Below are 129,991 nucleotides of genomic sequence, written 5' to 3'. Positions count from 1 at the left end.
TTTGTAGAGACGTATAATTGTCTACAAAGTGGAAACAAAGACCAAAAAAGGCCAAAGACTTCTAAATTTAGCATGTTGAAAAAATTGACAAAAATCGCATGCTATAGTATGGCAAAAAAAAAGTCAAATTTTGACATGTCCCAAAAATAGCTAAAATGACATCATATGGCTTGTAGATACTTGTCATTGTATACAAAGTGGAAACAAAGACCAAAAAAGGCCAAAAACATGATAATTTAGCATGTTGAAAAAATGGCCAAAAATCCCATGCTATAGTATGGCAAAAATGTCGAATTTTGACATCCCCCAAAAAAGGCTAAAAACGACTTATTATGGTTTGTAGAGACGTATAATCTTCTACAAAGCGGAAACAAAGACCAAATGAGGCCAAAGATTTCTAAATTTAGCATATTGAAAAAATGGCAAAAAATCGCATACTATAGTATGGCAAAAAAGTCAAATTTTGACATCCCCCAAAAATGGCTAAAAACGACTTATTATGGTTTGTAGAGACGTGTAATCTTCTACAAAGTGGAAACAAAGACCAAAAAAGGCCAAAGATGTCTAAATTTAGCATGTTGAAAAAATTGACAAAAATCGCATGCTATAGTATGGCAAAAAAGTCAAATTTTGACATGTCCCAAAAATAGCTAAAATGACATATTATGGTTTGTAGAGACTTGTCATTATATACAAAGTGGAAACAAAGACCAAAACAGGCCAAAAACGTCATGATTTAGCATGTTGAAAAAATGGCCAAAAATCGCATACTATAGTATGGCAAAAAAGTCAAAATTTGACATCCCCCCAAAATGGCTGAAAACGACTTATTATGGTTTGTAGAGACTTGTCATTGTATACAAAGTGGAAACAAAGACTAAAAAAGGCCAAAAACATCATAATTTAGCATGTTGAAAAAATGGGAAAAAAATGGCATACTATAGTATGGCAAAAAAGTCAAAATTTGACATCCCCCCAAAATGGCTGAAAACGACTTATTATGGTTTGTAGAGACGTATAATCTTCTACAAAGCGGAAACAAAGACCAAATGAGGCCAAAAACGTTTAAATTTAGCATATTGAAAAAATGGCAAAAAATCGCATACTATAGTATGGCAAAGAAGTCAAATTTTGACATCCCCCAAAAATGGCTAAAAACGACTTATTATGGTTTGTAGAGACGTGTAATCTTCTACAAAGCGGAAACAAAGACCAAATGAGGCCAAAAACGTTTAAATTTAGCATATTGAAAAAATGGCAAAAAATCGCATACTATAGTATGGCAAAAAAGTCAAATTTTGACATCCCCCCAAAATGGCTGAAAACGACTTATTATGGTTTGTAGAGAGTTGTCATTGTATACAAAGTGGAAACAAAGACCAAAACAGGCCACAAACGTCATAATTTAGCATGTTGAAAAAATGGCCAAAAATCGCATACTATAGTATGGCAAAAAAGTCAAAATTTGACATCCCCCCAAAATGGCTGAAAACGACTTATTATGGTTTGTAGAGAGTTGTCATTGTATACAAAGTGGAAACAAAGACCAAAACAGGCCAAAAACGTCATAATTTAGCATGTTGAAAAAATGGCCAAAAATGGCATACTATAGTATGGCAAAAAAGTCAAAATTTGACATCCCCCCAAAATGGCTGAAAACGACTTATTATGGTTTGTAGAGAGTTGTCATTGTATACAAAGTGGAAACAAAGACTAAAAAAGGCCAAAAACATCATAATTTAGCATGTTGAAAAAATGGCAAAAAATCGCATACTATAGTATGGCAAAAAAGTCAAAATTTGACATGTCCCAAAAATGGCTAAAATGACATATAATAGCTTGTAGAGACGTGTAATTGTCTACAAAGTGGAAATAAAGACCAAAAAAGGCCACAAACGTAATAATTTAGCATGTTGAAAAAATGGCAAAAAAATCACATACTATAGTATGGCAAAAAAGTCAAAATTTGACATCCCCCCAAAATGGCTGAAAACGACTTATTATGGTTTGTAGAGACTTGTCATTGTATACAAAGTGGAAACAAAGACTAAAAAAGGCCAAAAACATCATAATCTAGCATGTTGAAAAAATGGCAAAAAATCGCATACTATAGTATGGCAAAAATGTCAAATTTTGACATCCCCCAAAAATGGCTAAAAACGACTTATTATGGTTTGTAGAGACGTATAATCTTCTACAAAGCGGAAACAAAGACCAAATGAGGCCAAAAACGTAATAATTTAGCATGTTGAAAAATGGCAAAAAATCACATACTATAGTATGGCAAAAAAGTCAAAATTTGACATGTCCCAAAAATGGCTAAAATGACATATAATAGCTTGTAGAGACGTGTAATTGTCTACAAAGTGGAAATAAAGACCAAAAAAGGCCACAAACGTAATAATTTAGCATGTTGAAAAAATGGCAAAAAAATCGCATACTATAGTATGGCAAAAAAGTCAAAATTTGACATCCCCCCAAAATGGCTGAAAACGACTTATTATGGTTTGTAGAGAGTTGTCATTGTATACAAAGTGGAAACAAAGACTAAAAAAGGCCAAAAACATCATAATTTAGCATGTTGAAAAAATGGCAAAAAATCGCATACTATAGTATGGCAAAAAAGTCAAAATTTGACATGTCCCAAAAATGGCTAAAATGACATATAATAGCTTGTAGAGACGTGTAATTGTCTACAAAGTGGAAATAAAGACCAAAAAAGGCCACAAACGTAATAATTTAGCATGTTGAAAAAATGGCAAAAAAATCGCATACTATAGTATGGCAAAAAAGTCAAAATTTGACATCCCCCCAAAATGGCTGAAAACGACTTATTATGGTTTGTAGAGAGTTGTCATTGTATACAAAGTGGAAACAAAGACTAAAAAGGCCAAAAAACATCATAATTTAGCATGTTGAAAAAATGGCAAAAAATCGCATACTATAGTATGGCAAAAAAGTCAAAATTTGACATGTCCCAAAAATGGCTAAAATGACATATAATAGCTTGTAGAGACGTGTAATTGTCTACAAAGTGGAAATAAAGACCAAAAAAGGCCACAAACGTAATAATTTAGCATGTTGAAAAAATGGCAAAAATCGCATACTATAGTATGGCAAAAAAGTCAAAATTTGACATCCCCCCAAAATGGCTGAAAACGACTTATTATGGTTTGTAGAGACTTGTCATTGTATACAAAGTGGAAACAAAGACTAAAAAAGGCCAAAAACATCATAATCTAGCATGTTGAAAAAATGGCAAAAAATCGCATACTATAGTATGGCAAAAATGTCAAATTTTGACATCCCCCAAAAATGGCTAAAAACGACTTATTATGGTTTGTAGAGACGTATAATCTTCTACAAAGCGGAAACAAAGACCAAATGAGGCCAAAAACGTAATAATTTAGCATGTTGAAAAAATGGCAAAAAAATCACATACTATAGTATGGCAAAAAAGTCAAAATTTGACATGTCCCAAAAATGGCTAAAATGACATATAATAGCTTGTAGAGACGTGTAATTGTCTACAAAGTGGAAATAAAGACCAAAAAAGGCCACAAACGTAATAATTTAGCATGTTGAAAAAATGGCAAAAAAATCGCATACTATAGTATGGCAAAAAAGTCAAAATTTGACATCCCCCCAAAATGGCTGAAAATGACTTATTATGGTTTGTAGAGACGTATAATTGTCTACAAAGTGGAAACAAAGACCAAAAAAGGCCAAAGACTTCTAAATTTAGCATGTTGAAAAAATTGACAAAAATCGCATGCTATAGTATGAAAAAAAAAAAGTCAAATTTTGACATGTCCCAAAAATAGCTAAAATGACATCATATGGCTTGTAGATACTTGTCATTGTATACAAAGTGGAAACAAAGACCAAAACAGGCCACAAACGTCATAATTTAGCATGTTGAAAAAATGGCCAAAAATCGCATACTATAGTATGGCAAAAAAGTCAAAATTTGACATCCCCCCAAAATGGCTGAAAACGACTTATTATGGTTTGTAGAGAGTTGTCATTGTATACAAAGTGGAAACAAAGACCAAAACAGGCCAAAAACGTCATAATTTAGCATGTTGAAAAAATGGCCAAAAATCGCATACTATAGTATGGCAAAAAAGTCAAAATTTGACATCCCCCCAAAATGGCTGAAAACGACTTATTATGGTTTGTAGAGAGTTGTCATTGTATACAAAGTGGAAACAAAGACTAAAAAAGGCCAAAAACATCATAATTTAGCATGTTGAAAAAATGGCAAAAAATCGCATACTATAGTATGGCAAAAAAGTCAAAATTTGACATGTCCCAAAAATGGCTAAAATGACATATAATAGCTTGTAGAGACGTGTAATTGTCTACAAAGTGGAAATAAAGACCAAAAAAGGCCACAAACGTAATAATTTAGCATGTTGAAAAAATGGCAAAAAAATCACATACTATAGTATGGCAAAAAAGTCAAAATTTGACATCCCCCCAAAATGGCTGAAAACGACTTATTATGGTTTGTAGAGACTTGTCATTGTATACAAAGTGGAAACAAAGACTAAAAAAGGCCAAAAACATCATAATTTAGCATGTTGAAAAAATGGCAAAAAATCGCATACTATAGTATGGCAAAAAAGTCAAAATTTGACATCCCCCCAAAATGGCTGAAAACGACTTATTATGGTTTGTAGAGACGTATAATTGTCTACAAAGTGGAAACAAAGACCAAAAAAGGCCAAAGACTTCTAAATTTAGCATGTTGAAAAAATTGACAAAAATCGCATGCTATAGTATGAAAAAAAAAAAGTCAAATTTTGACATGTCCCAAAAATAGCTAAAATGACATCATATGGCTTGTAGATACTTGTCATTGTATACAAAGTGGAAATAAAGACCAAAAAAGGCCACAAACGTAATAATTTAGCATGTTGAAAAAATGGCAAAAAAATCACATACTATAGTATGGCAAAAAAGTCAAAATTTGACATCCCCCCAAAATGGCTGAAAACGACTTATTATGGTTTGTAGAGACTTGTCATTGTATACAAAGTGGAAACAAAGACTAAAAAAGGCCAAAAACATCATAATCTAGCATGTTGAAAAAATGGCAAAAAATCGCATACTATAGTATGGCAAAAAAGTCCAATTTTAACATCCCCCAAAAATGGCTAAAAACGACATATTGTAGCTTGTAAAGACACGTCATTGTATACAAAGTGGAAATAAAGACCAAAAAAGGCCAAAAACAGCATACTTTAGCATGTTGAAAAAATTGGGAAAAATCGCATGCAATAGTATGGCAAAAAAAGTCAAATTTCGACATGTCCCAAAAATGGCTAAAAACAACATGTTGTAGCTTGTAGAGACACGTCATTGTATACAAAGTGGAAACAAAGACCAAAACAGGGCAAAAACGTCATAATTTAGCATGTTGAAAAAATACGAAAAAATCGCATACTATAGTTTGGCAAAAAAGTCAAATTTTAACATCCCCCAAGAATGGATAAAAACAACATGTTGTAGCTTTTAGAGACACGTCATTGTATACAAAGTGGAAATAAAGACCAAAAACGGACAAAAATGTCATAATTTAGCATGTTGAAAAAATGGCCAAAAATCCCATGCCTATAGTATGGCAAAAATGTCGAATTTTGACATCTCCCAAAAATGGCTAAAAACAACATGTTGTAGCTTGTAGAGACACGTCATTGTATACAAAGTGGAAATAAAGACTAAAAAAGGCCAAAAACATCATAATTTAGCATGTTGAAAAAATGGCAAAAAATCGCATACTATAGTATGGCAAAAAAGTCAAAATTTGACATGTCCCAAAAATGGCTAAAATGACATATAATAGCTTGTAGAGACATGTAATTGTCTACAAAGTGGAAATAAAGACCAAAAAAGGCCACAAACGTAATAATTTAGCATGTTGAAAAAATGGCAAAAATCGCATACTATAGTATGGCAAAAAAGTCAAAATTTGACATCCCCCCAAAATGGCTGAAAACGACTTATTATGGTTTGTAGAGAGTTGTCATTGTATACAAAGTGGAAACAAAGACTAAAAAAGGCCAAAAACATCATAATCTAGCATGTTGAAAAAATGGCAAAAAATCGCATACTATAGTATGGCAAAAAAGTCAAATTTTGACATCCCCCAAAAATGGCTAAAAACGACTTATTATGGTTTGTAGAGACGTGTAATCTTCTACAAAGTGGAAACAAAGACCAAAAAAGGCCAAAGATGTCTAAATTTAGCATGTTGAAAAAATTGACAAAAATCGCATGCTATAGTATGGCAAAAAAGTCAAATTTTGACATGTCCCAAAAATAGCTAAAATGACATATTATGGTTTGTAGAGACTTGTCATTATATACAAAGTGGAAACAAAGACCAAAACAGGCCAAAAACGTCATGATTTAGCATGTTGAAAAAATGGCCAAAAATCGCATACTATAGTATGGCAAAAAAGTCAAAATTTGACATCCCCCCAAAATGGCTGAAAACGACTTATTATGGTTTGTAGAGACTTGTCATTGTATACAAAGTGGAAACAAAGACTAAAAAAGGCCAAAAACATCATAATTTAGCATGTTGAAAAAATGGGAAAAAAATGGCATACTATAGTATGGCAAAAAAGTCAAAATTTGACATCCCCCCAAAATGGCTGAAAACGACTTATTATGGTTTGTAGAGACGTATAATCTTCTACAAAGCGGAAACAAAGACCAAATGAGGCCAAAAACGTTTAAATTTAGCATATTGAAAAAATGGCAAAAAATCGCATACTATAGTATGGCAAAAAAGTCAAATTTTGACATCCCCCAAAAATGGCTAAAAACGACTTATTATGGTTTGTAGAGACGTGTAATCTTCTACAAAGCGGAAACAAAGACCAAATGAGGCCAAAAACGTTTAAATTTAGCATATTGAAAAAATGGCAAAAAATCGCATACTATAGTATGGCAAAAAAGTCAAATTTTGACATCCCCCCAAAATGGCTGAAAACGACTTATTATGGTTTGTAGAGAGTTGTCATTGTATACAAAGTGGAAACAAAGACCAAAACAGGCCACAAACGTCATAATTTAGCATGTTGAAAAAATGGCCAAAAATCGCATACTATAGTATGGCAAAAAAGTCAAAATTTGACATCCCCCCAAAATGGCTGAAAACGACTTATTATGGTTTGTAGAGAGTTGTCATTGTATACAAAGTGGAAACAAAGACCAAAACAGGCCAAAAACGTCATAATTTAGCATGTTGAAAAAATGGCCAAAAATCGCATACTATAGTATGGCAAAAAAGTCAAAATTTGACATGTCCCAAAAATGGCTAAAATGACATATAATAGCTTGTAGAGACGTGTAATTGTCTACAAAGTGGAAATAAAGACCAAAAAAGGCCACAAACGTAATAATTTAGCATGTTGAAAAAATGGCAAAAAATCGCATACTATAGTATGGCAAAAATGTCAAATTTTGACATCCCCCAAAAATGGCTAAAAACGACTTATTATGGTTTGTAGAGACGTATAATCTTCTACAAAGCGGAAACAAAGACCAAATGAGGCCAAAAACGTAATAATTTAGCATGTTGAAAAAATGGCAAAAAAAATCACATACTATAGTATGGCAAAAAAGTCAAAATTTGACATGTCCCAAAAATGGCTAAAATGACATATAATAGCTTGTAGAGACGTGTAATTGTCTACAAAGTGGAAATAAAGACCAAAAAAGGCCACAAACGTAATAATTTAGCATGTTGAAAAAATGGCAAAAAAATCGCATACTATAGTATGGCAAAAAAGTCAAAATTTGACATCCCCCCAAAATGGCTGAAAACGACTTATTATGGTTTGTAGAGAGTTGTCATTGTATACAAAGTGGAAACAAAGACTAAAAAAGGCCAAAAACATCATAATTTAGCATGTTGAAAAAATGGCAAAAAATCGCATACTATAGTATGGCAAAAAAGTCAAAATTTGACATGTCCCAAAAATGGCTAAAATGACATATAATAGCTTGTAGAGACGTGTAATTGTCTACAAAGTGGAAATAAAGACCAAAAAAGGCCACAAACGTAATAATTTAGCATGTTGAAAAAATGGCAAAAATCGCATACTATAGTATGGCAAAAAAGTCAAAATTTGACATCCCCCCAAAATGGCTGAAAACGACTTATTATGGTTTGTAGAGACTTGTCATTGTATACAAAGTGGAAACAAAGACTAAAAAAGGCCAAAAACATCATAATCTAGCATGTTGAAAAAATGGCAAAAAATCGCATACTATAGTATGGCAAAAATGTCAAATTTTGACATCCCCCAAAAAAGGCTAAAAACGACTTATTATGGTTTGTAGAGACGTATAATCTTCTACAAAGCGGAAACAAAGACCAAATGAGGCCAAAAACGTAATAATTTAGCATGTTGAAAAAATGGCAAAAAAATCACATACTATAGTATGGCAAAAAAGTCAAAATTTGACATGTCCCAAAAATGGCTAAAATGACATATAATAGCTTGTAGAGACGTGTAATTGTCTACAAAGTGGAAATAAAGACCAAAAAAGGCCACAAACGTAATAATTTAGCATGTTGAAAAAATGGCAAAAAAATCGCATACTATAGTATGGCAAAAAAGTCAAAATTTGACATCCCCCCAAAATGGCTGAAAATGACTTATTATGGTTTGTAGAGACGTATAATTGTCTACAAAGTGGAAACAAAGACCAAAAAAGGCCAAAGACTTCTAAATTTAGCATGTTGAAAAATTGACAAAATCGCATGCTATAGTATGAAAAAAAAGTCAAATTTTGACATGTCCCAAAAATAGCTAAAATGACATCATATGGCTTGTAGATACTTGTCATTGTATACAAAGTGGAAATAAAGACCAAAAAAGGCCACAAACGTAATAATTTAGCATGTTGAAAAAATGGCAAAAAAATCACATACTATAGTATGGCAAAAAAGTCAAAATTTGACATCCCCCCAAAATGGCTGAAAACGACTTATTATGGTTTGTAGAGACTTGTCATTGTATACAAAGTGGAAACAAAGACTAAAAAAGGCCAAAAACATCATAATTTAGCATATTGAAAAATGGTAAAAAATCGCATACTATAGTATGGCAAAGAAGTCAAATTTTGACATCCCCCAAAAATGGCTAAAAACGACTTATTATGGTTTGTAGAGACGTGTAATCTTCTACAAAGCGGAAACAAAGACCAAATGAGGCCAAAAACGTTTAAATTTAGTATATTGAAAAAATGGCAAAAAATCGCATACTATAGTATGGCAAAAAAGTCAAATTTTGACATGTCCCAAAAATAGCTAAAATGACATATTATGGTTTGTAGAGACTTGTCATTATATACAAAGTGGAAACAAAGACCAAAAAAGGCCAAAAACGTCATAATTTAGCATGTTGAAAAAATGGCAAAAAAATCACATACTATAGTATGGCAAAAAAGTCAAAATTTGACATCCCCCCAAAATGGCTGAAAACGACTTATTATGGTTTGTAGAGACTTGTCATTGTATACAAAGTGGAAACAAAGACTAAAAAAGGCCAAAAACATCATAATTTAGCATGTTGAAAAAATGGCAAAAAGTCGCATACTATAGTATGGCAAAAATGTCAAATTTTGACATCCCCCAAAAATGGCTAAAAACGACTTATTATGGTTTGTAGAGACGTGTAATCTTCTACAAAGCGGAAACAAAGACCAAATGAGGCCAAAAACGTTTAAATTTAGCATATTGAAAAAATGGCAAAAAATCGCATACTATAGTATGGGAAAAAAAAGTCAAATTTTAAAATGTCCCAAAAATAGCTAAAATGACATCATATGGCTTGTAGAGACTTGTCATTGTATACAAAGTGGAAACAAAGACCAAAAAAGGCCAAAAACATTAGAATTTAGCATGTTGAATAAAAGGCAAAAAATCACATACTATAGTATGGCAAAAAAGTCAAATTTTAACATCCCCCAAAAATTGCTAAAAACGACATGTTGTAGCTTGTAGAGACACGTCATTGTATACAAAGTGGAAACAAAGACCAAAACAGGCCACAAACGTAATAATTTAGCATGTTGAAAAAATGGCAAAAATCGCATACTATAGTATGGCAAAAAAGTCAAAATTTGACATCCCCCCAAAATGGCTGAAAACGACTTATTATGGTTTGTAGAGACTTGTCATTGTATACAAAGTGGAAACAAAGACTAAAAAAGGCCAAAAACATCATAATCTAGCATGTTGAAAAAATGGCAAAAAATCGCATACTATAGTATGGCAAAAATGTCAAATTTTGACATCCCCCAAAAAAGGCTAAAAACGACTTATTATGGTTTGTAGAGACGTATAATCTTCTACAAAGCGGAAACAAAGACCAAATGAGGCCAAAAACGTAATAATTTAGCATGTTGAAAAAATGGCAAAAAAATCACATACTATAGTATGGCAAAAAAGTCAAAATTTGACATGTCCCAAAAATGGCTAAAATGACATATAATAGCTTGTAGAGACGTGTAATTGTCTACAAAGTGGAAATAAAGACCAAAAAAGGCCACAAACGTAATAATTTAGCATGTTGAAAAAATGGCAAAAAAATCGCATACTATAGTATGGCAAAAAAGTCAAAATTTGACATCCCCCCAAAATGGCTGAAAATGACTTATTATGGTTTGTAGAGACGTATAATTGTCTACAAAGTGGAAACAAAGACCAAAAAAGGCCAAAGACTTCTAAATTTAGCATGTTGAAAAAATTGACAAAAATCGCATGCTATAGTATGAAAAAAAAAAAAGTCAAATTTTGACATGTCCCAAAAATAGCTAAAATGACATCATATGGCTTGTAGATACTTGTCATTGTATACAAAGTGGAAATAAAGACCAAAAAAGGCCACAAACGTAATAATTTAGCATGTTGAAAAAATGGCAAAAAAATCACATACTATAGTATGGCAAAAAAGTCAAAATTTGACATCCCCCCAAAATGGCTGAAAACGACTTATTATGGTTTGTAGAGACTTGTCATTGTATACAAAGTGGAAACAAAGACTAAAAAAGGCCAAAAACATCATAATTTAGCATGTTGAAAAAATGGTAAAAAATCGCATACTATAGTATGGCAAAAAAGTCAAATTTTGACATCCCCCAAAAATGGCTAAAAACGACTTATTATGGTTTGTAGAGACGTGTAATCTTCTACAAAGCGGAAACAAAGACCAAATGAGGCCAAAAACGTTTAAATTTAGTATATTGAAAAAATGGCAAAAAATCGCATACTATAGTATGGCAAAAAAGTCAAATTTTGACATGTCCCAAAAATAGCTAAAATGACATATTATGGTTTGTAGAGACTTGTCATTATATACAAAGTGGAAACAAAGACCAAAAAAGGCCAAAAACGTCATAATTTAGCATGTTGAAAAAATGGCAAAAAAATCACATACTATAGTATGGCAAAAAAGTCAAAATTTGACATCCCCCCAAAATGGCTGAAAACGACTTATTATGGTTTGTAGAGACTTGTCATTGTATACAAAGTGGAAACAAAGACTAAAAAAGGCCAAAAACATCATAATTTAGCATGTTGAAAAAATGGCAAAAAGTCGCATACTATAGTATGGCAAAAATGTCAAATTTTGACATCCCCCAAAAATGGCTAAAAACGACTTATTATGGTTTGTAGAGACGTGTAATCTTCTACAAAGCGGAAACAAAGACCAAATGAGGCCAAAAACGTTTAAATTTAGCATATTGAAAAAATGGCAAAAAATCGCATACTATAGTATGGGAAAAAAAAGTCAAATTTTAAAATGTCCCAAAAATAGCTAAAATGACATCATATGGCTTGTAGAGACTTGTCATTGTATACAAAGTGGAAACAAAGACCAAAAAAGGCCAAAAACATTAGAATTTAGCATGTTGAATAAAAGGCAAAAAATCACATACTATAGTATGGCAAAAAAGTCAAATTTTAACATCCCCCAAAAATTGCTAAAAACGACATGTTGTAGCTTGTAGAGACACGTCATTGTATACAAAGTGGAAACAACGACCAAAACAGGCCAAAAACGTCATAATTTAGCATGTTGAAAAAATGGCCAAAAATCGCATACTATAGTATGGCAAAAAAGTCAAAATTTGACATGTCCCAAAAATGGCTAAAATGACATATAATAGCTTGTAGAGACGTGTAATTGTCTACAAAGTGGAAATAAAGACCAAAAAAGGCCACAAACGTAATAATTTAGCATGTTGAAAAAATGGCAAAAAATCGCATACTATAGTATGGCAAAAAAGTCAAAATTTGACATCCCCCCAAAATGGCTGAAAACGACTTATTATGGTTTGTAGAGAGTTGTCATTGTATACAAAGTGGAAACAAAGACTAAAAAAGGCCAAAAACATCATAATCTAGCATGTTGAAAAAATGGCAAAAAATCGCATACTATAGTATGGCAAAAAAGTCAAAATTTGACATGTCCCAAAAATGGCTAAAATGACATATAATAGCTTGTAGAGACGTGTAATTGTCTACAAAGTGGAAATAAAGACCAAAAAAGGCCACAAACGTAATAATTTAGCATGTTGAAAAAATGGCAAAAAATCGCATACTATAGTATGGCAAAAAAGTCAAAATTTGACATCCCCCCAAAATGGCTGAAAACGACTTATTATGGTTTGTAGAGACTTGTCATTGTATACAAAGTGGAAACAAAGACTAAAAAAGGCCAAAAACATCATAATCTAGCATGTTGAAAAAATGGCAAAAAATCGCATACTATAGTATTGCAAAAAAGTCAAAATTTGACATGTCCCAAAAATGGCTAAAATGACATATAATAGCTTGTAGAGACGTGTAATTGTCTACAAAGTGGAAATAAAGACCAAAAAAGGCCACAAACGTAATAATTTAGCATGTTGAAAAAATGGCAAAAAAATCGCATACTATAGTATGGCAAAAAAGTCAAAATTTGACATCCCCCCAAAATGGCTGAAAACGACTTATTATGGTTTGTAGAGAGTTGTCATTGTATACAAAGTGGAAACAAAGACTAAAAAAGGCCAAAATCATCATAATTTAGCATGTTGAAAAAATGGCAAAAAATCGCATACTATAGTATGGCAAAAAAGTCAAAATTTGACATGTCCCAAAAATGGCTAAAATGACATATAATAGCTTGTAGAGACGTGTAATTGTCTACAAAGTGGAAATAAAGACCAAAAAAGGCCACAAACGTAATAATTTAGCATGTTGAAAAAATGGCAAAAAAATCACATACTATAGTATGGCAAAAAAGTCAAAATTTGACATCCCCCCAAAATGGCTGAAAACGACTTATTATGGTTTGTAGAGACTTGTCATTGTATACAAAGTGGAAACAAAGACTAAAAAAGGCCAAAAACATCATAATCTAGCATGTTGAAAAAATGGCAAAAAATCGCATACTATAGTATGGCAAAAATGTCAAATTTTGACATCCCCCAAAAAAGGCTAAAAACGACTTATTATGGTTTGTAGAGACGTATAATCTTCTACAAAGCGGAAACAAAGACCAAATGAGGCCAAAAACGTAATAATCTAGCATGTTGAAAAAATGGCAAAAAATCGCATACTATAGTATTGCAAAAAAGTCAAAATTTGACATGTCCCAAAAATGGCTAAAATGACATATAATAGCTTGTAGAGACGTGTAATTGTCTACAAAGTGGAAATAAAGACCAAAAAAGGCCACAAACGTAATAATTTAGCATGTTGAAAAATGGCAAAAAAATCGCATACTATAGTATGGCAAAAAAGTCAAAATTTGACATCCCCCCAAAATGGCTGAAAACGACTTATTATGGTTTGTAGAGAGTTGTCATTGTATACAAAGTGGAAACAAAGACTAAAAAAGGCCAAAATCATCATAATTTAGCATGTTGAAAAAATGGCAAAAAATCGCATACTATAGTATGGCAAAAAAGTCAAAATTTGACATGTCCCAAAAATGGCTAAAATGACATATAATAGCTTGTAGAGACGTGTAATTGTCTACAAAGTGGAAATAAAGACCAAAAAAGGCCACAAACGTAATAATTTAGCATGTTGAAAAAATGGCAAAAAAATCACATACTATAGTATGGCAAAAAAGTCAAAATTTGACATCCCCCCAAAATGGCTGAAAACGACTTATTATGGTTTGTAGAGACTTGTCATTGTATACAAAGTGGAAACAAAGACTAAAAAAGGCCAAAAACATCATAATCTAGCATGTTGAAAAAATGGCAAAAAATCGCATACTATAGTATGGCAAAAATGTCAAATTTTGACATCCCCCAAAAAAGGCTAAAAACGACTTATTATGGTTTGTAGAGACGTATAATCTTCTACAAAGCGGAAACAAAGACCAAATGAGGCCAAAAACGTAATAATTTAGCATGTTGAAAAAATGGCAAAAAAATCACATACTATAGTATGGCAAAAAAGTCAAAATTTGACATGTCCCAAAAATGGCTAAAAGGACATATAATAGCTTGTAGAGACGTGTAATTGTCTACAAAGTGGAAATAAAGACCAAAAAAGGCCACAAACGTAATAATTTAGCATGTTGAAAAAATGGCAAAAAAATCGCATACTATAGTATGGCAAAAAAGTCAAAATTTGACATCCCCCCAAAATGGCTGAAAATGACTTATTATGGTTTGTAGAGACGTATAATTGTCTACAAAGTGGAAACAAAGACTAAAAAAGGCCAAAGACTTCTAAATTTAGCATGTTGAAAAAATTGACAAAAATCGCATGCTATAGTATGAAAAAAAAAAAGTCAAATTTTGACATGTCCCAAAAATAGCTAAAATGACATCATATGGCTTGTAGATACTTGTCATTGTATACAAAGTGGAAACAAAGACCAAAAAAGGCCAAAAACATGATAATTTAGCATGTTGAAAAAATGGCCAAAAATCCCATGCTATGCTATGGCAAAAATGTCGAATTTTGACATCCCCCAAAAAAGGCTAAAAACGACTTATTATGGTTTGTAGAGACGTATAATCTTCTACAAAGCGGAAACAAAGACCAAATGAGGCCAAAGATTTCTAAATTTAGCATATTGAAAAAATGGCAAAAAATCGCATACTATAGCATGGCAAAAAAGTCAAAATTTGACATGTCCCAAAAATGGCTAAAATGACATATAATAGCTTGTAGAGACGTGTAATTGTCTACAAAGTGGAAATAAAGACCAAAAAAGGCCACAAACGTAATAATTTAGCATGTTGAAAAAATGGCAAAAAAATCGCATACTATAGTATGGCAAAAAAGTCAAAATTTGACATCCCCCCAAAATGGCTGAAAATGACTTATTATGGTTTGTAGAGACGTATAATTGTCTACAAAGTGGAAACAAAGACCAAAAAAGGCCAAAGACTTCTAAATTTAGCATGTTGAAAAAATTGACAAAAATCGCATGCTATAGTATGAAAAAAAAAAAGTCAAATTTTGACATGTCCCAAAAATAGCTAAAATGACATATTATGGTTTGTAGAGACTTGTCATTATATACAAAGTGGAAACAAAGACCAAAACCGGCCAAAAACGTCATGATTTAGCATGTTGAAAAAATGGCCAAAAATCGCATACTATAGTATGGCAAAAAAGTCAAAATTTGACATCCCCCCAAAATGGCTGAAAACGACTTATTATGGTTTGTAGAGACTTGTCATTGTATACAAAGTGGAAACAAAGACTAAAAAAGGCAAAAAACATCATAATTTAGCATGTTGAAAAAATGGGAAAAAAATGGCATACTATAGTATGGCAAAAAAGTCAAAATTTGACATGTCCCAAAAATGGCTAAAATGACATATAATAGCTTGTAGAGACGTGTAATTGTCTACAAAGTGGAAATAAAGACCAAAAAAGGCCACAAACGTAATAATTTAGCATGTTGAAAAAATGGCAAAAAAATCGCATACTATAGTATGGCAAAAAAGTCAAAATTTGACATCCCCCCAAAATGGCTGAAAATGACTTATTATGGTTTGTAGAGACGTATAATTGTCTACAAAGTGGAAACAAAGACCAAAAAAGGCCAAAGACTTCTAAATTTAGCATGTTGAAAAAATTGACAAAAATCGCATGCTATAGTATGAAAAAAAAAAAGTCAAATTTTGACATGTCCCAAAAATAGCTAAAATGACATATTATGGTTTGTAGAGACTTGTCATTATATACAAAGTGGAAACAAAGACCAAAACCGGCCAAAAACGTCATGATTTAGCATGTTGAAAAAATGGCCAAAAATCGCATACTATAGTATGGCAAAAAAGTCAAAATTTGACATCCCCCCAAAATGGCTGAAAACGACTTATTATGGTTTGTAGAGACTTGTCATTGTATACAAAGTGGAAACAAAGACTAAAAAAGGCAAAAAACATCATAATTTAGCATGTTGAAAAAATGGGAAAAAATCGCATACTATAGTATGGCAAAAAAGTCAAAATTTGACATGTCCCAAAAATGGCTAAAATGACATATAATAGCTTGTAGAGACGTGTAATTGTCTACAAAGTGGAAATAAAGACCAAAAAAGGCCACAAACGTAATAATTTAGCATGTTGAAAAAATGGCAAAAAAATCACATACTATAGTATGGCAAAAAAGTCAAAATTTGACATCCCCCCAAAATGGCTGAAAACGACTTATTATGGTTTGTAGAGACTTGTCATTGTATACAAAGTGGAAACAAAGACTAAAAAAGGCCAAAAACATCATAATTTAGCATGTTGAAAAAATGGCAAAAAATCGCATACTATAGTATGGCAAAAATGTCAAATTTTGACATCCCCCAAAAAAGGCTAAAAACGACTTATTATGGTTTGTAGAGACGTATAATCTTCTACAAAGCGGAAACAACGACCAAATGAGGCCAAAAACGTAATAATTTAGCATGTTGAAGAAATGGCAAAAAATTCACATACTATAGTATGGCAAAAAAGTCAAAATTTGACATGTCCCAAAAATGGCTAAAATGACATATAATAGCTTGTAGAGACGTGTAATTGTCTACAAAGTGGAAATAAAGACCAAAAAAGGCCACAAACGTAATAATTTAGCATGTTGAAAAAATGGCAAAAAAATCGCATACTATAGTATGGCAAAAAAGTCAAAATTTGACATCCCCCCAAAATGGCTGAAAATGACTTATTATGGTTTGTAGAGACGTGTAATTGTCTACAAAGTGGAAACAAAGACCAAAAAAGGCCAAAGACTTCTAAATTTAGCATGTTGAAAAAATGGGAAAAAAATGGCATACTATAGTATGGCAAAAAAGTCAAAATTTGACATGTCCCAAAAATGGCTAAAATGACATATAATAGCTTGTAGAGACGTGTAATTTTCTACAAAGTGGAAATAAAGACCAAAAAAGGCCACAAACGTAATAATTTAGCATGTTGAAAAAATGGCAAAAAAATCGCATACTATAGTATGGCAAAAAAGTCAAATTTTGACATCCCCCAAAAATGGCTAAAAACGACTTATTATGGTTTGTAGAGACGTATAATTGTCTACAAAGTGGAAACAAAGACCAAAAAAGGCCAAAGACTTCTAAATTTAGCATGTTGAAAAAATTGACAAAAATCGCATACTATAGTATGAAAAAAAAAAAGTCAAATTTTGACATGTCCCAAAAATAGCTAAAATGACATCATATGGCTTGTAGGTACTTGTCATTGTATACAAAGTGGAAACAAAGACCAAAAAAGGCCAAAAACATGATAATTTAGCATGTTGAATAAAAGGCAAAAAATCACATACTATAGTATGGCAAAAAAGTCCAATTTTAACATCCCCCAAAAATAGCTAAAAACGACATATTGTAGCTTGTAAAGACACGTCATTGTATACAAAGTGGAAATAAAGACCAAAAAAGGCCAAAAACAGCATACTTTAGCATGTTGAAAAAATTGGGAAAAATCGCATGCTATAGTATGGCAAAAAAGTCAAATTTTGACGTCGCCCAAAAATGGCTTAAAACGACTTATTATGGTTTGTAGAGACATGTAATTGCCTACAAAGTGGTAACAAAGACCAAAAAAGACCAAAACATGTAAATTTAGCATATTGAAAAAATTGAAAAAATCGCATACTATAGTATGGCAAAAAAAGTCAAATTTCGACATGTCCCAAAAATGGCTAAAAACATGTTGTAGCTTGTAGAGACTTGTCATTGTATACAAAGTGGAAACAAAGACCAAAACAGGGCAAAAACGTCATAATTTAGCATGTTGAAAAAATACGAAAAAATCGCATACTATAGTTTGGCAAAAAAGTCAAATTTTAACATCCCCCAAGAATGGCTAAAAACAACATGTTGTAGCTTTTAGAGACACGTCATTGTATACAAAGTGGGAATATAGACCAAAAACGGACAAAAATGTCATAATTTAGCATGTTGAAAAAATGGCCAAAAATCCCATGCCTATAGTATGGCAAAAATGTCGAATTTTGACATCTCCCAAAAATGGCTAAAAACAACATGTTGTAGCTTGTAGAGACACGTCATTGTATACAAAGTGGAAATAAAGACCAAAAAAGGCCAAAAACAACATACTTTAGCATGTTGAAAAAAATGGCAAAAAGTCGCATACTATAGTATGGCAAAAATGTCAAATTTTGACATCCCCCAAAAAAGGCTAAAAACGACTTATTATGGTTTGTAGAGACGTATAATCTTCTACAAAGCGGAAACAAAGACCAAATGAGGCCAAAAACGTTTAAATTTAGCATATTGAAAAAATGGCCAAAAATCGCATACTATAGTATGGCAAAAAAGTCAAAATTTGACATCCCCCCAAAATGGCTGAAAACGACTTATTATGGTTTGTAGAGACTTGTCATTGTATACAAAGTGGAAACAAAGACTAAAAAAGGCCAAAATCATCATAATTTAGCATGTTGAAAAAATGGCAAAAAATCGCATACTATAGTATGGCAAAAAAGTCAAAATTTGACATGTCCCAAAAATGGCTAAAATGACATATAATAGCTTGTAGAGACGTGTAATTGTCTACAAAGTGGAAATAAAGACCAAAAAAGGCCACAAACGTAATAATTTAGCATGTTGAAAAAATGGCAAAAAAATCACATACTATAGTATGGCAAAAAAGTCAAAATTTGACATCCCCCCAAAATGGCTGAAAACGACTTATTATGGTTTGTAGAGACTTGTCATTGTATACAAAGTGGAAACAAAGACTAAAAAAGGCCAAAAACATCATAATCTAGCATGTTGAAAAAATGGCAAAAAATCGCATACTATAGTATGGCAAAAATGTCAAATTTTGACATCCCCCAAAAAAGGCTAAAAACGACTTATTATGGTTTGTAGAGACGTATAATCTTCTACAAAGCGGAAACAAAGACCAAATGAGGCCAAAAACGTAATAATTTAGCATGTTGAAAAAATGGCAAAAAAATCACATACTATAGTATGGCAAAAAAGTCAAAATTTGACATGTCCCAAAAATGGCTAAAATGACATATAATAGCTTGTAGAGACGTGTAATTGTCTACAAAGTGGAAATAAAGACCAAAAAGGCCACAAGCGTAATAATTTAACATGTTGAAAAAATGGCAAAAATCGCATACTATAGTATGGCAAAAAGTCAAAATTTGACATCCCCAAAAATGGCTGAAAATGACTTATTATGGTTTTAGAGGCGATTATAATTGTCTACAAAATTGAAACAAAGACCAAAAAAGGCCAAAGACTTCTAAATTTAGGCATGTTGAAAAAAATTGACAAAATGCATGCTATAGTATGAAAAAAAAAGTCAAATTTTGACATGTCCCAAAATAGCTAAAATGACATCATATGGTTGTAGATACTTGTCATTGTATACAAAGTGGAAACAAAGACCAAAAAAGGCCAAAAACATGATAATTTAGCATGTTGAAAAATGGCCAAAATCCCATGTTATGCTATGGCAAAATGTCGAATTTTGACATCCCCCAAAAAAGGCTAAAAACGACTTATTATGGTTTGTAGAGACGTATAATCTTCTACAAAGCGGAAACAAAGACCAAATGAGGCCAAAGATTTCTAAATTTAGCATATTGAAAAAATGGCAAAAAATCGCATACTATAGTATGGGCAAAAAAAGTCAAATTTGACATCCCCCAAAAATGGCTAAGCGACTTATTATGGTTTGTAGAGGCGTGTAATCTTCTACAAAGTGGAAACAAAAAAAAAAGGCCAAAGACGCTCATAATTTAGCATGTTGAAAAAATTGACAAAATCGCATACTATAGCAGTACGGCAAAAAAGTCAAAATTTGACATATCCCAAAATGGCTAAAATGACATATAATAGCTTGTAGAGCGTGTAATTGTCTACAAAGTGGAAATAAAGACCAAAAAGGCCACAAAGCGTAATAATTTAGCATGTTGAAAAATGGCAAAAAAATAGCATACTATGGTATGGCAAAAGTCAAATTTTGACATCCCCAAAAAATGGCTAAAAACGACTTATTATGGTTTGTAGAGACGAGCAATTGTCTACAAAGTGGAAACAAAGACCAAAAAAGGCCAAAGACTTCTAAATTTAGCATGTTGAAAAAATTGGCAAAATTGCATGCTATAGTATGAAAAAAAAAGTCAAATTGACATGTCCCAAAAATAGCTAAAATGACATCATATGGCTTGTAGGTACTTTGCATATTGTATACAAAGTGGAAACAAAAAGACCAAAAAGGCCAAAACATGATAATTTAGCATGTTGAATAAAAGGCAAAAAATCACATACTATAGTATGGCAAAAAAGTCAAATTTAACATCCCCAAAAATGGCTAAAAAGCGACATATTGTAGCTTGTAAAGACCGTCATTGTATACAAAGTGAAATAAAGACCAAAAAGGCCATAAAACAGCATACTTTAGCATGTTGAAAAATTGGGAAAAATCGCATGCAATAGTATGGCAAAAAAGTCAAATTTTGACGCTCATACAAAATGGCTTAAAACGACTTATTATGGTTTGTAGAGACATGTAAATTGCTTACACAAAGTGGTAACAAAGACCAAAAAAGACCAAAACATGTAAATTTAGCATATTGAAAAAATTGAAAAAATCGCATACTATAGTATGGCAAAAAAAGTCAAATTTCGACATGTCCCAAAATGGCTAAAACAACATGTTGTAGCTTGTAGAACACGTCATTGTATACAAAGTGGAAACAAAGACCAAAACAGGGCAAAAACGCTCATAATTTAGCATGTTGAAAAAAATACGAAAAAATGCATACTATAGTTTGGCAAAAAAGTCAAATTTTAACATCCCCAAGAATGGCTAAAAACAAATATGTTGTAGCTTTAGAGACACGTCATTGTATACAAAGTGGAAATAAAAGACCAAAACGGACAAAATGTCATAATTTAGCATGTTGAAAAAATGGCCAAAAAATCCCATGCCTATAGTATGTGGCAAAAATGTTTAATTTTGACATCTCCCAAAATGGCTAAAAACAACATGTTGTATTGTAGAGACACACGTCATTGTATACAAAGTGGAAATAAAGACCAAAAGGCCAAAAAACAACATACTTTAGCATGTTGAAAAATGGCAAAAAGTCGATACTATAGTATGGCAAAATGTCAAATTTGACATCCCCAAAAATGGCTGAAAACGACTTATTATGGTTTGTAGAGACGTATAATCTTCTACAAAGCGGAAACAAAGACCAAATGAGGCCAAAAACGTTTAAATTTAGCATATTGAAAAAATGGCCAAAAATCGCATACTATAGTATGGCAAAAAAGTCAAATTGACATCCCCACAAAATGGCTGAAAAGCTTGACTTATTATGGTTTGTAGAGAGTTGTCATTGTATACAAAGTGGAAACAAAGACTAAAAAAGGCCAAAAACATCATAATTTAGCATGTTGAAAAAATGGCAAAAAATCGCATACTATAGTATGGCAAAAAAGTCAAATTTTAACATCCCCCAAAAATGGCTAAAAACGACATATTGTAGCTTGTAAAGACACATCATTGTATACAAAGTGGAAATAAAGACCAAAAAAGGCCAAAAACATCATAATTTAGAATGTTGAAAAAATGGCAAAAAACGCGTACTATAGTATGGCAAAAAAGTCACATTTTGACATGTTCCAAAAGTGGCTAAAAACGACATATTATAGCTTGTAGAGACGTGTAATTGTCTACAAAGTGGAAATAAAGACCAAAAAAGGCCACAAACGTAATAATTTAGCATGTTGAAAAAATGGCAAAAAAATCACATACTATAGTATGGCAAAAAAGTCAAAATTTGACATCCCCCCAAAATGGCTGAAAACGACTTATTATGGTTTGTAGAGACGTATAATCTTCTACAAAGCGGAAACAAAGACCAAATGAGGCCAAAAACGTAATAATTTAGCATGTTGAAAAAATGGCAAAAAAATCACATACTATAGTATGGCAAAAAAGTCAAAATTTGACATGTCCCAAAAATGGCTAAAATGACATATAATAGCTTGTAGAGACGTGTAATTGTCTACAAAGTGGAAATAAAGACCAAAAAAGGCCACAAACGTAATAATTTAGCATGTTGAAAAAATGGCAAAAAAAATCACATACTATAGTATGGCAAAAAAGTCAAAATTTGACATCCCCCCAAAATGGCTGAAAACGACTTATTATGGTTTGTAGAGACTTGTCATTGTATACAAAGTGGAAACAAAGACTAAAAAGGCCAAAAACATCATAATTTAGCATGTTGAAAAAATGTCAAAAAATCGCATACTATAGTATGGCAAAAAAGTCAAATTTTAACATCCCCCAAAAATGGCTAAAAACGACATATTGTAGCTTGTAAAGACACATCATTGTATACAAAGTGGAAATAAAGACCAAAAAAGGCCAAAAACATCATAATTTAGCATGTTGAAAAAATTGGGAAAAATCGCATACTATAGTATGGCAAAAAAGTCAAAATTTGACATGTCCCAAAAATGGCTAAAATGACATATAATAGCTTGTAGAGACGTGTAATTGTCTACAAAGTGGAAATAAAGACCAAAAAAGGCCACAAACGTAATAATTTAGCATGTTGAAAAAATGGCAAAAAAATCACATACTATAGTATGGCAAAAAAGTCAAAATTTGACATCCCCCCAAAATGGCTGAAAACGACTTATTATGGTTTGTAGAGACGTATAATCTTCTACAAAGCGGAAACAAAGACCAAATGAGGCCAAAAACGTAATAATTTAGCATGTTGAAAAAATGGCAAAAAAATCACATACTATAGTATGGCAAAAAAGTCAAAATTTGACATGTCCCAAAAATGGCTAAAATGACATATAATAGCTTGTAGAGACGTGTAATTGTCTACAAAGTGGAAATAAAGACCAAAAAGGCCACAAACGTAATAATTTAGCATGTTGAAAAATGGCAAAAAATCACATACTATAGTATGGCAAAAAAGTCAAAATTTGACATCCCCCCAAAATGGCTGAAAACGACTTATTATGGTTTGTAGAGACTTGTCATTGTATACAAAGTGGAAACAAAGACTAAAAAAGGCCAAAAACATCATAATTTAGCATGTTGAAAAAATGGCAAAAAATCGCATACTATAGTATGGCAAAAAAGTCAAATTTTGACATCCCCCAAAAATGGCTAAAAACGACTTATTATGGTTTGTAGAGACGTGTAATCTTCTACAAAGCGGAAACAAAGACCAAATGAGGCCAAAAACGTTTAAATTTAGCATATTGAAAAAATGGCAAAAAATCGCATACTATAGTATGGGAAAAAAAAGTCAAATTTTAAAATGTCCCAAAAATAGCTAAAATGACATCATATGGCTTGTAGAGACTTGTCATTGTATACAAAGTGGAAACAAAGACTAAAAAACGCCAAAAACATCATAATCTAGCATGTTGAAAAAATGGCAAAAAATCGCATGCTATAGTATGGCAAAAAAGTCAAAATTTGACATGTCCCAAAAATGGCTAAAATGACATATAATAGCTTGTAGAGACGTGTAATTGTCTACAAAGTGGAAATAAAGACCAAAAAAGGCCACAAACGTAATAATTTAGCATGTTGAAAAAATGGCAAAAAAATCGCATACTATAGTATGGCAAAAAAGTCAAAATTTGACATCCCCCCAAAATGGCTGAAAATGACTTATTATGGTTTGTAGAGACGTATAATTGTCTACAAAGTGGAAACAAAGACCAAAAAAGGCCAAAGACTTCTAAATTTAGCATGTTGAAAAAATTGACAAAAATCGCATGCTATAGTATGAAAAAAAAAAAGTCAAATTTTGACATGTCCCAAAAATAGCTAAAATGACATCATATGGCTTGTAGATACTTGTCATTGTATACAAAGTGGAAACAAAGACCAAAAAAGGCCAAAAACATGATAATTTAGCATGTTGAAAAAATGGCCAAAAATCCCATGCTATGCTATGGCAAAAATGTCGAATTTTGACATCCCCCAAAAAAGGCTAAAAACGACTTATTATGGTTTGTAGAGACGTATAATCTTCTACAAAGCGGAAACAAAGACCAAATGAGGCCAAAGATTTCTAAATTTAGCATATTGAAAAAATGGCAAAAAATCGCATACTATAGTATGGCAAAAAAGTCAAATTTTGACATCCCCCAAAAATGGCTAAAAACGACTTATTATGGTTTGTAGAGACGTATAATTGTCTACAAAGTGGAAACAAAGACCAAAAAAGGCCAAAGACGTCTAAATTTAGCATGTTGAAAAAATTGACAAAAATCGCATGCTATAGTATGGCAAAAAAGTCAAATTTTGACATGTCCCAAAAATAGCTAAAATGACATATTATGGTTTGTAGAGACGTGTAATTGTCTACAAAGTGGAAATAAAGACCAAAAAAGGCCACAAACGTAATAATTTAGCATGTTGAAAAAATGGCAAAAAAATCACATACTATAGTATGGCAAAAAAGTCAAAATTTGACATCCCCCCAAAATGGCTGAAAACGACTTATTATGGTTTGTAGAGACGTATAATCTTCTACAAAGCGGAAACAAAGACCAAATGAGGCCAAAAACGTTTAAATTTAGCATATTGAAAAAATGGCAAAAAATCGCATACTATAGTATGGCAAAAAAGTCAAATTTTGACATCCCCCAAAAATGGCTAAAAACGACTTATTATGGTTTGTAGAGACGTGTAATCTTCTACAAAGCGGAAACAAAGACCAAATGAGGCCAAAAACGTTTAAATTTAGCATAATGAAAAAATGGCAAAAAATCGCATACTATAGTATGGCAAAAAAGTCAAATTTTGACATGTCCCAAAAATAGCTAAAATGACATATTATGGTTTGTAGAGACTTGTCATTATATACAAAGTGGAAACAAAGACCAAAAAAGGCCAAAAACGTCATAATTTAGCATGTTGAAAAAATGGCCAAAAATCGCATACTATAGTATGGCAAAAAAGTCAAAATTTGACATCCCCCCAAAATGGCTGAAAACGACTTATTATGGTTTGTAGAGACTTGTCATTGTATACAAAGTGGTAACAAAGACTAAAAAAGGCCAAAAACATCATAATTTAGCCTGTTGAAAAAATGGCCAAAAATCGCATACTATAGTATGGCAAAAAAGTCAAAATTTGACATGTCCCAAAAATGGCTAAAATGACATATAATAGCTTGTAGAGACGTGTAATTGTCTACAAAGTGGAAATAAAGACCAAAAAAGGCCACAAACGTAATAATTTAGCATGTTGAAAAAATGGCAAAAAAATCGCATACTATAGTATGGCAAAAAAGTCAAAATTTGACATCCCCCCAAAATGGCTGAAAACGACTTATTATGGTTTGTAGAGACGTATAATCTTCTACAAAGCGGAAACAAAGACCAAATGAGGCCAAAAACGTTTAAATTTAGCATATTGAAAAAATGGCAAAAAATCGCATACTATAGTATGAAAAAAAAAAAGTCAAATTTTGACATGTCCCAAAAATAGCTAAAATGACATCATATGGCTTGTAGATACTTGTCATTGTATACAAAGTGGAAACAAAGACCAAAAAAGGCCAAAAACATGATAATGTAGCATGTTGAATAAAAGGCAAAAAATCACATACTATAGTATGGCAAAAAAGTCAAATTTTAACATCCCCCAAAAATGGCTAAAAACGACATATTGTAGCTTGTAAAGACATGTCATTGTATACAAAGTGGAAATAAAGACCAAAAAAGGCCAAAAACAGCATACTTTAGCATGTTGAAAAAATTGGGAAAAATCGCATGCTATAGTATGGCAAAAAAGTCAAATTTTGACGTCGCCCAAAAATGGCTTAAAACGACTTATTATGGTTTGTAGAGACATGTAATTGCCTACAAAGTGGTAACAAAGACCAAAAAAGACCAAAACATGTAAATTTAGCATATTGAAAAAATTGAAAAAATCGCATACTATAGTATGGCAAAAAAAGTCAAATTTCGACATGTCCCAAAAATGGCTAAAAACAACATGTTGTAGCTTGTAGAGACACGTCATTGTATACAAAGTGGAAACAAAGACCAAAACAGGGCAAAAACGTCATAATTTAGCATGTTGAAAAAATACGAAAAAATCGCATACTATAGTTTGGCAAAAAAGTCAAATTTTAACATCCCCCAAGAATGGCTAAAAACAACATGTTGTAGCTTTTAGAGACACGTCATTGTATACAAAGTGGAAATAAAGACCAAAAATAGACAAAAAATTCATAATTTAGCATGTTGAAAAAATGGCCAAAAATCCCATGCCTATAGTATGGCAAAAATGTCGAATTTTGACATCTCCCAAAAATGGCTAAAAACAACATGTTGTAGCTTGTAGAGACACGTCATTGTATACAAAGTGGAAATAAAGACCAAAAAAGGCCAAAAACAACATACTTTAGCATGTTGAAAAAAATGGCAAAAAGTCGCATACTATAGTATGGCAAAAATGTCAAATTTTGACATCCCCCAAAAATGGCTAAAAACGACTTATTATGGTTTGTAGAGACGTATAATCTTCTACAAAGCAGAAACAAAGACTAAATGAGGCCAAAAACGTTTAAATTTAGCATATTGAAAAAATGGCAAAAAATCGCATACTATAGTATGGCAAAAAAATCAAATTTTGACATCCCCCAAAAATGGCTAAAAACGTCTTATTATGGTTTGTAGAGACGTGTAATCTTCTACAAAGCGGAAACAAAGACCAAATGAGGCCAAAAACGTCATAATTTAGCATGTTGAAAAAATGGCAAAAAATCGCATACTATACTATGGCAAAAAAGTCAAATTTTGACGTCGCCCAAAAATAGCTAAAATGACATATTATGGTTTGTAGAGACATGTAATTGCCTACAAAGTGGAAACAAAGACTAAAAAAGGCCAAGAACGTCATAATTTAGCATGTTGAAAAAATGGCAAAAAATCGCATACTATAGTATGGCAAAAAAGTCAAAATTTGACATGTCCCAAAAATGGCTAAAATGACATATAATAGCTTGTAGAGACGTGTAATTGTCTACAAAGTGGAAATAAAGACCAAAAAAGGCCACAAACGTAATAATTTAGCATGTTGAAAAAATGGCAAAAAAATCGCATACTATAGTATGGCAAAAAAGTCAAAATTTGACATCCCCCCAAAATGGCTAAAAACGACTTATTATGGTTTGTAGAGACGTATAATTGTCTACAAAGTGGAAACAAAGACCAAAAAAGGCCACAGACTTCTAAATTTAGCATGTTGAAAAAATTGAGAAGAATCGCATGCTATAGTATGAAAAAAAAAAAGTCAAATTTTGACATGTCCCAAAAATCGCTAAAATGACATCATATGGCTTGTAGATACTTGTCATTGTATACAAAGTGGAAACAAAGACCAAAAAAGGCCAAAAACATGATAATTTAGCATGTTGAATAAAAGGCAAAAAATCACATACTATAGTATGGCAAAAAAGTCAAATTTTAACATCCCCCAAAAATGGCTAAAAACGACATATTGTAGCTTGTAAAGACACGTCATTGTATACAAAGTGGAAATAAAGACCAAAAAAGGCCAAAAACAGCATACTTTAGCATATTGAAAAAATTGAAAAAATCGCATACTATACTATGGCAAAAAAAGTCAAATTTCGACATGTCCCAAAAATGGCTAAAAACAACATGTTGTAGCTTGTAGAGACACGTCATTGTATACAAAGTGGAAACAAAGACCAAAACAGGGTAAAAGCGTCATAATTTAGCATGTTGAAAAAATACGAAAAAATCGCATACTATAGTTTGGCAAAAAAGTCAAATTTTAACATCCCCCAAGAATGGCTAAAAACAACATGTTGTAGCTTTTAGAGACACGTCATTGTATACAAAGTGGAAATAAAGACCAAAAACGGACAAAAATGTCATAATTTAGCATGTTGAAAAAATGGCCAAAAATCCCATGCCTATAGTATGGCAAAAATGTCGAATTTTGACATCTCCCAAAAATGGCTAAAAACAACATGTTGTAGCTTGTAGAGACACGTCATTGTATACAAAGTGGAAATAAAGACCAAAAAAGGCCAAAAACAACATACTTTAGCATGTTGAAAAAAATGGCAAAAAGTCGCATACTATAGTATGGCAAAAATGTCAAATTTTGACATCCCCCAAAAAAGGCTAAAAACGACTTATTATGGTTTGTAGAGACGTATAATCTTCTACAAAGCGGAAACAAATACCAAATGAGGCCAAAAACGTTTAAATTTAGCATATTGAAAAAATGGCAAAAAATCGCATACTATAGTATGGCAAAAAAGTCAAATTTTGACATCCCCCAAAAATGGCTAAAAACGACTTATTATGGTTTGTAGAGACGTGTAATCTTCTACAAAGCGGAAACAAAGACCAAATGAGGCCAAAAACGTTTAAATTTAGCATACTGAAAAAATGGCAAAAAATCGCATACTATAGTATGGCAAAAAAGTCAAATTTTGACATGTCCCAAAAATGGCTAAAATGACATATTATGGTTTGTAGAGACTTGTCATTATATACAAAGTGGAAACAAAGACCAAAACAGGCCAAAAACGTCATAATTTAGCATGTTGAAAAAATGGCAAAAAATCGCATACTATAGTATGGCAAAAAAGTCAAAATTTGACATCCCCCCAAAATGGCTGAAAACGACTTATTATGGTTTGTAGAGAGTTGTCATTGTATACAAAGTGGAAACAAAGACTAAAAAAGGCCAAAAACATCATAATTTAGCATGTTGAAAAAATGGCAAAAAATCGCATACTATAGTATGGCAAAAAAGTCAAAATTTGACATGTCCCACAAATGGCTAAAATGACATATAATAGCTTGTAGAGACGTGTAATTGTCTACAAAGTGGAAATAAAGACCAAAAAAGGCCACAAACGTCATAATTTAGCATGTTGAAAAAATGGCAAAAAAATCGCATACTATAGTATGGCAAAAAAGTCAAAATTTGGCATGTCCCAAAAATGGCTAAAATGACATATAATAGCTTGTAGAGACGTATAATTGTCTACAAAGTGGAAACAAAGACCAAAAAAGGCCACAAACGTCATAATTTAGCATGTTGAAAAAATGGCAAAAAGTCGCATACTATAGTATGGCAAAAAAGTCAAAATTTGACATGTCCCAAAAATGGCTAAAATTACATATAATAGCTTGTAGAGACGTGTAATTGTCTACAAAGTGGAAATAAAGACCAAAAAAGGCCACAAACGTAATAATTTAGCATGTTGAAAAAATGGCAAAAAAATCGCATACTATAGTATGGCAAAAAAGTCAAAATTTGGCATGTCCCAAAAATGGCTAAAATGACATATAATAGCTTGTAGAGACGTATAATTGTCTACAAAGTGGAAACAAAGACCAAAAAAGGCCAAAGACTTCTAAATTTAGCATGTTGAAAAAATTGACAAAAATCGCATGCTATAGTATGAAAAAAAAAAAGTCAAATTTGACATGTCCCAAAAATAGCTAAAATGACATCATATGGCTTGTAGATACTTGTCATTGTATACAAAGTGGAAACAAAGACCAAAAAAGGCCAAAAACATTATAATTTAGCATGTTGAATAAAAGGCAAAAAATCACATACTATAGTATGGCAAAAAAGTCCAATTTTAACATCCCCCAAAAATGGCTAAAAACGACATATTGTAGCTTGTAAAGACACGTCATTGTATACAAAGTGGAAATAAATACCTAAAAAAGCCAAAAACATCATAATTTAACATGTTGAAAAAATACGAAAAAATCGCATACTATAGTTTGGCAAAAAAGTCAAATTTTAACATCCCCCAAGAATGGCTAAAAACAACATGTTGTAGCTTGTAGAGTCACGTCATTGTATACAAAGTGGAAATAAAGATCAAAAACGGACAAAAATGTCATAATTTAGCATGTTGAAAAAATGGCCAAAAATCCCATGCTATAGTATGGCAAAAATGTCAAATTTTGACATCCCCCAAAAATGGCTAAAAACAACATGTTGTAGCTTGTAGAGAAACGTCATTGTATACAAGGTGGAAATAAAGACCAAAAAAGGCCAAAAACAGCATACTTTAGCATGTTGAAAAAAATGGCAAAAAGTCGCATACTATAGTATGGCAAAAAAGTCAAAATTTGACATGTCCCAAAAATGGCTAAAATGACATATAATAGCTTGTAGAGACGTGTAATTGTATACAAAGTGGAAATAAAGACCAAAAAAGGCCAAAAACAGCATACTTTAGCATGTTGAAAAAATGGGGAAAAATCGCATACTATAGTATGGCAAAAATGTCAAATTTTGACATCCCCCAAAAATGGCTAAAAACGACTTAATATGGTTTGTAGAGACGTTTAATTGTCTACAAAGTGGAAATGAAGACCAAAAAAGGCCAAAAACGTCATGATTTAGCATGTTGAATAAAAGGCAAAAAATCCCATAATATAGTATGGCAAAAAAGTCAAATTTTGACATGTCTCAAAAATGGCTAAAAACAACATGTTGTAGCTTGTAGAGACACATCATTGTATACAAAGTGGAAATAAAGACCAAAAAAGGTCAAAAGCGTCATAATTTAGCATGTTGAAAAAATGGGCAAAAATCGCATACTATAGTACGGCAAAAAAATCAAAATTTGACATGTCGCAAAAATGGCTAAAAACAACATGTTGTAGCTTTTAGAGACACATCATTGTATACATAGTGGAAATAAAGCTCAAAAATGTCAAAAACGTCATAATTTAGCATGTTGAAAAAATGGCCAAAAATCCCATTCTATAGTATTGAAAAAATGTCAAATTTTGACATCCCCCAAAAATGGCTAAAAACAACATGTTGTAGCTTGTAGAGACACGTCATTGTATACAAAGTGGAAATGAAGACCAAAAAAGGCCAAAAACAGCATACTTTAGCATGTTGAAAAAAATGGCAAAAAGTTGCATACTATAGTATGGCAAAAAAGTCAAATTTTGACATCCCCCAAAAAAGGCTAAAAACGACTTATTATGGTTTGTAGAGACGTGTAATCTTCTACAAAGTGGAAACAAAGACCAAAAAAGGCCAGACGTCTAAATTTAGCATGTATAAAAAATGGACAAAAATCGCATACTGTAGTATGGCAAAAAAGTCAAATTTTGACATGTCCCAAAAATAGCTAAAATGGCATATTATGGTTTGTAGAGACTTGCCATTATATACAAAGTGGAAACAAAGACCAAAACAGGCCAAAAATGTCAGAATTTAGCATGTTGAAAAAATGCCAAAAAATCGCATGCTATAGTATGAAAAAAAAAGTCAAATTTTGACATGTCCCAAAAATAGCTAAAATGACATCATATGGCTTGTAGAGACTTGTCATTGTATACAAAGTGGAAACAAAGACCAAAAAAGGCCAAAAACATTGTAATTTAGCATGTTGAATAAAAGGCAAAAAATCACATACTATAGTATGGCAAAAAAGTCAAATTTTGACATCCCCCAAAAATGGCTAAAAACGACTTATTATGATTTGTAGAGATGTGTAATCTTCTACAAAGTGGAAACGAAGACCAAAAAAGGCCAAAGATTTCTAAATTTAGCATGTTGAAAAAATTGACAAAAATCGCATGCTATAGTATGGGAAAAAAAAGTCAAATTTTGAAATGTCCCAAAAATAGCTAAAATGACATCATATGGCTTGTAGAGACTTGTCATTGTATACAAAGTGGAAACAAAGACCAAAAAAGGCCAAAAACATTAGAATTTAGCATGTTGAATAAAAGGCAAAAAATCACATACTATAGTATGGCAAAAAAGTCAAATTTTGACATCCCCCAAAAATGGCTAAAAACGACATGTTGTAGCTTGTAGAGACACGTCATTGTATACAAAGTGGAAATAAAGACCAAAAACGTCATAATTTAGCATGTATAAAAAATGGCCAAAAATCGCATGCTATAGTATGGCAAAAAAGTCAAATTTTAACATCCCCCAAAAATGGCTAAAAACGACATGTTGTAGCTTGTAGAGACACGTCATTGTATACAAAGTGGAAATAAAGACCAAAAACGTCATAATTTAGCATGTTGAAAAAATGGCCAAAAATCGCATGCTATAGTATGGCAAAAAAGTGAAAATTTGACATGTCCCAAAAATGATTCACAACAACATGTTGTAGCTCTTAGAGACACATCATTGTATACAAAGTGGAAATAAAGACCAAAAAAGGTCAAAAGCGTCATAATTTAGCATGTTGAAAAAATGGCCAAAAATCGCATGCTATAGTATGGCAAAAAAGTCAAAATTTGACATGTCCCAAAAATGGCTAAAATGACATATAATAGCTTGTAGAGACGTGTAATTGTCTACAAAGTGGAAATAAAGACCAAAAAAGGCCACAAACGTCAGAATTTAGCATGTTGAAAAATTGACAAAAATCGCATGCTATAGTATGGCAAAAAAGTCAAATTTTGACATGTCCCAAAAATAGCTAAAATGACATATTATGGTTTGTAGAGACTTGTCATTATATACAAAGTGGAAACAAAGACCAAAACAGGCCAAAAACATCATAATTTAGCATGTTGAAAAAATGGCAAAAAATCGCATACTATAGTATGGCAAAAAAGTCAAATTTTGACATGTCCCAAAAATAGCTAAAATGACATATTATGGTTTGTAGAGACTTGTCATTATATACAAAGTGGAAACAAAGACCAAAACAGGCCAAAAACATCATAATTTAGCATGTTGAAAAAATGGCAAAAAATCGCATACTATAGTATGGCACAAAAAGTCAAATTTTGACATCCCCCAAAAATGGCTAAAAACGACTTATTATGATTTGTAGAGACGTGTAATTGTATACAAAGTGGAAACAAAGACCAAAAAAGGCCAAAGACTTCAAAATTTAGCATGTTGAAAAAATTGACAAAAATCGCATGCTATAGTATGGAAAAAAAAAGTCAAATTTTGAAATGTCCCAAAAATAGCTAAAATGACATCATATGGCTTGTAGAGACTTGTCATTGTATACAAAGTGGAAACAAAGACCAAAAAAGGCCAAAAACATTGTAATTTAGCATGTTGAATAAAAGGCAAAAAATCACATACTATAGTATGGCAAAAAAGTCAAATTTTAACATCCCCCCAAAATGGCTAAAAACGACATGTTGTAGCTTGTAGAGACACGTCATTGTATACAAAGTGGAAATAAAGACCAAAAACGTCATAATTTAGCATGTTGAAAAAATGGCCAAAAATCGCATGTTATAGTATGGCAAAAAAGTCAAAATTTGACATGTCCCAAAAACGATTCACAACAACATGTTGTAGCTCTTAGAGACACATCATTGTATACAAAGTGGAAATAAAGACCAAAAAAGGCCAAAAACAGCATACTTTAGCATGTTGAAAAAAATGGCAAAAAGTCGCATACTATAGTATGCAAAAATGTAGCAAAAATGTCAAATTTTGACATCCCCCAAAAAAGGCTAAAAACGACTTATTAGGGTTTGTAGAGACGTATAATCTTCTACAAAGTGGAAACAAAGACCAAATAAGGCCAAAAACGTTTAAATTTAGCATATTGAAAAAATGGCAAAAAAACACATACTATAGTATGGCAAAAAAGTCAAAATTTGACATGTCCCAAAAATGGCTAAAATGACATATAATAGCTTGTAGAGACGTGTAATTGTCTACAAAGTGGAAATAAAGACCAAAAAAGGCCACAAACGTCAGAATTTAGCATGTTGAAAAAATGTCAAAAAATCGCATACTATAGTATGGCACAAAAAGTCAAATTTTGACATCCCCCAAAAATGGCTAAAAACGACTTATTATGATTTGTAGAGACGTGTAATTGTATACAAAGTGGAAACAAAGACCAAAAAAGGCCAAAGACTTCAAAATTTAGCATGTTGAAAAAATTGACAAAAATCGCATGCTATAGTATGGAAAAAAAAAGTCAAATTTTGAAATGTCCCAAAAATAGCTAAAATGAAATCATATGGCTTGTAGGGACTTGTCATTGTATACAAAGTGGAAACAAAGACCAAAAAAGGCCAAAAACATTATAATTTAGCATGTTGAATAAAAGGCAAAAAATCACATGCTATAGTATGGCAAAAAAGTCCAATTTTAACATCCCCCAAAAATGGCTAAAAACGACATGTTGTAGCTTGTAGAGACACGTCATTGTATACAAAGTGGAAATGAAGACCAAAAACGTCATAATTTAGCATGTTGAAAAAATGGCCAAAAATCGCATGTTATAGTATGGCAAAAAAGTCAAAATTTGACATGTCCCAAAAATGATTCACAACAACATGTTGTAGCTCTTAGAGACACATCATTGTATACAAAGTGGAAATAAAGACCAAAAAAGGCCAAAAACAGCATACTTTAGCATGTTGAAAAAAAAAGGCAAAAAGTTGCATACTATAGTATGCAAAAATGTAGCAAATATGTCAAATTTTGACATCCCCCCAAAATGGCTAAAAACGACTTATTATGGTTTGTAGAGACTTGTCATTGTATACAAAGTGGAAACAAAGACTAAAAAAGGCCAAAAACATCATAATTTAGCATGTTGAAAAAATGGCAAAAAATCGCATACTATAGTATGGCAAAAAAGTCAAAATTTGACATGTCCCAAAAATGGCTAAAATGACATATAATAGCTTGTAGAGACGTGTAATTGTCTACAAAGTGGAAATAAAGACCAAAAAAGGCCACAAACGTCAGAATTTAGCATGTTGAAAAAATGTCAAAAAATCGCATACTATAGTATGCCACAAAAAGTCAAATTTTGACATCCCCCAAAAATGGCTAAAAACAACATGTTGTAGCTTGTAGAGACATGTCATTGTATACAAAGTGGAAATAAAGACCAAAAAAGGCCAAAAACAGCATACTTTAGCATGTTGAAAAAAATGGCAAAAAGTCGCATACTATAGTATGGCAAAAATGTCAAATTTTGACATCCCCCAAAAAAGGCTAAAAACGACTTATTATGGTTTGTGGAGACGTATAATCTTCTACAAAGTGGAAACAAAGACCAAATGAGGCCAAAAACGTTTAAATTTAGCATATTGAAAAAATGGCAAAAAATCGCATACTATAGTATGGCAAAAAAGTCAAAATTTGACATGTCCCAAAAATAGCTAAAAATGACATATTATGGTTTGTAGAGACTTGTCATTATATACAAAGTGGAAACAAAGACCAAAAAAGGCCAAAGACGTCTAAATTTAGCATGTTGAAAAAATGGCCAAAAATCGCGTGTTATATTATGGCAAAAAACTCAAATTTTGACACGTCCCAAAAATAGCTAAAATTACATAATATGGCTTGTAGAGACTTGTCATTGTATACAAAGTGGAAACAAAGACCAAAAAAGGCCAAAAACATTATAATTTAGCATGTTGAATAAAAGGCAAAAAATCGCATACTATAGTATGGCAAAAAAGTCAAATTTTGACATGTCCCAAAAATAGCTAAAATGACATATAACAGCTTGTAGAGACTTTTCATTTCATACAAAGCTGAAACAAAGACCAAAAAAGGCCAAAAACGTCATAAGTTAGCATGTTGAAAAAATGGCCAAAAATCACATGCTATAGTATGGCAAAAAAGTCAAATTTTGAGGTCGCCCAAAAATGATTCAAAACAACATGTTGTAGCTCTTAGAGACACATCATTGTATACAAAGTGGAAATAAAGACCAAAAAAGGTCAAAAGCGTCATAATTTAGCATGTTGAAAAAATGGGCAAAAATCGCATACTATAGTATGGCAAAAAAGTCAAAATTTGACATGTCGCAAAAATGGCTAAAAACAACATGTTGTAGCTTTTAGAGACACATCATTGTATACATAGTGGAAATAAAGCTCAAAAATGTCAAAAACGTCATAATTTAGCATGTTGAAAAAATGGCCAAAAATCCCATGCTATAGTATTGAAAAAATGTCAAATTTTGACATCCCCCAAAAATGGCTAAAAACAACATGTTGTAGCTTGTAGAGACACGTCATTGTATACAAAGTGGAAATGAAGACCAAAAAAGGCCAAAAACAGCATACTTTAGCATGTTGAAAAAAATGGCAAAAAGTCGCTTACTATAGTATGGCAAAAATGTCAAATTTTGACATCCCCCAAAAATGATTCACAACAACATGTTGTAGCTCTTGGAGACACGTCATTGTATAAAAAGTGGAACAAAGACCAAAAAAAGGCCAAAAACATTATAATTTAGCATGTTGAATAAAAGGCAAAAAATCGCATACTATAGTTTGGCAAAAAAGTCAAATTTTGACATCCCCCAAAAATGGCTAAAAACGACTTATTATGGTTTGTAGAGACGTGTAATTGTCTACAAAGTGGAAACAAAGACCAAAAAAGGCCAAAAACGTCTAAATTTAGCATGTTGAAAAAATCGCATACTATAGTATGGCAAAAAAGTCAAATTTTGACATCCCCCAAAAATGGCTAAAAACAACATGTTGTAGCTTGTAGAGACACGTCATTGTATACAAAGTGGAAATAAAGACCAAAAAAGGCCAAAAACGTCATAATTTAGCATGTTGATAAAATGGCCAAAAATCGCATGCTATAGTATGGCAAAAATGTCAAATTTTGACATCCCCCAAAAATGGCTAAAAATGACTTATTATGTTTTGTAGAGACTTGTCATTTCATACAAAGTGGAAACAAAGACCAAGAAAGGCCAAAAACGTCATAATTTAGCATGTTGAAAAAATTGACAAAAATCGCATACTAAAGTATGGCAAAAATGTCAAATTTTGACATGTCTCAAAAATGGCTAAAATGACAGATAATAGCTTGTAGATACTTGTCATTGTATACAAAGTGGAAACAAACGCCAAAAAGGCCAAAATGGTCATCATTTAGCATGTTGGGGAAAAAAAGCCAAAAATCGCACACTATAGTATGGCAAAAATGTCAAATTTTGACATGTCCCAAAAATGGCTAAAAATGACATATAATAGCTCGTAGAGATGCACCATAGTATACAACGTGGAAACAAAGACCCTAAAAGGCCAAAAATGTCAAAATTTAGCATGTCGAAAAAATGACCGAAAATCGCATGCTATAATATGGCAAAAATGACAAAATTTGACATGTCCCAAAAAATGCTAAAAACGACAAATTATAGTTTGTAGCGAAGTGTAATTGTCTACAAAGTGGAAACCAAGACCTAAAAAGACCAAATGCATCACTCATGCACAGTCATTTGACATGTCCCAAAAATGGCAAAAATTTCAAATTTTGAAATATCCCAAACATGGATAAAAATGACACAAACATTGTACACAAATGGAAACAAAGACCAAAAAAAGACCAAAAAAGTCATAATTTAGCATGTTTAAAAAATGGCCAAAAAATGCATACTATAATATGGCAAAAAAAATAAAATTTTGAGATCTCCCAAAAAATGGCTTCAACCGACATGCAATAGCCTGTAGAGACACGCAATACTATACAAAGTGTAAAACAAGGGTCAAAGAAGCCAAAAAACGTCATAATTTAGCATGTTGACAAAATTGCAGCAAATTGCGTACGAATGTATGGCAAAAATGTCAAATTTTGACATGTCCCAAAAATGGCTAACGGCTAAAACAATGTGTTTTAGCTTGTAGAAACCCATCGTAGTATAAAAAGTGGAAATAAAGGCCAAAAAAGTCCCCAAACATCAAATATTAGCATGTTGAAAAAACAGCCAAAAACGCCATAGTATAGTAAGTCAAAAATGACATGTCAAATAATAATATTTTTATAATAATAATAATAATAATATTAATAATAATAATAATATTAATTATTATTGTTGTTGTTGTTGTTGTTGTTGTTATTGTTATTGTTATTGTTATTATTATTGTTATTATTATTATTATTATTATTGTTGTTGTTGTTGTTGTTATTGTTATTGTTATTGTTATTATTATATATTGGGGGGGGGGGGGTTCTGCATGGTCCAATCTGCACGAAAGTGTGTCTCCCCACAGGTGAGCGCAAGCTGACCTGAGAAGATCAGCTGATCAGGTGCTTCACAGCCAAAAAGGCGCTTGTGATCATAAAATTGTAATAATTTATCAAATCATAACACCTCAACAGCTCTCAACCAAAACGCCAGAGATGATCGATATTCCTGTAGGAAACCCACACACAAAAATTCAAAAATGTGTGATTTCCCTGTGCAGAGATTTGCAAGACACACACATCTTTCTATACAAATTACTGTAAATTTCGCACAAACAGACCGGCATCAAACTTCCAGCATGTGTTCCTCTCCTTTATAACAGTTCCCAATAAATATAGACAGATCTCTGCTCACTATCCTTAAGAGTTATGAATTATGATTCTGAAATTCATACATTTACGCCCTGTCTTCTCACTGACAAGCGTGAGTTACCAAAACAAAAAGAATACCGTGTTTAAAAAATCAGCTCTCAAAGAGCTTTCCAGCCCGAGTTATCACGTATCATATGGTTATAAAAATTAAAAAATAATTCATTCATAATACCCCTGTGCGTCTATCTATCTATCTTTCTATCTATCTATCTGTTTTAGTTCTCTGGGCTTTTATTTCGACATTGTTACTTTTACTTTCACGTCCTGATTCATTTCTTGACTATTTTCCATTAAATCAAAATTCAACCATTATTTTGAAATTTGCTTTCTTGTATTTGGTTTCTGACCAAACATGGGATAATGGAAAAATGGCTCTGAATTTCCGTTTTCTTGTGTAATGGTTTAAAACCAATGAACAAATACACAAGCCGTTTTCACGTTTTTCATGCAGTTCAATCCCATCTGAAAACAAATTATACTTTCATACCCTGACCTTAGAGACGCATCATAGTATACAAAGTTATACAAATTATAAAATTATAGCTTGTATAGCGTACTATACCATAGTGTACTAAGTCGAAAAAAGCGAAAATGTTGGCTTTTTGGTTGTTTTTTGATATAATATGATGTGTCTTCACATGCTATTCTATGTTGTTTTTATGTTGTTTTCGAAAAGCTATACTATGTCATTTTCGGTCATGTTATAATATGACTTTTTTGGTAATTTTTGGTTGTTTTTTTTAACATGCTATACTATGAAGTGTCTTGACATGCTTATTCTGTGTTGTTTTCAGCCCTGTTTATGACATGTAAAAATGTGATGTTTTCTACATAATTTACATTTTTTCAACATGCAAATTATGACATTTTTGGCCAGTTTTGGCCTTTTCCCCCCACATTGCATAGTATGACACATCTCCACAAGCTATAATATGTTGTTTTCAGTCATTTTTATGATAAGTCACAGTTTGGAGTTATTGCATAGTATACTATGGCATTTTCAGTAATTTTTCGACACGCTAAATTATGATGTTTTTGGCCCTTCGTTGCCTTCGTTTCCACTTTGTATACTATGACGCATCTCGACCAGCTATAATACATTGTTTTTAGCCTTTTTTTGACTAATCAAATTTGATGATTTTCGACATACTATACAATGGCGCTTTGGGTCATTTCTTTGTCATGCTAAATTATGACGTTTTTGGGCTTTGTTTCCACTTTTTATACTATGACGCATCTCTACAAGCTATAATATGTAATTTTCAGCCATTCTTATGATATGACAAAAATTGCCATTTTTCGACATACTATACTGTGGTGTTTTTGTTTATTTCTTCGACATGCGAAATTTTGATGTCTTTGGCCTTTTTTGGCCTTTGTTTCCACTTTGTATGCTATGATGGGTCTCTACAAGCTATAGTATGTCACTTTCAGGCATTTTCATGACATGTCAAATATGTATTGTTTGACAGTTTAAAAAAAACATCTATTGTTTCATATTATGCTATATCGTTTGTTTACATCATCTGATAACACTTTGCGTCAGTGCGTGTGGCCCGGGGGCATCTACACACTACACAGAGAAGAAGACAAACATGGAGGAGCTGGAAAGCAATATTGTGAATGTAGGGATTCAGCAAAAGACTTGACAGGTTTCCACTCACCCTCAAATTCTTCAAATATGCACCTAATGGAAACATGTCAGTTATCGAAAAAACTCCCATTTGTCGGAAAAAAAGCTTTTATGCACACGTAAGGTGGTATTTCAGGCAATTCGGAAAAGCCATATTTCACAAAACTGCATTGGAAATGTTTTTCGCTTTTATAGATCACATGATGCTATAGCTATTTGCTGGTTGGTCAGAACTGGCTCCCTCGGGCATGATGCAGCAGGCACTAAAAGGGGTGCTACTGCTTCGCATAACTCTTTAAAGTTTTGAATCCACAATTCCTCTGTGAAATTGCAGACTTTCATCTCCCAGAAATCCCTCATATGTGGACGCGTCACCTTCATTTGGAAATAATTTCGTTTGGAAATAATGATGGCTAGTGCGGTACCTCCAAAAGAAATAAACCTGATAATGTTTTGAATATCCATCACCATGCTTTTTGGAATGTTATCCTGATAGGAGAAGTGCATAACGTCACAAGAAAAGTCGCATAACATTACTCAGTGTAAAGGCAGTCGCCTCGTAATTGTGATTTATTGACATTTCCTTACTTACTTTTAACCTTTTATTTATCATAATTGCGTCAATACACCAGAAATACAATTCTACAATTTCATTTAGCAGACGCTTTTATCCAAAGTGACGTAAAACACAAGCAAGAATTTAGACTTAAGGAAAAAAAACCTTAGTAAGTGCAAAAAGTGCTTCAGGTGTGATTGGTCACAGGTATTGCCGTCTAGTGGCAGAAGAAGTGCCGCACAGCGGTAGAAAAACCTGAAGAGGTTTGAATGAGCATGCAGGGAGGCCTGCCAGAAGAGAGTTGCAGTAGTCAATGCGTGAGATCACAAGAGCCTGAACCAGAAGCTGTGTGGCCTGTTGGGTCAGGAAGGATCTGATCTTCCTGATGTTATAGAGGGCATAACGACAAGACCGAGAAACTGAGGCCACATGAACCTTAAAGATCAGCTGGTCATCAATCATGACACCCAGGTTTCTGGCTGAGTTTGTGGGCACAAGTAGGCTCGAGTCTAGTTGGACACTGATCCGAGGCTGAGCATATGGACAAGCTGGAAAGACCATGAGTTCAGTCATGAACACAAATACACATGAACATGAACAGAAAGGCCTTTGAGTAAATCATTTATTTTTTACACAAGAAAGAAAACAGGTATAGAATACAACACAGATAATAGACACAAAATGTTAAACATCAACACACGCTGTAGATACTGTATCCAGTATATGTATAAATTAACAGGAAAACCCCAAAACACTGATATAGATAGCATACACTTTACAATGCCTGTGCCAGTGTGATAGCTAAATGGTTAGCCACTATTTGTGTCACACATAATTTAGCTCCAAGCTACACCCACAACCAAAGTGTGGGTGTAGCTTGTCACCTACACCTGTCTTTTACACTGACATGTAAGCAAGCATAGTGCGAGGTAGAGCTTGGGATGAAGACCATCGTGTAGAGAATGATCCAAACTTCAAAGCAGCTAACAAGGATGCAACAATTTACATTGGAAAGAAAACAATCACAATATAGAAATTTACACTATGGTACACTCGTCTGTGTTATCCTGTATTAGCCGTGTAGGCAAAAAGCAATGCCGGCTGTTCAATCACTTTGGCCCACACTGAAATACCAACTAACCACTGGATGGATTGCCAGATACCCATGGTACAAACTGATACCCATGGTACAGAATGATACCCATGGTACTAATACCTATGGTGCAGATGCCTATGGCACACAACGATACCCATGATACAGAAAAATACCCATGGTACAGAATGATACCCATGGTACAGAATAAAACCCATGGTACTGATACACATGGAAGAGAATGATACCCATGGTAGTAATACCCATGGTACAGACACCTATGGTACAAAATGATACCGATGGTACCGATTCCCACCAGACAGAATGAGGATTGTTCTTTTGAGTGAAATGTCTCCACAACTATTTGGTGGATTACCATAAAATATGGTATAGACATTTGTGGTTTCTGGGTGAGGTATATATAACATTGATATATACAATGATACAACAGGCAAAAAGCTAAAGAACAACGATATACACTCAGTCACAGTTTGCAAACATAAAGCAGTCTACAACATCTGTTTTGGTTCTCCTGAGCTACGGTCATGCATCAGACTCAGTTCACTAAAATACTTCACGTTGAGCACTCGTCAATGTCAATAATACATTCAAATGAATTCAAACAGTAATAACAATGTCACAAACTCCCATGCCACAAATGCCCTTTGTTCATGATGCCTGAACTGTTATAATTCAAATTTCAAGTGTCAATGTAAAAACATAAGGCATTGTTTTCCCTTACTCGTGAAATCGGCATGGTTGTAGATGTCACAAGTGTACTGACCTAACAGGGCATACATATAAACTAGTGATTGGAATTACTGTAACAGCCATCCTCAAGGCTCTGCTTAAACACAGTAGCAGTGTTGCACACATTAACCAGACCTGGGAACACATTCAAGTTACAGCTCAGCAATAAAGATGGCACCAAAACAAAAAGAATACCATGTTAACATATTTAACCCTTCTTTTTTAAAAAAAAATCTAATTCTCAGAATGTAGGGGTTTGTTTGTTTGTTTGCGTGTTTGCGTGTTTGCTTTGTTTTTTGGTTTTGGATATTGTATAAGCATGTTTATATGTATCTGTTGTAGTGGTGGTACCTGTCTTGCTGTAGTGGACCACAACTTTTGAATGTTAACACTGCATATTATTTATTTATAAAATAGCTTTGGAGCATTGCATTGTTATCAGTTGTAAATAAGTTGGTGAGGGATTTGGCATTGCCATAAGACACTTCTACAGATCTGTTGAGCAACACAAGGTCTTAAGACAGCAGAAAGTTTAAATGATGTCCTTTTTTTTGTTTTGGATAAGAACAAGTTGTCCTCACAGAAAGCAAGAAAACAGAATATTTGACTGAATATTTGTGCAAATAAATGATATTCATTTGAAGAGTTCTGTCTATTGTGTGAACAACAGCAAACCCGTGTGTTTCTCTACAGTGCTTTTTCAAAGTGAATTATGCATTAGATACTTCGGACTAACGGTAGTAACGGTTATTGGTAGTTACCAGCTGTAGGCAAACTGGCACAGCACTGCAGAGATGAAACCTGAGGCTGCACACTGTAGCCACTGGGAATAAAGATCACAATGCTTCCTGGGGAATTCTTTGTCACAGTGTCCGGCCCATATGTGCACTTGTGATATTCATTCTGCCTCTCTGTCCCCCTCTTCAACAACTTTGTTTATTTCCACTATTCCCAGGACTTGCTAATTTCCATATGCCCATCAGACGCCCCTTAAAGGCAAAAAAATCCAATCACCAGAATAAATGTTGGCACTGTATATTTCTGCAAGTCACAGATATTTTGTATTTTATACATTTCATATGTAGCAGACATATTGAAACTTTATGGTTATTAACATCTCAGTTTTCAGTTTTATGTTGTAACAACACTGTGTTTAACTGGTGGTTAGGTTTAGGGAAAACAATCTTTTGGCTCAGAGTTACCGCTTTGGTACAAACACAGCTGGACATGGCCTTACCTGAACTGTCATTTAACCCTTGTGCATCCTTTGAGTGAAGAGAAGAAAAAAATCCTAGATCACTGTGTCCCAGCTTTTTTGGAATTGGGACTGTATATTATCGAGTTATTATTCCAAAGTCCAAGGGGGAAAAAAAAACCTTGGCAAAATGTATGCCAAAAAAACTCACCCTTGCCAAAATGTATGCCATACACATTAACACAGACAAAATTATCGAACAAATTACAAGCCAAAAAATATCCCCAAGTATGCACAGGGGATTGAAATTACTTGTTATTCTTGCTAGAAACACAGTTTGAGATAAAAAATATCAACTTTGGCTGTAGTCAAACTGTGGTCTGCTGCTGTCTGCTGCTTGGCAGCCGTCTTGCTTAGGTGCCACAGCATCCCCTCCTCCTGATGAGAAACTCACTTTACAAACATGTAACCTGAACTGTCATGTATGTACAAATGTAGCATATCGGTGGTTTGCTCAAACATACAATGCATACATTTTATGCTAGGCTCGCTTTATAAGGAAATTAGTATTAGCCTGGAAAGCAGTCATTTTAAAATCACATCAAACTGTCTCTGAAGCTTGCAGTAAAAACCAAGATTAGCATGCTTCACATTCATTTTTTTCCTAAATAAACTGACAAATAACCACCAAGAGAAGGCACAATAAGTGCACCTGCGTGTTGGTAGCAGAGCACCTGACTGCAGTGCTGTAGCGAGCTGTCATTTGCTTCACTGCCGCAACAAAATGGCTAGGCTTAGCTGTATCGTAGGTCTACTGTTTACATGACAGGCAAATGTGATTTCAACTGTGTATCATGACTGATGTGCTTTGAAGAAAAATCAAGTGCATAGAGGATAATGGTCAGATCAGAGGAGATGGGGGATTACACTAGCAGGCTGGGGACCTGCATCACAATGGGAGAGATATGGGGGGTGGATAACTATGTCTGCCTGCTATTTCCATTTGTGTCCATTTCTTCAAATCAATCAATCAATCAAATCTTTATTTGTATGGCACTTTTCATACAAAGAGTAACACAAAGTGCCTAACAGAGATTAAAAACAATAACAGAAATGAAAAACATCAAAGAAAATCAAGAAAAATACAGACAGCCTGACCCTCCCACCCCCACATATACGTATGCAACAAAACACACACATTCATGTAGATATTCCCACACATATTCGCAAAGGCACCCGAACACCTCCCCTCCCACCCACACACACGCACACATACACCAGCACACACCAGCTGTTACTAAAGAGACATGGCTAGAGAGACATGGCTAGGCACTGAGACCTGTGGCGAGGGAGAAGCTACCTTTGGGTACCTAAGCTACCTTCTTATTTCTAGTGTGTAAGGTTTCTAACCATGTTTATAATAATAATTTACTGTGGCACATTAATTGTGCAGACCTTCTGATACCGATTGGCTCAGTCTAGATACTGGAGCCTATAAGTATGGCTGTTGTAAAAAAGTGACATTGAGCCATACTTTTAACATTTATATTGCATGTTTGTTCAACATATAGAGAAATATCCAGGTCTTTGTCTCTAAGTGGTGCTTGTCTTTCTTTTAACAATATCCAGAAATGAATCTGGATATTATACTATTTGTACTATTTCTATGCTTCTTGTTTTGTTCTACATGGTGTTAGTGTATTTCTTCTCTCTGATTATTAACTTCTTCCACATCAATCCATTTGTCATGGTGTATACCTGCCTGCCTCCTCCTCCACTGCTGCCAGTACTTTTCCACTCACCCTCCCTCTGCTCACTCCACCTGCAAACCACGCCCACCTCCACAGCCTGCTCACCTCACAGCTGCAACTGATCACCAATCAACCCAGCATATAAGCCACTCCAGCACACTCACTCTCTGCCAGATTGTTCTACTGCACTATGCGAGACTTTCCAGCGTTCTTCTGCCAGACCTTCCGACGCCGACTCTGCCTGTCCCCGACCAACTCTCCTCGCCTGACTCCTCGTGTACCTACCTGCCTTCTGTCCCTGACCACGTGCTCTGTTTCGGCGTTTCGGAATCCTGACTGCTCCACTGGTAACGTCTCCTCTGCCTGGCTTCGACAACCCTTCTGCTCTCTCCTCATCGGTGCTGCTGCCTTCGCGGACTGCTTTCCTGGTTACGGAACTCCTGCCTGCCCTCGACTATCCCTGTGCTCAACCGACGACGATCACTCACCATGTGTTGTCGGCTCGACACGCTACGAGGCTTCCTGCTCTCCAGCTGCAGCAACTGCGAGGTTCGTGTCTTCTCCTCGTGGGATTCCCAGAGACTGTGTTTGGGCTCTCAGCCTGAAGAACGAACTTTCCGCACCACTGACTTTGAGCAGACTTGACTATTATTGTGTTGATTTTAATAAAGTTTATTACCAACCGTCATCGAGCATCCGAGTACTGCATTTGGGTCCACTACACACCTGTTTCAGTACAATCTGGCCAGTCATGGACCCAGCAGACTCCACTGCTCTGCAGTCCCGCCTAGCCCGTGTGGAGGGGATGCTTCAGCAACACGAGGCTCAGCTCACCTCCAACGCGGCGGAGGCTCGTCAGTCCGCCTCAGCTCTCGAACGGGCGCTAACCTTGTTAGCCAACCAGGTCCAACAGATGGCTACATCGTTAACCCAGAACGCCGTTCCAGCTCAGAGTCCTGCTCCTACTTCAACGCCTCCCCCCAGCATGGCATCAGAACCGCGTGTGGGGGCACCAGAACGCTATGCCGGGGATTCGGAGGGCTGTAATCCCTTCATCACCAACTGCTCGATTCTGTTTGCCCTGCAGCCCCACACATTCGCCACGGAAGGAGCTCGAGTCGCCTTCGCCATCAACCACCTCACGGGTAGAGCACGCCTGTGGGGAACGGCGGAGTGGGAGAGAGGCACGCCAGCCTGTGCTTCGTTTCAGGCGTTTCCTGAGGAGCTGCACAAGGTTTTTGGTCCCGTCTCCGTGGGTCCCGATGCCACAGGGGGGCTGCTGAATCAACGGCAGGGAGATTGGACAGTTGCAGATTTCGCCATTGGGTTCAGAACCCAAGCTCGGCAGAGCGATTGGAATTCGGCCACTCAGTGCGACGCCTTCCTCAACGGGCTAGCCCCGTATATTAAAGACGAACTGGTGTCGTTCGATCTACCTCATTCTCTGGATGGACTCATTGAGATTACCATGAGGTTGGACAAACGCATTCAGGCGAGGAGAAAAGAGCGACGCCAAGAGGGAGGGGCTCATCATGTTCCGGTTCGCCAGCCGGGTTCTCCGGTGGTTCCCGGTCTGCCTCCCGTTTCCGCTCCAGGGGGTTCTGAGCCCATGCATGTGGGTCATACCCGGTTGTCTCCTGAGGAGCGGGAAAGACGACGACGGGGAAACCTCTGCCTTTACTGTGGTCAGGGCGGCCATTTTGTCTCCAAATGCCCGGTAAAAGGGAGGGCTCAGCAGTAGAGAGGGGCATCCTGCTGAGCCGTTCCCAGAACTCTGCCCCTAACCCTCGTCCTTTGTTCCACGTCCAGCTCCTGCTGAATGAGGGTTCCCACACCCTCGCTACCTTCGTTGACTCTGGGGCCGACGTAAACCTCATCGATAAGGAACTCGCCCGTCAGCTGGGGATTGAGCAGGTCCCTCTTCCTCGTTCCATGCCGGCTCGTGCTCTAGATGGACATCTCCTGGGGACAGTAACTCATCAGACCGTCCCCCTCTCCATGCTCCTGGCAGGTGAACACCACGAGACCATTCAGTTTCACATACTGGATTCTCCCAACGTACCGCTGATCCTTGGATATCCGTGGCTGCGACGCCACAACCCCCACATAGACTGGGCCACGGGATCGGTTCTGGCATGGAGTCCTTCCTGCCAGCAGATATGCCTCCAACAGAAGGTCACGCCCACACCGTCTGCTAGCTCCAGTCCCTCTCCAGACCTCTCCGGGGTGCCCTCTGATTACCACGATTTTTGGGAGGTTTTCAACAAGTCTAGAGCCACCTCTCTACTACCTCATCGACCGTATGATTGTGTCATCGATCTCCTGCCTGGGTCTGTTCCTCCCAAGGGTCGTCTCTACTCGCTGTCTGCACCTGAGAGGGAGGCCATGGATACCTACATCTCCGAGTCCTTGGCTTCCGGTATCATTCGACCCTCCTCGTCGCCTGCTGGGGCTGGATTTTTCTTCGTAGGCAAGAACGACGGTTCACTCAGACCCTGTATCGACTATAGGGGTCTGAATGAAATCACGGTTAAGAACCGTTACCCTCTCCCCCTCATCGCTTCGGCCTTCGAACTGTTGCAGGGGTCCACTATTTTCACCAAGCTGGATCTCCGCAATGCTTATCACCTGGTCCGTATCCGGAAGGGGGATGAGTGGAAGACGGCGTTCAACACTCCCACAGGACACTATGAATATCTGGTGATGCCATTTGGACTCACTAATGCTCCAGCCGTTTTCCAAGCCCTGATAAACGATGTTCTCAGAGACATGCTGAACAAGTTTGTATTCGTCTATCTTGACGATATTCTGATTTTTTCCCGGTCCAAACAAGAGCACGTCCATCATGTTCAGACGGTCCTGCAGCGCCTTCTGGAAAACTCTCTGTTTGTAAAGGCTGAAAAATGTGAGTTCCACGCCACTTCTGTCACCTTCCTGGGTTACATCATCAGCCACAACCACATGGAGATGGACCCCACCAAAGTGTCCGCAGTGTCCTCCTGGCCTGTACCTGACTCCCGCAAGCAGCTGCAGCGGTTCCTGGGGTTCGCCAACTTTTACAGACATTTCATTCGAGGCTACAGCACGGTAGCCGCTCCTCTCACTGCCCTCACCTCCTCCAAGACCCAGTTCCGCTGGACCACGGCTGCAGAGAAGGCCTTTCAACGCCTGAAAGAACGCTTCAGCTCAGCCCCCATCTTACTCATACCTGACCCGGACAGGCAGTTCGTGGTGGAGGTAGACGCCTCTGATGTGGGGGTAGGGGCTGTGCTCTCCCAACGCTCGGCGGAAGATGGCAAGTTGCACCCCTGTGCCTTCTTCTCCCGACGTCTGTCCCCAGCGGAAACGAACTATGATATTGGGAATCGGGAACTGCTAGCAGTTAAACTAGCATTGGAAGAGTGGCGGCACTGGCTGGAGGGCACCAGGGATCCCTTCCTCGTCTGGACTGATCATAAGAACCTCGAGTACATCCGTTCTGCCAAAAGAGTGAACTCTCGCCAGGCCCGGTGGGCCCTCTTCTTCGCCAGATTCCACTTCACGCTCTCCTATCGTCCCGGTTCCCGCAATATCAAGCCCGATGCCTTGTCCAGACAGTTTCTGATGGGGGAGGAGGACTCCCCTCGCTCGGACAATATTCTTCCCGCCTCCCGTCTTCTGGCCGCCTTCACATGGGAGATCGAGGAGCGGATCAAGACCGCACTGGAGGACCAGCCGGGGCCCAGCTCTTGTCCACAGGACCGCCTGTTCGTCCCACAGGAATTCCAGTCGGAGGTGCTGCAGTGGGCTCATAACTCCCGACTCACCTGTCATCCGGGGATAGCTCGGACCAAGGAGGTCCTACAGCGGCGGTTCTGGTGGGCTACCCTGGACGAGGACACCAGAGACTTTGTGAATGCTTGTCCCATCTGCAACCAAAATAAGACCCCTCGACAAGCCCCTGCCGGTCTCCTAAGACCACTCCCTGTGCCTCATCGTCCGTGGTCCCATATATCCCTGGACTTTGTTACTGGTCTGCCACTGTCAGTTGGTAACACTACCATCCTGACGGTGGTAGACCGATTTAGTAAAATGGCACATTTTGTGCCCCTGCCAAAACTCCCCTCCACCAAAGAGACTGCTGGCCTGTTGCTGGACCACGTATTCAGACTCCACGGACTCCCTACCGACGTGGTGTCTGATCGTGGACCCCAGTTCACGTCGGCATTCTGGAGGGAGTTTTGCCGCCTCCTGGGAGCGTCCACCAGTCTGTCCTCTGGTTACCATCCCCAATCCAACGGCCAAGCTGAAAGGATGAACCAGGAGATGGAGACGGCTCTCCGATGCATGGCCTCCACTCATCCTGCCTCCTGGTCCTCGCAACTCATGTGGGTGGAATATGCACACAACCCCTGGTCAGCTCTGCCACAGGACTCTCCCCATTTCAGTGTGCTTACGGCTTCCAGCCCCCTCTGTTTCCCGAACAGGAGAAGGACACTGCGTACCCGTCGGTGGAAGCTTTCATCCGGCGCTGCCGCCAAACCTGGTCACAGGCCAGAACTGCTCTGCTGCGAGCCACTGGTCGATATGCTACTGCTGCCAACCGCCACCGTTCCCAAGCTCCCTCCTACCGGGTGGGACAGAAGGTGTGGCTCTCCACCAGGGATCTCCCCCTTCGAGTGGACTCCCGGAAATTGGCCCCCAAATTTGTGGGCCCCTTCCCCATCGACCGCATCATCAATCCGACGGCAGTTCAGCTCCAGTTGCCCCACTCGATGCGGATCCATCCTACGTTCCACGTTTCTAGGATCAAGCCGGTCAGAGAAAGTCCTCTCCAGCCTGTCTCCCAGCCGCCTCCGCCCCCCCGGATCATCGATGGGGCCCCGGCGTACACCGTACGTCGCCTGCTCCGCTCACGTCGCCGTGGGAGAGGCCTACAGTGCCTGGTGGACTGGGAGGGATATGGCCCGGAGGAACGATCGTGGGTCCCGGCCCGACAGGTCCTGGATGCGCAGATGGTGGAAGAGTTTCATCGTCAGCACCCTGACCAGCCCTCCCGTGCCGCCCTGGAGCGTGGCTCTGCTCCTCGTCCTCCTCCTGATTCCGGGGCTTCTGGGGGCGTCGAGGGGGTTCCTGCGACTCCTCCAGAGGATGATTCTTCTCCCGACGGCAGTGACCTTGATTCGGACGTCTCCGAGGAGTTCTTCTGCCAGACCTTCCGACGCCGACTCTGCCTGTCCCCGACCAACTCTCCTCGCCTGACTCCTCGTGTACCTACCTGCCTTCTGTCCCTGACCACGTGCTCTGTTTCGGCGTTTCTGAATCCTGACTGCTCCACTGGTAACGTCTCCTCTGCCTGGCTTCGACAACCCTTCTGCTCTCTCCTCATCGGTGCTGCTGCCTTCGCGGACTGCTTTCCTGGTTACGGAACTCCTGCCTGCCCTCGACTATCCCTGTGCTCAACCGACGACGATCGCTCACCACGTGTTGTCAGCTCGACACGCTACGGGGCTTCCTGCTCTCCAGCTGCAGCAACTGCGAGGTTCATGTCTTCTCCTCATGGGATTCCCAGAGACTGTGTTTGGGCTCTCAGCCTGAAGAACGAACTTTCCGCACCACTGACTTTGAGCAGACTTGACTATTATTGTGTTGGTTTTAATAAAGTTTATTACCAACCGTCATCGAGCATCCGAGTACTGCATTTGGGTCCACTACACACCCGTTTCACCATTATTTCCAGAGGTATCAACAGCCTCTCCTCTAATGTGATTTATGATATGATTTGTTGATGCGATATGAGATTCCCTAGTGCCTCAGCATTCATAAGCAGTTTTAGTGATGCAGTGTGGCATGTTCAGGTCTGATAGTGTGCGTCGTTTCTTTCACATATGTGCAATATCATGTCTCTCTATGACAAGTTCAAGTGTGTGCTGTCCATTGTGGTCTAACAACACAACTAGATCTTGTTTTTTTAGCATACCCCAGACTTTGGATCATTTTGTGATGCAAGCTCCATCTCAAAATCTCAGCAGCTACTGAAGTTAAGGAGATGTTACAGGTATTGGTCATAAACATAAACCCACAAACCCTGAAGAAAAACATGTCATTGATCCATAACTGTTTTCGTATGAGGTAAAAGGATTTACTGGAATTATTAGTTTGGGACTGTTAAAATGAATTTGTGCTTTTTGCTTATTTTGCATTTTAAACCATTTGTTTTTAAAGGTGTAATGGTTATTTTGATAAGATATGTACAGTTGAGTTCAGTGATGTAAACTGATGTAGAGGAATAGCTTTTGTGTATTTTATAACATGAGCTTACACTGACTTTTGCACATTTTGCAGTGCTGTGGAGGCAGAGCTTTTTTATTGCTTTCTATTGAAGCATGGCAGTTGGAATGAGAAACTGAATGCAATATTAATTGGTCTCATTACTATGGATTTTCTTTATATGCAGATTCTGAATGCACTATTACAATGGACTCAATGTTAAGGAGAGAAAAGCTGAAAAATGGAATGGAAAGAAAAACAATGTTGTGGCTATCTTAGCTGCACTTTTTATGCTGAGTCTAAACTACTAGCAGCACAACAAAAGGCTGCAAGTCCTTTTCAATGGTAGCCACAGAAATGAAAATACAAACGGGTCTGATGCAATACAAATCAAAGTTGAGCTATCTTGAGCTTTTTTAGTGCTCCAATGACGCAGTGAAGCATCAAACATTAATATGTTCTTATTTCTTGCTATTGTACAGTATTATTACCTTTTTAGCTCATGCTGTGATAGCTTTATGTACATTTCAGTGCACAGGATGATGCAACGGTGCAGCGAAATGTGATGTTAAAATGGGGCTCAGGTGCTTTGTGGCAAGTAGATGACACACACAAGCCTGTATGGACTTAAACACATCGAGTACTTGAGCAGCACTTCATCTTTCCAATAATTTAGCACTAATAAATATATATATATATATATATATATATATACACAAAGTCAGTCAACAAATAAATGTACTGATTGAACTATTTAAAACTAATAATAAATAATAACAAACAAATTACTATAGATATCGCACAGTCTGACTGGGTGGTATAGGTTCTATGCATGTTGCCATTCCTTGCTTACTTAACTCAGTGTAACAGCATGGACATACAACAACGTGACAAATAACCTGCTGAAAGAAAAAAAAACCCAATGCTTAGACATTGCCTTCATGGCCTTCTAAAGTACATTCAAACAAGACTGAAACCCAAGTTTGTGTGTCCTGTGGTGGAGGCAGGGTTTTCCACACATTCACTTATTTGTGGTGGTCAGCCGCAACTAAATAATCCGCCACCACAGTTAAATATTTGAAACTGGACTGTTAATTAGGAACGGCATTGAAATATATACATCATTGAGTTATTTATAGACCAGTAGAGGCAGAGACAGGCAGTAGAATGTCAGGCATGTTAAAAGTTAAACTGGACCATTCATTCTGCTGGGTCTAAAACTTTGCTTTCACTTACAAACATCCTCAAACATCTCCTCTCATCAATCAATCTGATAAGATCAGCTGTGAACAAATCAACAGATCAATTATCAGCATCCAATGATTAAACAACAAATTGATATAGACCAACTTCTAATAGTGGTAAAAGTATTTTGTACTTATTTTATATGTATTTTCCAACATTTGTTTAAAGGGTTATTTTTTTTTTTTACACTGTAAGATATTCATGCCACCTGCAGTGGTGTCATCTGTGTTGTCCCTGATTAGCTACCATGGGCAAGTTTATGTGTTAAATATAAGGCCCTACCTAGAACTAAGGTTGTAATAAGTAATCCTCATTCCAAACAATAATCACATTACATGTGCACCATTAGATAACTGATCATTGTCTCTTCTTTGGGACTACGATGCAACATTATTTGGTTCATTTCTAGGTAACATTGTAAACACTCAGTTATCCCACGCCTGATACACTGAAGGTGCCAGTGAACCACCCCTCTCTGACTTCTCACCATCACTGCCTTTCTTGTGTACAGTTTTCATTTCTAACCCTCGATCTGAAAGACCTTGAGCTGAGTGGACCACCACACATCCCAAATTTACCCCACCTTTATTTACCTGTGCTGTTTCAGTCATCTTGTTGGTGTTATGGACTCTATTTCTCAGCCCCAAGACATGAGCATTTTGATTGGTGATGGCATTTCTGACATCAGTACCTCCACAAAATGCTTCAACAGTCCCATCTTTCCTGCCCCAACTGGTCATCCACTTCCACAGCTGGCACTGGATGAGACAACAGAAAGGCCTGTACTTGCACACCGCCTGAAAGCCTCTCTTAAAGTTCTCATTGAAGTAGCCGTAGATGATGGGGTTGACACTGGAGTTGGAGAAAGCCAGCCAGTGGGCAAGGGGGAAGATGTAGCTGGTCAGGAGGTCCAGCTGGTCTCTGTCCAAGCCACCATAATCAGTCATCATCATGAGGGTCCAGAGTGGCAACCACGACAGCATGAAAAGCAAAGCTACCAGGATGAGCATCTTTATCACCTTGATCTTTTTCTGGGAAATCCCTGACTGACCATCTCTTCTAGCCCTAGCCTGGACTGTAGCATTTGCCAGCTGTGGGTCTCTATTTGCAACTACAGAGGAACACAGTTTGCCTCCAATACAACCATACATCAGTGTGATGACTGTGAGCGGTACCAGGTAGATGTGAACAAACAGAAATGTCGTGTACACTTTCCTCATCTCAGGGTTGGCAAAGTTTTCAAAGCAGATGTACAGGGGGAGTGTGTTGTTGAAATCATCATTGTACACCAAGTAGTGGAAAGGTATGTCCTCCACAGTCAGTACCATGGCAGCAGGACACATAATCGCCACAGCTAGCACCCAAATTACCACAATGGCTGCATTGGCGACGAGTAGTGTAGTCCTGGGTTGAAGAGGGAACACTATACAACGAAACCTGTAATAGATAAGTAAGGGAGAGCATAGTCATGAATTAGCTTTACAAGGTACAAGGTAGATTTATTGTCATTTTTCTTAGACATGGTTTAAGAAGAAATTAAATTAAAGTTGACCCTAAATCCTGCTACATCTTTTTGGTGTCGAAGGAGGAGTTGAGGAGTCCCACAGCCTGGGGAGAGAAGCTGCTCTGTAGTCTGGTGGTTCTGCAGCGGATACCTCTGCATCTTTTTCCAGATGGCAGCCGGGTGAACACACTGTGGCTGGGGTGACTACTGTCTTTCAGTGTCCTTTGGGCTCTTTGCAGACACCTCACTTCACTGAGGTCGCTGATGCTCTGTAGATGGGAACCAGTGATGTTCTGGGCAGTTTTAATCACCCACTGTAGAGCCTTTCTGTCCTGGGCCGTGCATGAACCAGGCCAGTTTGTGATGTTTGCAGTCAGTATGCTGTATGTTAACCAGGAGCCTTCCTAAGTTTCCGTCAGAAGTGGAGCCTTTTCTGTGCTTTTTTAACCTGGGTGGTCATGTGTGATGACCAAGATAGGTTCTCAGTGATAGTAATTTCAAGGAATCTATAGCTGTTCAGCTGCTCCACCTCAGCTCTACTGATGTAGACAGGAGTGCGTGTCTTTGCCTTCTTCGTTCTAAAATCAACAATCAGCTCTTTGATTTTATTGATGTTAAGCAGTAGGTTGTTGATTTCCTCCCAGTATGAACTCTCATCACTGTTTGAAATACGGCTGATGATGGTGGTGTCATCCGCTTACTTTACAATAGAGCTTTCCTGATGTCTGGGAGTGCAGTCATGGGTGTACAGTGTGAACAGAAGGGAGCTGAGCACACAGCCCTGTGGGGCTCCGTGTTGAGCACTAATGTAGAGGAGGTGTGACTGCCAATTCAAATTCTCTTGGGTCTGCATTTGAGGAAGCCCAGTATCCAGTTGCAGAGTGTTGTACTGAAGCCCAGTGTTGGGTTTTCCAATCAGCTTCATGGGAGAGATTGGGTTGAATGCTGAGCTGAATTCAACAAACAGCATCCAGATGTAGCTGTTCTTATTCTCCAGGTGTGTGAAGACTGAGTGAAGAGCAGTAGATATGGCGTCCTCTGTGGATCTGTTGGTTCTGAAAGAATACTGATGAGGGTCCAGGCTGGTAGGGTTGATGTCTTTAATATGCTGGAAAAACTGTTTCTCAAAGCACTTCATCAAGATGGGGGTAAGAGCCACAGGGCGGTAGTAATTCAGATAAGACACAGCAGACTTTTTAGGTACAGGCATGATGATGGCTGTCTTGAGGCAGGAGGGAACAGTCTCTTATGAGAGTGTTCAGCTCGTCTGGCAGCATCACCTCACAAATGATGGGGGCGCTCCTGCATTTGTAGCCTGTGACAGTTTGAATCACCTGCCACATACTGTATCTGCAATGCTGTTACTGTTGAGGTCTCTCTCCAGTCTTTGCTGATGTCTCCTCTTATCCTCCTTGATGTCAGCTCTCAGTTGTGCTCTGGTGATGATGTATGCTGCCTGATCCCTGTTCCCTGACTGATAAGCAGCTTTTTTTGCTCTGAGAAGAGCCTTCACCTCACCATTCATCTAGGCTTTCTGGTTGGGGAATGATCTCACCGTCTTTAAATCATTTGCTGATAATGAAGTCACAGAAGATGCATATTCTTCAAGATTGATTTTGTTATCTTGAGTGGCAGCATCTTTGAACATCTGTGCACTCAAAACAGTCCTGTAGAGCTGCTGTGGCTTCATTTGTCCATACATCAACAGTTTTAACTGTTGATTTGACCCTTTTTATCATTTATTATTATAAATATGTCAAAAACTATTTAATGCATTGACCTGAATTTTGTGCACACATTCATGGTACCTGGTGGATAAATCCTGATGACTTGACAATTCTGATTTTGAGTGTCATGTCTCATGAACTATAGAATGGATTGCCGTGAAATTTGGTGCAGATATCCATGTGATCCTAACTATAAATTGTGATCTTTGGTGATGTCACATTTTCAATCTGTTTTGGTTTTTGACTAAATACTTGTCAGATTTAGGGGTATCTATTGGCAGAAATGGTATATAATATTCATAACTATGTTGAAATAAGTTTTAAATCTCCTGAATCTGTTGTGTTTTTGCTATCTACAAATAAGTAATTCACATATCTACATACAAACAGAGCGGGTGCTCTCCAGCAGAGTACGCCATGTTGTTTCTACAGTACCCCAGAGTGGAGCAAACCAAACACTGGCTCTAGATAGGGCCATTCATGTTTTACATTTGCGTGTCAGCCACTGCATTTGTCCTACATGCTTGGCACATGAGAGAAGTTTCAGTTCTGCAACCTCACCACTTAACACCACAATTTATATACACTGTAACTTTAAGAGAAAATCCCTTGGACCCAAAAAGCGTTTTCCCAATTGCTCACGATTAGAAACAGCTGCAGAGCTATTGACAGGACACCAACTGCAAACAATGTAGATTATTGTTCTTCTTTGGTTATGAAATTTCAATCAATGGAGGTTTTATAATTGTAAACCTACCAAAGAGCACAGAAAACCTATTTTCATATATGTGACATCATCCCAATGTATAGTATATTGATTGAGTGGTTATGTAAAAGTGGGGCCAAAGGCAGAAACACTAATGCAGAAGTGCAGTAGGCTGTACAACACAGAGGAAAACCCAGAAGCTGAGAAACATTTTTGTCTTAGTGCTATGTGCAGTTTTCATTTAGGTAAGAGGAGGGCATATAGTATCCACTTCTTAGAATATATCCCATGTTGAACATGTTAACATGCTGATTTTTGCATTCAGTACAAAGCACATCTGTGCCTAAAAACAGCTTTACAGAGCCGCTAGTAGGGCTGCAAACTTTAAGACTTGTTCTTCATATTGCACTAATTGTATCTGATAGTAGATATCAAACCACATGCAGTGGTCACATGACACATCTAAGGAATTTCCATTGCCCCAAGAACTGTTGTCAGAGCAGTTTAATTGAAACTTCCCCCCACTGCTTCAAACAATAAATAATGACCTCCAATGCTGGGTAAACTTACCAATACTGTTATGGACAGATTATCCAATATTAAAATGACAGGATGACCTAAAATGAGCTAAAATAATAAAACAAAAAATCTGTACCATATTCAAAAACCATATTTCTGATAGTCATGTCTTGTGTTTCTGTTAAATTTGTCGCCTTTTTGTACTTTGTCCCATTGTATTAATAAAGGTGTCTCGCCATGATGTGCACTAACCTTTCAGCAGCTATGGCCACCAGGGTGAAGACTGATGCAGAAACAGATATTCCCTGCACAAAGCCACTCATCTTGCACACAGTGTTGGAAAAGGGCCATCCTGGTGACAAAATGACAAACGCTCGTTAGAGTAGTGATCACACCAGTGGTTGGACCTTAGACGTGATACTGTGCAGTGACTTAATAATCACTCTTTGGCAGATTTTCAGAAATCTACAAATACCAGTTTACATTTGAGTCATGCATAACTTTTTATAGAGTGACTATAATGTGGTAGGAAAGGTTTCAGGCAGTCAGCAGATATTCTTAAATGGTTGTGGAAATGTCAAGAAGACACCAAGTCTTTGAGCAGCCAGTGGAGGAACTCTGAACCAACATGTTTTGAGTCCCAGAAATATAGCATGATGTTGTCTAGGGAGACTTGGCTTCATTGGGATATACAAAAACTGTCTGATCCAGCTGGAGGGTTTCTTTCCATTCAGGCAGATAGAACTGGATCATGAGGGAAGAGACAAGGGTGAAGCATCGGTCTGTCACTGACACTGAACTCTTGTGTCTGTCCCTAAGACTTTTTATCTTTTGAGGGAGTTCAGATACATCATTATTTGTGTGGTGTATGTTTCCCTAAATTAAAGTTCACTAGAACCTGCAATGTACACCCAGAAGTCTTATTTCAATATCTGTAAATTTGAGCTGTCCCTCCCTGATTTTAAACAATATGTTAAGTGTGATGTTAAAGACATGGTATTGGACAAATGTTATGGAAACTTCTAAAATGCTTCCACTGCTACACCAAAACATAGCACATTCTAATTGAGAGAGAGTGGGATTTAAAAGGGACTTAACTATTCAAAATGCCTACGAGGTACGGGGGGAATAATGGATAACCAAGCAGCGCCATGGCCAGGAATAAAGCCATTGTTACACTGTTGTCAAGCGCTTTCAAGAGGTGCGCCATCACTGTGTATTGGCAGTGGTGCTGAATGGCAACATCAGTCAATCCACATGGTCATCATAATGTCGATGCATCAATGGAAATAGCATAAATCAATGCATGTACAGCTTAGTATCCTTTCATGCTGAAACATTTAAATATGACTGGCAGCCTGTTTGTCAGACAAGCTTTTCCTGAACAACGAAAAAGCAAAGTGGCTTCATCAGTGTTTTCTTAGAGAAAGACTGTGTTTATGAATAAAATTATCAGATATTTATGTAATGTTTAATTTTGAAATGACAATCAGATGAGTCCCTTGAGAATGCTCCGCCCCCTCTGTGATAAGAGTTAGCTCCACCTCCTAACTCTAGTATCATCTGATACAATGATATAGTTTGTGGTAAAGATTGTAGAATTTGTGATATTTCAAAACCTCAAACAGAAATGCTAATATTAGAAGTATTTAATAATGTAATGAGACTGGCTCAACCCTGTTGAGAAATTATGTGTATTTAATGTTACAACTAAGTGTTTTACAAAGTCTGTGTTCTACATTGTTACATGTACTCTAAATGTTTGTTCTCAATTCAATCGATGTGATCTTCTCAAACTCAGACTCCATTAGGTATGAAAATCAATAAGCCAAAAGAGGCATGGCAATGCCATTAGAGCTGCATCATCATGCACAGACAAATTATTTAAGCAGACTTTAATGTTCACAGTCGATTATCTGCCAGGAGAAAGTTTCAAGGGTCTACTTTTTGATTTTCATAACACAAAGAAATTAATCAAACAAGTAATAAAGGAACATTTTGAATATATTAAGGAGATAAGTCTTAACACATAAGATAAAAAGACACAGCTCTCTGATGGTTTGATGGCATTGTGATTATGTACCAAGGTTGGATGTCTTTCATTTAACATTTGATTTTGATGAAAACATATAAAAGTTTATCAAAAAACAATTTCGGACCAAACCAAGTAAATTTGAAAATTAAACTAAAAACCCCTCACAAATAAATCCTTCAATTAACCTCAGTCACAACAGCAAGTTTTTTACGTTGTCTGCCCAAGTAGGTACTATGTACGTACAGACAACTTGATAACATAATGCTTCCTGTCACAGCTGTCACAGAAGCTTTAAAACAAAGTGTAATGTGAGGTTACTGAGAGATTTAATTTTTTAAGCTTTTTGTTTTGTTTTTATGTCCTGCACCTTTACTGTGCGGGGGTCACTCTCTGACCCCTCATCAGCATTGTTTCCAGCTGCAGCAGGCAGGGGGATAGCGATGATAAACCCTCTGTATACTGCTTGTCCAGCACCAGATAACAGCCGGACAAAATAACCAACTAGCTCGCCCACATAGTAAAAAATTTAACAGCTAAACATGAGTCAGGAAGTTCTATTCTATAATTTACAATAATGACTGCAGATTGAAATGTTTAAATTGTTACATTATCATCATTGTTATGTTACAGTGAAGTGCTAAAAGACTGTAAATTAGATTTTATCTGTTTTTTTCTGTTTTCAGTAATGTGCTACTCTTTTTAATACTTTACTGATCACATATGCTCTTGAATTTCTTTCTGTGAATTACAAATAATCAGAACTACCAGGAAGAAAGACAGTAATCTGCAAAAATTAGCATTGCAGCAGAGGCTCTGACTGTTTTTTTTTATCTGTAAAACATGTAAGAAAGACTCCCTTCTGTCCAAAGTGCACATTACGTATCCATTATTACCATGAGCAATTTAGCCGTAAGGCCTAATGTGCAGGCACCTGCTCAGAAGTGCAAGCAGGAGACTGGAGGTTGGAAAAGGCACAAGGCAAAAGAAGATTCAGCTGCAGGTCAGGGCAGGAGGCCAGTGAAAGGAGAGCAGAGATGGGCAAGTTAAGATTTGGCTGAGCGTCAGTGGTGACAGCCAACTGAAGACCTGATTGGACACTGGAGAGGTGGTCAACAGAAAATTTATCAGGGCATGGGCAGAGCTTTCTGGTTTGTGGCCTGCAGCACTGGGCAGAAGAGGCTCTAGGAGGGATTTATTTTCCCTGAAAACAGCAAGGCGAGACACAATGCAGGATGGCTAAAGGACAACATGACTCCTCAAAGTATCCTTTAAGGGCCTATATGGATCAGGATCAGCCGAGAGGCAGGCCAAGGAAGTTGCTGAGTGTTTACCAGGAGCTGCAGACCAGATTTCACTGGGCACGTTCCGTGCCCCAATTGTGACATCATTTGCGACCGTGACCTCTACTGCTTCCACCCTCCTTGGGGCATACCATAATGTAGGCAGGAGGTTAGTAATGCCTGGGTGCAGAGGAGGCATGCGGAATTAGAATAATTGTTCCTGTACAGTCAAACAATGTGGCTTTCCCATAAAGGCCACTACCACTATGCTGGCCACTAAACTGGCCCTGGCATGTTGGGTTGGACCAGCCCCTCACAATTGGTGGAACACAAACGACCAGTACTCTATGTTTGTGTTCCCCCAATAAATGTATTTCACTGTTATCCCAAACCCAATCCTTACTATTGTAGTGAAGTGTATCAATGTTTAGTCACTTTTTCCTGACTGTGGTGATCAGATCTGGCTGTGGATTGCATAATATACAAACTAAGTACATGGCACTCAAAGTCCCTATTTCATACTAACATTACTACCATTGCTACATGCTTACCGGTTTAACTACACTCTCCTCCTCCTGCCCAATGTGTCCCTCGGTTTCCCTGTCAAACACTTGCCCCTCTGCCTCCTCTTATGCCTCCTCCTCTCACTGGCCGTAGCTGTCACCAGCCTCTTCACCTTCCACCTGTTGCTGGAGCACTGCGGTCACAGAAGATGTTGAGGCAACAGCAGCTCCTCCAGCAAACATGTCTGTGATCTTGGCACATTTAGCAGCATCTGCATTGAGATTGTTACATTTTGCATGCAACTTCTCCCCCTTTATATCTTTTTCTATCTACCTCTCTCTTATATCTAGTGTCGGCTACGAATATTGTCTTACGCTGCCAATTGGTCGTTTATTTTTTTGCGTGAATGCCGCTGTCTCACTAAACATCCCGCTAAGCCCATTCAGACTTTACAACTTTATATGGAAAAATCCTGAATCGTCGAATATTTGTATGTAAGGGCCGAATCTGATTCGACTGATATAATTCTGAGTTGGGTACCCTGCCTTTTGGTGCTTTCTCACATTGTAAGGCCTTTCCATGTCCCAGTTTGTCCTGTCTTTCCTTGTACTACACTTCTCAAACACTACCTGGGAAAACCTTATAATTCCAAATATTTAGAACAAACACAATGATGTTTGTTCTAAGCAGGTATCCGTGACAAACTGCTGCATATAGTACTGTATAAAAATTTCAAATCAAGTGTCTTGTTTGTTTTGAGTCTATGTTTTTGCATGGGAAGTAAAAATCTATCACAATTTTTATTTGTCATTGTTATTTGCTATTGACATCTCACACTGACATTTAGAATAAAACATTGAATATGAAACCAATTTTATCGATAGACAGTCACATACAGCTTGTGGCACTGAACTGTTAATTGACTTGGTGGTTTTTGAGAAATGGGAGTAGAAAATAAGTAATGAAGCTTTGGTGTAGAAAGGTAAAATACAGTCCATCTAAACAAGGCAGCCTAACATGCATGCAGTAGTCATAGTTTGGTGTGACCTGCTGCACCACTGTAGCAGTTATGAGCATAGCAACTGGCTGAATGTTGACACTGTGTGTTTCTGTCTTACTAATAACTCTGAGAACAGACTTCCATGCAACATACTTGTGGCAGTAAGGAGCTATGGCAGAGGTAAGGGTAATGTATTACCTGTGATGAGGTTGTCCACCAGTGTTATTGGGATGCAGAAGATGCCCACCAGTAGGTCACTGATAGCCAGGTTGAGGATGAAGAGGTTGGTTACTGTGCGCATACGATGGTTTTCTAGTACAATCAGACACACCAGGATGTTCCCCACCATACACAGCAGGAAGATGAAGAAGTAGGCCACGATGTAGCTGGTAGCCACATAGAGAGAGTGCTGAAAGTAGGGGGAAAAGGTGATGATGGTGACGTTGGTGATGTTGGTGATGTTGGTGATGTTGGTGACGTTTGTGGCGTCAAGTAGGCTGGTGTTTATGAAAGCTCCTGTGATGGCTGATCCCTCAAACTCCATCGCTTCCCCGCTGATGTTGCCCAGTGTATCCATGCTTCCGATGAACCAACACTGCAGGGAAAATCAAAAAGTGATGATCAGAGATAATCGCGATTGCTATTTGGAACAAATATAGTCATCTTGACATGTGTCAGTGTGACAATGTGACAATGTGTAGTGTCAACTGGCTGGCCATTAAACTCCATACTACAGGCCTATTTTAACAGTACAAATTAGGGTTTTTAGTAAGCCTCGGGACCAAAACTATTACTGTGGGTCAGGCTCGCGTCGGGCTTGGACAGAAACTGTTCAGGTTCATCTAGGGTCAGACTTGATATTTAGGGTCAGATCTATGCTCTACTTCCCAAATAGATAATCCTTTCCAAAAGCAAACTTCTGTCTTTGGTGTTTTAAAGTCTTAGTTTAAATTCAATAAAGTCACACAGTAACAATTGAGGCAGCTGTGGACCAGCTGCCCCTGTGTTCAGCGAGGTAAATTACTGTTTTTGTCATTGGAGTCTGGCTTTGAAGAGTGCGCAAATAAATTTCACTTTTAGTTCAGTTCCCTGTGTGTATTTCAAATGAAATCATTTGAGAAGATTGTGAAAGTTTTGCTTGTGAACAACAGTTCAAACAAATCTGGACAAGCTCCCAACGTGCTTACAGGTCAGGCTTGTTGATGATTCAGTGGGCACCCATTAAACATGTTTCTGGTACATCTAGAGGTTGCAAAAACTTTTGTGCAAGTAAGACTATCTAAAACATTGATCCTGGCCTAATGGACTTTGACTGTGCAGGATGGTCACAAAGTGTAAGGCCCATTTCACACAGCATGCATCAGCAGTGCATGACTGCAGCGTGTTTAATGCTTATGGTGTTTACACATGCAGCATTGCTGCAGCAATGCTGCTTGCTGGTAGGAGTACTATTTCCACATTCATAAGCACAAATTTTTATTTATGAAGTCGTGCAAGCGCCTGCATTGCCGACAACATTTGTCCCGCAAATACTTCGATGCCTTGTGTCAACAACTGATGGGATTTTGTCCACAGAGACGTTGTCAGAGGGCTTTTATTTTGAAATGGAGGCAGGGAAGTTGGAGTAAAACAGACCTCTTATTGTATTGCATTTCCTTATCTCTGTGGCAGGGAGAGACTGGTGGTGGTATTGAGTCAATATAAGCATCAAAACACCATTGTTACTGTCTATTTCTGATGACAAATGGCTCTAGACTGGCTTCCCTGACACAATTGTGAGTGAGATGGTCACATGTATCAATGTAATTATATCAACACAATACTGAACTTATCCTTGGTGTCCTGGTACGTTGGCCTGATAAAACCATCCTGATCACGTAAACTCAACATTCGGTTTCTCTCACTTTTTCAGTCTGGACTCGCTCCCGACCCAAATGATTTTAGTCTACTGCAGTCTTTTCGGGCCAATCGTGGATCTGCTCTGTAGTTGAACAGGTAGGCAGCCAATCAGAGACTGCATTCATAATGTAGCATGTATGCCGCTATTTTCAATACAGTAATGGTGACTTACACTGCAACAAGTGCCAAATTTAGCATAAGCAGAGTAAACACAGCGATAAGTGAGGTTAATTAAGTAATGGAGTCAATAACAAACAAGAACAAGAGGGTGAGTTACTTGAAAGGAAAAGAAATGTTCGCTGTTTGTCTGACTGGATTTGGCTAAAGCTTGATTTACTAACTGGCTCTGTTGGTGATGAAGAAGATGTTCTGCGGTACAAATCCAATGGTTACTGTTGTTTCACCACTCATTGCGCTAATAGAGGAGCAGATACAAGGGGCTGCAAAGCTGGGATCACAGCCATGCAGATCAGTGTTCACAATGCTTCGGATAGACAACAAGGAGGCTGCCAGCTGGTATTCAGCAGACCAGAGGCAGCGGGTTGCTGAATGAGAATGCCAATGATGATGATGTATACTTCACGTACAAAGGGTAAATAGAATTAAATTGTATTTTTTAGACAATAACTGTCCGACTGACATCTGTATTGGCAAAAGGAGCCTGTCTGCCAAAGCGAGCACTCCCACCCACTGAAACCGTTTGGGGTGGAAGCCAATCGGGACCATAGGGCTGGGTGATTAATCGGATTTTAATTTCTATCACGATTTTGGCTTCCCAAACAAACAAGATAACCGAGATTAAACGATTATGTGCAGCGCAATGTTGCTCCCATTTTGTCTCTTATTAAGTTAATCAAGCACACCCTTTCCTCGTGCTCCAAAGTGCTCCAGAGCCACAGTACACTGCCTTTCTGGTTGTTTTGAAACTTCTCATTTTGGATCTAGACAGCGTGTGCAGCGAGAGACAGAGCATGAGCGACAACAAGCACGAGCGGGGAGAGCAAACGTGTATATGCCGGTGATGCAGTGAAGCTGCCGTGAGAGGAGCAGAGAGTATGACCTGAAATGCGGCTGTGTGATGTGTCAACAGTTAACAAAAAGAAAACACCAGTGTCAGTGTCTTATGCAAAATCCCCACGTTCAGTGTCACCGTCTGCTCCTCTGGGTTTGTTTTGGTGCCATGCATCGTGCAGACACCCTCTCGGTCACACGGACGGATGCAAAGCATGACATAAACAGAATAAAAGACTTAGTATGTTTAGAAATGATCAATGTTTTTCTATCTTCAGATGTTTTATTTCGTCATATTGCACAGCTCTACTTTAGAGGCAATGAGTGCCAACAACAAAGTGTGCTGCAGCACAAAAATTGCTGAAAACAATGCAGAAGTGGGAGGGACTCCCTCAAGACAGCCGCAAAGCTGATAACAGAAAAGCCACTGAATACATTTTCTGATTGACCAACCCATTCATTTTGTTAAGATCATGGGGTTTTGGCATTTAATTGAATATTTGTTCATCTCCGAAAAGGCTACCCGAGATAAGTACAAGCAAGTGTGCAAATTCATATCCAAATGCTTGGAAAAAGCTGCCGTGTTTATTTGACAACTGACAACTGGAGCTCAGATGTGTGTCCAGTGGATGGACTGACAAAGTTTTACTTTGTAAAAAACAGGGCTGCATCCCAAGCAGTTGCGCTACGCGCAAAACAGGAGAAATGTGTTCCTGCTTGAGAAAATTAGACAGATGAGGGAACAGGTATCATCAAAAGCCCACTCCATTCGGCTGTGAATAGATGTGGACTCAAAGATTGGGAATTTGAGCCTTTATACTTGGCTCTAATGCTGCTGGAACCCAAAGGTATATGTGCATACTCTATGTAGGGGTCTGTTAACTTTTGTTAATATGATTCTCAGCAGCCTCAGAGCCAGCAAAGAAGAACCCTCAGGTGAAAGCTACAAGCAAGAGCAGACTTGGAAGCTCCTCTAGGAAGTCAACCATCCTCGACAACCCCTTCTTGGTTGTCACTGCAACAACATGTCTCTGCACAACTTCAATCAAGTTGGAGAGTAAGAGTCTCTTCAGCACAGCCTCCTTTATTACTGATGAAAGGAGGAGCAGGCTGATAGCTGAGAAAGCTGAAATGCTTATCTTTCTAAATAAAAGAAGAATCAGCCTTATATGTTAAAGTGAACAAACTTACGTCACAATAAGGACTTCAAAAGGAATAGGCCAGTGATTTTTGTGACAGTTTTTGAAAGTCGGACGGCTATATGTTTGACTTAGAGGATAATAACCTTCAGTTTCAGTTGTGCGAAAATATGTCTATGTTATGTTATGTCTACCATACTGTTTTCTGCTGTACTTTTTTTCTGTATGTAGTATTATTTAGTTATTTAAATTCAGTATTTAGACCAGAATTCTACATACTGTATATTTTTTGTTATCCTTAATATCTGTATTAAAACTGTTGCACAGTGAAAGATCACTCAGAAATGCAGCAAAATTTTCTGTGTGTGAAAAGGTTTGAACAAAAAGATGCAGCCGTTGCATAACTCATATTATGAGTCATGTTGTGGGCTATGTTTTTCTGAACTGGGGAGTTGAATATTTATTATTATTATTTTATTTCAAAGCAATGTTCTTTGGATGGCTAGGTCAAGCAAAGTGCAGCCGTGCACATGTGTTATTAACGACTTATTAATACTCAAGGATGCTGTATCACAATTGGACATAAAAAGTGGAATTGAGTTGTTCTACATGAGGTAACGTACGTATACCTAATATTTATGGATACACTAAATGTTCAGTATGTAATACTGGAGAAAGATAGTTGATTATTGAGTTGTCAAATACAGACCGTTTGGGTGTACTTGGGTGTACTTGGGCCAAACCACCAATCAAAAGTGTCAGTATTTGACAAGCTGGAAATGTGATTCAGCAATCAATCTTTCCCCAGAAATGCATATTAAACTAAACAAATTTTGATTTGTGATGACGGACTTTTGAAATGAAATGGAATTGAACTAAATATGACTATAACGAGTATATGCTGTCTAGAAATAAGCACTGAGTTTGCTCATGCGGGACAAAGAAGTCTTACGTCACAGCTTTGAACAATTGGAAGCTAATTGAATCATGGATTGTAATCAGTCATATACCAATCAAGACCCAGCCTCACATCAAGGCTATATATTTAAATATGACTCACCACTCACTGATCCCTGCACTGCACTCTGCAATCTGCCTGTAATGATAATAATAATAATAATAATAATAATAATAATAATAATGTTATTATTATTGTTAACAGGGCATAGAAATTTAAAAGCTACCTCCAAGCAGGTGCCAAGATTTCATATCTAACCTTACCGGAAGTGACTGCGGCCTGTGCGTTCAGCAGAGAGTGCATCAGAGACCGACATGCTTCAACGTGTTTGAGATCCATGTTTGAGAGTGACAAACAGCTGATCAGCTGTTTCTGACTGCTGTTACATTCACAGACGCTCACTGACAGTCCGACACTGGTGTGTGTGGCTTTAATATATGCGCAGACACAACTTCACCAGCAACGTTTTTTCAACACCATGGCCCCTTCTGCTGAAGCAGGACTTTTCCACGACAGCGTGGCACTTATCAGCACGGAGAAAAGTTGTGTGGGGCTTGGACTGAATGCAGCAGACCTCAAAAAGGGTTCCCACTAACAGCATACGCCAACAAGCCAGTCGGACCAGAGATGAGAAAGGAAACTGAAAGTGCCGGATGAAAAGAGAGAGAAGAGTCAGTATCACGGTGAGGCTGGCATGATTCGGAGAGGGAGCTGTTTCTCTACCAAGCCTTCTTCTGTCTAGTGTCTGATTGTAGGAGAGTGAAGTGGATGAGATGTGAGTTTGGTTCACTCAACAACGCGAGGTCTGGGACTGCTCTGCACACATCTTCACAGAGACATGGTTAACACCTGGAATCCCAGATCGAGCTGTTGCACCGGATGGACTGACCTTGTGGGGGCCATCTGGACACAGGACTGATGCAAAATCAAAAAATGCACTGCAGGAATTGAACAATGCCATCAGCAGTAACATCACCAAGCAACTGGATGGAATCTTCATAGTAGCTGATGATTTTAATCAATTCATCCTTCAACTCAAAGATGTAGCTGGATAAAGAATAATTGCAATTTCATTTTTTAAACTTTGTTAAAAATGAATAAATCTACCTTCTACCTTCTTCTACATTGTAAAGAATCAGTATGAATAGCAGGATGACATTTATATAAATAAAATCACACTAATTCCCATCCCTCCTGGCAACAGATTTCCTGAGCACATGCCAAAAATAGTTTAATCTAGTTGCTCTGATTGGTGATATCTAAAATGTTTTCAGATTCCCATGGCCAGTAAACTTGACTCATTCCTGACAATCTCAAAGACTTTAAAGTTTCAGCTTTTCTGATGTTAAAATAGCTTTGAGAAAACTAAGCAATGTTTAACACTGACATCTGGACTGTACCACAAGGTCGACAAAGAATTTAGTTCAAATCTTTACACTAAATTTTGCTGTATTTCACCTGTAATGCTTACATTATTTCTAGATATGAAATGTTGAACTAAAACAGAAGATAGTAGCTTACTTATTATATTGATTTAATTTTGAAAATGATTTCCTGATTTAAGGAGCTTATCATAAGTCACAAGTGTACAAATTTAAAAGACTATGTGCAATTCCGTCAGGAAAGTACATGTTAAATTTATTATGTGGGTATAAATATCACAGTGTATCACAGAGATATTTACAAATTAGATATTCTAAGAGTATGTACAGTATTGTATGCCTAATGGACCCAGCTCCAGTCTTGTGCAATATGTTTCATTCTTTTGAATCTAGGCTTTCAAGTCATTAGATCTATATTTTTTCAGGGGGCCAAATAATTTGCTCCCTGCTGTGTTCTAGTAGAAAGTAGAAATAAGGGGATGAAAAGTAGTGCATACTTTATCTACAACAGACAGCAAACTGCCATGACTCCATCACAGCTGTGGGGGCTAGAAATAATGGACCATATGAGTGGCTTGAATAGACAATGTTCTGTACAGAAAATGTTATTCAATATCGCCAGAAGTAACTGCAATATCTACAAAGACAACACAAGTGCCAGGACGCACTGCCGAATCAACTAGCCCTGAAAATGGATGGCGCTGGAGCGTAAGGCCCATACCCCGCTGTCACGGGCAACAGGAGCCTCGAGGACGCCACGATGAGTAGTAGGGCCACCGCGGTGAGCACTTTGAAGGCCGAAGTGGAGAAGGGTTCCATGTGAACAGCAGTTGAACATGGGTCAGTCGGTCCTAAGAGACAGGCGAATGCCGTTCGGAAGGGTGGGGCGATGGCCTACGTTGCCCCTGGCCGATTGAAAGGGAGGCAGGTTCAGATCCCTGAATCTGGAGTGGCGGAGATAGGCGTCGCAAAGCGTCCAGTGCGGTAACACAGTCTCCTAATTGTGATTATGCTGAGATGGAAAACAGGAGTTAAGTGGGTGGTTGAATGGTTGTAACAACATACAGTACAAAATTAGAATACTTAGAATAATTTGCCCCCTGGCTAGATCTGACTATCAACCATCAATAAACTATCCATCAAACTATACAACATAGTGATTGATTAAGGCTTTTAGTGCCTAAATTGCTGGGCTACATTTAATCAATCAAGTGCCCTTAGTCAGGCCTTTGTAGGCAGAATACAACTATGAATTAGGAATAAACAGCAATATATTTGAGAGGGAGGAATTTTCAGTCGCTGGGAAGCGGCTGTTTAGACAGCAGACTAATACTTAAATCAGCTTCATGTGGAGGCTTTAGCTGGGCTTTATACAAATGACGCCTGAAAGAAAAACATTTAAACTATTTCCACACAATTTATATTTGATGATCATGTAGGTTTTTGCTTTGAATGACTTGACAATTACAATGAAAACATTAGAAATATAAGAAGATATGGTTTCCATTAGGGGTTGACGGATAATCGGCCTGGCCAATTATTGGGGCCGATATTTGGCATTTTGCCGATTATCTGTATCGGCATTTTATTTATACCTACATATAGGTATATACCTTATACCTATACCTATGAGTGTGAACACTGATGCACTACATAGGAACTGTAAATTCAGAAGAACACAAATGTTACTCCATAACATCAGCCTCTTAACATTTCTTACTTATGAGCATGTTAGCATGCTAATATTAGCATTTAGCTCAAACCATTGTTGCTTTAAAAAAATTACACACCACTAAAACATTAAAAATAAATAAATAAAGAGGAATTAGTAAAAAATAAAATAAATGTTATTTTGCATTGATCCAGCAGTGAAATTGTGAAATTTTTGTTGAATTTTAAAAAAGGTAAAGAGTAGCCCAAGTGTTCCAAAGATTTAATACATCCACTTTACATCAATGTTTAACGCTGTGACCATGAGCCAACCACATAGATACTTTTAATCTTGTGCACAGGATCACTTGCACTTTGAAGTGGTTTTGCAGTTTCCACTCAAAAAAGTAAAAGTCACAAGACTTAATCAAAACACATGCCATATTACTGCATTGCATAGGTGTTTGCCATTGCTATTGCAGCAAATGTCCTGAAAAATCAAAAATCAAAAGGTCAAAAGGCATCAAAATCACCAAACAGTGTTGGACAATGCAAGAAGTTTAGTTATTGCATTTGTTAAAATTCAAAGAGTAGCTCACACAAGTGTCCGCCTAAAGGCATGAATCTGAGACACTAATTACAGCTCTCCCTTGGGAAGTTAAAAATTTCAAACAAAGAGCGAAATTATTTTTATATTAACCAATTCTAATCAGTTAAAGCAAAGGAAAAGTCAGCCTTTTTTAAATTTTTATCATTTAGTTCAGCTGTTAAAGAGTGAGGAATGTTGCCTCTTTTCAGTGTGGTAGTACAAAATCAGTATTGATCTAGAGGCTGGTCTTTTTGGTCTTTTTTTTTGGGGGTGGCCTGTAGTGCACCTGCTAGAGTACGGCACATATGCTGTAGCCTTTGCAGTGGCCCGGATACAGTTCCAGCCTGTGGCCCTTTGCTGCTTGTCATTCCCCCTCTCTCTCTCTCCCACATTTCCTGTCATTCTACAGCTTAGAAGTCAATTTTCTTAGTGGCCAAAATCCTCTCAAAATGATTCGTTTCACAATCAGAATTTGAACAGATTCACCTGAAAAGATTTTAAAAGTCTAGAAGAGCTGCATGGTTGAATCATTTCATTTTATCCCAAGGATCAAAAAATAAAGCCAATGCATGCAAGTGCCAAAAACTGCAGCTCAGGAACCCTGAGTAAAGAATGAGACCACACTGAGGTCGTAATCAAATCAGAGGCCCAAATCAGTGCCATTCAATCACACATCGCTGAATCAATGAGTTTCATAACTGTTGGAACAAATTGACTTTAAAAGCCCAGACCAAGCGGCACCCTCTGAGGCTGAAAAATACCCAGAAGCCCTGAGTGAAGAATTTTCATTATTGAATCCGTCAGAAGTGGAGTAATCTCACATGTGAAAGTCACAAGCAAGTTTCAAGTCTCAAGCAAGTCCAAACCAAGTGGCAACCTCCGAGGCTGAAAAATAAAGCTAATGCAAAAGATCCAAAAACTGCAGTTCCTAAAATGGCCACTTGAGGCTGGCTCCTAAACAGAGTCAATCCCCATGTACCCCCATGTTAAAATGCCTAACTTTACAGCAAAAATAAACATATTTACAGCCTGGTACAATCAACAGTTTGGGTCTTAAAGCTTATTTCAACATTCATGACAACTGTAAGAGTTTTTTATACATCCACAGCAATGAGGTGGAATCACAGCCGAGTGGAAAGAATGGCCTATTTTATAAATGATGGGAGTACTCTGGGCTGTGCATGCGTTGTATATTCAAGAGTCCCTCTGTGCCTGTGTGCAGTGCATGTGCTACACAAAAAACGTTGCACTGCGTTTGTGTGAGACAGAGGCACTTGTTTGTGGAAGTTCACGGTGTATGTGCTTGTTTGTGTGTGACGTGAATCTATACTGCATTGCTAACAGCCTATCACGAAACGGTGCAAAAGTGCTGGATGTTGGTGAGAGATGTTTATTAAAATGCACCCGAGTGAGGATACAGCCTTTTCTTGCACCACCATATATAACAGAGACGTGCTGATGAGCATTCACCTCGTGTCTTCATGACAACGACAACCTGTTTATGTTTCTTCAGTAGAGAAGATTGAAAAATTGACCTGTAATGGTATCAATATCAGTTGACATGCCTAAACACGCTACCAGCACTCATGGAAAGGACTTACACCACCCTTAGAGTGAAAGCTGACATCTCTTGTCTTTACTGATTATTCTGTCTTCAATGAAATGTTTAAGAACGGTGCAAACAATGAGGGCATTGCAATTTTTTCACCGGATTCAGTTATCACAGTGTAAAAGTAGCTAAACTTTAAGCAGCAAAATAGTCATTTCAATTCAAATTAAATTTGAATGAAAGCATTTTTTAATCATCAGCACGCTCATTCTATTCAAATATTGACATGATTATTTGTTAAAAGCTGGAAAATAAATCAAATTAAATTAAATGCTCTGCTGACATGTTTTCGTTTTATATTTTATGTAAAATGCTGCTCAGCTGACATCGATATATTGATATCAGATAGTCTTGTAACTATGAAAAGATGCATCTCTGTCATGCTTTTTCCCTCTAATTTCTCTGTTTGGTAGTAAGGTTTGTCTTTCTTTTTGTACAATAACAATTTTGATCAGAAACCCATCAGCGGTGTTTGACTGCTTAAAATTTCCATAACATAATTTGGAGGTCCCATTAAGATATCTAACCTGCTGGCCTTTTTCTGAGAAAGCTGACCAGTTCACAAATGGGACAGGCTTAAATATTTGTGAAAAAAGTATGTAAAGGAGGCAGATTATTTTACAGTTTAACAATAAACTTTATCATAAAAAATGACATGCATGCACCAAAACAGAAAATTTAATTGGGATTTTAATGATCCAATATGAATCTTTTTCTGGATTATAATTCTGTAAAAAATAAACTTTTCATATCACGCATATCGGACAACATGCAAGCCAATATGGATATACCTCTGATGGGCTATTATCGGCCAATAAAAGGAGCCTCGACCAATAGTTGGTTGGTTCCTATCTTCACTTGGCATTTTTAATTGTATGGAAGTTGTATTTGGAAATGTTTTAATCTAAATTCTAAATTCTATGGATTAAGCACGCAGGGTTAAGGATTTTAATCTTAAACAGAATGAAATTCTCTGAGATGGAGAAAGATCCGATAATTCCTAAACCTTGAGAATTTTCCCATACAAAAGGTGGACAATAAGTGAATGCAAAAACAATGTCCACAGTGCCATGGAATATAGCAGGCAAAATGGCTTCACTGCCTTACACAGACAGGGCTACCTTTCATAACTCCTGCACAGTTACAGCCTATAAAGTCAGCACCTTACCTGCATACTCACTGTTTCCCTTCAAACCCATCAGCCAGGTAAACAAAGCCAAAACACCTGCAACTATGGAGAGCACTGTTGCTTAATGAAACATAGTGTAAGGAAAACTATAAAATAACATTTTTTAAAAATCCTAACTGGAATAGACACAGCCAGATAATAAAACCAGCAGACATTTTCACCCTTTTTTTTTTTTTTTTTTTTTTAAAGGGGATATTGACAAGTTCAGCAAATGACTACTGGAAAGCTGATATCGAAAAAGTTCACGCTTACTGTCGCGGATTTGAAACGCATGGTGTCTGTGTAAAAGTCAAATAAGCCCAATTACGTGAACACACCGCAGACTGAGAAAAGATGTTTTCCTGTGCGTTTTCGTGAAAGTGTGTGAAGCCAGAGAAGACCTACCTTTGTGGTTTCAGCTGCTCTTTGAACTCCAGGTGTTGTTGAGTCGCGTGATGAAATTGAACAAATTAGTCAGAAAAAGAACGAGGCGTTTTCTGCGTGCCTTTCCAATTACTCTGTATCTTTGGTTTTCAAATTAACACCGAAGATTTAGTTGAAAACGATCGTTTATGTTCAGAAGTTGATCTAGAATTCAGAGTTATACCGACAGCCTGCTGCCACACAGACTCACTGCGCTCTGAGCGGCTCCACGCCAGAGGGGGAGACCGGGCACGGCTGAAACCGTTTGAGACCCGATCTGAAGACAGGTTGTTTGAAAAAAAAATCAACTTTAGACTTCGTATTACTTACAATGCAATTAATTTGCTTCTATAAATCATATATATATAACTGGTGTTGTAAACCACTTTACCTGGAGTCATTGGCATAAACTGTATATAATTCTTTGATTAGTGTATAATCACCTGTAACTAAAACCCTATGTGCACTGGGCTAGTAGCCTATAACATGAGGAACTAATGTCATTTAGACCCCCCCCACACACTTAAATTTACTTAAAACTTAGTGTATTTATATGCAGTTTAGTAGAGCTACAGTTATAGTTCAATTAGTCAATTTAAGTGGACTACTCTCCTTGTTTAAGTACACAAGCACCGGGGGAGAATCCAGTTATTGGCAGAAATATGTCCACCACACCACAACAGGTGGAGATATGCGATCTCTCAGCTTGTTGCCATATAAACCTATATTATCTATACTGTCTATGATATATGGACCATATTACATCATAACTGTTTATTTACAATAATGGGGTAAAAAACTGCCATGTCACAAACATAGAATAGAATGGTGCCGAGAAAACTGCCTTCATTGATAAGTTTTAAACCACCTAAAAAAAAAAAAACAATATCAGTTAAGTTTGTTAAGTGTAGCCTATGCTATATTTAGAATATTTTCACCATGTTTACTTGCTGCAAAACAGCCTTTACAGAGGGGGATTTGAAGGTGTTATATAAAAATTACCAGACTCCAGTGAGGTGTCATTTTACTCCACTGAATGACAAAATATAGATATAGTGTACACTTAAACTGACAGTGATTTTTTTAGATGGCTAAAATATGTTTTGCTTTGGCCGCGTCCACAGCAGTACATTGCTGAGTTTCTGTCTTGGTGTTGTGGGACTATATTTTTCAGGAGAGGGGTGTTAGCATTTTTATATAAGATAAATATAAACCTTTTCAAGTAGTGTGTCTCTCACCAAATTCAAAAACACAAGTCCTTCTCCAGTGCTTTTTTTTTTTTTAAGTATTTACCCATTTTGCACACCTGAATGTTTCGAAATGCAAAAACCCCCAAAACCCATTTTTGTAAAACAAAAACAAACAACAAAAAAAAACCTTTACCAGCAGTGAAATGCCTCTCTAAGGTTCAGACAATCAGCAGTCAATCCTTACAACAATCTGACCAGAAACGATCCTTGCCATGGAAAAATTCAATATCTTACATATCAACATTAATCAAACTGGGACTGAAGCGATAGGCTGTGTCTGCTCATATGCTTGGGAGTGCTCTGCAGCACCAGCATCAGTTGATGGATTTGGCTCATTGAACAGATTGCCTGACCTAGAAGGAATAAATCACCTGGGCATGCCACCTGCAGCATAACCAGTCATTACACCACATATTATTCACAGTTCAATTTGTATGCGTATAGACATCTGGCAAGTAGTCCCTAAGAGTTCAGGTTTTGTACAAAGCTTTCAACGTCCAATCAGTCCTCTTTTTTTGTCTCACCTCATTACTGTCCCCTGCTCAGGTTCAGATCAGATCAGAAATACTTTATTGATCCCTGAGGGGAAATTGCCTTTAGTTACAGATGCTCCCATTCAAAAGTCTTAAAAGAAGTAGGAAAGCGTGGAATATATAAATAAAATTTGAACATAAGTACTAATATAAATAAATATATCTATTTTGGTGTTATCAGCCGTGTGCTGAACATGCTCCTGTAACTGACCAGCACATCGTGGAGTGGGTGAGACACATTGTCCAGGTCAGAGCCACAGGTGTGAAGTCCTTGGAGCTGCATGGATGTGGCGTCTTCAGGCTCCAAGGCTATTCGGGAACATTTTCAATACCTAACTGACTTGCTATTATCTTTCCTTTATCATAGCAGAAAAAAGCAAAGGTAACATCAGGCGGACCCAAACAGCATGCTGTCGTTATTATGACTGTCATGATTTCACCTGTGTCTGTCCTGTAATTACGTATCAAACACGCTTTACTGAAAATGTAATAATGCCTGAAAATGTAATAAAATTTGTACTTAACTCAATCGAAAATGTAATAAAACCCAATAATGCAATAACTTGACCAATAATGTAATAAAATATTCTGACTGATATTGTAATAACATTTTTACCGATAATGTAATACCTTATTACATTATTGGAGATTTATTACATTTTCAGGTGGGTCTTTTTTAAAAAAAAATGATAATGTAAAACTTGACAGATAATGTAATACAGAGGTCTATATTTTGTGTTTTGAGAATCTAAGACTGTTAAATACACTGACTTTGAAACAAGAGAATAACTATTGCTTCCCTAAACATACTTCACTCTCCACAGTTTTCCAACGAATCACTACCTCGTGAAAACAACCACAAACCAACAAAACAAATTTAAGTAACACTTCATTTGACGAGGGTATGCATAAGTATTCACAACACCAACACATTATTTAAAATTTGACATAAATATATCCTCTCATAAATGGTTATTATATCACTTTGAATGACGGGGCGGCATGGCTCAGTGGGTAGAGTGGCCGTCTTGTAACCGTTGCTGGTTCGATCATGGCCTGCAGAGCTCATGTTGAGGTGTCCCTGAGCAAGACACCGAACCCCTAACCGCTCCTGATGGGTCAACGTCGGTTAACGTCTTGCATGGCAGCTCTTCTGCCATCAGTGTGTGACTGGGTGAATGTGATGTATAATGTAAAGTGCTTTGGGTATCGTTTCAGGTATAGTAAAGTACTATATAAATACGGACCATTTACCATCTTCCTCTAGTCTATGTCAAGTGATAGTGGTCAGCTGACAGATTTACCTCTATAAGTAGAGGTTTAATAAAAACGTCAGCATAAAAATGACAAAACATAATGACAACTGACTTGGTTATTTTTTAACTTTTGGGGTTTATATATATATATATATATATATATATATATATATATATATATATATATATATATATATACGATTTACAGTCACTATATTGTATAAATGATGCTTTTGATGTATTAATTCATCTTGGACGCCGGCATCCTGACCACTAGAGGGCCTGCAAGGGAGAACACGATCAGGGTCTCTTTCAGGTGGTGGCTAGCCAAGAGAGACATTTCTCCCTTTATGTGACCACTTGGTAAGTGAGTATGCAATGTCTCAGCATCAATACCTTCAGATTTCTGTGATAACGTTTGATAATAGTTGGGTAATGGTAGGCTTTAAACATTTTTTCAATTTTCAGACCTGCGAAAGATCGCGCGAGTTTGATTATTTTAGTAGAAATAACGAACACAAATCTCGCAAGAGTTGTGCAAATAAAGTTACCTTCTAGACACGACCGAAAAAGGTGTGCAGCTCCAAAAATAGAAAATCATGTCGTGGTGTGGATGTTTTTAATGTGGCGGGCCCCATAAATAAAACACTATTCACTGATCCACAGAGAGTCACTGAAACACTGATCACTGACCTGCTGTGAAGGAAAAAATACTCACATTCTTTACTTAGGTATTTTTTACAGATTTTTACAGGATTACAGAACCTTTTCACTGTTTTTGCCATTTGCCTTATAGAAAACCTCTCTTACTTGAAGTACTGTTTACAATATCCACTTTATTTTTGTAAGAATTTTTGTACTTCTGAGGCACTATCCTGTTGTTCTTCTGCACAGGAAATGCTCAAAAAATTACATTATATCTTTGCTTTTTTTGTTGTTGTTTTTTTAAATCAATTTAGTTTTGCTAAAGGACTACAAAACCCATTCAGAAACACTTCCATTATAAGTTTTACACCGCGACAGTTATACCGCGATATATACCGTAACCGTGAAGAGATTCAATTTATACCGTGATATGAATTTTGGGTCATACCGCCCAGCCCTAGGTTCTTTGTTTATTTAATTATCATTATCATTTTTTAAAAAAAAAGACCCACCTGAAAATGTAATAAATCTCCAATAATGTAATAAGGTATTACATTATCGGTAAAAATGTTATTACAATATCAGTCAGAATATTTTATTACATTATTGGTCAAGTTATTGCATTATTGGATTTTATTACATTTTCGATTGAGTTAAGTGCAAATGTTATTACATTTTCAGGCATTATTACATTTTCAGTAAATTATTACATTATTGGGTGCTACAACACTGACTATGAAAGACATCTAACACATTCTCAGGTGTTAAATAAATTATCACTCAGAGGAAAGAAGGTAGTGATGCCGTATACACATTGGTATAATACATTAATTAGTGGGATTTACATAAGTTGTTAGGTGTCAGTTGTTAGCTCTCTTTGAGAATGAAAAGTTGGGCTGCTCATGCTTGAAGTAGAAAAAATATGGGAGGAACAATAATATAATATTATTTATTCATTGATGCTTCATGTCAAGGGGTCTAATGCAAAATCCCTTATCTGTTGCTAACCTCAAATAATGCAAATAACGCCAGTACAGGGCTAGCAATTTTTGGTTGTAAAAACATTCTGAGAATACTACAATGTAACCAATGCAATGTTTAAGTGACGTTTTAGGCAGAAAGTTTTCTTTTAGTTCCCAGAACATTCTTCTCAAAGTTAGAATAACATTCTCTATAAACATAAAAAACGTTCAAAATGGTTATTTTTATTAACATATAACATTACATTTTCATCTAAAAAAAAAAAAAGGTCTGAAATCTCAGTCCTCAGTAACATTTTCTGTATGTGGCTTTGAAAATGTTCTTCCTTTGTTCTCATTTAACATTGTGGGAACATTTTATAAAAGGAACATTGTATGACCTGTCACCTCTCAACATCAGCAAAGCATCCTCAGAATGTTGCTGTTATAACGTTACATCTTAGTCAGCATCTAATCTTAAAGGAACATTATTTGAAATGATAAACACCCTTAAAATGTTCTTTGAACATTGGGTTAGGGTTACGGGGAACGGCCCCTGCTGGCTGGGATAGCACCAGTGGAACTTCATCCAACTTTTTTGCATAGGAGTGTTGCCTGACCAACCAGCGAGTAAATGCAAGTTTCCTAAGGGCTGGTTTGACAGTCCCAAACATAAAGCCTGGTTGGCTGCAGATTCCAAATGAGTAAAAAAGAAAGAAATCAATCTCTCCAGCATGCCAGAGGCAGCAACTGAAAGCCACACATCATCGCAGCATGCACCCAGAGTCACAACTAAATGTGTTAATTGATATATATACTGTATGTGTGTGTGTGTGTGTGAGAGAGAGAGAGAGAGAGAGAAAGAAAGAGAGAGAGAGAGCTTCAGTGCCTCGCTACAATCTCCTGGCAATTCTTTAGCAACATAATTGCATATATGAGAAGAATCTCAGAATGTAACATACATGTGGCATAAAAGTTACACAGTTAACATTCAGCTATTTATACTCAGGTTATATCATCGTTATATGTAATATCTGCAGAGACGTGTGGAAATTTGGGTATGGAAAAGTATAGACTTGGCTGAAAGATTGCTGCGTTATTTTCTGCAAAACCAATAGACCTAACAGTAATCCCCATGTTCTTGTAGCAGGGTGAAAAATTGCAACTTGTGAGTGAACTCTAATATGTTGGGATGTTAACTGACCTTCATTCAAGTCACATGTTTAACGAACATGCAAAAGGATCTGATGTAAACATGCAAATTATCAATTCATTCAAGGTCACTTCTACAGAGGCTGCCAAGATGGTTCTCTCTATGATTTCTATGCATCTGTATTACAGTATAACAAGCTGGTCAGAAGTCAGCTGTAAAAGGAGACTGTTATTCCATTGCGGAAAAAATGCTATTTACCAGTCAGCCTGGTCTGTCAGAACGTCAGTAGAGTGGAATGTAATTCCAATTCACATCAGAGGACTTATCAGTTAAAACACGGAGGATTAATACTGACACTTGGCAGCACTAAACTCTTTCTGAAGCTGTTATTCATATGCCCTGCTTGCTTTGCAGTGTCATTCTATATACATGTCACTACTGCTAATGGTGCTTTCAAAATATGTGTATTATTTTTCAGTCTCTGAATTGCATTTCTTGTTTTTTTTATCTGTTTTTTGTTGTTTGTATTTGGGTTGTTTTTGATATTTTTTTTTGTTCGCTGTTGTGTGTGTTGTTTGTTTTTGGGATTTTTTCCATTTTGTTTCATTTTGATTATTTCCCTCATTTCCTGTGTGTGTTTAAAGAGGACTTTTGAACTGTCTGCCCCCCCCTTTTTTAAAAAAAAATTAAGCTTTGTTGTTGTTTTTTTTAGGAAGCCTTGTGTAATACCTTGACCGAGGGGCCACAGATGAAAAATAGCCTCCAGCGTGATTCTGGCATTTTTAGACCTGAAAATTTTTTAATGCTCTCTTCAAAGCCAGATTCCAATACTAAGGTTTTTTGTTTTGTTGTTTTTTTTGGGGGTTTTTTTTTAACAAAAATGCGTGATATGATTGTTAAACTCACCACGGAAGGGAAGGTTCCAAAGAAAAGTTGGGGTTAATGGACAGAAAAAAGCTGTGTTGGTTGACAGTGGGTAAAAAATGCAAAGCTCTGATATTTTCTGTTTTTCAATAGATGCTATGCTCTCATTCTCATGAGCATTTGTTTAAGAGGGATGGTCCCACAGCATGTATGGTCATGGAAAATTTAGAGGCCGTTAGGAGACTTTAAGGTTCGGTTTAATTGCTGCATAAGTAAGAGTTAATAAATGTTTTAAAGAACTACACATTGAGGATTCACATCCTGGCACATAGCAAGATATGCTACACATCTGCATCATTTTGTCTTACAGTGCAGGAAGAACAAAAATAAATGTTATGAGTCTGTTAAACCACAGAAATGTGAATCACCTAAAAAATTGCCAAGTGTATAAAATTAGCAGGGCTGCCAGCGTTAATGTGTCGAATGTGGCACAATTAAGGTCTGTAGTTAACATGTAAATTCTTTTGAATCACGTTAATTGTCGGCCAACATTCCCATTCTTAAGAGGCTGTGCTAGGCTGAGTTTAAAAGGCACAGTGATGGTAATGTGATTATGATAACAGCATAACAGGGTTGTATGTTAAATGTGAGCTTTATGGCTCTGTGATACCTCAGTCTGTTGGTCGTCGACCACTGTCGTCCAGAATGAAATAACAGCTACTGAATAGCCCGGCATTAAATTTTGAACATTTGGACATAATTCCCAGACAATGTATACTTTGCTTTTCCACCAGCACCATAATTGGGTCTACATTTTAATTTGTCCAATACTGTCTTCCAAATATCTGCAAAAATAATGATATTCCCATCATCCTGGGGTTCTCTGTACACAGTATGAAATTCCAGAAGACCCGCCCCTACTCTGCCTTTAATGGGCTATACCCTTCTAGGTCAGGATATCAGTTTTTGATTATTTTAATTTTGAAAGGCAGACACTCATTAACCAGTAACTAACAGGTTAAGTTTCTAGGAAGAAAACAAAAAAGGGATGTGACATACAGTTTCCCAGTTTTGACTTATGGAGCAAGAAAAATTCATTGTTATAAAACAAACAGATGTTGCATTGCTTGAAACTTCACATTTTCAATTCTGACGACTTGTTACCGTGTTGAACTGCAGACAGGGTTAGGCCATTAGTAGAGCTGCAGAAAAGGAGAAGCTGGGTGGAGAGACTAAGCCTCCAAGTGCACCGTTAATTAAAACTGGTGGACAACAACATGATGAGTTGTGCCAAACTGTACTGTTTGTTACACTTCTTCTGTCAGTTTTCCTCACAAATGTTGGTTTGGGTACATTTGGTGCTATTTGTACTTCTTTCTTGTCTATAACTTAATGAGGAGTGACTGAGTTAGAAAAAAGTCTAGCAGAGTGCATATCCAAAAGCAATTAAATACTAGGTGCTGGACAGCGCAAAAATAGATGCAAAAATATACAAATAGAGTACACACACTCGATGATGCTCCCATTAACATTTATTACCTCCAAATGAGTGATGTTTCGGGCCCAAGCCCTTTTTCAGACATGAAATTATAATTAATATCCAGTGTCCAGAAGGATATTCTGCAGCGGTGTGTGTGTAAATAGTCATAACTCCCGTTTTAGATTAGCAGAGGCACTTCAATTTATTAGGAGATTGTTCTTTTCCTTTTGATTTATTTATTTATTTATTTAGTTTTAGTTATATAACATTATAACACGACAGTCCTACCTTATGATTTAATAATGTGGTACTGCCTGTGCATATATTTGTATAGTTTTGTTTGTATATTATATGTATGTCACATGTATTTGTAGGAATCTTTTGATTTTAGACACACATGACCTGTCAGGTGACCTGTCCATACACGTACTTATGTGGTGCATCTGCACACTTTTTCATGTCTGAAGAAGGGCTTGGGCCCGAACCCTCACACATGTGGAGGTAACAAATGCTCCTGGGAGCATCATCTGAGTGACTGACTTAGGTCATTGGCTTTATGTCTCTTTAAGGCTTTTCACCTCTTTGCTTGAAGATGGAACACATGATGCCAATGTAAGAGTGAGCGATGAAATGTCGTCACATTTGTAATTATCTTAGTTTTTTTTTTTTAACATGCAGAACAGTATGAAACATTTCTGATTTCTGATATGATTAGTTAACCAAGGACAGTCTCACCTTGCACTTGTAGCTGAAATGTGCTCTTTGGTGTGTGGCATCAATTGTAAGGTTGTGCACGCCACATTTAGCTCTAAAATGCAATTTGTATCCATAACGACAGCAGCACATGTAGATGCAGCAGCCGGGAGCTCTTCAAACTCTTGCTACTTTTTGCTATATATATAGTTTCTTTTTCTGGACACCATGGCCCCTTCTGCTGAAGCACCAATTTTCTATGACAGAGAAACACTTATCAACATCGGGAAGAGTTGTGAGGGCTTTGGACTGAATGCAGTAGACTGTGAGAAGGTGCCCCACAAGCAGCATCTGCCGAGCGGCCGGTAAGACAAGAGGGGAGAGGAGAGGCAGAGGGCACCAGATGAAGAGAGGAAGGAGAGGAAGTAGCGTAAATAACTTGATCAAACAAACAGTAATCACACTTATTTGTAAATATTTAGTGCAAACAGGAATTCAAAATAAAATATAACAGTTGAACCTGTGAAATCTTGCAAGCAGCTGTCGAATTTGTCGCCGTAGCAAACGTGAGACACCTCTGTACATCTGACTGTTTGGCTCGCTCCATGTTGTAGCTCGTGTTTGTTGTGAGTGCCAGATTCAAATAGCACGTAGAAGCAGTGCGAGAGCGTCGCAGAATCTGTTGTTTGTTTGTTTTCAGCGCCCCTGTTGACAGGTTAGAGTATCCGCTTTGGCTGCCTGAGCGGCGCTGGTCAGGCTCGTGTAGAGAAACGCCGGCTCACCGAAATAAACAGTGAAAGTGGCATTTTGATAATTATGTTGACTCTGTGCCACCTTTCACTCAGTTTAAAAGTATCTCTCTGCCACAGAGATAAGGAAATACAAAGCTGTCTGTTTCAGTCAGCCTTCCTTGCTCCTGTTTCAAAATAAAAGTCCTCTGACAATATCTCTGTGAACAGACTCCCATCAGTTGCTGAATATTTTATTTGGAATTATTTGCAGGAATATGTTGCTGAAAAAGCAGGAACTGCAGATGTGATAATTGAGTGGAATTATTGCTCATAAATGTTGAAATACACAACTTATAACAGCAGACAGCCCTGCAGAAACATCACAGCCACGGTGCTGCTAGTGCATGAAACATGCTGCAGTTCGGCGAGGTTGCTGTCATGCACTGGTTCTGCGCGTAATGTGAATCAGAACTATGTAGCACACATCGCAAATGAATTGAAGTAAATGAAACAGCTCCATGAATCTATCCAATACCCGACCCAGCTATTTTGTCAAAATTGGGACCAATATCCGATCTTAATATCGGATCGGTGCATCCCTAGTTAAAATGTGGAACAGTGCCGATATAACATTAAAAATTAAAATTGATTTTGGGTTTCAAAAAATGATTGACAACATTATTCTTGAGGGTGACAAGTCTGAATGATTTCTTTTTATTCTTGAAGGAGTAGTTTCTATTGATAAAGATATAGGGCAAACATATATAAGCTTTTGTGTCTGCCAAAGCCTTCCAGTCACTACTGAATAGACTATTGATTTTGTTTATGGTTTCCATTGTTTGATCTTACTGTACTATGTGATGACTGAATAAAACACTGAACACAACTCCACCGCCCTGCTATGCTGCAGGAACCTTGAACCCACAGTGATGTCGTCATGGACAGTTAGCATTAGACATGGATTGCGCAAAAATAATTCAAGTTTATTGCGGAATAGTAAAAAAAAATATATATATATATATATATATATATATATATATATATATATATTTCTATAAAATCCCAATGAAATTATCAGAACCATAAGGCAAATAGGTCAGGTCAGGGTTTATACACACCACTCAGCCATAAAACTGTGGGAAAGAGACGAGTTTGACCAGCAAAGCATTCATGCTCTATAAAGTCATCATATATAATATTGACTACAAAAATGCCATGCAGCGTCAGAGTTAAGTTAACATACCACTACAAAGTGTCACGCAGTGCAGTCCCACCACAGACAGGAGGCAGAGTGTTGGTGCAGACCCAGCCTGGTGACACAGAGAGAGAGGAAAGCGACCTGCATTAGTTGAAACTATCATACGCCATATTATACACACAGCAGGTTTACCTAAAATTTAGCCCAGCCTAATGCATGGTAAACCAAAAAATACACCAACATACAAAGTTCTAATGGCCACAAAATTCCTGGAACAGTTTAAAAAAAACAAAAACAAACTGTTTTGCAGGCCTGGAGATGTTTTGAAATCAGTTAGGGATGACAGATTATTGGCTTGGCTGATTATGGGGGGCCCATATTTGGCATGTTGCAGATTATCTGTATGGGCTTTTTATATTTATCACCAGTAAAATTAAATAATTAAAAAGTGCAAAGAAAGTGTCAGCATGAGATGAACTTACTTTGTAAAACCTCAGGGAGCTATTATTATTTGTTATTTATTTAACAACATTTTCATGTCAATATAGGAGCATTAATCACTTTTTGGCAGGTTTTCATTTGCTGAATTGTCTCTTCAAATGTATTTCAACAGGTAAAAGGAGGTAAAAAGGACTGTAGTGGTTATAATCTCAGCCACATAGCAGGTAATATAATGCAGGCTCATAAGGATAATACCAGATTATACCTTTATTTTAACAGTACCCATCCATAAAGTATGATAGACTACTTTCCAAATGTAACAAGATTTTAGACATATTAAACACATACAAACAACGTGAACAACAATGTTGTCTATAATCGCGTAAATGTCATGCCTGATCAAATTATGAATCGCTAAAAAAAAAAAAAAACGTGAAAACTGGGTTTCAAGACACATTAAAGTTTCACAAAGACATAGCTATGCTCTGTCCACGGACATAACGTTACATGTAAAGAAGTGCTGCGACTGTTTCACGCGAGAGCAGCCGAAGACGTGAACACTGGCCGATTCAGTTTTAACAGGCTGCGCGCGCTCCCGGCCAGTTTCTGACAGACGATCACTTTTTGGCACGACACCTGTCTTGATTTTAGCATGGATTTTAGCATGGATTTTAGCCGTTTAGCCGTGGAGCTTTGTATGGTCTGGGCTCGTGGTATTTATCTCTATCTCAGTTTTTGGTAGACGATCACTTTTTGGGAGGACACCAGCAGTTTGCGTCCCCCCGCAAGGACTGACAGGATCAGAACCATAAAATCAACCCGAGGTGGTGTTTGTTTCAAATGCTGCCAGAATAAACGCTGCAAAAAAACAAAACAAAAAAACAGGTTGCATACCAGCACCAGAGAGAAGGTCCGTCCTCATGATGCGTGCAGCCTTAAGCCTTTCAACTTGATCCTGACTTTTTTAAATCGCGGGTGGCAACTTATTACAATTCCACTTTCTCCTGGGACCGGTCAGCTTTTATCACTTCCTACCTGCTTGTCATGTGACTGTGTCACGTGACTCTACCTGTGCACCAGCAACATATATTACTAAATTAACATAGATGGACATTGGATTTACTGGTTTGTAAACACATGCCAAAACAAAATGATGAGCGGATATTAAACACACATTCTTTTCTTACAGGTATTCATATCATGCCAGCAGCTTACCACAATATTTAATTCACAAAAATCATTAATACTTTTTAAAATGTATTTTTTGAAACAAATTTGTAAAAACAAGTCTTATTGAACCTAATCATAAAAAGGTAGTGCCAAACATTCAACATATAGCACTATTAACCAGCACCACAGATACTAATGATGTTAAATATTAGCCTTTGTGCTGTTTCAAATGTCAAGTTGTAGGATGTTGCGTCTCCATCTGTAATTTTTTAACTTGCACATTTACTTACAGCAGTCCATTTTTTAAAAAAACCCTTTTACAGGCATTTTAACAGCACGGTTGACTTTTTTCTCTTTTTTTTTTTGCTTTACTAAAAACTTGGCAAAACCCTATTTCATTTCATACGGATGTTTTTCTACAATGTATTCTAGTATTTTGAATATACTGTAATTATACTTATATGACAATTTTATTATATTTGTTTTGTTTTTGAACAAATTTTGTTTCTAGATCTGTTATTATTTGTGTTTATTTTTTATTAGTGCACTTTTTATATTTATTTTATGAAGTATTATATCACATTGACCCTTCAACAAGCGGACAAGCGGTTACAGAAAATGAATGAATGAATAGAGGAAACAGTGATTTGTAAGGTGAAACTGCTTTTCTTTCCTTTTTTAAAATTTATTTATTCATTTTTAGCATTTTTACTGGTTTCACCTCTGCAGGTAGTCCAGCTCCTGGTAAAAACCTCCTTAACAATAAATACTGATAGAATTCTAAACAAGAGAAGTATAATCTGGTTGCAATCTACAAGTTGCCACTAAATCCCCCTAAATCTTTCAAACTGGACCTTTTAATCTATCAAGACAGCGTTTCATAAATTATGAAGTATTGCCAAGATGTGTTTATTTCTCTCTATCAGACTCTTATTTTCAAATAGTCTGCCTTCTATACTAGACAGCCTTAAGGATTCTGCTATTCTTTTTCTAAGTGAGTGGTTAGGGAGGGGAAGAGAAAGGGCACAGAAATGGTCAGAGCTTTCTTGTTCTTTGATTCTTGTTCTTTTATCTTGCAATGAGACCACCCTGAGGTTAATAATAACATTGGAGGGGCACATCATCAGTCACTCAATCAAGATTCCTGCTGTCAGAACAAATTGCAGACCCTTAAAGCACAGACAAAAGGGCAACCTGCCAGGCTAGAAATAAAGCCAATGCTCTGGGGCCTTGAGTATAAGTAAAAATGTTCATGATTATGTCCATCAGGGGTGCAGATTAATCACATGTGAAAGTCACAGGGAAGACTTAAGTCTTGACCTTGAATTCTCAAGCAAACCCAAAGCAAGCAGCAGCCTCCAAGACTGAAAAATTAAGTAAATGTGAAAGTGCCCAAAACGTCCTCAAATGGCCACTTGAGGCAAACAGTCAATCCTCGTAGACCCCCCATGTTAAAATCAACACGTTCTCAATCCAAGTTGTCACATATTGCAGCTTGGCAGTGGATTGCCACATCTAAATATTACCTTTTAGGTTTGTTGATTAAGATCCTTATTAGCTTCAGTGTTCTGCCACGTTCATGTCATCGTGGTCTACATCGAATGCATGAGCTGTGAGGAGATCATATGAGAAGTGATGCGTGAACACAAATGTAGGAGCCAGGAAATGAGCTCAAATGAGGTGTGTAATCTAAACTAAGTGCTTGTTGTAGGTGTCACAATGGTCAAATTATCATACACTTCTGCAATTTCGGAATTATTGATCACACATCATACAGAGGGCAAAATGATCGTGCAAATAGAACAGCAGTGTTCCTGCATTCCTCATTACCGTTCATCTTCTTGTGTGCTAAGCTGAACTGCCAATCAGGTGCTGTCCTTGACCAACAACGGCCAACTGCCGACAATCGGCTCGGTGTGTCAGGGCCCTGAGGTGCTTCACAGCACCAGGTTAACCATCACCGCTGTCAGTATCAGAATCTGTTACATCTTGACCAAAAAAACAAAGTCACTTAACCAAACATGTTTCACTTCAATGTTTTTATTTATCGCGCAACATAAAACAATATTGTGGGGTTTTCACCACATACACTATGTATTCACATAATACACCATACAGCTACAAAGAGAGAGAGACTGAACAAAAACACTTTTTTTTTACATACTGCATCCTTGACATGAAAATAAAGAACCAAGAACAATCCTAAAACTCATAAAGGAATGTAGCTGCCAGTTGTGTAGGTTCGTTTTTATTTGTATCATTTTGTTATACGGGCCAGGGTCCAAGTCTCTATCCCAAATCTGAAGCATTAAATTAGGTGTTCAATAGACTTCTAAAAGTGGGCCATAAACAGTGAGATGCATGTGAATATCTATGTGTGTGTGTATGTTTGCGTGTGTGTGTGTGTGAAAGACAAAATATACAAGGTGTTAAGAAGAAGAGAGGGGTCGAGTAAAGGAAGTGCATGACCAGGGAGAGGAGGAGGAAGGGAGGCAGTACACAATCGCTATTCTTGTATTGTTCAAATATCTTAGCATTCAGTTAACATGAACATGTACAACATACTCAAAACATCAGTTCAATAGCCTTTGGTACTTGCGCTGTACCAAACTTGAAACCAAGATAACAGTCTTCATATAATATGATTCTATATCTCATCCTAGTTTTCATGTATTCAAGTACAATATTGAATGAGTATTAATTATCAATGTATGTGATGGAATTAACTGTTTGAGTGCCCCCCTGCCCTCAAAAAGAGATGTAAATTTGTAGCATTGTAACAAAAGACTTTTCATAAAGTCAGCACCAGGGCAGCTTCCCATCCCGTGAAGCTGCTTGAATCAAAAGTATACTTCTCTTGACATTCGAAGAGCTCAGAAAAATATTTGTGGTAATCATTTATCCCTCGCACTTTTTTTTTTTTTTTTTTTTACACAGTGAATTTTAAGGTGTAGCATCATAGCACCAGCTGACCGACGCCTCCCCATCTCGATACGTGCTTGGCGGGAGGCGCCTCTCATGAGTACCGTCCACCAAACTCGTGAGACATTTAGAAATTTACAAAGTTATTAAGATACCATGTACACTGTATCCTCAGCACCCATTTTTTTAGGCAAGTGTGTGTATGTGTGTGTGTGTGTGTGTAATGTGGGCCATGCGTTATGGTTAAAATGGACTTTTACTGTCCCAGTCCCAGCCCCTGCACCAGTTCAACTACTGTTGGCCATGATGTGTGTATCACATGATTAATTATTAAAACCTAAACACAAGGAGTCTTCCACAGGGCGTAATGATTTTTATGCCAAGTTCATAGTTTCTATAATGAGAACTAGAGTAGATAATGATAAATACATCTAAACAAGCAGGGAGGCAGTCTCTTACCTGATAGTCTAACACAACTGACAAAGATTGCTGGGCTATTACTCGCTAAAACATCGCCCACTGATTCACCTCAGACTGCAACTACTGCCATGTTCCTAAATATCCCCCCTTTGGATAAGCTCCTGCACATGATCAGAGGTAAATTTATAAAGAGCAACTCTGCTGATATTCAAGGAATATGTCAAAATGATGGGAAATATTAACACTCAGATGAGGAGATTGATACTATTGTCATGTCTGTGTGCTAAATATGAAGCTACAGCCGGAAGCCAGTTGGCTTAGCTTAGCATAAAGACTGGAAACAAGGGCAAACAGCTAGCTTGGCTCTGACCAAAGGTAACAAATCTGCTCCATTGCTTGATCCATCCAAAAAAAAATCAACAATTCTACGGGAGATTATACAAGGTACAAGGTAATTTTACTGTCATTTTTCTTAAATGTGGTTTAAGAAGAAATGAAATGTGACAATAGTTGGATTTCCATCTAAATGCAGTGTGAATTTAAGCCACATTTTCACAAAAAGAAGGTGCATTTTTCTACTTTTCAGTCCACTGATGTTATGCAAATACTAGGAGTTGGTACATGGAGATAAACAGAAGGTGGCGCTAATTCTCCAGTCAGAAGTCTGCAGTTTTGAACTTATATTCCAGTTCTGTGCTCTTGGGAGAGTTCTGGTAACAGCTCTCGCATGTTAAAAGTCTCCAGAGATGACGTAGATAGCTTGGCCTATGCCTTTTATTCCTTTGATTGATACACCAGTTTTTGGTTTTTTTTTTTAAATTCTTGGCATTTCAAATCAGGATTTATATGTAAATTTAAATTTAGAATGCACATGAAATACACCTAGTGTTGTGGCTGTGACTTCCTACAGTCTCTGCTGACTGCCTGGTTACACATAAATAAGAGTCTGGCATGTAACCGCCATAATACTGTATAAAACTTGACATGTTTAGACTATTTTTTTTTTTTTTTTAATGAATGATATAAAATGTTCCAGTGAGCTTCTGAAGTGCTGTTAGGTGCATTTTGTTACCTGTTGATGCAGCCAGGCTAACTGTTTCTTCCTGTTTTCAGTCTATTGGGGGGCTAAGCTAATTGGCTTCTGGCTCCTGTTACATATTTAGCATACAGACGTGACAGTGTCATCAATCTTCTCCTCTAACTCTCGGATAGAAAGTTAATAAGCATATTTTCCCCAAATGTCGAACTTTTCCTTTAAACAACAAGCAGAACGTATCAAAATTTATGGCTCCCTTTTTTGTTTGTCCTTAGATCACTGTTGTTGAAGCTTTTCTAAAACTCAAATTCATACTTTTCCTCACAGAGCTGCACCACAGAGGATCCTCGAGTTATTTTTACTGTGGTCAGTGAGTGAGTCAAGTGTGGTTTCATGTTCTATAATTGGGCTAATAAATCTGTTTTTCAGAAAGTGACACATCTCTGTCAGTTACATGCTGACAAGGGGTACAGTACTTACGAAAGCAAAACAGCAGTGTTACTAAGCACACATTTACACACAACACATCAGGACCAAGTGTTGTTAACTGTTGTTGAGGGCTGTCAGAGACTTCAAAATACCCCCTTGTCATTCCTGGTTTAGTTACTATCCTCACCAGTTAAATAATCTTACCTAAATATTTTAATATTTACATTTTTTATCTCTCTCTTGAGAAAAAAAAAACAAAAAACAAACAAAAAAAAAAACTAAGCTTCAAGTTGTCAATAATCGGCTCTTTCTTTTTGTCATTAAAATCAAGATTAAAAGTGCTTTTATAAATCTTTTCTTCTCTATGTACAATTTGTATTAGCTATATAAAAAAAGATGAAAAAAAATAACATCAAAGACAATCATTATCATCATCACCATGTAGTAATAAATAAGAGTTAAAAAAAAAAAAAGCAGGTTAAAATGAGTGTGGAGATCTAGAGCACACAAAGGGACATATGCATGATTCTCTGCCCTCAGTAGCAAGTTGTGATTGTGACCAGTGTCTCTACAGTGTGAGGTAGAGAGCTGGAGACCCTCGGGAGAGGTAACAGGGTCTTTCACAGATGACCGGGGCCTTGACCAAAAACAACCACCCAGCAGCCAGGAGTTAGCCTCTATCCAATTCTACCAGTCACTCATTTTTATTTTCGACACGTTGCAAGTAGTCCATGTCAACGCTTGAATTAATCAAACCGTCACATGATTAATGCCTGAAAACAAAAAGGAGGGATTCTGTCCAGGCTATCAAATTTTCTCTCTCTTTGGCTTTTCTCTTTCACACACCCATCCATTCCAGTCACTTTCACATACACACACATATGCAAAGTGAGAGATGTATTGATTCAGTGCACTTGCATTTGTTGCCAACTCCCAGATGCTATGGTCATTTTTCAAAGGTCTCCCTTTAGCTCTCAGTATTTTTCTCTGTGAACAGATTACCAACAGAGCACTGAACGCCCTGTACAGTGTACTTTTGTTTGAGACAAAACCACTTTGCCACAACAAACTGCAAAAGCACCTCAAAAGGAACCAGTTCTTGAAGCCCCAATGCCAGAGCTGCAACAGCAGGGCGGCCACTCTGATTGGACTGGCTCTGTGATGGCAAGGTGTCTGCAGAAAGACACAGCTCGCTCTGCTCGAAGATGACAGCACCATGCAGAGGAACGAGCGGGGCCATCACAGTAAATCAAGTGTAATAGGAGAGCACCAGAGTGTGTGTGTGTTACGGAGCACCATAAGCATCTGCTGTCTCAACACTGTTTCCCTCTGCTCAAAGCCAGGATGGGCTTCCCAAATGCACCTCCAAACTTCATTCACATTTGTGCCACATGGGGACAAAGATCAACTTTACCTTGGGCTGCCTTGGCGAGGCCCCATCCGTGGTTGGCAAACAGGGTGTGAGATCCCCCTCTACTGGCCACGGATGGTTAAAGCAGCGCAGCAAGGCTCTACTGGCTTCTGAGTGGATCTCAAGTGCTTGTTTGTACACACCACTTTGAAACGGCAGTCACTGCTGCCCTCTAGAGTTTACACTGGGAGACGCTCAGCCCTACTTGAATGTTTTAGGAAGATAAAGTGTGCCACCTGTTCCATCTATGTGGTAATTGCAGATCTGGGTCAAATAGCATTTGCAAATAGTATTTTAGCCTCTGTGGAGCACCAGATGACAAGCGAAGGAAGGCATTTGGCATATAATCCATTAAACTTCCCAATTGCATGACAAGTTTCCTGCACCGATGTCTTGAAGCAATAAATGCCATCATTCTGTTACTCCACCTCGGTCAAAACAAACTCACTCGGTTATACCAGCTGAGCCAGATTAGAGTTAGAGCACCTCAGTACAGCATCAAGTGCCAATGGTTAGAAGCGGAATGGAAACCAATCAGAGCTGGAAGTTGAGCACCAGTCGAAAGCTGGAGGGGTGCAGGAGAGGAGGAGGAGCATGTCATCTACTGGTAAGACAGACAGCCAATATTTTCTCCAAACGTATTTTGAAGGGCAACTACAATTATTTCTAACCTGGGCATTATCTTATTTTTCGACTTTCTACACCATAGTGCTTGGTTTTGTTAATAACTCTAGAGTTTAGTTTAAGCCTTCTAGGGACTCTGCACAGTCAAAAAATAACACTTGTAACAGAGCACCGCTCTTCAGCTGTATTCATGTAATATCAAAGAAGCAGGCTCCATTTGGAAGAGGCCTTTTAAACGTACAGAATGATTGTATCAGTGTGAATATAACAGATAATTCTGATATACATTAAAGAGTACATTTCTTCATCAGTTGTGTATAAAAGAATATATTCGATTTGTACATAATGCTGGGAGGCTGAAATGGGAAAATTGGAATTTACGCAAATACCAAGATGCATTATATGTAAGTTCCAGGAAATAGAAAGTATAAGAATGAGATGTTGGCAGGTTCCAGAACTGTTATTGTGTTTTGTATATAAGACAGAAGTGCTGCTGATCATCACATGCAGCCTAAGAAATGAAAATGTGAACACAAAATAAGAAAATAGGGGCCCAGGTTGATAATAATTGCAATTATCCTTAATATACATATCTGTATATTGTCAAATTAGAGATAAAAAACGAAGGCAAGCCTTCTGAATGGACTATTTTTATATATGCATATATGATTACTTTGAAATTTATTTTCTGTCTTGCCAGATGGACGACGTCTCCTCCTCTAAGTACAGCTTGAAGATTGACAAGAACAAAGAAAGTCAGAAACAGAAAAAAGGGTACACATTTTCCATACATGGAAAAAGCAACTGTCTGAGTCTGACTGACTCAGACTGATTGATTTAAAAAAATACATAACTCAAAACAATCACATCATTAATAATAACATTAATGAAAACATCAATAATAAAAAAACAAACAAGTCTTCATTATAATAATACCTGTAATAACAACATTGACAGTAACAATAGCAATCATAATAATATTGATAATAATAGCAATAATTAGAATCATTAAAATTCTATGAACAAGAAAAAGCAATGGAGTTCCTCTCCAGGGAAGAGAGAGGAAGAGCACCACAGGCAGTGTGTCTGAAGCCCAAACCACTGCCTGACATGAGGTAAAAAACAATAAAAATGCCCCCTCCTCCAAGTGGACTGCGGAGGGGGGCAGGATGGAGAGATGCCAGACTGCGGGACGGCTGAGAGACATTCATCCTGCTCATCGCGCTCTCCAGCCCTCCACTGCACCACTCTGTAGCTATCAGTGTGTTTGTGTCTGTCTGACCTCAGACAAAGTGGCTGTAGGGGCCAGTGAGGCGGGTGAAGGCATAGGGAGACACAGTAACCATAGAGGAGGTGTGGAACGTGGGGGCTAACCGTGTCACTGGCCCCTCCCTCTTGTCTTTAGATTGTCCAGGTCCTGGACTGGCACCTGCCACCGTAGGCCCCCACTTGCGTTTCTTCCCGAGGGCCTTGATGTCTTCCTGGGAGAGGCCGAGGAGAGCCGCCTCCTGCTGCCTCTGCAGCGCTCGCTCTGCCAGCAGCTTCATTTTGGCCTCCCATATAGCCAGGCCGTGCATGGGCTGGTTGAGGTTCTTGTGCTGGTAGAAGACCAGGGAGATGCGGGTGGGATGGGAGCGATCAGGCTTTTTCAGTGGAGTGGTAGCATGTAGTTCCCGACGGGCACATTCAATCAGGATGGAGCCGTGGGCTGGTGCTACCGCTACACCACCAATGTTGGGATCCAGGAAGTTGTGCTCGCTGTCAGACCACACCTCATCGTCTTCCTCCTCACGACCTTTGGTGCTTTCAACGTCACTCTCTGCTCGGCTGGGGTTCCAGCAGGCCTGATCTGACTGCTGCAGGGCATCGGGGAAAAGGCGGCCCTCAGGGGCAGGTGATGGAGTACTGCCTGCAAATGAACCTCCGCAAGACTTCCAGGCCTTCTCTTGGAGCCCAAGGGGAGTGGAACAGCGACTCTCCCCAGTCTTGGACCAGATCTTGTCTGGGTAAGCTCCTGCAGGATTACTGTGCTTCAAACCTGGGCTATATGCTGCCGGCCCCATGGCCCAAGCATGTGGCTGAGGACTGGGAGCAGGGCTGGCCCAGTGCCTGGAGGCGCCTGGGCCTGGAGTGCCTGGGCGTGGGGTGCCTGGGCCTGGGGTGCCTGGCTGTGGGGTGACTGAGCCTGAGTGGGAGCTGCCAGGTTGTGGTGTACCTGGGTGAGGGGTGCCTGGGCGTGGGGTGGGAGGTCCTGTTGACCCTTGGTGAATGTTACCTGGGAGCACTGTGCCCAGGTGAGGGGACGGAGATGGAGAGGGAGGTATCTGGGGTGATGGTGATGGGGCAGGGGATGCCATCAGGGCATTTGAGCCGGAGTAGGGTGTCCATTGCTGGGGGTAAGGAGAAGGTTGCCGCTGCTGGGGATGCTGGTGAAACTGCTGCTTGTCCTGGTTCAACAACGAGACTTCAGGACTTATTTTAGGGGTCAGATGGCCTTCCCAGTTGGTGGAAATGATACTTCCATTAAGCTTGTGCCCTGGCCACGGCGCAGGCTGAGGGGTGCTGCAAGGTGTGTTGGCACCAGCCTGGCTCTGCATTGTGCCTTCGTTAACTGGCACATCCATAGGCTCCTGTTTGATAACTGGAGTGCCTCTGTTGGAGGGTTCAGAGCAGACAGAGGAAGGACGGGACTGGTTGTAGTCTGCGGGCTGGGTGTAAGCGCTGTGGTTTGGTTGGTTGGCTTGCTCCAGGTGGCTGGGGTAGGACTGGGCCAGTCTGGCCTGAAGGCTCTGAATGTCAGGCTTTGTGTCAACCTGGACAGCCTTGCTGCCTGCTTTGGGCAAAGAGCTGTTTCGACCCTCGTAGGTCCTCAGCTTAGGGGGGAAAAGTGCATTGGAGGGGTAGTTGTAGTAGCCATAGTGCATTGAGGGCAGATTGTGGTGGTAGCCGTTTACTGGGTCTGGTGCATGGGGCTGGCCAGTTGGGGGGAGGCCTCCCCTTGCATAGTAGGCAGGGTGTGGATAGATGTTGTTGAATGGGTCTGCTGCCTGCACAGGGTATCCATCTATTGATCCATTGAAGGGCTCTCTCTTGATGTTGGGCTTCACCTCTTGTTTTACAATTGCTGAATGACAAAGGAAAGGTAAGTTACAAATTGCACTTCACATACATTTCAGTTTTTATTTGTTTTTGACCTCTGTTGTATTGGAGGTTTGTGAAGGTCCTGACACACCAAGCTGAGGGTCATCCCTCAGTCATTATAAGGCCGTTGATGAGCCTCTGTTTCACTAGTTTTTGCAGTGTGTCCCACACAATCGGCACTAGTCAGCCATTGTCCGCCGATTCAATAATAATAGTGAATAAAATCACTGTGATATGCAGTTTAGCTCAGTGCTTGAGAAGACAAACGGAAATGTGGAAAGCAACTAAACAACCAACTAAAGTCAAGAGGGGGGGTGAGATCAAAACTATTAGGTGAGACTATTTTTTTCAGCCATTGAGCTCCTTTGTAGAAATGGTTTGTAATGGTTTGTTCTGCTGTTTGCTGCTGCACAGTAAACACTGTTCTTTAAACAACAGGTTGTGATGTTAATGTCATAATTGGCTAAACAGCTTCTTGAATCCATCCTGTACGTCCTCTGGTTTCCCTTTTTGAATGACAAATATGGCCCCACGCCACCTGCTGCTATGAAGAGTTATTTCCTCTCACGCAGGTGCAGAATGTACATGTCAGTTGGACGCACGCTGTATTCTTTGCAGTGTGTTCAAATGCAGCTTTTTGTCTGAGATACAGGCGACGTGAGAAAACGCTAAAGATGTCTTTTGTCGCCACTAGTTCTTTGATGTCCAGTTTGATGTGTCAGGGTCTTTACTCACAAGTTGCAGGTTAGGGTAAATGCATTTTAGACTACCAGATAAGGCCCCTAGTCCAGCAATTTAAAATAATTTGGACATCTGATGAAAAACAATCATTATGAATGACACAAAAACAAACTCACCTTTATTGCCTTGGGGTTGAGGGGAACCAGTTATACAGATGTCAGTCTTGACCATTGTTTTCTCTGGCGTCTCCCCAGCCTGCTGCATGAGTTTATTCTTCTTCTTCTCCGAGTTGGCTTTCTTTGCCTCCAGCCTGCGTTGTCGGCACGACTTGGCAGGTTCGGGCAACTTGCGTACCTCACGGCGGAAAGCCTGGAGCACCTGGATGGCTCCCGTTTGCATCTTGAGACGCTGGGCCTCCTCGCTACCAAACTCATCAGTCTGGGAGACCTTGTAAAGAGGCAATACATGGAGCTGCTCATCCTCCGGTATCTCATTCACCTTACGGTTGTCCTCCTTTGTTAAAGTACAAACCTAACAAAGAGAGAGAGGAAGATAAAATGTCAACTGTGCCAAGCTGCAAACCAAGAACACTTTTTTAATTCAACTTATTGACACAGAACAACAATATATTCTTTATTCACATCAAAACACACATATAAAAGTATGGTTAGTGATCCTACCACTGTGCAACCATTATAAAGGTTGTGCTGGTCCTTGTGAGCGTGGGCACAGAAATCCATGCAAGCGGTGACTCCAGAGAACGGCCGGCCTTCCTTTAAGCCCAGCCTGCAGTCTGGAGCTTTGGACTCTGTCTGGCACTGAGGATGAAGAGTACAGAGATAACTTTATTTCCTTACATTCATTTAAGATAGACAGTAGATTCTTCCCTGTTTCTCAGTATTTGTGCAAAGAAGTGTCGAGTGTTATTATGGGACAGCTAAAGTTTTGATTGTCTGGTGTACAACACTACTTGTTGTGTGTGAAGAAGATGACGTGTAGTTGGTGATGTCATGAAGTTGTTACTGTGTAAAGAATGGGGTGGGTAGTTGCCTGTACAACAAACCTGATTACTGTAGGCCTGTGGAGCCAGCCGCTTGTACAAAGGAGCCACCTCAGTTGCCAAATGCTGGAAGTTATCCCTGAGTTTTTCCTCCTGACGAGCACAAACAAACATCACAGGTCAAACTGGAACACAAAGTCACAGATCTGTAAAATGGTAGCTTCACAGATAACAAAAGTGATTAAACTCAGCATGATTAAAAAAACCCACAACCTATACACACATAATACTATAAAACAATTGGCTTTGATGTGATGAATACCTCTTCAGGGCGATCTCCTTGTAGCCTGAACTTGCGCGGCGTTTTGCTGCGGGCGTACTTACAGCCATTGAAGTACATACTCCAGGAGCAGCCAAAGGAGAAGGAAGCACCACAAGTTTCACTGTCCTTGCCTTGACACGCACAGGTACGACTGCAGGGGGAGACAGTGAGCACAGCTTCAGATAAATCAATGGTATACAGTGCAGGCTTTACACCATATCTACAGTATATTCCAACTGGGCTGAGAGGGATATAAGAGAGATAAAATGCCAATGTGGAAATTTGGGCAATATTTCATTTGGAGAAATTATATGGTCGTAGCATCTTAGAAGTGCAATAATACAAATATTATTTTATTTTAAATTAACAGACTGTATAAATAGCACAGACTGAAAAAATTCAACCTACTCATGTGCCATCAGTCAATATCCCAGTGACTGCATAACTAAGCTAACACAAAGACTCCACTGCTAGTGGCCCAGTGGATTGAGCAGGCGCCCCATATACAGAGGCTGTGTCCTCACCACACGGCCGCAGGTTCAATTCTGGCCTTAGCCCTTTGCTCAGCGCCCCCCTCTCCCCCTTTCATGCTCAAACTGTCCTATCCATTAAAGGCAAAAAAGCCCCAAAAAATCTTTAAAAAAACAAAGGCTGCTAGGAGGGACAAAGCAACAGCATAGCATGTTACATTATCACTGAGTTTCTGTTGAAGTCTTGCTCAAGCGCTCGTTGATATAGTTATGCCGTCATGGGCTTCTGTTTGTTAGCTTCTTATAACAAAGCACTTCGACTCAGTGTCTTGCAAAGTATGTCTTTGGTCAAAAAATTAAATCAGTCAATCTTTGATTAACATCTGTGCACCATTTTAATATCAATTTGATAGCGTACTGTCAGCTAACTAACCTTAATAACGCAGTATCACTGCCAGAGACCACAAACATACGAGCAGTTGACACTTCACTATGACTTGAATTGCTTCACCCCTGTCACCAACAAGTGTCAGGCGTCCGTTTGTAGCTTCATATTTCCAAAAGGAGTTGCTCGTGGTGTGAACACAGCACCTGCGCTCTAACTCCAGAAAGTGAATGGTGGTGGCTATGTTTAAGCTAGTTTAAACAAGGGTGTGTCAACATCCATGCATGGCTAACTCTGGAAGTGGGATGTATGTTTTTGTGCAGACAAACACTATTTTGCTTAAATTTAGATTTTTGCCTCTGGAGTAATTTTCCATGTCTCGGATGCCCAGATTGGGCCATGGACCTCCATTAAGCCAACATTTTTAGCATACTTTTACTGCTGTCATAGGTCTTCCTGAAACTTCTGATAAAGATGACTTGAGATCATATTGTTTAGAAAGTGCTTTAAAAATAACTCAAACAGGTGCCATGGAGGTTCAGAAATATAATGATGAAATACACACAACTTGTCACCTCTTTGCACATTCACCAACTTGTATGTTAGAGAGCCAGTGTCAAAGACCACCCATCAGCTACTCACTCATCATTGAGGCCACAGCGTCGGCTGGTAGGGTTGCCAAATTTGGTGAGGGTGCTACTGAGCTCACTGTACAGCTTGTCAGCCAGGGCCCTCGGGACACCTTCCCATGCCATAATGAGGATGATGATGACAGCATTGGCACAGTGGTGGCCTGCACGCTGACGCACCAGACACAGCAGCTTCTCTTGCTCACTGGCACGACGGATCACCTGACAAGAAAAAGAGCTTATTATCATTATTTTATCTTTTACTCATTAGGATAGGGAAACACCCTGGATCTTTACAAGTAACGCCTTAATTAATGCTTAGTAAATCCCTATACTCTGAGTTCAATACATAATTATTTACTTACAACTAAAACAAAATGCTTTCTATTGTCTAATTCTGTGGTTAGTGACTTTGTCGGTGATAAACATTTGTACAGATAAAGACGTTGCTTACTTCCTGAAGAAGGCTGGATGTGTCAAAGAATTTACAGTTTTCAATCAAGTTCTACTTTTAGAACCTGCCAATGCAATAAGGAATTTTAACTTTTTTTCCTTAAAGACAAGTGCCTTGGTTCCTCCTTGTTTTTCTAAATTTGTTCATGCCCTTCACCGAAGAGCATTGTCTTTTTTGTACCATTACTAATTTCAAGGAAGCTCTCCTGTTTTTTTTTCTTTTCAAAGACGTTGCTTTACTGAATTAGAAACACTGAGAAAGAGTTTAAGTCACACTGCATTCTGGAAGGATATTTAATACCTGTACTGACATGTGACCCGCTGCTAGGACTGGATACCAATCCTAAGTCTACGTATGATGCTATTGGTTAAATCAAATTAGCTAGAAGGTCTCATACTATAAAAATATACTAGTAGACAAGTAAGAAAATACCCATCATTTCACTTCTGTCAACCTTTATATATGATTGCTCACAACTGTTTTTTGATATGCGCAAGCCTGCTCTGTCTCACTGTTATTATCTCTACACTCCCCCCTTGCTGTCTCCAGTGCACACATGCACACACTAACACACATACACACAGACCCTCACTCAGTAGGACAGCTGTTTTGAATCCATAAAGTCGTTAGCAGGATGTGTCAGGGGTGACACTGGAAGGGTGGCCGAGTAGTTACAGAGTGAGACCTCTTGCTTATTTACTCACTGTGGGTGACAAACTTGGCTAGGTGTCTCCCCAGGACCCCTCATTAAACACACACACACACACACACACACAAATACACACACACACACACACACACACAGCATAAATCTGTTGTTGATTGGCTGTCATTGTTGTCAGGAGGAACAAAAGTCCAAACACATCTTTTTCTTTTTCTCACTTGACAATCACAAACACAATCAGGCTTTCACTGAGTCCTTGACAGACTGTCACAAATGTTATTTTTGAGAGTCACTAGCATTTCTTTAGCTGTAGTTAGTAACTTTTAGAAAAATAACTTTTCATCATATTTGTTGAAACTGTCACTATATCCAGTACAGTAGTACATGAGCGAGCTAGTCTGAAAAAAAATCATAGTTCCCCTCCTCTTTGTAGTGCTTCTAATGGCATTTGCTATAATCCACTGCGTGCATATGAAACCAACCAATGAGAGCCAAGGAGTCTCTACCACAGCTGTCAGTCATGTCAATCACTGCTCATTGCCTGTTTCTTGTTTAAAAGGTTTTCACAAACATATTTTAGTGTACTGTTTAGCTGTCATATGAGAATGTTTGTGACCTGGCTGCCACGTTAAAAAACAGTGAAAACAGTGGCCTGACCAACTTTCTCATTTTTTATGACTGGTTGTTTTCCTTCAGCTGCAGTAGATTCCAGCAAATGCCTTTAGAAGCACTACAAGGAGGAGGAACCTGATTTTTTGACAGATTATCCGTCTCACATATGACTGTCTGAATTTAGTGACAGTTTCAGCAAATATGACAAGTTGTTTTATGGGTTTTTTTTTTTAGATAAAAGTTACCAACTGAGAAACCTTGAGAACACTCCCAAGTCTCCCAAGGTCCTTACCCGAATGCAGTCATGTATGATGAAAATGAAAAGCTCTTTCAAAACTTCAAACAAGTAGCAGATGTGATGTATAATGATGCTACTTACCCACTTAGCGATAGGACATCCTCGTGAGCTCTTTCCCTCTCTGCCTGTGTACACCACCTTCTCAATCCGGATGGCATCTCCCTTCTCTCCATACCTAAACATGAGGAGAAACAGTCAGACAAAAACAGCCAGATCTACTCACATCAGATCATCCTGATGTCTGAGTTAAGAGCTCTGACACACTAAGCTGGACACTCAAATAGCCTCAACCTTAACACACGTTGTAGTCTTGATCGGTGTAAGGGCCCTAAAGGCTAAAAAGTGAAACCTCAAAGAATTGGCTGACTGACTGATCAGACGTTTTACATCATTTGTTGTGGCCTCAAGTGCTCTGTTAAAAAAAAAGTTACACTACACCTGACAGCCAAATCACCAGCAATATGGATTTGCCTGTGTCCACAATCCAGAAAAACATTAGAAAGATTTTCAAGACTGAACTAGGTTATTATGCTGTGAATCTGTTTTAACAGTTGACAGCTCAGATTAAAACATGCTCAGTTGGCCAAACAGTTGCTAATAAAAGTCAACAAGTACCACATAATGGGACACAACCCTGTTGTTCAGAAGTTTTTCGTCATCATTGACCTCATCAAGAGCATTTCTTATGTTTTATGCCACCTACTGCTTTTGCCTGTGGGGCTCTGAATCTTTTGTATTTTATATTCTGTGTGTACATCAACTCTGACAAAGACGGGAAAACCTCAGCAGCACTGACTGGTGAGGAGTGTTCACATGGCACTGCTGAGATTCACACAGACACGGCAGAGCAAACCAGAACCCACTAACCTCGACACAATGCCAGCCAGAGGGTCTTCTCTTGGACATATTTCTGTGCTGGTGTTTGTGTGCATGCACGAGATTAGTTTGTGGACACACTAAACATATTTTTTTTCTGTGTGTATGTATGTGTGAACACCTGCTTGAGCAAATATTGGAGAGCTGAGACATTACTTAATAGTAGTCCTCATGGTGCATGTGTGTATTTCTGCAGGTGTTTTGGTGGAGTGATGGGGTGTATAAGAGGATGGAGGGGTCAGAGGTTGCGCTGGGGTGGGGATAGGTCATCAGAACTTGTCAGAGGTCTGCGTGCGGTTCATCTCAGGTCTCCTGCCTGCTTGATACCTGCCATTGTGAAAACGTCAGCCCTGAGCAGATCTGGTGTGACAGTGAACACAAGAGGCTCCTGCTGAATGGGAATCACTCCGTGGTGGCTCAGAGAGTGGAAGAGGAGTGGGCTCTGTCACCACAGGGGTGGCCTTTTGGGGTCAGGCCTGGGTCAAAGGTCAGCTAGGGACATTGGGGCCTTAACATCTATGTCATCTCTCACACAACAGAAAGTGGTCTCTGGCCTAACACCCCCTCCACTTCACTCAACTTGTGTTCTCCAGGGACTAATGACTCATTGGTTCTATTGAAATCCAGCCTCTCTGAATAACAGCCAAATGTGTGCCTCAGTACAATAATCAGTACTGTTAACATGAACCATAACACAATGACGCATCCGGTAATAGAAGGTTACACTGAGTACAAGGTCTTTCTGCATTCTGTGATTACAAATACCAAGACAATATCTGAAAGTTTATAAAAAAATAATCATTCTTAAAAACAGCTCTCCTTTGATCAGTGTTATGTTTTAGTAAGATAACCAAATGATTTAATCATTTATTAGTGCTTAATATTAGTACTCAACACCTAGGTATCGACCAAAACATTTGCTTGCAGCCAATCACTGCAGCGTTACTAAATGTAATGACTGACAGTCAGAGGTGAAGTTGACCGTGAGGTGTATTTGATGGAGCTGCAGTTCAGCGTGCTGATGCGCCACCAAAACATTGTGTGTTTCAAAGTGTTGCACGTAACCTCATTCACATTATGTATGTAGAATAAAATATTCTATTATGGTTGCATCATTAATATAATCGAAATATTATCCAAATTGCAATATGGCCAAGAGCAATACCCAAATCGCAGGAGCTTTAATTTTTCAACACATTTTTCGATGTGTCCCAAGATAACATTATACAAGAAGCATTATGTTGCTGGGTAGGTGGCCCAGCCAACAAATCATATTCCAGATGTAAAACAACATGCATGTTTGGTACACACCCTCACAAAAATCAGCTTTTTTTTGGTCAACTGAGATGCAAAACTACCATTCCTACAACTCATGTTGCAATTGCAACATCTGTCATGGATGACATTAGATGGCAATAAAAAAAAAAATAATAGTGTGCAGCCCTATACTCTATTACTGTAGTATCAGTATCACTTTAATGGTACTAAAATCATTATGTTTTAAATGATACCTAGTGCCATGATTTCTAAAAGCTGTAGCTTTACTTTGGTTATTAAAATCACCAGCTGGGGAGTTTTCTGCTGTTCCTTCTTAAATTGATAAACACTAATGCTATGAAGATCAAGCTGCTCAACTCAGTCTGTCTTTTATTACCAAGTCTGCTGACGCGTTGCAGAAAAAGTAACAGCTCACTTAATTGTTTTGGGGAGGACATCCAGTTAGTACTATTTATGTGACATGGATGACATTCAAGTGCTGACTGCTAACGCTAAATGTCATGTTACATCATTAGGATAAATACAGCACACAGATTTAACCTTAAATCTGACTGCAAGATTATTTATTTGCAGTTATTTTAGGTTTCAAACTAAGTGAATTCAGCTTTGTATGTACACCATTTGCATATAAAAACATCAAAACCCCAGCCTTAATTAATTCTGAGGACTGTTACATAACATAAATAACTGAATCTACTCTGAACAGTGCACAATGAATGCACCATTTCTATCATACTGTGTACTATAATTTTTGTTTCTCTTCTTTCCTCCCTTCTGTCTGCCTCCCTCTCTTCATCTCTCTCTCTGTGATTTGATTTATATCCTCCCTCACTCCTCTCATTCTCAGCTATCATCTGCTGCTACCCCCGCTTCTTGCTCTGCCTCTGATATGCTGATGATGCTGATATTTCCTGTTTCTCCTACTGGATTCTGGGTCACAGATTCCCTAAGGGCAAAATGTGAGGAGGAGGGAAGGTGGAGAGAGAGGAGGAGGGAGAGAGGCTGAGAAAGCAAGAGCATGTAGGAGGAAGAGAAAAAGAGAAGAGAAGAGGAGAGAAGAGAAGAGAGGGAAAAGCTCACCTTGTCTCCATCAGGTCTCGTATGGAGGCTACAGTAGGACCAGATCCCAGGTGATTGTAGTAGGGACCTTCATCTTTCTCCAGAATTTGTTCTAGAAAAACAAACAGTATAGGTTGAGGAAGAAGCACATAAGTGGACCCAAAATAGCCTTCTGGCAAATCCCACACTTAAATGTACATAATTCTTCAAAATATACAACAAATAACCATTTGCAATGATAATATATGTATTCTATTAAGTTGTACTGCATATTACAACCACTGTGTAATAAAGTAGTATATCTGAATACAGCTACTGTTTAGTGTGGCTGATCTATTATTAGATAATACAGGTATTGACACTACATCTATACTACTTTATGACTCATTGTCAGCTTCCTTATCTTACACTATGACATAAAGTGTGGGCATTTTGAGTCAGATTATTAGAATGTGTTTTGTTGCTTGGCATAAACAAAATTGAGCAGCAGGTGCTATGGCACAGCCATTGTCATGCACTGTTTTTTACTGTTCTTTTGAATTTGAAAAAGGACACCATAGAGATTATTTGAAACTATGCTTCTGCACTGAGTATTTCACAGTTAGACAGATGTTGTATGCAGTACAAAGATGCAATTATCTTTTAATTGGTGACCAGAGAAAACAGAGAAAAAGGGCTGTAGCGTTTGCATAGAACAAAACTTACAACGATCAGAAAGCCACCTTGCAACAATAAATGCTCCCAATAGTGGATAACATATTGCGGCCTTGGCTGCTAACGTTATCTTACTACAGCTAAACAGTACACTATAATTTGTTTCCAAAAAATTTTAGGTGTCAAATAGACAATGCTGTGCCATCCTGGTTTATATTTGATCAGCACTGCTTAATTTCACTGTTTGATCTTAGTTTTTTTTCAGCCTCCATTGTGGACATACAAAACTGCAAAAGTACAAGCTGTATTTTGAACATATCCCTAGAGCTGAGAGATGAGCAGGGAGGTCTGTCCACGGGCAAGAAGAAGGGAAGTTTCCCACAGTTCATTCACATATGACCCACATTGTTATAATACAAAGCTGGTTGAAAACTGGCAAAGTGTCCCTTTTAATTTCAGTCTAATGTTCATTATATTCCTACACTGACATACCTTTTTCATCAATTATATTAGCAGCCTCACCAAATTCTTTTGTGGTAATATGATTTAGGCTTTCTAATTTTTTTGCACATTGTATTGATCGAGTTATGAATTTTTATGGCTAAAATCCTTATTTACTAGCTTGTGGAAAGAGTTCTGCTTGAAGCTAATGGGACTGAATGTCTCAAGTTGAAAATATTTAACAGTAAAACGTGCCTTGACCTCAGTAAATAAGTCAGTGGCTGTGCTCAGAACCAATCTCTGTTTTGTAAAAATATATAACACCAAAAAATATGAAAATAAAATAACAAATCAAAGGTGTGTGTTTTGATGTATTTTTTGAAAAACTCAAAGACATCCTCTTTGTAGCTGAAGTCAAATCCTCTATGAGCAGGGTGAGAGTGTGCAACTGATTGCAACATCCAGTTCACACAAACACATGAGCACACAGACAGTGGGCTGTGACTGCAGGGTGTGGTGTGTGTGTGTGTGTGTGTGTGTGTGTGTGTGTGTGTGTGTGTGTGTGTGTGTGTGTGTGTGAAGACACTTTGTAAAGCAGAAGCTTTTTGAGGTGGTGATGAATGACTTGGTTTGTGTGAGGGAGGAAGGGTGTGTCTGTGTTGTGTACATCTGTGTTTATGTTGTGTATGTGTGTGCGTGTGTGTGTGCAACTGACCATTGTCCTACATGTATCAGTGGCTGTAAACCACTTCTTATGACTTCACTGCTAATCTTTACACAATATGTAATAGTGTGCAGCTGAATGTCTCCTACATAAAATGTCTCTAATGGACTTTGCATCACCCAGCTTTTCAACAGCTCCCTTATATGGCAACTAATACCATGTTGGTCTTTCTTCTGTCTTCATCATAGTGTGGCACACACTCTGGATAACATTAGCTAAATGCTCTAAATGTAAGTGATCCACATTATCAGCTAATCACCTACAGTGTGGACATTTACTCTGTGTTGTGTGTGTCTCTGGTTCAGAGGCTATATGAGGTCACATTCCCCTGTTGGTGCAGGGAGGCACCAGGGCGTGGCTCAGGACAGGAAGTGTAGGAGTGACACTAAATTCTTGCATGGGAATTGGTTGTGTGTGTGTGTGTGTGTGTGTGTACACTGTGCACATCATTGCTGTATACTGTATATGTGCGTTGGAGGCAGTCTCATTCCAGTGCTGTGTTATGCTACAGGGAGTTGGCAGGGCAATGTGTAACCAAGCTTTATATGATGACATGTTTTCTGCTGGTCTTTGTAACAACACACAGCTAGCAAGTGTTTCACTGCAGCTGCTCTCACCCTGCTGTGCACCCGCTTCAATGTTTAGAGACAGCAAGGCCTATTTACTAAAACTTAACCCTTCATAGCCCTACAAAAACCCTGTTTCTGCAAGAATATGGTGATAATATCTTCAAAGGTTCTCTGAGAATAAAATCTTTCTTTATGCATTTATTGCACCAAGTTAATCAATACCCTGCTTACCCTGAGTAGCTACAACAGTAATATTCTGATTTACTGAGTCATTAATTAATAATTTTGGACAGACAGGCTAGGTCTTTTCAACTAATGAAGACCTTATAATAGAAGACACTATAATAATGTGGGTGTATCAAAGGGTTTATCTGCCTAAGCTAACTTTATTTATGTATTCTCTCACTTATTATAAATATGTGGTATATAATATGGTCTAAACATCTACTGTACGGCCACCTACTCTGTTATAAACAAATAACCTGAGCAGGGTAAGGCCCAAACTATGGGACTGAACCTCTTTCTGTCTAACAAAGGCTCTGTTCTGCTTGCCTGCCAGACCCAAACCCACACAAAAGGCTCCTTCTGCCACCACTGCTATTGTTCCTGCCCGCTGCCTTTAGTGCCTCACACTGTCGCAGTCTGGATGGTCGCAGCCACAAACCCTGGCAACACACACATTCTTAAACATACTCAACAAGCATCCAGACAGAGCAGCTGAAGCAAAATGGAACTGAAAAATCTGATAGTGGACCTGTGTAGTTCAATACGTAGAGGAAATCACTAACCGTGTTAGCATTGTGGGTTCAATCATGTTTAGCTGAACCACAGAACAAAATATGAACATTTTCAGATTTATTATATGTTTCCCAAATGAGTCCTACCAACAGAATATGTATGCTGTCTTGCTGCCATAAGGCTCTTCAGAGAAAAGCCTTTACTATAAGTAACGCTGATCAGAATTACAGATTGGTTTTAATGTATCTACACTCACTGATAAATGGATAATGTTTGGAGTGGTGTGATACTTGATATATTATTGATACTTGTTTAAAAAGTGCTAATACAGTCCCTGAATACACATAACCATAGACAGACATCAACACAGTGACTTACCCACACAGGTACAGGTGGGGAACTCTGCCTGAAGATCCTTTGAGGGAGTATCCAGCAAGGTCTTGGTGGGGGTGTCCAGGTAGCGCAGAGGAGACTCTAGGAAGCCTCTGAGAGATGGAGAAGAAGGCAGGTCCTTTGTGGGCGTGTCCTCCTCAGAATAGCATGTGGTGGAGAGTACTGCTATATCACCCGAGGATTCGAGCTTCATGCGTTTGGGAAGCGGAGAACACGGCATGTTGAATGTATCCTCTATCACACCAGGCTGCTGCTGCTTTTTGGGAACGGCCCCCTGATGCAGAGAAACATCCCTCATAAAACCCTCTGTAGATGCCTGGTTCAAGGTGGCTTCACTTTGGGTCCCTGGCTCATCCTTGCTGACTTCCATCTCCTGATCATCCAGATGAGGTGTGGAGCTGGCTTGAGTGGCGGGCATTGAGGGAGCCGGCTGAGGGGTGGAAGATGATGTGGGACTGAGGTCCTGAGGACTGGTCTGGGATGAGTTCCTCGGCTGAGGGGCTGTAGCGGTCTCCTCCATGGGCTGAATGGCAGGTGCGTCTGGGGCTGGTGCTGAGTCCCCAAATTCAGCCTCAAACTGGCGGATCAGTTCTTCGTACTTGGGGTCAATGTTGATGACGTTCTGTAATTGTAAGGTGCTGGATGGAGATGTGGAGGTCACAGGTGTGGTGGTGCTGGTGTCACTGGAGGCCAGGCTGCCCACTCCCTCTGACTTAGCATTAGCTACGGGGGAAACAGGTCGGGGCAGAGGGCCCATGAGGGCTGGAGTGTTTTCTGACAAAGCAGAAACAGTGGAAGAGGGAGTCATTGAGGAGTTGGGAATGGATACCTGAGATTGGGCTGGGGCAGGGAGGCCTGCAGCAGCAGCCTGAGTGGAGTTACTGTGGAGGGGCAGAGAGGGAAGAGAACCTGGTTGCAGGCTGGTCAGGGCCGGGGCTCTGTCCATCATGAGGACTGGTGGTTTTTGTATGGAGATCTGAGTCTGAGGCAGGAAGGTTGGCATGGAGGCTTTCTGCTTGGTCTTCTTGATGATTATCTGTTTGGGTTTGTGCAGGGGAGTGACTGCAACCATCCCACTAATAGCTTTTATGACGGGAGATCCTTGGCTGCCTTTTCTCTTCTTGGGTTCCTGTTTGATGGCCAGATGTGGCAAACCTTCTGCCTCCATCTGTGGCCACCATTTTTTCAAGTTTTGACAAACCAGAGGTGCACGAGGGCCTGGAGCTCCAAAGCCAGCGGAGTGGTTTGAGAAGAGGTTCCTCTTGTAGTGAAGGTGCTGCTGCAGAGCTGCCTGAGTGGAGTGGCTGATGGCCGCTTGGCCAGGAGACAGGGGAGCGCCAGGGTAGTGCTGACCCTGCTGCTGACCGTTGGCCATGCCATAATGTCCCATGGAGGCAGTGTGATGGTAGTGCTCGCCAGAGTCTGGTTCTTGCTTTATCCTGGCCAGTGCTGGGTTGTCCTGGGCCTGGATCACTCCATTCTGGTTCAAGCTGATCTGCTGTGTGGCTGGAGGCTTGAAATGAGCATTGCTGAACTTGCCGCTGGTGTCACCGAGCAGCTGTTTGAGCTCCGACATGGGGTCTGAGCTGCTGTGTGGTGCAGCAGCATAGTGAGACTGGGGCTCAGATTTTATACACATCCATGGGTTCCTCTGTTCAGAGCCTCTTCCTGGGCCCTGCTGCCACTGCTGGGGATTAGGGCTGAAGCCTGGGTGTTTTCCCTGACCTGGGAAAGGAGAGGTAGAGGATGGGAGAGGGGTCACGTGGGGTGGCTGGCCTTGAGATTGGGGCCTGTGGTGCTCACAGGACACTGGAGCCTGCTGGATGGTGTGTAGTCCTGGAGGGACGGATTGAGAGCGCGAGTAAGATGACAGGAGAGAGGGCGGGATCAAGCTAGTGCCGTTGGGGGGCTGAGATGGGAGGTTCTGGGTATGTTGGTGGTGATGGAGGTTACTGTTATAGGAACCTTGACCTGGAGAGCCAGCAGCTTGCGGACCAGTACCAGATAACTGGGTTAGGGCTTCTATGGCGATGGCTGTCTGAAGACTGACGTTCTTTTCCTTGGCTATGGAGAGCACCTGGGGAGAGCAGGGGATTGGGGGTTTGGGGCAGGGCACATGGTCTGGGTGAGGGCCTTGAGTTCCTTGTTGCTGCTGGGGGTATGAAGTGGACAGACGGTGGCCACCATTCATCTGGGGATAGGACTGAGGGTGATGTTGCACATGGGGTTGCTGTGGGTGAGGTTGTAAGTGTTGGGGGGCATCAGCCCTTTTGCATGCACCTTGATCCTCACTGGTTGCCAACTTTATCTTCTTCTCCAGCCACTCAAGGTAGTCTGGACAGTCGGGCCCATCACAGTTGCAGTTAGGGGGCTTGTGTCCATGTTTGGCTTGGCTCAGTGCTGTCTGTAGGGTATTCAGGTCTTCTGGAGGCTGGCAGCTTCCCTCAGGAGCTCCTGCAGAGTGTTTGGCCTGAGCTCCCTGAGCACCTGTCTCCTTGGTGAACTTCTCGTACAGCTGGGCTGTGTTAGGCTGCACGAGGCAGGAAGAGGAAGAAGAAGGAGGCAAGGAGCCAGCGATGGCAGAAAAAGCCACCAAATTGTGGGCATCCTCCATGTTTGCGTGGTGGACAGGTTCACCAGGGGTTGTACCGCTGCTGCTGTTCCAACATGGTTGTGGTTGTTGGGCATCACTGACCTTGCCATGTCCTGACACCCAGCACTGCCTCGGAGGCACGCTTCCCGCCCTCTGCTGCTCTGTTTCCATAGATGTCGCATCATCGTTAGGGTAGTGATTCACCCCATTGGCCAGTTCCAGGCTCAGCGCGCCTTCCTGGAGGCGGTCATGTGACCCAATTTCCATCTGGCCTCCACTTCTGGGGCCATCCACTGAAGTGACTTCGCGAACAGTCTGAAAGACAAACACAGAGTGAGATTAGTGGGGCTTAAAAAATCCAGCAAATCCAGAACAGATTACAACAAAACATGATAAACTGTACATTATGTGTGATTTTCAATAATCACCCGATGTGCTAATAATTGCTGTAGTTGAATAAAGACAAATTGGTAGTTTTTATTTCTATTCAAAAAATAACATAACAGAGTGACAAAAAACAATCATCAAAGTAGTATCCGACTCCATTCCCTTCTTGCCAGCTCTTATCCAGGGTTTCCCTCCTACCTCTCTACAGAACATACAGTGCTGCAGGGTCAGGTCAGAGGGGCTAAGGAAAACTGCATTAACTATTGCTTCAGTGGAGTGTTTTCATAACAGGCAAGTGTTTTGTCAAGAAAGTCACAGGTCATGTGACACAGTTTCACTGTTTCTTATAAATGGAAGCTGTGCTCTAGATCAGTTGGGCTATGCAAAGCAGGCAGTTGGAGTTACAAACATGTCACCCATACTGTTGAGAGACTTTGTGTGTCAGAGGTGGGGCATTCAAGAGTCTCTGAGGTGTGAAGAAAACTAAATATAATACACACAATTACTGTGAGGCCAATTCTTTGTTTAATACTACAAAACTAGATCTTAAAGGGGAACACCACCTATATTAAGAGTTCCAGTATGTTATTTTCATGGCCTAGGAAAGTTAAATATTTATGAACAAGAGCAACTCCCTCTCACAGCCAAAAATTGGAGAACTGTGTCCTGATTTTATGGACATACTGAATGTTTGTTTTCTATTAATATACCCAAATGAGCTTTATTCTATTGTAGTGTTCTCAGCTCTGAAACAGAAAATCTACCCGTATACTCAGAACATTTCCCTAGGTGGTCTCAGTTCCATCTATAACATCTTTGATGTCTGTGGGTCAGTTTCAGACTTGATACTCGATGACATCACAAATAAGAGTTTTAGAACTGTAGTTTTTTGATTTGTGGGGGAGTTGTTTATGGACTGTCTTAGCCCATAAGAAGTGGTAGTTTAATAGGTGAATGCACTACCAGGTGGATGGGTGGGCAACTGAAGGTGAAGTGGGTACTCTCCTATTTATTTAAATGACTTTTTGGTTGATAGGTGGCTTTACTGTAAATGGCAAGAAAAAGAGATGGGTATATTCTGTATAACTGAGTATATGCCACACTACATGAATGACATGTAAGAATTTTGAAAATGGGTGTAGTACCTCTTTTACTACAGAAGAAGAATCCAAAGATTGATATTTTACTTTATTTTAATTCGAGAACACAATTAGTAAGCAAAATAAATCTAGAAATTCTAGAAATCTTCCTTAGAAACAGAAATACACTGCAACTGATTACGGCAGGTGTGTATTGATAATACAGTGTGGATTGTTGAATTACTGTTTAAACTGCTACTTTTTAACTTGAAAAGAGAACTGCTGAAATACGTTTTCATAATGAGGTTATTGATGTCTCTTGAGTGCAGAACATTTATTTTAGCAGCAAACTGCAGTTAAACTAAGTGTCTGAAGTGTGCAATGCAATTCTTGTGAACTGGAGAGATGATCACATACCAAAGTCACTTTTATCCAAAACAAGACTTTCACTGGAAGACGTAAAATAATCAAACTGATCAAAGAATGCACTGCCCTAGGTGTTACAAGTAGTCCTTTTTTGAACATTAACTGGCAATTGAACACCCCAGTTGTTCAAAAGGAACACTGACATCAAGGGTTTAAGTATTGATTGCAGCAGTATGCACTTAAGTTTTCTGGTACAGCTCTGCTGACGTTATGTTCTCCAACAATCTGAGCAAATCTAAGATACAAAGCATTTGATGGCTAAATGCTAATAAGGAATGAGTCTACCAGGGTGAAGGGAGTTATAATTCTGAAAGCACAGCAGTGGTGCAGCAGCGAAGATGTAAATCTCAGAGTTGGTGTATGCAGAAAGAATGAGTGTCAAATCTAGTGTTGTACAAGTCATGGACATATATCTTTTTGGATGGTAAATGACACGTGACTACTTTATTTATTTGATTTTGTTTAACCTTATTTAACCAAGAATAGCCCCACTGAGATTTGGAATTTCTTTTTCAATGGAGTCCTGGCCAAAACAGCAGCATGATGAAATTTACATAAAAGAACAATCTAAAAACACAACATCAAAAGGTAGAACATGACTTCCATGCCTCAATGAATCTCCTCATGAGGAACTGGTGATGCAGAAGGACAGTATAGTAAATATTCAGTGACTTGGCTTGCATACCTTTCATCACTAGTCAAAAGATGCAAAAGCTTTTGGTAACATTTGAGAAAGGGCAAAGGTACTTCCCATCCTCACATGCCCTCTGGGATGTGCCAAATGAGTGATAGGGATAATGTAGCCTGTCATTGGCCACCTATCTCAGGTATCTTTCGTTTTCTACATGAAACTAGTCTCCCAAAGCAAAAACTATCTCCAAATTTTACTGTAGTGTTGTGCGTAAAACAGCAACCACAACTTTTAACTTTTTTAGGCATTTGAATGCCAGCACGCATTTCTCCATCATAACAGGTTCCATCCTGACACTGCCACCTGCAAGGGCATCACTGCTGCATCCTGGGTCTAATGTCGCCTAAAACAATTGTAATTGATTTAAAGAAATACAAACAAGCCAGTGAGACAGCTATTAAAGACCAGGGATGAAGATAATGTGGCCTCTCAAGTTTGTCACTGTTTTGTAGAGCTGATTCCAGACACAGGGTAAGATGTCAGAAGGGCAAACATTTGGTAGAAATACAGATATATTGACTTTGAGTAAATACTCAAGATAATCTTACATCACAGGGCTCAGCACAGTAATTATAATGTTTTCGTTGATAAGGGGATGATTTGGTTCAAATGACCTTGCACAGGTGGGATGCAAAACAGGAGCAGGAGCTGCTTTGTGATGACTCTAATCCCCCTTTTCATTTGCATGTACAATACATTGGTAAAATCTGTAATCCTGAGAAATATATATTTTTAAAAAGTATGTTGTTGACGGTGAAACAAGCAGTTCTTTGTGGAATTTGGACCATGTACTGTACTGTACTGCATAAAGGCTTTTTTTCAGAAAGTGTTTTGGTCTGAAAAGCACTTTTCTTTTCCAGTAATATTACTAATATTACTTCAGAAATACTTGCAGTCATTGCATTCAAGCATACAACTTTATGTGAAATGTAGGTGTATTTGATCAACATGCTAGCTAAGAGTAAAGAGTAAGGGAGATATTGCTTCACGTCTTTCGTCATTTTAGTCGGTTTAAATACCTTCTCAGACAGTTGGTAACACTTATCGGGAGCTCATCAGTGCAGCCGCTTATCTCACTTCCTTTCTGAGTCAGAATTGGGACACTTACCACTAGTTTCACTTAAAACTGCAAACCCATCAGCTGGACTTGTGTGAAATTACATCTTCCAAGCATTCAGTTCATTGTAGTCTTGAGGCACCAGGGGGGCTAGGTTTCAGCAATTAGATATACAATTATAAAGAAACTGCTACATTTAACTAAATGACTACTTGTATGAATGAGCTTGATCTTGATTTTAGCAAACTATGGTGCTCCAATTCACTTGAATCCAAACAGAATTGAGCCCAGATTTGCTCCACATAGATTATACTCAAATGAGTCTGGAGAGGAACAGCAAACAATGATAAACCAAGGGCATTCTCAGAAATCATTGACAGAGTTCATGTTGTGGCTGAACAGTGTATTCCACAATATCGAACAGCCAAGGTGAGAAGAAAGTAATGACAGACTCACTATAGAAATACCTTTGTGTTAGCCCCATAGACAGAAGCCAACACGCTGTAGTAACGATTGTTTTGGTGTTAAGTATTCAACCTATGTGTGTACTATGAACAGACAATATGCCCTTAACTTGCACCCATTGATTGCTTCACATTGTACAATACCCTTAACTTCCAAGTATCAAAGTTCTGGTTCAAGTGCATCCTTCGCTGACAGAAGACACAAGAACTGAACTAAGATAGAGTGATGGAGATAAAAAATAATGTCTTACACATTCACACACAAACGTCAGGCTAGCTGGCGGTCTCACACCACAACATAAATGTGAACTAGTTCCTGATTCAGAAGATTCAAAAAAGAACATCATGGCCTCTGTTTGTAGATCCATCAGTGTATGACAGTAGAAGTGAGCCTGACGGCCAACTTCCCCAACCATTTGAATATTATTGAAATGAGCCTTTGAAGTGGCTAATTACTGGACAGGCAGTATGCTGGGCTCTTTTGAATCCACCTTCTGCGCTGGGTGTCTGTTGGGGGTCCCAGGGGGTGGCGGTGGTATTCGTAAGAGGTGGTGTGAGGTGGGGGGTGGGGGTGTCGGGGGGGACTATGAACAGCCGGCATGCAATACGTGAGAGGCCCCATGTCTGCACTATCAGTGGCATCAGACGGGAAAGAGGAAGGGGTGTCGCTGTGCACGGCAGTTATGAGAACTGCAGTGTGTTGAAACAGAGTGACTGTAACACTGCAAAACCTAACATCCCACAATCATGCACTATCAGTCACACTGACACTCTCTTTTCCTCTTTCTCACTGTTGGATATACAAAACACTGCCACAGACCAGAGTCACGTGGGTTTAAAGCACTAAGAGCTGCACGCTGAGAACAAATGGACTTTACACCTCTTCACCAGTGCAGATAACAAATTACATACTGCATTTAAAATAACAGCTCTTTAAATCCTTATATCATCTGAGCTTTGATTAACCTTTTGTGAGACTACATGCTGGACCAGAATGGAAACGCCGCGCTCACACCTGCTGCACTTTACACCTATGTCGGTGCATCAGTGTACAGACCACGTGCTTTGACAAATATTTACACCGTGACAGAGTCTTTTGCCAGGAGTTCATTTCAGTCTTCTCTATAACTGTGTCACTCTATACACACTCACACAAATTTGTATGTGCATGACACACACCAAAAACATCAACACACCTAACCGGATCAGATCTTGCTCAACCTGGTAGACCAGTCACTTGAGTCTGGGAGCCCTTTAAACAAGATAAGCCGTTTCATCTCTGTGTAAGAGCAAAGAAAGCACTGTTTAGCACTGACACTGCAAAAAAAAAAAACACTAGAGGGAGGAAACAAAGCCTTTAAAGATACTAGTGGTGCTGGCGCTGAGGGGGTTAAGTTCAGTTTGTGCAGACAGCTGAACCTAAATCCCAGATATACAACACCACCACCACCAGCCCCCCCCCAATTCTCCCTCTTGTCCTCCTCCTTCTCCCCCCACCCCTTCCTTTTCTGCCGTGCGGAGCAGGAACATGAAGCAGAGACCCTGACAATATGAAGCCGGCTGAGAGCCCGAGGACCGGCAACGCATACTTACGTGGTCCTAGACGTCCAGACGGAGCTGCCGGTCGGAGAGCAGAAAGCAGAAGAGGACACAGAGAGGAGCATGAGACTTGCGTGCCGGCACAGCAGCCCACAAGCAATCTGGCCTCGTTGGGGTTGTATTCCTGTTTATTTCATCCAGTCTGTGCGGCGCACAGACAGAGCGAGCGGCGATATACACATGCATGCATTCACACAAGCACACACGGCCAGCCGCACGCACACAGCACACCTCCCCCCAGCACTGCACACACGTTTCTCATTTCTCTCTAGCCTCTTCTTATGGCCGACGCTTTCTGTTCTCTCCTTTTTCCTTTCTCATTATCTCTGTCTGCTCCTCCCTTCCCTTTTTCAATATCCTCTTTCTTTCTCTCGGCTACACATGCAGTCGGCTTCTCTTCGCAGCCCCCACCTTCCCCCCTCTCTCTCTCTCTCTCTCTCTCTCTCTCCCTCCCTCCCTCCATTCCCCTCCCTCTCGCGCAGCCTCTCCCTCCATCTCCTCTCCTCTCTCTCTTCAGTGTGTGCAGAGCGAGAGGCCATTATCTGAGCCACAGCGGGCACGTACGGAATGGAGGAGTGTGCAGTGAGCAGAAACAGAGAGAGCTGTGGGGGATAGTCGCGAGTAGCGGCAGCCTAGGAAACAGCACAGTTCAGCAGAGCTCTTACCAATGAGAAAACCTCTGTCTCTATCCACGCCCTTCAGTACTACTTGCTCTACTGCATTAAATGATGTTACATTTCAGGCTATGTTGTGTGTTTGGTTTGTCCACAAAAGCCCAGTGTTGGCAGTTTCGGCTATGACAGCGCTCCTCTGCTTTCGAGCGCAGAGGCGAAACCAGCGGCTGCCAAGCGAATACACAATCTCAACTCACAACGGCGTCAACAGGAAAAAGAAAAAGGAGAAAAGAACGGCAACGCTATTATGCTTGTTTATGCCCTCTGCAAACGGTGTCTGGTTTTCCTTGCGGAGATTTCGTTCCATGTTGGAGCATCTAGATTGAGCTCAGCCCCGGGCCAAAGGAGAAGCCACCGATAGTGGTTCTTCGATCTCCTTCCCTGTCCACATTCACATCCGTTGCCCGTTGATCGCTTGAAACAAAAAGCTTCAATCTTACACCTGTGGCTGACAAACGATCCTCTGACAAGGCTCCATGCAAAGGAAGGAGAGAGGTTGCTAGATGAAGAGGGAGCTGGTGGTCTTGCTGGCCCTTCCTCCAAGATCCAAAGGACACAGACGATGTGGAAGGTTTGACTGAAGGAAACCGAGGGTCTCTTGATTAACAATCATTCATCAACACTTTATAATGTCACTCACCTACAAGGGGGAAGAAAACGGAAGAGCGATGTGGATATGATTAAGACAGAGGTAAAAGAGCAAGACAACTACACTGGGAAATTGGGGGGGAACAGTGGATGACACTTCGACATCAGCGAAAAAGAGTGGGATGAAGAGAAGGGAACACTGAGGAGAGGGAAGACAACAAGAGGGAAGTCTGAGGAAAAAGCGGAGTCGCTCAGTTATTATGTGACTGATTCTGTAAAGGGAGTGGAGATGATGATGAGGAAGAAGAGGGCGCAAAGAGGATTTTGCAGGTTGTTGCAAAACGAAGACAGCAACCACAAGTAATCAGCCCATTACAGTTCGCCGAGGACGAAAGACTGTCCTCTCCTGTCCACCAGATAACGTCCTCTTGTCTCCTCACCATTGCTTTGCCTTGGCGTCATTGCTATTATCATCATCAACGTCTTCATGATCGCTGGATGTTTCCTCTCGCCCCCTTGCTGGCTGACCGGCCTTGTGGTGTCTCCTCTCTTCTCTCGAGCATTACTGGAGTTTTGGAGCAGATTTAACCAGGAGGAGGAGAGGGAGGGGGGAAACATGGCCGTCTTCCCCATGCAGATCGTTGTCAGCTCCTGCGTAGTATTTTTCTCTTATATTACAGAGCATGTGCTGGCTAAACTGCGCTATGACTGGATTAACTTCAGTAGCTTTTCCCTGCTTCTCTTACTTTGTCTTCCACTGTTTCTCTTGATCTTTCGTTTTCTCTGCCTCCCTCTCTCCATTTGACTCTCTGTTTTGTTTCCTGAGCCTTTCCTCCTTCTAACATAGCTTATTGCATTACCGTTCCAACACTTTCTGACGCACCCGCTCTCCGGCCCTGTAAATTGTACACTGTCTGTCTCTCTGTTGCCACACATATTCGTATATACACACACACACAGATGAGCGTCAATCCCAAAGAGAAACACAGCGCAGCCTAAGCTGTCTAAGGGAAGGAGAGGAGAAGTGGAGCATTAGGTCACGTGACCAGGGAGTGCCAATGAGCGAGAGGGAGAGCAGTGAGCAAGAGAGGTAGGAAACACATGTGGCGATGACGCAGCTGCATCGTCATCATCATCATCAGTGTCTCCCACCAGGACGCTTGCCTCCACCACTGGGTGGGCACATGTGTCGTGCCCACTCTCTACTATCACCAACAGCACACACCAACGGACACTCAAAAAACATACTCTTTCATTCACCCCGACTCACTTGTGCTCGCTTCCTCCCCCGGCTGCAATGACACAGCATTTCGAGCTTAAGACCCGACTTAACTCCTGAATCACATGCTCTCCACCCACAGTTCCTTATTCTACAAAACTACTGAACGCAAAAGACCTTTTCTGTCTTTTAATGATCAATACGTGTCCACCAGCTACAAGAAATAATTTTTTGAAGCTGATGGTCGTAAAGCTAAAAGAGCTACAACTACAACTAGACTTAAAAAAAATTAAATTGGCTGTCATTATTTTTAAATGAACACCAGGAAAACAGAACAGAAACACAGCGTCAACCTGTGACCAAGAGAGGAGTGCTGCACTTCAACAAAGTCACATTGTAAAAACTAGAGTCATATTGTCACTGTCTACGTACACAGCTGAGTAAAACAAAGAAGTGCGATTTGACCTAAACATTAACGTAGGAGAGGGAACCTCCTAGATAGCAAATTCAGCTGTTTCCAAGACATGATTCAGACACTTTACTTCACACTGTAAATACAGTGTGTATGACACAATTTACCGTGGATAAAACTGAGTTACAGTAAAGCTACTCTTCATTTAAACATGTGCTCATTGATGACTCAAAACCAGCAGCAAAAAGCAGGTGTCATTTCCGGTAAAATATATTTGGTGTTTACTCAAACCATGTTTGGCTGCGTTTGACAAAACAGAAATTTACTAGATTATTTAGATATGCTATAAAGATAGAGAATTCCATAAAGTATGCTTGTGTTTATTTTATGTTTCAATGCGATTAAAGCCATACTCAGAGACAACACCACCATGCTGCCATCAGGTTTGCCCAATAGAGCTGTCCTGAAATCACCTCCTGAGCACAAAGGGTTACCTCTCAACTTGATAACAGAACAACGTGACCCATTACATTATAACTGGAAGAAATACAGTCTTTAGCTTTGTCCTAAATTCAAAAATGAGTTCACTCTACATGTCACTGAGACCTCAGGAGAAATCACAATAGTTCAAGTACTTTAACTTTTCAGTGAAAATGAAATGGAAAACATGAATGTTTCACACTTACGGTAAACCTGCTGTAACCCGGCATTGAGAGAGAGGAAGGCACAACTCCAATTCTCACATCGATCCCTTCATCTCACAATCTCACCAAATTATCGTTCAAATGAGTCGTTTCACGCCCTCGTCTCTCTCTTTCTCCCTCCGTTTTTCTCTCTCTCTCCATCTCTCTTACTCTCATTCTGTCTCTCGCTCACTGTTTCTCAGCAGCGCAGAGGAAAGGTCTTGGTTGTAGGAGGGATGACTGACAACAAAAGTCCATCCTCAGCGGTGTGTGTTGGGTTGGCTTGCATATGACTAAGCCTGAGTCATCTTTCTCTTTTCTTCTCAACAAAGTCCTGACATAAAACCCTCACACACACTGAAACAAGCTTTTTAAAATATTACCAGCAGGTGGGAGGGCTGCGTACGAAATGCAAAAAAGGCGATAGAGAATAAATCCTGTTCTGTTTCAAGGGTGCCATGGGTGAATAGTTTTTACGAGAAGATGTGATTCCACTATTTCTGCACCTTCATCACCTCTCATCAGTGGGAGGATTTGTGCCATTTAGATTTAAAAAAAAAAAAAAAAAAAGAAAAAAAGGAGCTCTTCCTCGCAGCCATTTAACAACTCACATGAGCATCACGGTCATGACATGAGGGTCCTTTCCCCTCCTCCCACCTCTTCCTGTCAGCTGGCTCCACCTCCTGCTCTCATCTACCTCCATACACCCCCACCCTCCAGCCCATATTGCCCTGCAGTCTAATGGCATCAAGGTCATCTGATCTGACACACTCTGCGACTCTCTCTCCTTCCCCCTCTCTTTTTGCTCTCTTTATCTTTCTTGCCTGTTTCTCCTCACATACACACAGAGGCAAAGAAACATATGCGCACACTGGCAACAAATGCAGAGGCGCGCTTTAATGATTTTCTCTCCGGGCACTCACACACACATGCAAGTATGCATACAGTATTGGATTGTTCACTCAGGGTCACTGGGTTTATTGGTGGGCAGGACAAGAGGCTGCAGAGCTGCACCGAGCACATCATACTAAACGGAACAGAAGCAACACAAAGTGTTTGAGCCTAGTTCAAGAACAATATCTTGTTTTTCTAAGTATTAGAATTTTTTTGCCAAGTTTTGTCTATTTACAAACACTCTAGTCAAAAGTGTGTTTTGTTTTGGTTCACTGATTTCACTGAAATGGTTAACAGTGACTGTATGTGACACATCTTCTGTGTAACCATATGCATAGTATAAATGTATCTATGAATGCATTGTATCTGTCCATCTGTGTGTCTATGATGAGAAACAGACTTTTAACATATTGTTCATATATTAGGCATTACCTTGTTATTTCAACCTTGCATCTGTCTCTTTGGCTGTTTCTCTCTCTTTGTCTTTGCTTTCATTGCCATCTGCCCCTCCACCGCCAACACGCTCCTAGGCGGGATGGTGTTAGGTTAAGGGTGTGTTTGGGTGTAGATCGTAGTGCTGAGTGTAGGGTATCCAGTCTGAGTCATACCTCCTGACTTTCGGCACGTGCAAGTCGGCACGCATAGCCCAGCTGGGGAAGGCCTACCCCCTCACCCCCCCTCTTCACCACTCTTCACAAAGAGAAAGGGAGGAGTGGTTTGGGAGGGAGGAGAGAAAAAAATGGAAAGGTGGAGATGGGTGGGGGGAGGCTATTGGGTAGGGTGGAGCCGCTAAAAAATAACGAGGAGGAGGAGGAGGAAGAGGAGGGGGCGCTGTTTTTAAGAGGCAGCTCTTTGTGCCTGAGGTTTGGGACATGAAAAAAGGGACAATAATGTAATTAATACATAGACTATGATTTGGGGTCTTAGACTGAGAAAATGGAAAACAGACAGGAGAGAAACTGATGAAAAACAAGTGAGGTAAAAATGGTTAAAAAATAAACAAATAAGTTAAAGAACACTGTGTACTACTACCTTCCAAGCTACTGTGTGCCAAGTTATGAAAAGGGGCTGAGCGGTCAAATGTAATTGGAAAATGATGTAACGATTAACAGAACACAATTGTTTCAAATCCTAGAGCAGTCTTCCTCAGGTGAAACACAACATGATGCTGTGATGACTTTTTGGAGATAACATTATGGGGTTTAGATCAGATATTGCTCCAACCTGAAAGAGAAAAACAGACAGAGCGCGAGCAAGAGAAAACCTTCCTCAGCTCTGCACAGTGGCTGGTTGCCAGCCTTGTCTCTCTCAGGACTTGGGCTAAGATTAGCTTCCCATATGTTCAAGTCAGGCGTAGCCGGGCTTAAAGGGCCAGTACTCGACTGTGCACTATGAAGCCATGTAATGCTTTACATACACTAAATCATCCAGATTGACAATCAAGGTCAAAATATCTTTTTTACTTCTTCAAATGAAATGCAGACTGCTGTTTTGTCCTTTTAATTTGAGGTTTTTTTTTAGAACTGCTATGCATTCTGGGCTACTACCAGTTGTTTGCCGTGTCTTACATTATAATCAGTCTAATCCTCCATCTTTTCTGTGGACATTAGCCTGAATCAACATGAATATACTTCCAATGTTTCAGAAATCAATATTTTTATGTGCCTGTTCAAATAGATTGTGATGAAAACAGCTGTGGCTCTGTGCTGCATAAAACCTGGTGGCATCAGGGCAGTAGTGGGATTCAGGATTGTATAAAGTGGGTGCCCAGTGGGAGAAGAGGAGCAGCCACCAGAGAGGTGAGAGTTAAAGAGCTCAAGCAACAGCTGAGGGCTCCTCCCCCTTCTCTTTCCATTCATTTTTTATTAACTGCGGCACCAGGCGGCCGACAACCTCCCTCCAACATCAAACACGGATACCACCAACGATGCCAACAAGCCACCAACCACAACTCGTCGTGCCATGCAGGCTATTGATCCAGCACTGGACACAGTGCGGGCTCAGTCCGGCCATACATGCGCATACAGGAGTAGAAGCAGTGTAGCAGGACAGACAGTGCAGAGGCGAACGTCATTAATTGTCATTAATTAGAGAAGAAACCTGACAACAGAGCAGAGCTTAGCAAGTCCGTATACATTAATAACTGCATGCAAGCGAGGCAATTGTTGGTGACTACATACATTTAAATGTCACCTGAAATCCCTTGAAGATTTACAGGATGTGATGTTTTTAAGTCCTTGGGGTGCCTTTGATAAAACTGTTCTTTTATAACCATTAAAGGAAGCGTGAGTGACACTTCTACACATGACTCACTGTAGATATAGTTGATCGTTATTCAGTGCCTAGAAGCGGATGACTCTTGCTGCGTTTACATGCAGGGATGTGTTGAGGTTAAGTGGGTAAATGCAGCCAGTCACCTTTTTGAGTGCATACAATAGTTCATCTTGAACTAAATTCATACAATCAGAACTGTCTGAATGATGGACATTTCTGTGAGAATACAGCAGTGCCACCTAGGGCTGCAACTAATATTTATTTTTATTATGAAATCATTTGCCAGTTATTATAATTATTATTTTATATGATTCAATGATTTATCATGTAGTCTATAAAAAGTCCAAAAAAATCTTAAAAATTACCTCTTCGAAAATTTCTTAGAAACTAATATGACATCTTCAAATTGCATCTTTTGTCCAATCAGTAGTCTAGAACCCAAAGATTCTTTATTTACTTTCATAACTGATAACAAAAAGCAGAAAATTCTAACATTTAAGAAGCCTAATGTTTGACATTTTTGCTTGAAAAATTGCTAAACTATTAATCTATTATAAAAATAGTGGCAGATAAATTTTCTTTTGATCAACTAATCAACTAATTGTTGTAGCCCTGGTGTCACCATGTTCAGGGCACAGAATAAAATAAGGCCTCCAGATACATAATTAATCTTTATTTATATTCTGGATCTTGAAATGCTTTTTCTTAAAATCCAGTATCCTTAAACAAGGAATATTAAAGATGTTTGTAATCTAACAACATCTGAGATGAAGTAACAACCAAAGCAAGACTGTGACAACATGACTCCAAGATCCAAAAGAAGATCTGTGAATCCTGAGAACCAAAATAACTTCACTACTGGTATAATTGTTAACTAAATGTTCTGTTTTAATCACCCTTTAGATCACCAGTTGTGAGTCAGGGCTCATGGGAAACAGAGCTGCAGTTACTAATGACAGAGTGGAAACCTTACAGAGCAGTAAATACATCGAAAGTCAACGCTGAATGGAAGAGGTGATGTCAAACCCTCCGCTTCCTGAGTCTGTACTATAAACCAAACCACTTACTACACAAACACACACGCATACACACATGTGGTGCCGGCTAGTTGGTCATGTGACCAACCTTGGATGCCGGACTTGAGCTAAAATTAAAGCAATGATGTCATCAGACATTCATTGTTGCCACGGAAACTAGGTCGGTGTTAACCCTTTGCTGACGAGACTGGGGATTCCACGCGAGGCTAAACATATGATTAACAAACGCTCCATCTGCCATCACGCACACGGTGGTTTGAGTGTTTCTACTCTGCTTTTGACTCTTTCCCACCAGTGATACTGTGTGAAGTTCATCTCATTTAGAAAGAGGAAATCCTGTGTAAGGGTGCTGAAAAAAAATCACGCAAGTGCACTCTGTCTGTCTCTTAGCATGTTGTGGTAAACCCTCTGTACATCAAAACTGAAAATAAATCATTGAAAGTGCTGCCTGGCTCAATTTTAACTGTGTATACTGTCACGCCATGTTTTTATACTCCAACATCTCGAGGCTGTTGCGTGGATCCTGAAAATACTTAATGATACTGTACAACTACGTATTTAAAATGTTAAAAATAGTGCGCTCAGCTTGTTGGGTGTAGAACGGGTTTGTCTTTGTGTAACCAGGGAAATGTTTGACAAGGAAACAGCATCTCACGAGATAAACACTCCACCAAGGACATGACCCTCTACAAACAGGAACTCAGAAGAGACACAAAGACATCACAAACTTATTGAGCACAGTGCAGAGCTCTTCTCACTAACAGGCAGTTCAGTGATTTTTTCCCCTGCAAACCAGCTGGTCGCATATACCTTGTAGATAAAGACACTGTACACATGGACGAGGATTAGAGCAGGCTTAGAGGTAAGATAGAGTACGCCGCTGAGCTGCACCCATTCATGATATTAAAACAGACTGACCTAGACTTCTTATGACTGTTATGATGCAGCTGAATGTATCTGCCGGCACAAACGTTCTCGAGTCGTGCCTTGTCACTTCCACATGTCTCGGTTCACAACACCGAAATGATTCACTACACATGTGTCAAATCAAAGCTTTCTTTCTTCTACTTGGAGAGGACATCACAAGATTCTTGAAGTTCAGACAACAGCTTGTTCGGTGCTCAATAAATCCCTTCTCTATGAAGCCTCGCCGCTCAAACTTCCTTTCCACATAAACACACAAGCGTGCCCCGACTCGGCAAGCTGTAGAACAGCAGCTCTCAGCGGCCACACGCCACAGGTTACTACGCCCGACAGTCAAACACGTACGCATGCGTGACCCACTAACTTTTACTCCCTTTACCTCATTTGACTCCAGAACCTAGGAGAAGAAGGACGGCCCCCCTGGCTCCTGAGCCAGTGCGTAGGGTTCCTCCTCCTCCTCCTCCCTCCTCCTCTCCCTGGTCTCTTGTATCTACACATGCTTGGCTCTGGCACCAATCAGCGGGCAGCGTGGGGCGCTTTAAACTGAGGACGCCGCCACTTCATCACTGAGGCGCTCAGCTCACCATGGCTCGGCGATAAAGCCGAAGTTTAATATTGTCTGCTTCCGAGCGGAGCAACTGGGATGGGAAGGCAGATGCCTTCATTTCTGCCCGCGATGATATCAAGGCTAATATAATGAGCTCGCCGGAGTAAGCAGCAAATAGTTAGATGACATCTTAGCGACACAGCGGTGACAATCACAGCTTTTTCTGTGCAATAGGTATCAATGCTTAAACGTATTTACACAGATGAATTCACATATCCATACATACCAAAACTAGCAGAGCGTAGTCACAGTTGTAAAAGTGCACGTGCAAATACATATATTGAAAGTGTAGAGGAACTGGTCGCAGTTTTGACTGACCACCACATTTACACGTCATGTTAGCCTCACTGCACTGACGAACCAACAGCTGACAATCAAAAGCAACATGGTCAGAGATTACACACAGATGATACACATACACACAACAGCGAAAACATAAACCCAGTGCTCCCTCTCTTACCTCAGCTGCCAGTTCAGGGTTTCCCAAGCAGCCTCGTCGGTTGTCTTCAAAATATTCCACCTGTACGGCCATTCAACAGAGCAAGGGGGGGAGACAGAGAGAGATGGGAGGGGGTGAGAATAACAATCAATAGAATAATGCGACAAGGGCCTGTTCAAAGAGACTCGTCATTAACGACAGTAGGAGCACCGGGTACAACATGTATGCCTTTTCACGTACAATCTCCCTATCATTCCCGTCATCCTCAACAAGCATCAAGAAGCAGCCGTGCAAATGTCTTTGATTTGTGTTCAAACAGTGATCCGGCACTTCCCTCTGCTGCTGGGATGGAGAATGAGAGACAGCGGAGCCAGATTCAATTTCAATTATAGAATTATGTAATGTCTGTATTCCCGACCTGGCGCAGCCCTCCTAATATATGCATTAGACAAGTCTGCACAACCCAGTTTTTTTTTTAATTGGCAGAACGTGCACAAGTGTCAGTGAATGGATTAGCTGAGAGTGAGATGCAATGGATGGAAATGGTTCATCAAAGCAGGGCTGATTATTGTAAAACAATAGCAGCTTCTTATTTGGCACAGCATGTCCCCCTTGTCTACATGGCCCTGGCTGTCTCAGTGTTAAATGATATGTTTTGTCTCGAGCTGTTCCCCAGTCCCGCCAACCTCATCTGCCCCCCCTTCCACTCCCCCCCTCCACCCACCCACCTATCAATCCTAAAATAGTCTGGAGTGATGAATATTTACCCTCCAAGCCTCTGAGCTGCCTTGGTTTGTACTCCTCCGTCCGCTGGCCAAATCCCCATCAGAAGACACGGGCTCCCTCTTGTCTTCACCTCTATCCCTCTATCCCTTTCTTCTCGCTCTCTCTTTCTCTCTCTCTCTACCTCTCCAATCTTCTTTCTCGGTCTCTCTCTCTCTCTCGTCTGTTTTCCAGCAGCCCATTCAGGAAGCCATCTTGTGTTTTTAATCTGGTTTTACATGAGCCCTCGTACGCACGCTCTCTCTCTCTGTCGCTTGCTCTCTTGCTCTACCCCCCTCCCTCCCTCTCTCTCTCTCTCTCTCTCTCTCTCTCCTGCTAGTATGCCAATAGGTCTACCGCACACACGCTCATACACACACACACAAGGGATTTTTTTCTCTGTGATCGCTATCACTCCTTCCTCCCACTCGTTCAGTTCTTTTTTCTCTTCTGCTTCTGCATACATGATGTGAATGCCCCCCTTTAACCACCCCCTCCCCCCTCTCTCTCTCGCTCTTCAAACATATACACTCATGAACAAATGTACACACACACTCAAACACACACGCACAGAGCTCGCCAGAGAGACGTCACGCTAGAGATAGCACACAAAGGCAGTCCGTCCACCAATCAGCGGCCGGGCTGGGCTCTGCTGCTAGGGTGAAATAGAAGGAGAGGGCGGCGAGAGAGAGAGAGAGAGAGAGAGAGAGAGAGAGAGAGAGAGAGAGAGAGAGAGAGAGAGAGAGAGAAATTGGAGTTAGTAAAAAGAGAAGGTTAAAATAAAAAGGGAAGGGGTCTGTCTGTGTGTGTGTGTGCAGCACCATAAAAGAGAGGCTGACATAAAGAGACAGAGCGAAGGTGGATGGGAGGTGTATGTCTGTTGCAGAAGGGGGGTGGGGGGGATGGGTCCTCTCTATGCCTGTCAATTATCTCCTCGAACTCGCCTTCCCTAAACAATGCCTCTGGTATGTGGTATCGCTGAGCACCATCTGTGTCAGGGCTGCCTGCAATAACTGGACTGGACTGCACAGCGTGCGCACGCACGCACGCACACACACACACACACACACACACACACACACACACACACACACACTCACTCATTCACACATAGTTCCTCTCAAACAGCCTCACAACCCCCTTGCCTCTGACAGGCAAAATGCACAATTACACAGCAAAGCCCAACATGCTGACTCAAAGCAAGTGAAGACACCGAAAAATGAGCGCAGTGCCACTGATACCGTGCAATTTTACACATTTGAGCTACAAAAGTGCCATAAACTGTCAAAAAAGATCACAAATGTACAGCTGTGATCATGTTCACATATATAAAATCTCAAAAGCATTCACATGCAAACACTGTGTAAGCTGCCAAGGACTCGCCTTTCCTTTACACACGGTGTGAGAATGACATACCGCGCATATTTTGGAAGCCTGTGCTCATACTGTTTACATTCTGAGTGCGAGAGATCATCTACAGCTTGTACCTCTTTAAACCAGACAACAGCGCGCGTTCTTCAGTACTGAACATAACGACAAATGCCATGGCAAAATGTTTTTTTCCAAATCGGTAAACAGGTACCGCTGTCTGGATGCATTTCTCCTTTTTAACGAAGCCCTCTTAAAACCCGTAAATGATCAGCTTTGTAAAACGGGAAGTTTGACAAAAAACAAGTGCGCCAGAGCGGTCTGTTAAGATATGAAAAACAGTGTCAGAGTAAAAGGGTTGCTGAATTAGTAACCGCCGCAGGACAAGACAAAGTCAGCGAAAGTTCATGCAGGCTGGCGAAGACACAGCAGATCGAGGCGAAACAAACAGACAGCGAGAGGCAGACAGAGACACAGACACAGAGTGGGAATCGAAAAAAGAGAGAGGGAGCTGAAGTGTGGCGTAGTGAGGAGAGGCAGCCACACAGTGACACAGCATTTGTAGTGTCTGTCTGACGCTCTCGTATGGCATGGGGAAATCCCCTCTGCTGACGTCACACAGGCCACGTGTGTGTACGAGCGTGTGTGAGCGTGTGTGTTTATGTGTGAGCAAAGACGTGTTTGCGGTAAGCTGGACAGCGAGAGCGGCAGCTTGGCTTCAGTGTTCTTCAT

At 39.2% G+C, this 129,991-nt stretch overlaps 2 protein-coding genes across 7 annotated transcripts; both read right to left on the bottom strand.

Annotated features, from left to right (window-relative positions):
* Positions 1-52,936: 52,936 nt before the first annotated feature.
* On the bottom strand, positions 52,937-86,706 carry npffr1l2 (neuropeptide FF receptor 1 like 2). Of its 2 annotated transcripts, XM_088077137.1 has the most exons (5): positions 86,577-86,706; positions 85,287-85,353; positions 62,850-63,246; positions 58,085-58,184; positions 52,937-54,813 (listed from the first exon to the last, which is right to left on the bottom strand). In XM_088077137.1, the coding sequence occupies exons 3-5, from the start codon at positions 63,226-63,228 to the stop codon at positions 53,802-53,804; spliced, it is 1,491 nt and encodes a 496-aa protein (XP_087933263.1). In that variant the 5' UTR covers positions 63,229-63,246; positions 85,287-85,353; positions 86,577-86,706; the 3' UTR covers positions 52,937-53,801. The 2 variants fall into 2 exon arrangements, with proteins under 2 accessions (XP_087933263.1, XP_042344667.2); XM_042488733.2 differs by lacking the exons at positions 85,287-85,353; positions 86,577-86,706 and adding an exon at positions 74,462-74,984.
* Positions 86,707-88,876: 2,170 nt separating this feature from the next.
* Positions 88,877-128,196, bottom strand: tet3 (tet methylcytosine dioxygenase 3). Of its 5 annotated transcripts, none has more exons than XM_042488462.2 (11): positions 127,897-128,196; positions 127,151-127,210; positions 109,068-111,990; positions 105,585-105,675; positions 102,432-102,525; positions 100,336-100,544; positions 98,839-98,989; positions 98,580-98,669; positions 98,197-98,334; positions 97,693-98,047; positions 88,877-96,818 (listed from the first exon to the last, which is right to left on the bottom strand). In XM_042488462.2, exons 3-11 carry the CDS (start codon positions 111,940-111,942, stop codon positions 94,978-94,980), a joined length of 5,844 nt encoding a protein of 1,947 aa, XP_042344396.2. In that variant the 5' UTR covers positions 111,943-111,990; positions 127,151-127,210; positions 127,897-128,196; the 3' UTR covers positions 88,877-94,977. The 5 variants fall into 5 exon arrangements, with proteins under 5 accessions (XP_042344396.2, XP_087933261.1, XP_042344393.2 ...); XM_088077135.1 differs by lacking the exons at positions 127,151-127,210; positions 127,897-128,196 and adding an exon at positions 120,958-121,682 and having other exon boundaries at positions 88,877-95,819; positions 95,850-96,818; XM_042488459.2 differs by lacking the exons at positions 127,151-127,210; positions 127,897-128,196 and adding an exon at positions 120,958-121,682.
* Positions 128,197-129,991: the final 1,795 nt, after the last annotated feature.

Source organism: Plectropomus leopardus, chromosome 4 (genome assembly GCF_026936395.1).
Source record: "Plectropomus leopardus strain MGB_pleo_1.0 chromosome 4, ASM2693639v1, whole genome shotgun sequence".
Lineage (NCBI taxonomy): Eukaryota > Metazoa > Chordata > Actinopteri > Perciformes > Serranidae > Plectropomus > Plectropomus leopardus.
This window is presented reverse-complemented; position numbering and strand designations above follow the sequence as displayed.

Bases quoted from the DNA above. Each gene is read 5' to 3' on its own strand.
- npffr1l2 (XM_088077137.1), bottom strand. From the start codon at position 63,228: ATGGATACACTGGGCAACATCAGCGGGGAAGCGATGGAGTTTGAGGGA. The intron at 58,185-62,849 runs GTAATACATTAC...TTTTGTCACCAG, and splicing joins GGTGGACAACCTCATCACAG to GATGGCCCTTTTCCAACACT. The intron at 54,814-58,084 runs GTTAGTGCACAT...TATCTATTACAG, and splicing joins GTGGCCATAGCTGCTGAAAG to GTTTCGTTGTATAGTGTTCC.
- tet3 (XM_042488459.2), bottom strand. From the start codon at position 120,981: ATGCCGGGTTACAGCAGGTTTACC. The intron at 100,545-102,431 runs GTAAGTAGCATC...TTTTCTTGTCAG, and splicing joins GATGTCCTATCGCTAAGTGG to GTGATCCGTCGTGCCAGTGA. The intron at 98,990-100,335 runs GTGAGTAGCTGA...CTCCCCCTGCAG, and splicing joins CGCTGTGGCCTCAATGATGA to TCGTACCTGTGCGTGTCAAG.